This window comes from Erigeron canadensis, chromosome 2, assembly GCF_010389155.1.
Source record: "Erigeron canadensis isolate Cc75 chromosome 2, C_canadensis_v1, whole genome shotgun sequence".
Classification (NCBI taxonomy): domain Eukaryota; kingdom Viridiplantae; phylum Streptophyta; class Magnoliopsida; order Asterales; family Asteraceae; genus Erigeron; species Erigeron canadensis.
In genome coordinates, this window is record NC_057762.1 from 32,061,472 (window position 1) to 32,204,935 (window position 143,464).

General features: G+C 32.9%; 15 protein-coding genes across 23 annotated transcripts in view; 8 read left to right on the forward strand and 7 right to left on the reverse strand.

Annotated features, from left to right (window-relative positions):
• The window catches only part of LOC122587288 (inositol-phosphate phosphatase-like), a 7,175-nt gene extending 6,440 nt beyond the window's left edge, over positions 1–735 (forward strand). For all 4 annotated transcript variants that reach the window (XM_043759412.1, XM_043759411.1, XM_043759413.1 and 1 more), the window contains 2 exons: positions 241–297; positions 387–735. In XM_043759412.1, coding sequence (XP_043615347.1) covers positions 241–297; positions 387–483 — 154 coding nt within the window. In that variant the 3' untranslated portion in view covers positions 484–735. The remainder of the gene's footprint in view (positions 1–240; positions 298–386) is intronic.
• Positions 736–7,264: 6,529 nt separating this feature from the next.
• LOC122589088 (protein SMAX1-LIKE 3-like) lies at positions 7,265–10,160 on the forward strand. The gene is made up of 3 exons (XM_043761330.1): positions 7,265–8,487; positions 8,613–8,808; positions 8,937–10,160. The coding sequence occupies exons 1-3, from the start codon at positions 7,352–7,354 to the stop codon at positions 10,002–10,004; spliced, it is 2,400 nt and encodes a 799-aa protein (XP_043617265.1). The 5' UTR covers positions 7,265–7,351; the 3' UTR covers positions 10,005–10,160.
• Positions 10,161–15,882: 5,722 nt separating this feature from the next.
• On the reverse strand, positions 15,883–18,937 carry LOC122589003. Its single transcript, XM_043761231.1, has 7 exons — positions 18,746–18,937; positions 17,979–18,090; positions 17,457–17,540; positions 17,304–17,343; positions 17,137–17,205; positions 16,944–17,053; positions 15,883–16,353 (listed from the first exon to the last, which is right to left on the reverse strand). Exons 1-7 carry the CDS (start codon positions 18,906–18,908, stop codon positions 16,218–16,220), a joined length of 714 nt encoding a protein of 237 aa, XP_043617166.1. The 5' UTR covers positions 18,909–18,937; the 3' UTR covers positions 15,883–16,217.
• Positions 18,938–24,667: 5,730 nt separating this feature from the next.
• On the reverse strand, positions 24,668–31,709 carry LOC122588090 (exocyst complex component EXO70A1-like). Its single transcript, XM_043760232.1, has 12 exons — positions 31,298–31,709; positions 30,131–30,305; positions 29,688–29,906; positions 28,553–28,691; positions 28,057–28,269; positions 27,710–27,915; positions 27,059–27,259; positions 26,651–26,750; positions 26,440–26,531; positions 25,424–25,570; positions 25,214–25,302; positions 24,668–24,946 (listed from the first exon to the last, which is right to left on the reverse strand). The coding sequence occupies exons 1-12, from the start codon at positions 31,707–31,709 to the stop codon at positions 24,861–24,863; spliced, it is 2,079 nt and encodes a 692-aa protein (XP_043616167.1). The 3' UTR covers positions 24,668–24,860.
• Positions 31,710–32,666: 957 nt separating this feature from the next.
• On the reverse strand, positions 32,667–41,483 carry LOC122589471 (exocyst complex component EXO70A1-like). Its single transcript, XM_043761762.1, has 12 exons — positions 41,188–41,483; positions 39,922–40,017; positions 39,371–39,576; positions 38,341–38,580; positions 38,028–38,166; positions 37,544–37,756; positions 37,154–37,359; positions 34,229–34,429; positions 33,747–33,846; positions 33,505–33,596; positions 33,272–33,418; positions 32,667–32,974 (listed from the first exon to the last, which is right to left on the reverse strand). The coding sequence occupies exons 1-12, from the start codon at positions 41,362–41,364 to the stop codon at positions 32,875–32,877; spliced, it is 1,917 nt and encodes a 638-aa protein (XP_043617697.1). The 5' UTR covers positions 41,365–41,483; the 3' UTR covers positions 32,667–32,874.
• A 5,163-nt stretch (positions 41,484–46,646) lies between these two features.
• Positions 46,647–49,665, forward strand: LOC122586867 (nudix hydrolase 26, chloroplastic-like). The gene is made up of 6 exons (XM_043758879.1): positions 46,647–46,973; positions 47,100–47,150; positions 47,736–47,828; positions 48,608–48,702; positions 48,794–48,908; positions 49,227–49,665. Exons 1-6 carry the CDS (start codon positions 46,728–46,730, stop codon positions 49,290–49,292), a joined length of 666 nt encoding a protein of 221 aa, XP_043614814.1. The 5' UTR covers positions 46,647–46,727; the 3' UTR covers positions 49,293–49,665.
• Positions 49,666–51,494: 1,829 nt separating this feature from the next.
• On the forward strand, positions 51,495–55,826 carry LOC122586866 (ferroptosis suppressor protein 1-like). The gene is made up of 4 exons (XM_043758878.1): positions 51,495–51,767; positions 52,469–52,728; positions 53,358–53,803; positions 55,404–55,826. The coding sequence occupies exons 1-4, from the start codon at positions 51,640–51,642 to the stop codon at positions 55,659–55,661; spliced, it is 1,092 nt and encodes a 363-aa protein (XP_043614813.1). The 5' UTR covers positions 51,495–51,639; the 3' UTR covers positions 55,662–55,826.
• Positions 55,827–59,116: 3,290 nt separating this feature from the next.
• On the forward strand, positions 59,117–63,684 carry LOC122589173 (vacuolar protein sorting-associated protein 60.2-like). 2 transcript variants are annotated; one of them, XR_006322229.1, is made up of 8 exons: positions 59,117–59,359; positions 59,977–60,128; positions 60,246–60,339; positions 61,071–61,142; positions 61,230–61,341; positions 62,213–62,370; positions 62,872–62,986; positions 63,429–63,684. XR_006322229.1 is itself a non-coding variant. In XM_043761424.1 (7 exons), the coding sequence occupies exons 1-7, from the start codon at positions 59,288–59,290 to the stop codon at positions 62,923–62,925; spliced, it is 714 nt and encodes a 237-aa protein (XP_043617359.1). In that variant the 5' UTR covers positions 59,118–59,287; the 3' UTR covers positions 62,926–63,040. The 2 variants fall into 2 exon arrangements, 1 of the variants encoding a protein (XP_043617359.1); XM_043761424.1 differs by lacking the exon at positions 63,429–63,684 and having other exon boundaries at positions 59,118–59,359; positions 62,872–63,040.
• A 9,219-nt stretch (positions 63,685–72,903) lies between these two features.
• On the forward strand, positions 72,904–73,795 carry LOC122588091 (protein ALP1-like). Its single transcript, XM_043760233.1, has 2 exons — positions 72,904–73,042; positions 73,158–73,795. The coding sequence occupies exons 1-2, from the start codon at positions 72,904–72,906 to the stop codon at positions 73,793–73,795; spliced, it is 777 nt and encodes a 258-aa protein (XP_043616168.1).
• Positions 73,796–81,806: 8,011 nt separating this feature from the next.
• On the forward strand, positions 81,807–82,859 carry LOC122589893. Its single transcript, XM_043762222.1, has 2 exons — positions 81,807–82,388; positions 82,530–82,859. The coding sequence occupies exons 1-2, from the start codon at positions 82,223–82,225 to the stop codon at positions 82,730–82,732; spliced, it is 369 nt and encodes a 122-aa protein (XP_043618157.1). The 5' UTR covers positions 81,807–82,222; the 3' UTR covers positions 82,733–82,859.
• Positions 82,860–90,113: 7,254 nt separating this feature from the next.
• On the forward strand, positions 90,114–91,779 carry LOC122590062. 2 transcript variants are annotated; one of them, XM_043762396.1, is made up of 4 exons: positions 90,114–90,564; positions 91,022–91,124; positions 91,261–91,464; positions 91,656–91,779. In XM_043762396.1, the coding sequence occupies exons 1-3, from the start codon at positions 90,169–90,171 to the stop codon at positions 91,446–91,448; spliced, it is 687 nt and encodes a 228-aa protein (XP_043618331.1). In that variant the 5' UTR covers positions 90,114–90,168; the 3' UTR covers positions 91,449–91,464; positions 91,656–91,779. The 2 variants fall into 2 exon arrangements, with proteins under 2 accessions (XP_043618331.1, XP_043618330.1); XM_043762395.1 differs by lacking the exon at positions 91,656–91,779 and having other exon boundaries at positions 91,261–91,633.
• Positions 91,780–92,194: 415 nt separating this feature from the next.
• Positions 92,195–96,826, reverse strand: LOC122588486 (histidine biosynthesis bifunctional protein hisIE, chloroplastic). 2 transcript variants are annotated; one of them, XM_043760615.1, is made up of 6 exons: positions 96,703–96,826; positions 96,033–96,220; positions 95,217–95,462; positions 94,487–94,582; positions 94,255–94,406; positions 92,195–92,612 (listed from the first exon to the last, which is right to left on the reverse strand). In XM_043760615.1, exons 2-6 carry the CDS (start codon positions 96,198–96,200, stop codon positions 92,402–92,404), a joined length of 873 nt encoding a protein of 290 aa, XP_043616550.1. In that variant the 5' UTR covers positions 96,201–96,220; positions 96,703–96,826; the 3' UTR covers positions 92,195–92,401. The 2 variants fall into 2 exon arrangements, with proteins under 2 accessions (XP_043616550.1, XP_043616549.1); XM_043760614.1 differs by having other exon boundaries at positions 96,033–96,226.
• Positions 96,827–98,405: 1,579 nt separating this feature from the next.
• LOC122588447 lies at positions 98,406–102,583 on the reverse strand. Its single transcript, XM_043760564.1, has 4 exons — positions 102,114–102,583; positions 100,645–100,794; positions 99,633–100,190; positions 98,406–99,518 (listed from the first exon to the last, which is right to left on the reverse strand). The coding sequence occupies exons 1-4, from the start codon at positions 102,447–102,449 to the stop codon at positions 98,598–98,600; spliced, it is 1,965 nt and encodes a 654-aa protein (XP_043616499.1). The 5' UTR covers positions 102,450–102,583; the 3' UTR covers positions 98,406–98,597.
• A 5,992-nt stretch (positions 102,584–108,575) lies between these two features.
• LOC122587302 (calcium-dependent protein kinase 1) lies at positions 108,576–114,862 on the reverse strand. Of its 3 annotated transcripts, none has more exons than XM_043759429.1 (8): positions 114,720–114,862; positions 113,379–114,262; positions 112,257–112,400; positions 111,570–111,722; positions 110,722–110,837; positions 110,326–110,493; positions 109,855–110,076; positions 108,576–108,968 (listed from the first exon to the last, which is right to left on the reverse strand). In XM_043759429.1, exons 2-8 carry the CDS (start codon positions 114,160–114,162, stop codon positions 108,849–108,851), a joined length of 1,707 nt encoding a protein of 568 aa, XP_043615364.1. In that variant the 5' UTR covers positions 114,163–114,262; positions 114,720–114,862; the 3' UTR covers positions 108,576–108,848. The 3 variants fall into 3 exon arrangements, with proteins under 3 accessions (XP_043615364.1, XP_043615366.1, XP_043615363.1); XM_043759431.1 differs by having other exon boundaries at positions 113,379–114,271; XM_043759428.1 differs by having other exon boundaries at positions 113,379–114,434.
• A 19,715-nt stretch (positions 114,863–134,577) lies between these two features.
• LOC122587150 (fasciclin-like arabinogalactan protein 16) lies at positions 134,578–143,002 on the reverse strand. The gene is made up of 4 exons (XM_043759239.1): positions 142,022–143,002; positions 141,070–141,554; positions 135,579–135,699; positions 134,578–134,920 (listed from the first exon to the last, which is right to left on the reverse strand). Exons 1-3 carry the CDS (start codon positions 142,822–142,824, stop codon positions 135,626–135,628), a joined length of 1,362 nt encoding a protein of 453 aa, XP_043615174.1. The 5' UTR covers positions 142,825–143,002; the 3' UTR covers positions 134,578–134,920; positions 135,579–135,625.
• Positions 143,003–143,464: the final 462 nt, after the last annotated feature.

Genomic DNA, 143,464 nt, shown 5'->3' on the forward strand with positions numbered 1-143,464 from the left:
AACAATGATTATGGAAGTTTATATTTTCAAGACTAGGTTTTCTGAACAAATATTTCAGGAGATTTCTGCATTAAAAATACAGTTTAGGAGATTTTCGATTCGTTAATTCGTTGAGCCCTTAGAGATAAATATCCACCAATGTGTCCATAAATAGGTAAATGGGTCCAAATTGCCACCTCTAGACAAGTTTAACCGAGGTTTTTCGAGTTTACATTACTTCTATTTTGTTCTTCTTCGTAGGGATGTAGCAGCAGGGGTTGTAATTGTTAGAGAAGCTGGTGGAGTCATCTTTGATCCGTAAGCATATAATTCTGTATTGTGATTTAAATCGTCTGTTTACTTTACAAATTGTGCCGTTTATGTGATATAATTTACTTTTGTGACAGATCTGGTAATGATTTTGACATTACTGCTCAGCGCATTGCAGCTTCAAACACACTAGTGAAAGATGCATTTGTTGAGGCATTACAACAGTCGGCTTAAACGACAATCTCATGGGCCTCGAGAGCTTGACTTTTGCAGTTAGGTTCTCTTGTTTCTTCTTTACCATATCAAACTGAGATTTTGTTGACTCCCAACATACATTTTATTTAGAGTTATATGCATTATAAATATACATATATATTTCTGATGATTCTTGGCATCACAAAGTGCGACATCTCTTAGAAACTTGTATTACACACATATTTTTAAGTGCTTCGAATACATTATAAGCATTCATTTCTTTTTTTGAAATGAGTTGGTAGTTAGCATTCGAGACACCCCAGTGACATCCAATTGAGTGATATCCAGGGCTCGAATCACGTATGCCTGAGATGAAACTCAGGATTCTCGAAAAACCCTCTAATAATTCACTCTTACAAATGTAGGATGTGACCCCGATGGATTTTTCCAGGGTCTTTGACCTTATGAATGGGCCACCTATACCAAAGGTTGATGCTCATATCGATATTAGACTCTTAATTAGTTGTACATTTTCTCTAATATTACGGGTGAGAGAAGCTGTCTAACTCGTTATTTAGATATAATCAGTATTGTGCAAGTCATATACTATCAACAAACTATATGTTTGATATAATCTAAGTCTGCGTCTTTTTGGAGGGGTAAACCCATTCTTCACGACAGCATATATAACTTTCTTTTGTTCCTTTCTTAATTAAGCGCGCTATCTACCAAACGATCACAGCATTCAAAATCCGCCTTTTTCCCTTTTGGGTGCTTTTCGCGTTATTATCATCCAAAAGAACAAGCTCTAACGCTTTACAAAAAGTATAAATGTTATTCCTTTGTTCGATCTTCTTTGCTTTTGAACTTGAATTATTTTAAGATGTGTTTCTTTGCAAAAGATTTAACATAAGTACGTACAAAGATTCTTACATAAAATCATGAAATCAAGCTTACACATTACACTTAAACATTTTTCACATTGATGAAATTATTTTATTCCTAGCCGGCTGGCCCGACTACAAATTTCTTAAATTCCAATTTAATTTAAGTACCTATATCTCATATAAAACCTCAAGAATTCATTTTTCTTACAAATATATATATATATATATTTTGCAGATGTAGATATATTTTTTAGTGTAGAATTGATCTGTCGTCGAGTATAAATGTAAAATTTTGCAAAAACTAAATACAACCAATGATTGATAACTAAAATCAATGGCCTAAAGGTTCTCAATCATAGAGTTATTTTATATAGCCGTTTGAAAAAAAGATGATCTCGCAATATATTTAGTAATGATTACAACCATAAAAGCAAAGTAGATAATGGATTAAACTTTTAAGAATAACTTTTACACTTTATAAAATACAACAAGATTTAACTCAACACTTATAAAGAAAATAGTTTTGTTTTTGCTATTGATAATATAATTAACTCTTTTCTAAAATTTTTTTTTGTTATGTTTCTTCATGAAGTATATAAATATTTAATTAGTAATGGTTATTAAAAACTTAGACATTCACTTGTTTCAAAATCTTTCTTAAATTAAAATGTTATGTTGTTCTAAATTGAAATCTAAGTTTTTTTTGGTGATGATGGGTAGTTTTTATTTCAATAGCATAAGTGTTCAACAATGTATGCATAAACATAAAGGGAGAGCCAGTGGTTGTAAATTGCGAGTCCAAACCGATATTAAAATCTACATATGCAACTTTTCCTATGAAGTAAGAAACTGTCGTTTTTACCACATATATTAGTTGGTATTAGTCTAATTTCATATAAAATCGAGCACACATGAAAACTAAAATTTAAAGCAATTTCAGACAATTTTTAAAAAGAAGTGTGTAATGTACAGGGACAATTATGACATAAGGCAAAAAAGGTGACCATTTAAGGCCAGAATCTATAAATTATTTATGTTATATAGTATCAATGTTTTTAATAATCAAGTATTTGTATTTTGGTCGGATAATTAAGAGATTAGATACACACATATTTTGGTTTTTAATTTGCCGGGTAGAATTCGTTAGGCATAGTCTAGAAGCCTTTTTCTGGATCGCCTTGAGCCAATAAATACCCGAGACTATCCCTAGTAGGCTAGTAATGTATTTAATGGAGAGAAATGCTTAATTGACAAACAAATCTTTACTAACAAGATTTACAAATATATGTGGACCAATGAAAGAAGGAGAGAAAGTGAATAAAGAGAAAAGAAAAATAAATATCTGTAGATCTAAATAATAGACATATATATCATTATTTTTTCTTAAACCGACAAAAAAATCTTAAATTTGAGATACAGAAACACATCTTAGTTATCAAGTGGAGGGTAAATAGACATTGTTTTGTAGGGTATATAATCGACGTTAAAGACATTTCAGCTTTTGTTTCTGTCTCTTCAATTGGCATTGAGTCTATAACCAAGACAAGCTTCCACACCACAAACGCTTTTGCAAAAAGAGAAAGTGAAGGGTTTCATTTTGCAAAATAAAGATAGTTAAGGGGGGACAAAGTTTCCACAGCTTGTAACTTTTGCAGTCTTTAAAAAAAAAAAAAAAGTTTACATATTGCACCCTTTTAAATATGGTCACTGTCTGGATAAAGCTTGTCCATTTCTTTTTATTTATTGTTATTTTTTTATTTAGATGATCTTTTGCTTGAAAGTAAGGGAAGCTATAGCCTTGGATCTATAAACTTCAAATTATCAGTCTAAAAGCAGTCCAACTTCCATTATTTTCTATGTACTTTCACCTTTTTGGTTTAATGAGAGAGAGAAAGAATTTGTAAAAGTGAAAATAATATTCTTTTTTCAAAAAATTAGTAAGACTATCTCCAACGGAGATGTTTTTGGACGCCTTTGGGTGCCCTTGGATATCCTTTGCGGTTAAAGCTTGTCCATAATTAAAGATTTTTTCATGCATGCCCTTATCCAAGGGCATACCCTTAGGTGGCCTTACTTGTATATTTTTTTGTTTTTAGTGGAATTAAAGGATATGTAAAGATATATAAGCTTGTTTATATGATTGGAGATAAAATTATAGGATTTTAAGGATTTATAAGGATGTGTGAGAATTTATAAGGATATGATGTGGCAACTCAAAGACGCCTAAGGGCGTCCTTAGCATTGGAGATAGCCTAATGTTTATATAGTTTTACTGTTTAGCTATTATTCTCAAACTATTATCCACTGATGAATATTATAGCACCGTTTTTGGATAATCTGTTATAGAAGGTACTGAATTATAAAATGTATTCCTAGAGTTAGAAATAAGTATACAATGTTATATATATCCTCTTCAAAAATCAGTTTTATTGATTGTGATAATCATCTTAAATTTAACTTAATTTGTAAAGTTGATTATTATTAGAGCCGGCAATACTCCCCATTCATAAATTATTGGGTGATTTCTCATAGAGTCTGGATAAGTTTGGGTGGCTGCAATAATGTAACCGGGTCCAAATGGGCAAACAAGAAAAACAATATTTGAGAAATCAGGTCATATTAATTGGACTTACACTTTGATACGCACGGATCCAACTGGGTGAAAGATTTTAGACGCTCCCTGTTGGGTCTCCATTTACAATGAAGTTTGAATGTTGTCTTGTTTCTTAAATATCTTTTATGTTTGCTACTTTGCTGCTTAATGTTGATTGTATTTTCTATATTTAATTAGCTAAAATATATCAGTAAAATAATTATAAAGTTCCAGATCCATTATAACTCTATTAATAATAAAATTAGAAAATTCAAACGTAATTCTTTTGAAATGTTGATTACACTACTGTGATACCTAAGTTTTTTTATTTTTATTTTTTTATACCAAAGCTTTTTTGTGTTGTTAGAATCTAATGATCAATACTATGCTTTTTTAATTACATTTAAAGGTTTCATTTAAACTAAAATAAACGGGTTTTTGCTAAACGAAGCGCTAAGGACTTTCGTTAAGGTGCATTAAATAGTTGTACACTTACCATAAAATTCAAAGGTTGGTTTTTGATACAGAAAGATATAATCGTTTTATGCACGTTAAGTAAATCCCTAAAAGTTTTATTTAGCATTATCTAAAACTTTATTTTTCATGCAAGGTTTTCTATTGTTGAAGTTTTTTTATGTCTAATTTGACCATTTAAAACTAAACTATACGGAGTACAACTTTTAAAGATTTTATTGTCATAAAAATTTGCTTTGATCTAAATGGACGTACTATTTCACTTCAAAATCCTAGTATATAGATATAGAATTATAGAAATGTACAAACCAACATATAAATATTAGTTAATAATTATTCAATTACTCATATTCAGTTATTTCAAAAATTTAGAGTGTGCTTTCATTTATTTAAAAAATAAACAATGGGTTTAATAAATGAAATATTATTTTAAAAATTATATGATCAAAGTCATTTTTAAAATGACATGTTTTGATCCGATCCATTTTGACCCAGCCCAATTCGACCTGGTTTCAAAATTACCCCGTTTTGACCCGTCATCCAACCCGATCCGACCCCCTCATTTTACCATGTCTAATTATTATGATTAAGGGATAATTGCAAAAATAGAAAACACTTTTCGACCAATTCATAAAAATAGCAGTGTCCAAAGTTTTACTTTTTACAAATGAACTTTCATTTATTCACGAAAATAATAACATTTTACACGTGCATATGACGTGAACATTTTTTAATTACGTGACATTATTTAATGAGACCTGTTAACCAGCCTGTCCATTAACAAACCAAAGAATTAATTACCAACCAAAACAATCTATTGTAAATTGATAATGTAATGTGATTGGAAGAATTAATTAATGAAAAGATTTGGATTCATGTTGCTCTCAATTGAATATGTAAATCAAGTAACGCTCGATACAGTTTAAGGGGAGTTTTTTTTAACGATGTGACTATATTACCTTTTTTTTTATTATTAATTCATATTTAACATCTCTAATCTACCAATATACTAAAACAGGATTAAAGACTTCTTTCTATGACACGTGTCATAATCCTTGTTCGACATGTGTCATTTAGTTTATTAATTAAAATTTAGTTAGTTATTAAATATGTGATAATAATCCTTATCTAATAGGAATATAACTATAATATAATATTTAAAAATAATAATTCTATCTATATTAAGAATCCTATTCAAACTATGTTTCTAATTTATATCATAAAACTCATTATTACTAATAGATGTACACACAAAACCAGTCTCTAATATCACGTATATTTACCATTTTAATTTTAATTTGTTTTTATGTATGATTTAAATTATTAGGCATATATTAGCCTTCGAACAAAATACAATTAAAGGTTTTCAATTATATATTCAAAACTCACAAACCAAAATCATCATAAATAATAAGTGACGGATTTGTATAATTATAATCAATCCGTATATCGTATGGGCATTAAGACTAGTTGATTACTAAAATGCCACATTTAATTTAGTTCATTGATCAAATGAGTTGATGATTGTGATTAATATAAAAAGGTTCCTAAAAATTTTTGTTTTTTGAGGTTTTCAAAATATATTTTTAATATATATATAATGTTTTTTGAACATAGATGTAAAGCAAAAGTTAGTCATATAAAATATGACAAACTTTTGAGTAGACATCTATGATAAATTGAGTATCAATTAAACGGTTATGGATTCAACCCATTAAACTAACATGATAGTGTCGTATCAACAATAAACGTATTTACAATAATTGAAGTCGCGTAACGCGCTGCCCTGAACTTCCTAGTTATTATGATTAGGCTTGTGCTCATAATAGTGCAAATGGACCGTCTTGGACCAAGAGGACGCATGACACTTTTGGCAGCGAGAGTCCTTAAGGGTGCATTCGGGGAAAACTTCTTGGTGAAAAAGTTGGAGGACGCTGAGATGTGGGGTAGGCAATAACTTTTTATCTGTTTATTTTATTTCATTTTATTTGTGGTGTGTCTATATATATGTGTGTGTGCGTGCGGGTGCGCGTGCACACGTGTGTGTATTTGTGTGAGAGATAAATTATAAATTAATCGATGATGTGACGAAAAAGTTCTAAGAAATTTCTTTCATAGATAGGGAGTCTTGAAAGAGTCCTAGGTCCTGAACTAGCAGGCAAGAAGCTTCAAAGAAAGGTAAGGTTCCTTGTTGGCTAATAGATAGAGATTTGTTTTTATTATAATTGGTATATAGTTATTTCTCATACGAGTATATATACAACTCCCATTTATATTAGATAATTTTTTTAAATTCATGGCTAATTTGTACATTATTACAAAACCATCCTGAAAAAAATACTCGAGTTATTGATGGAAATATAAGAAGTATAAGATAAGAAGTGTGTCTTAATTGCATTTAGCTATATTAATCTTAGTTTAAGATACAAGTACTCATGCATGGTTCTATTGGAGAGATATAGTCATATAGATACGTTGTGCCAATATTCAAAATATTATTCGTTTAATTAATTTGGATGTTTCACTTTTTCAGTAGTACACTGATCAAGGTAAGACAAATTCTTAATATAAAAGTAAAATCAACAAAATTGATAAAAGATAAAATGGAAAATTTGTCGTTATAATCCGGTTTACTATACTGTTTAAAGGTTGAATTAGTCTTTTAATGAGAGATAAATTTGCTTTGCATCACATGCAATCCACTTTCTCATACAAAACTAACATTACAAGAAAAGCACAAAAGCCCCACTTCACACTACTACTACTACTTTAGTCGGCCTCCTTAATTCTTTTAAATCACATATATATATCACCACTAGTTTGCCAATGCAATATTCACACCAACTTCCAAGACCAAATAGCTAATTTCATGAAGAACAACAGAACCATATAACCATCTTTTGAACCCTAGTTTCATAAACCTTAAGAAAAATAAACTAGTGAACTACTAACCATGAGGGCTGGAGGCTATACCATCCAACACACCCTAACACCCGAAGCCGCAACCGTTGTGAAACAAGCTCTAGTTCTTGCTAGACGTCGTGGCCATGCTCAGGTTACACCTTTGCATGTTGCCAGTGCGATGTTGACATCGCCAACAAGCCTTCTGAGGAAGGCTTGTTTGCAACCAAACTCTCACCCTCTTCAATGCAATGCTCTTGAGCTTTGCTTCAACGTGGCCCTAAACCGACTTCCTACCATGCAATCAAGCCCTATCATGTTAAACCCTAATCACTCTCACCACCCTTCTCTCTCCAACGCCTTGGTGGCGGCTTTCAAACGTGCACAAGCCCATCAACGCCGTGGTTCAATTGAAAACCAACAACAACCCATTTTAGCTCTTAAGGTGGAGATAGAACAACTCATCATATCCATCTTGGATGATCCTAGTGTGAGTAGAGTCATGCGAGAAGCTGGTTTCTCTAGCACACAAGTCAAAAACAACATCGAACAAATGGAGATATCCGTCTCTTCACCAAACCCTCTTAGTTTCTCTCAATCAAAAGAAAACATAAAGCCCAAAGCTTTAGCCAAAGTCCAAAATGAAGATGTGATGAGTGTCATAGAAATGATGATGAATAGGAAAAGAAAGAATATTGTTGTTGTAAGGGAATGTTTAGCTAGTGCTGATGCAATAGTTAGAGGAGTCATAGACAAATTCGAAACCGAAAACAACATAAATCTAAGGTTCATGCAATTTGTAAGCCTTCCTTTGCACTCACTTCATCATCTTTCAAGGGAAGATGTTGAAGACAAAGTTAGAGAACTCAAGTGCCTAGTAAAAAGCTTTGTGGGTAGAGGAGTAATCTTATATCTAGGTGATCTTAAATGGGTTTCGGATTATTGGTTGAACCATAACCAAAGAAAGCTTAACAGAAGCTACTACTACTCTCCAATGGAGCATATGATCTTGGAGCTTAGTGGACTCATGTTTGGTGTTGATAGTGGAAAGTTGTGGTTGATGGGGATTGCTAATTCTCAAACATACACAAGGTGCAAAATTGGTCACCCTTCACTTGAAACTCTATGGGATCTTTGTCCTCTTACACTTCCTGTTGCTAGCTTGGACCTCACCCTTAATCTTGAAAGGTATAGTAGTTAATTAAAGCCTTCAACTTTTTTGTATTTTAAGCTACTTTTTACCTAATTAAAGATTATATATATCTTTTCATATTTAGAAATCTGATCTTTGTTGGTTTGATTTTTTTTTATAGTAGTAAGGATTCAGTAAATGATCAAATGAAACTGCTCACATGTTGTGGAGAGTGTTCGGTTAACTTTTCAAGAGAGGCTCGAACCATAATGAGCTTTGGACGTCCCAACGAGTCCGTTGCTACTACCGGATCGAATTTGCCTTCATGGCTCCAACAATACAAAGAAGAGAACTCAAGACAAACTACCAATGATCAGGTTATAAGTCTCATGCATGTACATTGTATAGTATATATATGTGTGTGTATATATATATATATATACATGCTTAAAATTAAAAAAAAAACTACTAGCATATACCTAAAACAATATGTGAATTGTTTCAGGAAAGTGAAAAAGTTGGAAATCTTTGCAAGAAATGGAACTCCATTTGTAGTTCACTTCACAAACAACAGCCAATGTCTTCTTCACCAAGTTTACACCAACTTACCTGGCCCGTAATATTCGAATCCAACACATCACCCAAAGAACATAAGTTTTTCATGAGTGGTGACAATGGTGAATGTTTTGACGAGGCGAATCCAAAAACAACCATGCCTGAGCTTCTATCGAATCCGAATTCTAGTCCAAACTCGGCTTCTTGTAGTGAAGCTAGTGATCAAGATGATGATCATGAATACTACATGCACAAATTCAAAGAAGTGAACTCTGAGAATGAAAAGATTTTGAGTAATGTTTTGGAGAGAGTTGCACCATGGCAAAGAGAGATCATTCCAGAAATAGTAAGCACAATCCTTCAATGCCGGTCTGGTTCATCAATCGAAAGAATAGGGAAAGAAGAAACATGGTTATCTTTCTTGGGTGCTGATAATCACGGAAAAGAAAAAATAGCAAGAGAGTTAGCCAAAGTTATATTTGGATCAAGAAACAATTTTGTCCATATCGGGTTAAGCAGGTTTTCAGAAGCACGGGCTGATTCTACAGATGACGATCAAGAATTTGTTAGTAACAAACGGGCGAGAGATGAACATGGGCAAAGCTATCTTGATAGGTTTGCTGAATCGGTTCAAGAAAATGCAAACCGAGTATTTTTCATGGAAGACGTTGAGCAAGTTGATTATCATTCCCAAATGGGAATCAAGAAAGCGATCAAGAATGGAAGGATCACACTAAATAATGGTGAAAGTGTTCTTTTAGATGATGCTATTGTGATTTTTAGCTGCGAAAGTTTTAGTTCTATTTCACGAGGTTGTTCTCCTAGCGTAAGGCGAATGTATAATGACAATGAAGCACAAGAAACCATTGAGGATTATGCAAAAGAGTCTATGATCAGTTTGGATTTGAATGTTGCGACCGAAGATCAAAATAGATCAAATGACAATGAATCGGTGTCTGATATCGGGGTTCTTGATTCAGTTGATAAGCAAGTGATTTTCAAACTCCAAATGTTGTAATATGTTTAATTAACTTCTGTTTGTAAATTAGGGGTGTAGTTTGGAATAGGGTCTTAGAAATGTGAGTTTGATATATTAGATGTATACCAACAACTGTATTTTGATCAAGTTTGTTTAATTTGTTTTAATTAATAGACTTGGTAATATTTGTGTTCATGTAGAACTTAATCATAAGCAGTATGCAGAAATCAACAAGAAGATTTTACTTAAGAAACACAAATCTAATATATATATATATATATATGTTCTGCATATAGAGTTAATTAATTAACCAAATAAGTGTTTGAAGATCATTTTTGTTTCAACATTTCTTTTGAAGCATAAAGAATATACACTAACATTTCCATTTGTAGATATAAGTCCTCCCTTCACAGTTTCTAATTTAGGACTTTCCTATGTAATCTAGTGGTACCATATAGGAAACTTGAACAAACCACCAATTAAGGTACAAAAAAATGTGGTCATATTCCAGCACTATTCCAAACAAAGTGAAGCCACGTCCCAACACCCAAAATTAAGATGACTTTTCCTAACAGAATTAATTAATATGTTTTTGATAATGTTACATGCATGATTCATTAGTATATATATTATAGGTTTTAGGTTAAATAAAACAAAAATTGAGGTAAAACAAATAAAACAATGAGTTTCTCTTCACTGAAAATCACCGTGTATCATAAAAATCACCGGACATCAATTGCTTCGTGAATTTTCGTGCATCAAATTAATCAAGATCCAAAGGTCAAAATCTTATCCTAATTATTATACTTTAATACTTATTTTACAATATCCAATTTCATATTATATAACCAATTAACCACCATTATTTGGATACCAAAGTCTTAAGTTTATAGTACATAGTACATATATTATATTTTTAAATCCTGCTACATATATATCTAGCTATCTTAGTAAAAATCCAAAAGTATATCTGAATTTACTACCTTGATGAAAAGATACATATAAGATTGGTTATAACATAGAAGATTAATTAACAAACAATAAAGAGAATGTTGGGATACATAATGCTTGACAAATACATGTTCCAAAACTTACAAATTATGCAACGAAAGCAACTTTGATAAAGAAAAAAAAAAGAGAAAAGAGTAAGTAAAACAAAATGCAAAAGAAGCACATTTTATTCTTTGAAATACGTGTTTATATTCATGGTGTTTTTGGAGGGAAATCTCACATAGTTCACATTTTAAATATTGGTCATTTGACTTATGATCATAGCCATATATCATGTTTTAAAAAACGTAACTATTTGGGGGGCTAGTGATATAGGTAATCTTGATCAATCATATATATACAATCGCACTTATACACATTAACTATTAGTTATATATAAACTGAAACCAAATAACACCACTAAACTCCCACTATAACATATTAATAATATCGATTAAGATGCCACTTAGAATTAAAACCAAGTTTATTAATCAGGATAATATTAATTAACTACTCCAATCACTTAGGAATTAGGAAGTCACTTTCTGCACAATGGACTATGTCTTCATATTCATGCCATCTCCAATCACAATTTTTGCATTTTAATTAGTGAGAGTCTAACCTGTTCTATAATTCTTAGTATCATGTTTTTGGCCAATCAAATTAACAGAATCTATATACTTGAAGTATTATCTCTATTCCACATAAGTAAAAAAGCAACCTCTATTACTATTCTAAGTGAGGTTGTAGCAAAGCCACTTACATATAAAAGATGTGACAAGATATATATAAGAAGGAAAAACTATATTATTTTTCACAAAACAAAGTTTCAATGGATAAATTTGCATGTTGTGAAATAGTGAAGTAAGGCCTTTTTTTTTTCTTTTGCAATTTACCAGTAAAAAAGTCATGAAAAAACTAGTGGTAGTCAATGTCATCAACCTTATCAAGACACACTAAAGAGAAAGTATGAACTATGGGGTGCAACATTTTTGACAAGATGGTATAGAGAAAAATTGTGTGATGGGATCGGAGGCAAATTTAATGATACGAGTCTCCTATAAATAAACAAGTTTCAATCTATAATGACCTTTTTCCTCCTTTATGCTTTCTTTTACAGTCACAAAATCATATGCTAAAAGACTTTTAACATATCTCTTTTTGGTTCATAAGATGTGTTCTCACAACTTTAGATCATTGGTTATTCTCCCTAATATTGGTTTACCATATGTGAAACCACAAATGACATGATAGCAAGCTACAATGGAAAGGTTGATGACCCGGTGATAGTACTAGAAATGTCACTTCATATGTTTTAGTAATTCTAATGTACGTGTCTAAGTGCAATTCATCCTATAATCTTTACAACGTCACGACAAAAGTATATAATTAGAGGTGTTAATTTTGACTAATTACATACAAATGAATAGGTTTGATTGACTTTTATGCCTAACTGGTCAAATGGGTTATGCTAACATATTCAAGTAAGAAGGATCGGGTCGGCCAACCCGACCAACTTCGACCCGCACTATATTTTACCTGTTTTGACCCGTATATGTTACCCAAACCGCCCATTTTGCAATCCTCAATACAAACATGCTACTATCATTTGGTATAACTATTAAATGATAAGTTTATACCTTGAATTTTGTATCTTATTACATTATAGAAATATGTGTTAGTTTGATTACTTACCAAGGGATAAGAAAATAAGGTTAGCCTTTTAATGCCTCAGGTACATGTTTGTTTATCATAGAAATATACTCTTGGGAAAAAGATAAATGTGATTAGAATTGTAATCTTTCTTAAAAGCAATGACTAATGAGATAACCTCAATGGCTAGAAGGTTCTGTTGTCCCATAACATGAATATATTCATATATACTAATACACAAGAGATAAACTCATAATATTATATATGTATAGCCATCATTACTGACAGAAAAAAAGATAATGAAAAACAAACAAAAGAGAGGGAAAGAAGAAAAGCAAAAACACAGCTCCTTTTAAGGGTGGTTTAATGCTTTAAAGTATTCCCTTTTAAATCCCATTTCAGCTTTCCTCTTTTATTGCAATATACCATCTAAAAATACAAGCTTCTAAATCACAAAATCTATAGTATTATATGGTTATTGAGAGAATATTCATGACCCCACATTCACATATCTTTAGCAGCTACTGCATTGTTTTTAAAATCAAACTAGCAATAGTTGTGTTATATATTGCAGCAAGTTATGCACACTGATGTTTGTTACAGAGACAGGGGCATTTGGGAGAGATTATCTGTTATTGCATTTGTAAAACGCAAAAAATTATAAGTTTAGTCAAAAAAAAAAATTACTATATATGTTTTCATACGAAAAACTAAACCTCCTTAAAAGCTTATGCCAAACCTGCCCATAGAAAACACAGTTTAGAAAAAGCAAATTGGCATTTGCTTTTCCAAAACAAAGTATCTATTTTAAAAAATGCAATCCCAAAATACCCCTGGCTGATGTTAGAGGGAGCTATTTTAACTCATTTATGTGAAAAACACTCAACCTGATTATAGTTTTTCATGTTAATGGGTCAAACAGAAAGATAAAAAAAAAACTTGGCTAAAAATGAACACGCCCAAGAAGATTTACAACCTCCTACGTTATTATTTGTCATTGTTTAACATATTAATTAGTTGAGTACCAGTTAAAAAAAATTTCCTAATGCAGACCTTTTTTTTACATGTGTTGAAGATCTACCCATTTTGACCCGATTCTAGATGTCTGCCAATATTGCCATCTATAACTCATACGATTACCATAAAACACCCTACATCAGTGTTCAATTTCATTACTTATCAGTGACACAACCACATTGAACCGAATCGCAAAAAGATAATCAACTTTAGTTATAACCCGTTTATTATGCATACAAACGTTACTAATATTAGTTACGGAATTTTAGTAAAAGAAATTACCCTTGAAATAAATATATATCAATTTTCTTTAATCTAAATACTAATAAAGCTTCTTTCTTTTTATGTATATGATTCTTTTTCATGAAAGTAAGGGGAAGCTAGTCTAGGATCTGTTACCCAGATAATTAGTACTAGTAGTAGCTAGTCTTTAGTGGAATCTTTCCTTTATAGCTAGCTCAAAAAAACATATATACAGACAACATGAATCTATCTTTAATTTCTGTGATCCATGATTTCCATCTGATGAGATATATTGAGGGATCCAAGGGTAGGCTTGATGATCTTAAAGTTATATAATGTGGGGCTGTATGTAGAATGCAAGAGGGGGTAACATACACATATACAAGACCAGTCAAAAAGAGAAGGAAAAAAAATAAAGTTAAAAATAAGGGAATGTCTGATCAGATCTTAGATATGTTATGATGCTGCTTTCAATGATTATTTGGTCATTGTTTGTCAGCAATAAGATAAAAAGTGATGCAAGAAAAAGAAACAAAGTTAAGAGAGAGATGGTAACTTTTTCTACATGTGCTTCCCATGCCCTTTACTTGGGTTTTGTACCCCTATATACCTTCAACTAGTCTACAAGTGATTTGTGTGAAATGTAAACCAAATGAAGAAAATAATCCCTAAAATTACATTCAATTGTGACAAAATACAGAATTTTGCATACTAAATCTTAACCACTAGCCTCAATACTTCAATAGTGTACACATGGAAAGTTTAGTTTCATTGAACACGACTCGATTGTTAATAGTTTTTTTTTTGAATATATAAAGAAATGTTGACAAAATGCAAAACTTGTTCTGCATTCGAGAGGCATATGTCTCCTAAAGACGCTTACTTTATCCTTGATTCATTAATCAACGCAACTCTACTAAACCATTCAACATACCTGTTATAACATGAGTATAATGTTATTACATGTTTTGATTATGGAGACTGCATTATTACCTCATCTATTGACAAACCCTAAACAACCCGAGCTAGCGCACGTTTCTTAACATCTGACTATGGAAAAAAACCTTGAACTTTTATGTGGTGGAGTAGTAAAACACATACCAAAAACCTTACGTAGTTATTACTATTTTCATTCACCTGGGCGTAAAATACAAAAAACATTTTAATATACCTAATGCTTAATTATCAGAGAAATTTGGATGTATCCTTCAACACAAATGTTGAAACAGGGGAGTATATGTAACAGAAAACAAATTGCATAATAATTTTCGATGAGGATAGTGAGCAAATAGGTCATTCTGTAATATAACTGTTCATGTTCCTCCTTTTCTCATTTATTGAGCTAATTTCCCTTTACCCCTGCACCAGTAATGGACCCACAGAATGAAATTATAAAAGGAAAAACTAGACAGACTGAAAGGAGCTTATATGCTTTATTATATGAACAAAGCAAGCATCAGAACTTTATGTACTGCTCTGTTTGATAGCAAGAAAGTATATCAATCATCATATGATATATAAAGATGCTGCTACTATTGGCAACACTATTTAACAATATGGTCTATATGGGTCATTTGGATTTACTCTACCAATATGGGCAACCTGGCATTTGGGCTTGGAACTTAGCCCGGGTTAGATATAATCAAAAATACCAATGGCATGGATCGCCCCAAAACTTTCAGATCCAATTTTAGACCCGAAAAATTATGTGCATGGCAGAAGACCAATCCCCTTTAGACTTATGGAGCCGGGCAATATCTGACGCTAATGAGTACTACAGCTAAGGGTGTCAACCCATTTACTCATGAATGGGTCAATTCAGATGTTTTTCTAATTGAGGGGTTGAATGGGATACTCTAGGAAAAAAAAGAAAAAGAAAAAGTAACAGCTTGAAAGAAAATGAGTCAAACAGGTTGAAACACACCAACATTGTATATTGATGCATAGAACCTCCTAAATCATTTTAATTTAAAAGGTTAGATAACTATCGAACTAATGTAACTACGTAATCATATTTGACATAGTAACTCTTAATTTATAACATGGACACAAAATATGTGGGCACAACACAACCCTACTGGTTTCAATCCGTATAAATACATATCACTTTAAATGGGACCTGTTAACCAGCGTGCCCATTTTGACACCTAAACTAAATACAACAGATAGTAACTCACTCTGACATTAACCTATGATATGCTACTCAATCATGTATATTACAGTAGACTAATCATTTCACATACTATAGCAGAATATACTAAATGTGTAGAAGTTGGCAAACCAGGTGAGGAAGTTAGCACCGCACCACATATATCATGCAAAATGCCAATTTTATCTTTCTAGAAAGAATTATGTAGTTGGGTCCTTCCCAAACCTCATCATAGCATGAGTTGCGAACATGGAAGCCCTTTTACTCATCTCAATGATTTGCCCAACGAGTGGCACCTTAGAAGTCTCTTTATTCCATAGCGGCTTCTTGTCCCAACTAGCACATTTGTTAAGATAAGTCAATTAGATGGCAGATATTATAGTCAAAACAAAAGAAAAAAAGAAAAAGATCATGGTTTTTCGAACATAATAACAGAAAAATATCCATATTAACTCAGAAATTAACATGTCGCAATTTCGACCCATTAACTTATGAATACATTGATTTGGGCCGTGTTTTATCTAAACGGGTGAAATGAATTATATCATATTTTAAGAAGTCAAAAGTTTCTGAAGTCTTTCTTTTCTTAATGCTTACAACCTCCATCTTTGTTATATTCAAATCCTATTCTATAGACTATTTATCTATTAAAACAATTTGAAGTGTTTGCAGCCAAAACGTACCAAAAAACACCCGGTTTCAACCCAACCCCTGTCTGACCCGTTTCATCTTGCTACCTCCAGGCTCCAGATATGTAAATATGTATCTGGTCTTCCAAAAATTTTGGAAAGACAAAGCCTATGAGGATATGGAAGGTTCACAAAGGAAAAGCGTTTTATATTTTAAGAGATAAGTAGAGGGAAATTCAGAAGTATAATTATTATATGACGGCGTAAACAAATTTTTAAAAAGAAATTATGTATTACCAATCTTCATGACGAATGACCTTCCCATTCTCTACATAGAGTTTGATAAGCGATATCATATCAATATTCTTTCCCATAAACTTGTAGTATTGCTTATTGTCAATGAGTATCTATTTGATTCAAAATAGACATACTCTTAAATACAAAGAGGATAACACAAGAAATTTGAAAGCCATTCAGAAAGATAATTAACCTCTCTTCTTCCATGAGGAAGCATATTTTCTTTAATGCTATACTCTACAATTCTAGACTCGGTAAAGACCTGTAATTTATGAATGAGAAACCTGATGTTATTCCATATCAAAAGAATTATACAAGTTAAAAGATATTAAAGAAATATGTACAACAAAGTAATACAACCTTGGAAAGAGAATAAAAGGCCGACTTGATCTGCTTTACCCTGAAGGCATAAACATGAGTTTACATGATACAACCATAGAGATGACTGGAAGAGAAATGATTTTTTTTTTTCATGGCCTCTTCAAAGCAATCAAATTATAGAATCGTGCTTACCCGCGTGCGCACATGAGTGGATCTTCAAAAGATGCATTTGGAGCATAGATTTCAAAGTCTTGAGGCAAGGCCCGTGATGCATACCTGAAACAAGTGACAACTAGTAAATGAGATTACTTGAAAAGTTGTTAAGTGAACGAGAAAGATGTTTCAAGAGATTATGAATGGAATAATGAAAATCACGTGAGGAAAAGAATGCATTCAAAATCACAGGAAAGATGTTTTTCTGCAACGTCCTTTTTTCCGTACACTGTTTAAAAGTTCGTTAACTGGGTGGAACACTCATACAAGAACATTGCATGAAACGCAACACGTCTTAGGGTGTACAAAAAAAGTACCTTACATAAAACGCTAACTCGAAACGACCTAGTGTTAAAAACAAGTGCAGATTAAACAACATATCATTCTGCAAGTAAATCTAAATCCTAGTGGATGCACAAAAGATTTGCAGATACTTATAACTAACCAACAAAATGTTTGCAAAAATTAGTATGAAATAAACTACTTGAAGTATAAACTCACAGATTGAGGATATGAGGTAGTATATCATCTGAAACCTTTTTTGAGTGATTTAAATCACAAGCTCCATTATCACATGTCTCGCTCTGTCGATCCCTTTTCGGCTCTTTAGTATCTTCACAAACACGTTAACCTTGAAACCATCAGTACCGTTCAAGTTAAGATATTCTTTCGAATCCAGTATCATATATATTATATAACAACTAGTTTTTCAAAAAGTGAAAATTACCAAGGCAAGGAAGGCCGGTAGCAAAAATAACAAGATTGACAATGTGCGGTATGTAAAATATTTGTCCCTTATGGAAAAGTAAGATTAATTAGTCCTATTTCTTACATTTAATTAAATCAGCATCAAACTGGTAGATGGCACATAATAGTCCAATTTTGACATTTTAGGTATGCAAGAAATTGGTGGATTTCTTGTAAGAGTAAAATGTTTATAAAAATTCATATTATATATCATACATGTATGTAATACTAATAAAGAGCAGCTAGGCTGGGAAATATGATATTATCGGTATTGAAAAACCATATAAAATATGACAGCATGAAACTTTAAACATTTACAAATAAACTGTCCCTAGAATATTTAGTACTAAAAAAACATGCAGAACAGTTGATGAATTAAAATATAAGGGGCTAAGGGCGGTTATTTTTATGTACAAAAATTATAGTTTCGACGAGTTAACTATTCACATAAAAATTGATCATTTGCGGAAAAGAGGATCAAAGGAGGGAACTAGGGAAGGAAATAAAGTTAGATCGATCACCTGTAGAGTTGGTTTCCATAGTTGCTGTTTTGAAGTTGTTGGCGGATGATGAACAATAACAATATATTGCAAACCAAGAAAGTGGTTGATGACCAAATGTTTTTGAAGAAGAAGGAGTTGAACGTAATTGTTGGATGAACAAGAATCTTGTTGAAGAGACCATGAAAGTGGTTTGGAAGATCTTCACGTGGCTGCACCATGTCCGCCTATTAATAGTACTGCCGCCATGAGGGCATCTCCATTTTTACAAATGCAAATTACTAAAACTTTTAACAAAATAACCTAAAAACCCTTTTAATGCACATGTGATATCCACTAATTCTTTTCCGGAAAATTTTTTAGGCTATTAATCATTTCCCTTTTCATAAAGCTTTTCACTATTCGAAGAGTAAAAAACTTTTTATAAATTTGAAGTCTTTGTAAGAACACGAGACTCTCTCTTTTTACTATTTATAATTAAAAGACTTTTTTTGAGTTTTAACTATTAGAGTCATCATTTGATGAAAAAATTTTTATAAAAAAACTATACTATTGGAGTTGCTCTTAGTGAATTTTTTTTTTTTGAAAAATAAATTTCGCTTGAAACTTCGTGTCGCGATTCGACAGCGAGAAGTCTAGCATACGTTGTCTTAACTGGGTCTACGCTGAAGAACTTTCTCGAAGTAGAAATGTCTATTTCAAATACCCAACGGGGGAAAACCCCCTACTAAAACGCCTGAAGGCACAACGATTAATAGGGGTAAACCCAAAGCTAAGTCTTCATAGAAAGACTACCTATATCTTAAAGTTGGTAGAATGAAGATTCGAACCTGAGACCTATAGGTTATCAGGACAACTCTAAACCATTACAACAACTCATCATTGATTGCTCTTAGTCAATTAATCAATATTTTCTATGTAATGGACAAAGAGTTCATCAATCCTATATTATTTTTCTAATTTATTTAATTACATTAGTATAACTTAGTTTTATAATCTAATTTTATGATCTTTTATATAAATAAAAGAAAATTGTGATGATGTCATCTTTATTAATGGAAAACCTACTTGTTTTTATTTAATTAATTTATGACATCATGCATATCTAGTTAAATTTTGATTTTTTATTCATTCATTAAATATTTTCACTTTTAAATATTTTAGTTTTCTACATGTGAATGGGTTACATGCTTTCTTTTAAGTTATATATATATATATATATATATATATTTTGTACAAACATTTTTGGTAAATAAAGTAAATTTTTTTATCTGTCCGCATAATACACGGGTTATTAAGCTAGTTATTAATATCATGAAAATTGAAAATCTGGTTCCTTCTAAGAATATATCAACGCCTAGCTCCAATTATCTTTGTCATGAACTCATGGTTGATAAGAATATATCAACGCCTAGCTCCAATTATCTTTGTCATGAACTCATGGTTGATACTTGATAGTTGATTATGTTTAAGACCTTAAAAGGGATATGTTTGGCATAATAAATAAAATCATTTTTAAACAACGATTGATTTTAAATACGTGCGGCGTTGACTAAAAACATAGGTTAAAAAAACAATAACTGATGGCTACATAATTATTCATAATATATGATAATATTAAAAATGTTAAATTATGACTGATCCAAACAATAAAACTATAATTTAATATATGATATACATCAAATATGTTAATACATAACCAATAAAATGTAAATATTTATAAATCAAAATAAATCCGATTTATTAAATAGAATATAATAAATACTTTTAAAAAAATAAAAAATAATATACCGTAATAAATAATCTCACTAAAAAAAACACAGATATTTCATTGAATTAATAAAAAAAAATAGTATAATGTATATAAACATTTTTGTATTCATATAAAATATAAAACATTAAATATTAATAATTAGGATTTTGATTTTGAGTGATGATTAGGATTAGAATTGATAATTAAGATCATATATGACAATATAAATATAACAATTTATATTGAAAAAATAACAACTCATTAAACATCCAATGTGACAAAAAAACTAAAAATATCACTTAAAAAACATATTTTTTTAGTTATATGGAGAGCTTTTATCCACTTTGTTTCAAAGATGCATCCTAGATACTAGTGTCTAGTGGTATTGGACAAGAAAAAGGGTGTTATAAGTTAGTTAGACTTATGTTGTGGTTATATTAACCGCAAGTACTTAGTTATTTTAAGACAGTTTTATTATGAAAAATACAATTTCTTCTTCATTTTTATTTTCAAAAAAATATGAAAAATAAAAAAAGTGTTTTCAAAAACAATGTTTTCCACTTATCAATTGAAAACTTGAAATCATTTTCTTATTTTCTTTTTTTTTTTTCCATTTTCATTTTCCATTTCCTCCCTTTCTGTCCTCTCACATCTCTAACAAGTTTTCTAGTTTTCTTATTAGAGCGCGTTCTCAAAAATTTAATTTGTTTTTTTAAAATAAAAACCTCTTTCATTTTCTAAAAATTAGAAATGAAAAACCAAAAAATATTTTTTCAACCAAACTGAGCCTTTATTTATTTTTTCCATCCACCTAACCATTCACATATTAATTAACTAGCCCGATACTCGCGCGTTGCGGCGGCTTTACAGTGATCACATACGAAACATGCATGAAAAACAAAAAAAAGAAACCAGTGGGGATTTGATTCCGGCGCCGACGACATCAGAAGAAAAATAAAGAAAGGACACCCGTGAGTTTTTTGTTTGTGTGGATATGTGTTTCTAGGATGTGTGGACTTTTTTTGTGTGAAAGGGTAAGTTTGAAACTTTAGAAATAAAGTGGGGGTATTTTGGAAACAAAAATTATGTTAAATTTCTTAAACTCAATCCTCTTTATAAGGGATTATAGATAGATAATTAAGCCAACAACCGGCTAATGGAATATCTATAAAATATTAATAAACAAACTATCATCCTCCTTTTCAACGCTCTACCTTTAAAGTACCTAAAATATCTTTAATTTTCAACACATTTCTAACTCTCACATTAAATCTACCCAATATATCCTTAATATATTTTACACTCATATTTCTCCAAACTATATAACTTCTTTGTTAATTAATTTAGATATTTCCACTCAATATCTCTATATTATGACAATGGAGTTGGTGACCCATTGGTAAGGTCTTTGACCTTGGGGGATCCACCTGGGTTTGAGTCTCACTTCCCACATTTGTGGGGTAGATTAAATGGGGGTTTTTCGAGAGTCCTAGTTTCCAGGCATATGTGTAATTTAATAGTAGGAGTAGAATAGAATGCCGTTTTAAAAAAAAAAAAATCTCTATAATATTCTTAATAAAGTTATTTACAAAAGATATCTTTTGGGTCGTATCTAGTAACTTGTGGGACCCTCCTGGGCTGGGTTGGGGTCATGATCAGTTGGGAGAAGTGTGGGAAAACCCTAAACTGATTTTGAGGAAGATGAAATAATTGCAATATCTATAATATATTATAAAGCAGATCTCCCTGTTTACATTTTAAGTTTCAACATTTACTTTCCTAAAATGTCCATATATCAATTCTATATTTACCTACCACCCTTTCTTTCTCCCCCAATCTCAACCAATCATTTTTTTTCTCTCTCCTCCATAAATCATTTATTCCTCCAATTTATTTAAAATCTTTTATCTCAAAAACCGTACATCGATAAATTAAAAAAATTATATGGGTGTTCTTAAAATTTCATGCTCTTTCATTAGAGATGTCATTCGATATACTTTTGATGACTTTTTAAATTCGAAGACGAAACCCGTACTGTTAAGGCATTTGGCTATCACACTCTATGACTTATCACCCCCACCATCTCACCGCTGCAACGCGCGGATACTCTCGTATAAAAATATAAGTATACGTATATATGTCACGGCTCCCCTTTCTTCTTTTTATTTTAGTTCCTTTTGGGCTATTTCTTTTGGGTTGGGCCTTCTTTCGTGAGGTTTCTCAGCCCTTGTTACAGTCCAAATCCGATTGTCCGTTGGGTCCAAGTTCAAGCAAACATAAACTACTAAATGTGTACATATCACACTATGACCTATCACCCTCAATGACCTATCACCCCCACCAGCTTTGGTCTATGAATATCCTTAAGGGCGCCCGCTTCGAATCGTAGTTTTTATTCAACTTACACATCTGTAAGTTGTACTTACACATGTATAAGTCTCGCCGGAGATGAATATGGCCGGAGATGATCAGTGGTGATTAGATCTGATGAAAATGGACGGTCTAGATCGAGTCCCTAACAATCCCAAAAATAAGGAGTCCCTAATCTAACCCACCCCTGTGTACATATATATGTAAACATAAATAAATACATATGCACATGAAATCAAATATACGTATTTTTATCATTACACAAGCCACATGACATAACGATGAGTCGTTTAAAATTATAAGTCAACTTAAACACGTCAAGTAGAGATTCGTAATATAAAACGTGTACATGTTGATAGATGGACACGTGTGATGATCATTGGACAATATAAATTGATTATAAACCTCTCTTTTGCCAACCAAGGTGAGTTTCGTAGCCCCTACGTTTATATTATTTGGGGTGGAAAGTGTACTCGTTATTAAACGGTTGTCGGTTGATTCACTTGTTATGATATGGAACGAGATGTTGAATGCTTGCTTGTTTTACTTGTTAACGTGGTTGTATGTGTGTTTGATCGCGCATTATTTATTATATAAGTAGTGTCAGAAACGTATTTCGCGCCTTGTTCATCATGTAAGTCGTGCCGGTTTATCGCGCATTATTAATTTTGTAAGTCGTGCCATAAACGTATTTCGCGCATTGTTCATCATGTAAGTCGTGCCGGTTTATCGTGCATTATTTATTATGTAAGTCGTGCCATAAACGTATTTCGCGCATTGTTCATCATGTAAGTCGTGTCGGTTATCGCGCATTATTTATTATGTAAGTCGTGCCGTTATAAATATTATTAAACGTAAACGTTGAATTGTGTTGATTTGTGTGAACGTGATTAGGTATCCTAATCCTCGTGTATCGCTAACAGTTGATATCCCGACACTTGATTTTCATTACTTAAACCTACGAACTCACCAACTTTATGTTGACACGTTTTAGTACACTTTTCAGATGAACAGGTTAATGCAAGACGTATTGGATGGTGATTGATTGTTTGCATGCTAGGATTAGACTTGGAATTTATTGTGAATCCGTGATTCATAGTCCCCGCTTATGGGTTATGCTTAGGATCATATGCTATATTTTGTACTCTCTTTTGTAAATGTTTGATGGTCGTGCTCCTTATGCATTTTCGTATGATCTCGGGATTGAATTGTATGGATTTCCAATCCTTTTAATGCATCTAGAATTGTCTCTATTTAATCTCCATGTCATGTTGTGCTTAGTATGTAACCCTCGTGATTCTGTCTTGTCGGGGTGTTACAATAAAACAACTACACTACCAATTACGTCAATTACTTTTAGATTAATAACCACATCGTTACCACCACCGCCACTAGCACCACCCATTGCCCGCACCGCCGCCGCATTGTGCAGGTACCCATCTCGTCCTTTATTAAACAAACAGGCTTCTGTATTTTAGAAAATTCAATATTTTTTTCAATATCCCCAAACTACCCTAAATAACCCTAACAACCATATATAAAATGGTTAATTTTTAAACCTTATTATTTTTATATAATACTCGACTTATATTTAGAATGATAACTATGGTTAGATGGCTTATCGCCGTATCTCATGAAAGTAACCTAAACTGCTTGTATTACCCTTAAAGCATCCCACACGTTATAAACCGTTGACGCTGCAATGTGTGGACACCATTCTAGTAATTAGAAAAAATAAAGAGGAAGCGTAATAAAAGCAATGAGGCAAGCTTGTTGTTATGGTTTCTAAACTAGTAAAAAAAAAAGATACTTTTGGTTGCTTACACTAAATTAATCCTTTACAAATTGGAAGATTACATACTTAAGAGTCTCAGATACCAAATTTGCCAACCATGAATTTTACTTTATGCCAATCCATCAAATCGCGTTTTTTAAAGAACGGAACTGTTATAACGTGCTCACAAGTCACAACGTTCTCCTTGAGCCTTTATACTTCACTATTCTTGGTCTTTGTTACTTTTCTTTTCTTTTGAGAGCTGAGAACAAACTACCAAAAATGCTCCTTTCTTTTGCTGCTTTCTGTTTTACTATTTCTCGTCCTGAAATGTGAACATAATTATAGACCTTGTTTAGTAACAAAATACATACATTTTGATGAACCCATCACTCAAATCTATACAAAACTTGGAAGGTATCTCTTACAACAAGATCAACAATAGTATATTATCTAACAAAAGACCAGCCCTACCAGCTTTACGAGCGGATACTTAATTGCAGTATAACCTCCGTAGTAACAGACACACAAAGTAGAGGCCTGGTAGATGAAAAACTACGTACACCCTTTTGTTGTCTTATTTATGGCTTACCTTCGAAAAATTCCCCAATCATCCGATCAAGGTCCTCTGATGAATACTTTATGTACTCGTGACGATTCTTCCCATTATCCACAAGTGACCTGTACCACAATCTGAGATGGTCAACCGTGTTTTGTGGACCACACCAAAACATATGTGAATCAAATCCACATGATTATATCCATGTCTAATTAAGCACTTTAACGTATCAAAAAACCATACCCATAACGTTCTATGAAAGTTACATATGCCGGCAACAAATCTTCACGAATTGCAAGTCTCAATGCTTTCCGAAGCTCTAGGTCAGGAACAGTCCATTTAGATTGTCTTTGATGAAGCTTCTCGAATTGAAGATTAAAAACCCTTAATCTAATAACATAACATGTGGATTCATATTAAATAAACGAGAATAAGTTCCACGCGTCGGGGCGGTGAGATGGTGGGGTGATAGGTCAGAAAGTGTGATAGCCAAATGCCTTAACCGTACGGGTTTCGCCCTCAGATTTAAAAATTCGTCGAAAATATATCGAATGACATCCTAATGAAAGAGCATGAAATTTTAAGAACACCCATATAATTTTTATAATTTATCGATGTACGGTTTTTGAGATAAAAGATTTTGAATGAAGTAGAGAATAAAATGATTTATGGAGGAGAGAGAAAGAAAATGATTGGTTGGGATTTAAGGAGAGAGAAATGAAATGATTGGTTGAGATTTAAGGTAGGAATATTAGGTTATGATATTCAAACTAATGATAAAAGAGATGGGTAAATTAAGTAGTTCAACTTTTTTTTTTGGAAAAAAAGGGGTAAATGTTTATATAGTAGTATAGATATAGATATAGATAGTATAGATATAGATATTTAAACTAAGGGTTAAGTATCTGGAAGTGTAAGTAACTTTTACATTTTTTCTATTGTGTGAATGTAATTTTCATTTGGTTCATTGTATGTAACTAACCCGTTAAATTTGAACGATTAATGTAAAATTCTTACGTTGACCAATCAAAACCTTCAACGTGGCAGCTCATATGGTGTGCCATGTATACACTTTTACATTAATCGTTCAATTTAGCAGGTTAGTTACATACAATTAACCAAATGAAAGTTACATTCACACACACACAATAGGAAAAGTGTAAAAGTTACCTACACCCCAAGATACTAAACCCTTTAAATTAATACAGTAGTTTAATACGACGTTTACATCAAAAGACGGTAAATTTTGAAAAACAGACCTCTCCTTTACGAGAGCTCGTGAAGCCCCACCACTATTTCCTCCATCGCCCCCTGATGAGGCCACCTCTTGACTCGAGAGAGATTCTAGTATCTATTGAGAATAACACCCAGTTTATTTAAATATGTTGAACACGATCACACACACAGCCCAATCTGCGGATTTTTCCACCTGTAGTTAAACATGATAAGAAGCAAATTAACTTCACCTACCTTGGCCCATGCTATCCGTTTATATTGCTTAGCGTGTTGCTGCAAAATCCTTCTGTGTCGTTGCACCCAATCATCCCCAAACAAATCCTTTGCTTCAGACCTAACAGCAAAATTAAATTTCATAATATCGCCAATATACAAGCTTATATTTTATCTCTAATGGTAATGGTTATACCTTATATACAGGAAAGGGCAAGGTCGCCAAAGTGTCTTTTTATTGCATAAAATCTTCTAAAATTTAATTCAAAACATTGCATTATGATTGTAGTAATATGATTTTTGTAATCATAAGTAACACGCAAGTTATTTATAAGAAAAGCTTAATTTAATTTGTGCACAGACAATAACTACCCGTTTTGACCCACCCAGTTTGTCACCTCTACAAGTTACATTCATTAGATATCAAACCTGTGCACGGATCGGACCATATAGTGAATATTGTTCACTAAAAATAAGTTAGTCAATGCTGGATCCTTGTACTGCTTTGACTTCTCTTCCAAATTGGTTTGAAGGGCCTGCATAATTCGCATCGTTACAGATGCCAGCTGAGCGTTGGAGTCGTCTCCCTTTTCGAACTCTTGAAATAGTTGCTTCAGTGTTGATTGATAGCTAAAAACACAATTTTTACAAATTTCAGTACAAAAACATAAAATTTGACATTTACTTTTGCAAGTTCTATCTTTCTGCAACTCCCTAGTCCATACGTTAACAATTTAAAGCTTCCTTTTGGTGGGAAAGTTCCAGGTAGAAACTAAATACTCACCATTATCACAGATATAACTTAAAAGTAAAGTAATGGAATTGCCAGGCTCTGCTAGATTCCTTTGTTTCTCTTTGTGAAGGTTTAACATAAATTATGGACCAAGTCAAACATTGTGATTTGCATGCGATAAGAGGAAGAATATACTTGTAAGATACAAAAGTGCTACACTTCCAAATGACTATTAGCTTTTCATGAAAATGGTCGACTACTAGTCAAATGCTTTAAACACCCTTTTCAAAGAAATCCTCAGTACGTGTGAGTATGTATATATGGTGTGTACCTATTTATCAACTTACTCGAATAAGAATTTCACATAGTTGATGACATAGCTTGTGAGTGGATGAACAGTTCCATCTGCAACAGCTGTTCTTGTTGCATATTTTTCAACTGCTTCTTCAAAATCTTCGAATGTGTCTTTTACTGTTTGGGCAAGTTGCCTTGTCAAACCTAGTGCAGCTTCTATAATAGCATTGCAAGCTTTACCACTAAAAAGCATTTCAATCTGCAAATAATCCATTGACATGTCTAAACTTTTTCATGACGACAACCAAGAAAAAGTTTCAAGGAGAGCTACCTACTATTCTGATCTTCCAATTCCCTAAGATTTTCTGTTATCAATTTGCATCTCATTAAGTATATGTACCTCTGAGTGCAGCTCACGCATAATCTCATATATGTCAAGAAGCACAAATAACTTCTCAGGTGATCTTTTGCTTTTGGCAACTGCATTTCCAAAACTAAGTAGCATGTCAACGCTGCCTTGTGTAACCTCAACAAAACACTGATCCTTGAGGGACTCAATGCCTTCAAACATCTGATCACACAGATTTCTTTCAGCAGCAAATAACAATTTTACCTGTATGACATAATTAATAACCTTCTTAAGTATGGTACATTAAAATCTATGTTTGAGTATTTGTCAAATACCTAAATACCCTTAAACAACTAAAGACAAATACCTAAATAGCCTTAAACGACTAAAGACAGATAAAGGAAAGTCACAGATGCGATTGGTCTTATTATCATAATAATAAGTAATCATTTCGACCTTACAACATTTCCGGAAGGGAGAAGGTTGCAACTATTATGACAATAAAGGGAGTACTTGTAAGATATTACATTACTATTCATTAACTTACTGCAATGCGCATAGAATGAATCCATGTCCCGATCTTGAGTTCCAAGACCTCCCATTCCATCTTTTCAATATCATGTTTACTAAGCTTCTCCACTCCCAATTGGTGAAGGCTTTTTTGCAGTGGTTGAGAACGGGCATCCCTTAACCACGAGAACAGTGGCAGATCCAAGGAATCGAATCAGATTATGCCGAAATACATACATATATATATAGGTGAAAGTTATTTTAGAACTACTCCTTATTTTAGGACCAATTAGGACATGTGTTTTTTGTAACTTACACACCACCATCATCATCTCCGACCACCACCATTATCATCTCCGACCACCGGAAAATCATTTTTAAGTTAACTTACACATGTGTAAGTTATAAAGAGTACAACTTACACATGTGTAAGTTAACTGAAACATGATTTTCCGGCGACGGCGGTGGTCGCCGAAGCCGGAGGACCATGTTTTTGGTCGGAGATGATCATAGTGGTGGTGGTGGTGGTCGGTGATGATGATTATGATGTAGTCCTAATTGGTCCTAAAATAACCCTATATATATATATAGTGAAAAGTTATTTTGAGAACCCTTTTTTTTGTGAGAACCTTTGAGAGCTTTTCAAATCAAGCCCAACCGATGGTTATTTTTTACATGAAAATTGTTTTTTGATTGTTTTCTGAATAACTTATGTGTAATTTTAAAGTTTATAACTGTATGGAGGCATGGATTATCATCTATTATACAATTTTATGGAGATTTGGATTCTTGATCATATGTGCACGAATATTGCTATGATTACATGTGATCATAGCAATATCCGTGCACATGTGATCAAGAATCCAAATCTCCACATAATTGTATAACGGATGATAATCCATGGCTCCACACAATTATAAACTTTAAAATTACACATAAGTTATTCAGAAAACAATCAAAAAACAATTTTCATGTAAAGAACAATCATCGGTTGGGCTTGATTTGAAAAGTTCTCAAAGGTTCTCCCAAAAAAAGTTTCTCAGAATAACTTTACCCTATATATATATATATATATATATAGGTGATGCATTAGAATAGCCATTGTCATCTCTTGTACACTTACATATCACAACCATTTAAAAAAATACTGGTACAAAGAGTAGTAGTTTCACCTGTAAATAATCAGATACTGCCGAGTATGACCAGCATTCACCATATCTTGAGCTAAATCATGAAGCACAGGCATTAACCGAGGTGGTACGAGGACTAGAGGATTAAAAGCAGCTGTATGACTATTAGACAGATCCTTGTTACTTGCATCAGGTGATCCAGATGATGGCCTTAGTGAACTAGGGAGGCATTCATAAATCCTATCAGGTTCCACAGGTTTGCTGAAAGATTTCATTGTAAGATAACTATGACATTTCAGTCAACGGATTTATGGAATAGCAAGATCAAAATTAACAATTCTTATATGTTTACGTAATCAAAATTAATAATTCTTATATGTTTATGAAAGTAAAATGAAAAACATATGATGGCCACAATAAGAACATATTTGAGAGAACGTAGAAGATTATATAAGAGAAAAATGTCTCCGAATAATGGAACAAACCTGTAAATTGACAAGAGTTGTTTAAATTCATGTTCAAGTTCTGGGATAACATGGGAAGGCAAGTTATTTGCCCGGCTAGGCACCCCATGGCTACTCTTAAAGCTTTTATTGTTACAGCCTTGAAGACTCTCGTGTGGACCGCTAAGGTATTTAGCCTCAGCCTTCATATTGAAACACTAATATGATTACACAAACAATATTAGTAAAGTATATCATGTATATTATTCCTTTTACATAAAACAATTTTAGGACTTATTAGTATTGGTGAATATATAATAATTGTCCTTAACCAACTCCACTTAGGTGGGTTGGCCGGAGGAATCTTCTAAATCCACTATGTGGGCACCAGAGGTGAATTTTCCCCATGGTCTCGGGTTTCTCATCTCAATGTATTTTCCATGAGGAGAGGGTTAGAGGTCCAGCGATTTGTTGGTTAAAATTGCCTCTAGCACGTCTGAATCGAAACTAACTTTACAAAAAAATATAATATTTGTCCTTCACTGATTACCTCAGTGGTTGGACACCTGGACGTTTGTCCGTGAGGTCTCGGGTTCGATACTCTCGGGCGTGAGATTTATACAGGCTTTAGGTTTCCTAGATCTTCGTGGAGCATTTACCGGGTGGGGCGAGCATGGGGGAGGGAAACGGGTCTTAGGTCCACGGTAACCGGTCCGGATACCCGTGGTCCGACCCTTGCTTTTCTAAAAATAATATATATATATATACAAAGTATGTCGTAATCTTCACTTATAACCTCAAGTTTTTTGAGCACCAAACCAATTGAGGGTCGTCGTTCCCGATCATTAAGCAGGCACTGATATGCAATCTCTGAAAACCTATTCAAGGAATCTGAGTCCACCTCAAACTTCAAATATGGATCAATAATCTCGTTTAACCTTCCCTTTTCATAATAGCGTTTGGCTAGTGGGGCTAGAAATCGTTGTTCATCATTCACATTTATGTAGCCCAACCTCCCACATAAGACTTCAAACAATACCACTCCAAATGAATAAACATCTGACTCTTTAGTGAGTATCCTGGTATTCATATAAGCTGGATCACAATAACCATGAGTGCCAGAAGCATTAGTGATAAGAAACGTGACATTTTCATTTGCACGGCCTATTAAGGAAAGACCAAAATCTGCAATCATGGCTTTCCAGTCATGACTTAAAAGAATATTTGCACTCTTTATGTCCCTGTGGATGACTCTATGGTCTTGTGCAACATGGTTATGCAAATAATCCAAACCCCGGGCCGCATCGATGCATATATTAAGCCTTTGCAACCAAGATAGTTGAACGGTTGATTTACCCCTGGTTAGGTATCTTTCGAGGCTTCCACGTTCTGCATAGTCATAAACTAGTATCTTTTCGCCGTGTTCTTCACAGAAACCAAGCAGGGAGACTAAGTTTGGATGTTTATAACGAGTTAGCAAGTGAATCTCAGTTGAAAACTCCTTCAACCCTTGACCGGAGATGTTAGTATCTAGTCGCTTCACGGCCACAAAAGTAAGTTTACCAGAAAGTAAGAGCTCCCCTTTAAAAACCAAGCCATATCCACCCTTCCCAATGAGCATTGTGAAATTTTTGGTGGCTTCTTTAATATCTTGAAAAGGTATACAAAGGTGCTCTGACACTTTAATTAGATCGGTTATCTTGGAATTAGCTGAGGAAGACATGGAGACTTGAAATTACTCGTAATATGAATAAGTGTGTGTGTTTTAAAGCCCGAATTGGACCAAGTACTTGATAGTACCCAGCTCGATCAGTGGTTTGTGGGTCCGTCAAAATCGGATAGGACCATTGAACCAGTATCCCAGTCACACCTTTAACCTTTTATATAAATAAGAGATTATTACAGTTATTAGCTTTCTTTTCCAAAACAATCTTCTCCAAGCCACCACGGGTCTAGATTTACCTGAAGAGGTATGGCAGGAGAAAGAGTCTTTGACTTAGATGTACGTTGACTAATTCAGGATTTAACGTGACAATTTTTCAATATCTTTCTTCTTCTTTTGTTTGAAAAGCAGATTGAAGTGTTTGTTAGTTAAGAAGGCCAAGAGAGATGATCAAAGAAAATCAAACGCAGAGAAATGAAAGGGAAAAAACAGTTTTTTTTTTCTTTCTGTTGAGCTAGAGATCTGTACAGACTTATTTTCAACATCATACATACAGTATAAATTACTACTAAAAAGTCAACTCACCACCTAAACAGCCTATATATATATATATACAGACACACATACAAGGCTGGCTTGCAATTTTTATGTATTTTCTACAACCACCTAAATAATGAAACCAACAAGGCAACAACTACCTAAATAAAAAAATTGCTTTTGGTTGCATACTTGAGGGTCTCAGATACCTCTAACCATGAACATCATGTCAATACAAGTATTGGTTTAACGACATCGAATCACATTTTGTAAGAATGATAAGAAAGCATAAGAAAGCAGCACAAATATATGTAGTTTGGCCTCTATGTAGACTTATCTATAGAAACTGTGGTAGCATTTAGTAACAAAAAACATATATGTCAACAAACTCAAAAGATGTCACTCAATTTCTTTTGAATCTTTACAAAAACTGGAAGGTATCTCTCGTTACATTAGCAATAACATTAGACTCAACTACCTTTACGAGTGGATACTGACAATATAACCTCTCATAACAGACATAGACAGGGTAGATGAAAACTACATATACTGATATACCCTCTTGTTGTCATGCGGACGCGTTATTTTAAGTCTTCCCCTCGAAAAATTCCCCAAGCATCCTATCAAGATCCTCTGCTGTATACCTTATGTACTTGTGAGGATTCTTCCCATTTTCCACAAGTAACCTGTACCAGTACCATGAACATACAACTTTTAAAACCAAAAGAAAAAAAAATGGATTTATAGGTAATGTGTGTGATGACCGGCAGGCACACTTAAGTTACACTAGAAAGACCAAAGAAAGCCAACTCAAGCTCATGTATATGCAATTGAGAGTAAGGGTGTGGATGTGTGTGTATGTGTGTCCCTCCCAAAATTTGAAATTGTTGACCAGGTCTGTGTGACTCATTCTAAAACCTGTCTGACTCGAACCATGTGATCAATAACATATCTAAGCCCTTTCAGTTATTTGAAAGCCGTACCCATAACGTTTTATGAAAGATCTGTATGCAGGTAACAAAACCTCAGCAACAGCAAGTCTCAATGATTCTCGAAGCTCTGAGTCTGGAACAGTCCACTGAGATTGTCTTTGATGAAGCTCCTCGAATTGAAGATTGAATATCCTTAACCTAATAGCATAACATGTTGGTTCTTATCAAATAAATATTTTAGTACACCATTTAAATAAAAAAACAGGTAGTTTTCAAAAACAGACCTCTCCTTTACGAGAGCTCGTGAGGCCCCACTACTGCTTCCTCCGTCACCACCTGATGAGCCCGCTCCTTGTATCGAAAGAGATTGTAGGATCTATCGAGAAAAACACCCAGTTTTGTTAAAACACATTGATTCCAACCCACGCCCACCCAGTTGACGCTAATTCATTTCAACAAGTTGCCCAAGCTGTAGATTTTGCTACCTTTAATACAAAATGATAAACAACAAATAAACTTGATATACCTTGGCCCATGCGATTCGTTTATATTGATTAGCGTGTTGCTGCACAATCCTTCTGTGTCGTTGCACCCAATCATCCCCTAGCAAATCTTTTGCTTCAGACCTAACAGCAAGAGGCAATTTCATAATGTCACCGAAAGATAAGTACTGGCATCACTTAATTCAATGGAGTAGTGGTGGCAATTTCGACCCGATTAGCTCTAAGATTAAGCTTATGATTTATCTATAATGGTAATACCTTACATACAGAAACGGTCAAGGTCGCCCAAAGTGTCTTTTTAATGCATAAAATCTACTAAATTATTATTCAATTATTGCATTATAATTGTAGTAATCATTTTTGTAATCATTTGTAACACACAAATTATTTACAGGAAAAGCTATAAAGATGAAAGACAATAAGTGAGTTCATGCACATACAAAACTATCCATTTTGACCCACCCAGTTTGTGACCTCTACTAGTTACATTCATTAGATATCAAACCTGCGTACGGATCGGACCATATAGTGAATATTGTTCATTAAAAACAAGTTAGTCAATGCTGGATCCTTGTACTGCTTTGACTTCCCTTCCAAATTGGTTTGAAGGGCCTGCATAATTCGCATCGTTACAGATGCCAGCTGAGCGTTGGAGTCGTCTCCCTTTTCGAACTCTTGAAATAGTTGCTTCAGTGTCGATTGATAGCTAAAAACACAATTTTTACAAATTTCAGTTCAAAAACATAGACTTTGATATTTAGTTTTACAAGTTTAATCTTTCTGCTACTCTCTAGTCCATCCATCAATATTTTAAAACTTAATCTTGGTGGAAAGGTTCCGGGTAAAAACTACATATTAACCATCGTATCCGGCTATTATCAGCTATTACTTAAAAGTAAATTAATGGTATTGACTGGGTCAACTGGATTCCTTTATTTGTCCTTGTAAAGGTTATTATAGATATCTGACAAATGGTCAATGATATGACCCATGTCATAGTCGACCCAACCCAGCAAGCCCAAGTCACCAGTGACCCAGGACCCGACCCAACTGACCCAGTCAACAAAACCATCTCTTCAAGTTAAAGGGCATGAACTCTTCAAAACCGTCATTTAGTTTTTCCTACGATGTCATATTTCATGCATGTAGTTAATTAGTTACTTAAGAAAAGTGGCATCATGCCACCATCTGCACACGTTTACTTCAGTTTCCTACTTTCCTTGCATTTATTTAGGAACATGTTTATTTGTTTTTCTATAAATTGTAATCGCTTGCATGATTAATAGTAAGAAGAAATTTGGCAAAGTCTTGTCTCTCTCGTTCTATATTTCTTGGAGCTTAACCCCCTCTAAGGGTAACTATCATTTGGTTCTTTCATTCACGTCTCACTCCTCCACCATGCCTCCCCGCAAAGACACCACTGTTCCTGATGAAACCACTCCTAACACCACTGATCAACTCTTGCAACAATTGATTTCTGTCACCACAAATGCCTCCAAAAACAATGAAGCCATGCTTGTTGAACTTGTTAAAAAAATTGATACCCTTTCCAATCATGTCATGGCAGAGTCCTCTGGTGTTAAATCACCACCTCGCCACCGCTCCCCGCTACGACAACGTTCCACAAACGATCACCACAACCCCCGTCAGCCTAAAATTACACTTCCATTTTTTGATGGTACTAATGTCTTGGATTGGATTTTCCAAGCCGATAACTTTTTCTCATATTACCAAACTCCAGTTGATGAACGTGTCAAACTCGCGGTCTTTTATCTCATCGGTGACGCCCTTTCTTGGTACAAGCATCTTGCCAACAACGAATTGCTTGGTACTTAGCCAGCATTTAAACGCGAAATTGAGTTACAATTTGGCCCGTCCACATATGAGAATAATGAAGCCATGCTTTTCAAGTTGCGTCAAACCGCCACTGTTGCAGTGTATCAAACAGAATTTGAAAAGGTTAGCAACAGAGTTGTTGGTCTTTCACCACAAGCATTACGAAATTGTTTCATATCTGGTCTTCGTGCTGATATTCAAAATGAGATTGCCATTCTAAAGCCTACCACCCTTCACCAGGCATATGCTTTAGCACGTCTAATTGAAGATAAACTTTCCATCCCTACTACAAACACCCAATCATCTCCACATGTTACGTCTACAAATGTATCCTCAATGCCGGCTACTCCCGCCCTTTTACCCGCACTACCTATTGCTACACCCACTTTGCCCACTGCTCGTTTAACACCAGAACAACTCCAACAGCGCCGCGCTGCGGTTCTATGCTTCCTCTGCCCCGATAAATACGTCCCTGGTCACAAGTGTTCTCCACCACAGTTTCTTCTAATTGTTGACAACAATGAGTCCTTATCCAATACCACTATACAATCTCCTGCCGACGATCCATCATTGCCTAGGTTCCTCTCTATCTCCCCGGCACTTTTTTTGGGGATGTCTACTACCACCTCTATGCGCCTCACTGGAACTATCCAAAACCACCCAATTAGCATCCTCGTTGATTCGGGTAGCACCCATAACCTCATTCAACCTCATGTTGCTTGCATGTTGAATTTGGCAACCCACCCCACAACACCTTTTCCGGTTTACGTTGGTAATGGGGAACCACTTGATTGCACCGGGTTTTGTCCCAACGTTCCAGTAACTTTAAATCACACCTCATTTCCAGTTTCTCTGTTCTTATTGGTATTTAAAGGTTGTGAGCTTGTCTTGGGGTTTGATTGGTTGCGCTCTTTGGGACCAATCACCGCAAACTTTGCGGTTCCATCCATTTCGTTTTACTACAATAAGAAGCTCGTTACTCTCACAGGTGCACCGCTGAAAACAATTTCGTCTAGCGTTAAGATTACCGACCTTGAGGACAAGGTCGCTTCTCATGGGGTGGGCAATGATATGACCCATGTCATAGTCGACCCAACCCAGCAAGCCCAAGTCACCAGTGACCCAGGACCCGACCCAACTGACCCAGTCAACAAAACCATCTCTTCAAGTTAAAGGGCATGAACTCTTCAAAACCGTCATTTAGTTTTTCCCACGATGTCATATTTCATGCATGTAGTTAATTAGTTACTTAAGAAAAGTGGCATCATGCCACCATCTGCACACGTTTACTTCAGTTTCCTACTTTCCTTGCATTTATTTAGGAACATGTTTATTTGTTTTTCTATAAATTGTAATCGCTTGCATGATTAATAGTAAGAAGAAATTTGGCAAAGTCTTGTCTCTCTCGTTCTTTATTTCTTGGAGCTTAACCCCCTCTAAGGGTTACTATCAGTCAAACATTACATAAACCATGGGCTAAGGATACAGAAGTGCCACTCTTCCATATGACTAATAGCTTTTCATGAAAATGTTCGGCTACTAGCCAAATGCATTAAACACCCTCTTGATTATGTGTATCTATTAATCAACTTACTCGAATAAGAATTTCACATAGTTGATGACATAGCTTGTGAGTGGATGAACAGTTCCATCTGCAACAGCTGTTCTTGTTGCGTCTTTTTCAACTGCTTCTTCAAAATCTCCAAAAGTGTCTTTTGCCGTTTGGGCAAGTCGCTTTGTCAAACCTAGTGCAGCTTCTCTAATTTCTTTGCAAGCTTTACCACTAAAAAGAGTTTCAATCTGCAAATAATCCGTTTACATGTCTAAATTCTTTCAAAAAATCAAACAAAAATTTCAAGAACTACCAGTTACATCTTCCAATTCATACTAATTTCACTGAAGTTTTATTTGGTTAACTACTTTTGTTCAATTTGAAACTCATTATGATATAATAAAAAAAATTAGAAAATTTTGGTATACATACCTCGGAATGAAGTTCACTCATAATCTCATACATGTCAAGAAGCACAAATAACTTCTCAGGTGATCTTTTGCTTTTGGCAATTGCATCTCCGAAACTAAGCAGCATGGCAACGCTGCCTTTTGTAACCTCAGCAAAACACTGATCCTTAAGGGACTCAATGCCTTCAAACATTTGATCGCAAACTTTTCTTTCAGCAGCAAATAACAATTTTACCTGTTTGACATGATTAACAACTTCCTTAGTTCCTTAAGTAACTTACAATAAACTGTATGTTTGAAACTTTGAATATTTGTCAAATACCTAAACTACCTTTTAGCAACAAACAGTAGACAAATAGGGTAAAGTTATATATACCATTGGTCGTATTTGTAATAATCATAATAGAAAGTAAACAATCTTAAGTTAGAATATTCACGGGAGAAAATTGAAAATTTTATGACAATTAAAAGTATTTTTATTTGTAACAATTATTTCATCTACTTACCGCAATACGCATAAAATGAATCCATGTCCCAATTTTGAGTTCCAAAACCTCCCATTGTATCTTTTGGACGTCATCTTTGCTAAGCTTCTCCACTCCCAACTGGTGAAGGCTTTCTTGCAGGACTTGAGAACGGGTATCCCTAAACCACAAAAACATTGGCAGATACAAGATATCTAATCAGGTTATGCTACAATCAAAACAAATTTTTTCCTCGAAATGCACTAGAATAAACATTATTATAACTTTTGTCACTACAAATCACTTGATGACCACTAGCCATTCAAAAGGATACCAATCTAGATAGTACTTTTACCTGTAAATAATTAGGCACTGCTGAGTATGACCAGCATTCACCATATGTTGAGCTAAATTATGAAGCAAGGGCAGTACCCGGGGTGGTATAAGGACTGGAGGAATATAAATAGCATTTTCTGCAGTGACGTGGTCTGTGTGACTATTAGAAGGATTCTTATTACTTGCATCAGGTGATCCAGATGAAGGCCTTAGCGAACTAGGAAGGCACTCATATAGCCTATCAGGTTCCATTGGTTTGCTGAAAGAATTCAATGTAACATAACAATGATATATATTATTATCTCATGTACATATTTCTAGCTTTCTATAAAAAATAACGATTAAAGATGGAAAATGGTTGGTCGAGAAAGTTCGGGTAACAAGTCAACACAAGTTCGAGGCCTGAGGATAACTTTTGATGTAGATCAGCTCAGTTTGGATTGGGGTGACCTGAACACTTTTTGTCCAAAACTTCAGAATTTAAAATTTATAGACATAAGTTTTGTGTCCATATATGAGTCATAATATATAATTTTTAAGTAAATCGTTTTAAGAATTTTATGCATTTAACTTTAAGTGACTAACTGACTATTAACCTATTTTACCTGTTTCCTTTTGAGATAATCTATTTCTCATATGACCCATATGAGATACAATGTTAACTAAAGCAACCTATCATAAATAGATGGGTCGAAATTGCCATCTGTAAATCTGTAATAAACATGACAATGCTCTACCAGTAACATGGTCCTTCATGCAAAAAACCAAAAAACAAAACTAATGTACACTCGTGGATTTTAAAAGTATGAGATCTAAACAGAAAGTAAAATGGTCCCTCGACTCAAGCTAAAAAAAAACTAATGATCACATTTTATATATTTAAAAGAACTGCTTATGTTTCCTCTTAACTTTTAAAGTCTTGCCCAGGTTTAATTAAATGGGCATTTTAAGACAGTAAAATAAAATACAGATGCCAACAACAATAAGAACATTTACTAGAACATGGAAGAAGACTAATATAAGGGAAAAATCAGAATAATGAAACAAACCTATATGATGATAAGAGTTGTTTAAACTCATTTTCAAGTTTAGAGATGGCCTTGGAAAGCAAATTATTTGCATGGTTGAGTACCCCGTCGCTACTCTTAAAGCTTTTATTGTTGGTAAAAAACCGAATGTTGCTTCTGAGCTGCTCAATAGCTTCAAGATAGCCTTTAAGATTGTCATGTGGACCTTTAAGTATTGTAGCCTCAGCCTACATATTGAAAACATAAATACGCAATCAAATGATTAATTACACTCCATCCGTCCATCCCATAGAAAATAGAGTTGGAGAAATGAGTGGGTGCTAGAACGGATTCTGGTCAAATTGGGGACTCAATGTGTGAATTAAAATGGATTGTGCAGACCCACCAATACTCTTTGTCCATTTTTTAAGTAGTTATTAGCGATACAATTGTACAATTTCTATGAAATAACGATGTAGGAGTGCAGGACATTGTTAGCCTCAGAATACATATTAAGCGGCTTTTGACCTGTTATCAACAAAATACAACCCAAAGTGACCAGTTCCACAAAAATGAGTAAACGAAAAACCAACCTCACGAGAAAGATCGAATCTGTTTAATATAACATTAGCAGCCTTCAAAGTCTTGTCAATGTTCTCATGAGCTCTACGTATAGCATGTGTCCTTATCTACAACAAATAATTATTACTCCGTATATACATCAACTAGTGTAAGACTGGAAATCCAGACGAAATGCATAATCACAATCAACCCAAAAAATCTGTGTTATTTATAATCAATCAAACCATAGTGAAACAAAAAATTAATAAGGGCGACTATTGCTAATGTATGGCATAAAAGGGTTTACAAAACTAACTCAAATCAGATCAAGATTCCACCTAATTTCCCCTAAATCACAAAAAAAATTAGAATTTCAATAATTCTTCAGAACCCAAACAAATACTTAAAATGGGATTTTTATAATCGAAAGGTGGGTTTTCTATTTTCTATGAAAATTTTTACCTAAAAGTTCAATTTGAATGCATTTTCTATTTTTCGTTTTCCTTACAAACTTTTCTAGACAGGCGCCCCAACTGCAACTAAACGCATCTGTAACATCCTTCTTTTACACATTTACACCAAACCATACTGCTAAACAATTTCTAAGGTATAGTGTATTTCGCAATTATGAACACTAATTCACATAAAAAGGGTTAATAGTTTAATACAACTAACATACATTAGATCAAGTTTCCACCTTTTTTTCCCCTATATCACAAACTTCTATATAATATCAATAATTCAACCCAAACAAATACTTAAAATGGGAATTTAGAATCAAAAAGTGGGTTTGCTATTTTCTATATAAAATTTCTTCCTTGAGAGTTCAATTGAACAGATTTTCCGTTTTCGTAGAAAATTCCTCTAGAAAAATTCCCCAAATTTTTAACAGCTAAACACAAACTTAACATCCTTCCCTTGCATTTACACCAAACCATATTGCAGCCTAATCAATGTAAATATCTCTACAACTAAACGAATGTGGTTTTCCTTGTTCAAATTACCAAGCGAAGGCGAGTTTTGACTCAAACATGCACAGCCTAACCGAGAACAATTCCAAACCTTTTAAGACGTTTACCTAATGAGGCCTAACGTTTTCGACGACTATGATCACCAATTCTCATAAAAAGGTTTAAAAAACGAACACAAATTAGATCAAGCTTCCACCTTTTTCAACCTAAATCAGAAAATTCTACCAAATTTTCAACTTTTTCACATAATTCAAACAAATATCTAAAATGGGTATTTAGTAAAGTTACAAAAAAATATAAAAATCAAAAGTTGCGAACTTTTTGTACCTGAGTAGGACGCATGGCGGTTTCAAGAGCAGATAAACGATTATCAAAAGAGCCCAAAACAGAAACCATATTATCAGTAATTAACTGACTTTTATTTATTGATTCTCTCATTATTTCAGCTTTTTTGCTTAAATTATCATCCCCTGTTACTGCTGCTGCTCGAATAGGAACCCCCATTTGTGTTTAATTTTGAAAAAATTGGGGAGAATACATAAAAAATATATATTAAAAAAAAGTACTTTTTGTAGAGTGAAAATGAAGTAATGAAATGTTGAAAATTGGGTTTGGAAATTTAAAGGGTTAATGATGATGATGGGTGTGTATGTAAAGAAGCATGTAGAGGTGGTATCATGGCTGGCTAGTTTGTTGGGTTTGGATCTTTCTTACGAAAAGTGTTTTTGATTTCATGGGTCCACCAATCCACCATATTTTATTCCAATATATTTATTCTATTTGTTATTGAGAAAAAAACTATACGCGAAGAGGATTCATTCAGGTAACTATATTAAGGTAATGTTGATATTTGATTGAAAATTAAAGGTAAGTTTTAAAGTTTAATATTTAAGCAAGTGTTAAGATTTTTCCAACTTAACTCAAGTTGAGAAAAAATAACTTGAGATCATCATCTCCAAACTACAAGTTATATGAGAAAGCATTGTTTGGAATAGTAGTAAACATCCATATCATTAAAGACCATTTAGTTAAAATTAGTTAGAGTAAAAGTTTGTCTACAATTTAACATTCAACATAACCGTCAAGATATTGGGGTTCAAAACCCGTAAAACACGACAGTGGACAACTCTTTATCCTATTTTTTAGAGGGAAAAAAATAATATCATAAGAACATGCATGTTTATATTTTTAATATTAAATGTGGGTTGGATAAATAACTCCATGAATATATAAGGTATATTAGTTAAATGAAAAATTATGGTTTAGGATCTCAATGTAACGAATTATACAAAAAAATTATAATTATGTTGTGTAGTGAAATGCTAAATGTTTATTATATTTAATGAACGTTTAAATCTCAGTTATTTGAGGTATCCGACCAATAAAAATTTACAAAAAACTAACAAGTAGATTGCAAAGGCAATAAGAAGTGATATAGATATAGATAGGTATATACAGGTGGATAGGTAGAGATATAGATATATATTGGATACGTATAGTTCTTGCTTTTTTAGTTGCAAAATTCTAAAATTATTTAAGAAAAAAATGGAAAAAATAAGGTTTTTATGATAAGTGTGTTTGATATGTGTATTTGACATGGATAGAAGAAATAAGTGTTATAAGGGGTTATTATAAACGAATGGAGCAAAATGCCCTCATGTGCAGTGCACATGAGAGTTTTGACAGAAACACATTAACAGACGTTAAGGTGAGGGGTGGATAATGAAACAAAAAATCACCTTAAAAGATGTAATGATAAAAATAAAATATAAGGATAAAACTTGATAATATGATAAACCTCAGGGGGTGTAATGAAATTAACTCTTTTTTTTTCATTCTTTTTTTTTTTTAATGTGATTGTGTGAATTATTTCGATGTTTTAATAGTTCTTTTAATTTTTTATGTTAGACTTGAAATTATATCCATCAGTGTGTTTTTTTTTAGTAACTTCAACTAATTAAGATAGTTTAGAATATTATTTTACATAAATAACGTGGTTCAAATTAGATCAACCTATAAGTTTACCTTTGATGATTTATTTTTTTTTTACAGGAATTTTATCTTGATGAATAAACATTAAGGTCTCTTATTCCAATCATAAATTGATTTAAATATAAGTATTCAAAATCTTCTTCAACACTTATAAAACCACTTGAAATTTAAATTTAGATTCCACTGGCACTATATAATACTTCATCTTTCGTACATTACATATATTTTTAAAGAGTCTTGTTGCAATATTGATATACACACTCCACTTAAAAGGCATGGTTAAAGGAAATCAAGATCTTGAACTATAATTATATCCGTGTTCTCAAGTTTCGCAATTATTTTATTGTATTGGTTGAAAGTTTGAAAGTGTATATGTTGTCTCTTCTCCTAATAGGCTAATACAAAACTTGTGTAGCTGATCAAAGAATATAAAACAAAACCAGGTGATAAAAGCAAAACACAATGGTACATAAACTATGTGTCTATGTCTTTTCTACTTTTCAAGTTTCACATCTTTTTTTATTGTATTGGTTGAAATTTGAAAGCGGTATATGTTGACGGTTCCAGACTTCTGGTAATATAAAAGTTTGGTAGTAGATTAAATAATATAAAACAAAACTATGTGATAAAAGCAAATCAAAAGGGTGCATAAACTATGGCTTTTTATTTTTATAATAAAAAACTTGACCCGTTCTAGACTTCTAGATATCATCTTTTTAACTGGTCGATAAGGAATGTGAATCGCCAATGTATAGATTCACGTTTGTGTTAGTAAACTAGCAAAAACGTAATTGGTCTATTAGCAAATGAACTTTCTTGCTTAACAATGCATGGAGTAAGTTCATATCTTTATATGATCTACATATCGTCGTCGTGAGTCGAAAACTTATACATATATAGAATTACTAGCGTTGTACCTGCTCGATGCAGCGGAGAATAAGAAAAAAAGTCGATGGTTTGATGGTGGTTTGTGGGGCGGGGGCGATGAAAAAGAAAAAAAAAAATAAGCCAGCGGCAGTGGATGGTGGTTTTTGGGGCGGTGGTAGATGGTGTTTATGGAGGACAGCGTACATAGAAGGTGGATTGCAGCGATGGATGGTGGTATTTGGGGCGGTGGTGGATGGTGTTTATGGGGGGAGAAAATCAGAGAAGGGGGGAGGGAGAGAAAATCGGAAATCGGATGAACGTATGTGTGTGTAATGAGCGTGGTGGAGAAAAAATAGGGTAGTGTAAATTAGGAGGGCATAAAAGACATTTTAAAGGTAGATGTGTTAAAAGAGGGGTGAGGTAGTTTGCTTATTAAAGGAGTTTTGATAGGTCATAGATTATGGATGACAACGATGTTATTGTAATTTTCACTTCTAACTAATTTTATTTTTAAATACACATTCTAAAATGCTATTTTAATTTTACATCCAATACTAATTTTAGTTTAGAATTCTTAGCTTTTATATTATTTTGCTCTCGACCCTTGGCTTTTTTCTTCATTTCTAAACGTCTAAACAAAAAAATAGGTCCATAATAAAGCACAGGGGAAAAATCCCCCTTGTCATATACGATTTTTATTATATAGAAGAAAATGGTTGATCGAATTAACCAGTGCCTCAACCTATCCATCAAGAGCATTAAGAGTAAGACCCTAAACCACCAATTACACTCATTTATTTATGTGTAACGAGAGAAAATATTTCGAATGACTTGTTTAATAAAAGAAAATGAAATTTTAAGAACACCCGTATAATTTTTATAATTTATCGATCTACGGTTTTTGAGATAAAATATTTTGAATGAATTAGAGGAAAATAATGATTTATGAAGGAGATGAAAAAAAATGAGTATTTGAGATTTGAGGAGATAGTGAAAAATGTGTGGTTGAGATTTAAGGGTATTAGGCCGGTGCCAACGCTCATCTTGGAGCTCGGCGTACTTTCTCTTCCTCTCTTCCTGGGTTGGCAGGGAATCATCTTGGAGCTCATCCTTCTTCGCTCTTCCTCCCATTGTCAGTGGCGGAGCCAGGAATTTCAACCTGGGGTTATCGAATAGTTTTCATGATAGTAACAAGTGTAAAATTAAACTACAAAATTAAATTATACCAGTATGGGGTTGCTAATTATCTTTAAACTAGAAAAATACATAGAAATAGTACTAGATAAATAGAGTTTTATACAAATTGTGGGGTTTCCATGATCAGCCTTAGCCACCACATAGCTCCGCCATTGCCCATCGCTGAGTGAGGAAGAGCTGTGCGGGCCTGGTTACAACGTAAACTAGGGGGGAAAAAAACCTTTTTGGTTTAAATAATTTTTTTTTTGGTGAGGAAGAGATGGGAAGAGATAAGAAAGAGGTAGGGTTAGTAGTGAGTGAGTAAAAGGTGATTTAGGAGAGAGAAAAGTTGATGTGGTAGTGAGGAAGAGGGAGGAAGAGCTTTAGCGTTGACAGGGGCCTTATAGATATATATGGTGGAGATGTTTAATTTAGTGAATAAAGAAGAGGGGTATTTTTGTCAGTTCAAAACATTTTTTTAAAAAAAAGGGTCATCTTTTATAAGATAACGAGAGATAATGTCCGCGTGTTGCGGCGGTGAGATGGTGGGGTTATAGGTCATAGGAGGTGATAGCCAAATGCTTTAGCCGTACGGACTCCGCCATCGGATTTTAAAATTCATCGAAAGTATATCGAATGACATCTCTAATGAAAGAGCGTGAAAATTTAAGAACACCGATACAACTTTTATAATTTATCGATATACGGTTTTTGAGATAAAAATTTTTGAATGAATTTATAGAAATAAAGTGATTTATGGAGCAGAGAAAAAAAAATAAACGGTTGAGATTTGAGGAGAAAGAAAAAAAATGAGTGGCTGAGATTGAAGGTTATGATAAGTATATTAGGTAGAGTTGTTTAAATTAATGAATAAGGAGTAAAAGTATTTTAGATAGTTCAAGTAATCTTTTCTTAAAAAAATGAGCAAAATGCTTTATAAGATAGTATTTGATATTTGATATAAATATTTACGCCAACATATGAAACTTGATAAGTTTATTTACATTTGACAAATTAGATACTAGATAGCATGTTAAGGTATATAACTCTACAAGTGTAATAATGCTAAAAAATCAAACTTCACACCCCTAACCCTAAAATAAGTAACACATGTTCACTTCACACCATTTATTTGTCTCCCTTTCTTTCATACGATCACTTTCGAGTATGACAGTGTCTATCATCACTAACACCCCGACCATCGCCTTTCGTATCCATCATCACCACACTTAACTATTGTTTCTTAAATGGTATCGCTGCAATGCGCAGATACCCATCTAGTTGTATTAAAAGAAACACGAATGACGAGTACTCTATAAAAACAACTAAATTTGAGATATAGTCTGACACTTGGTCTAAATTAACTAAAACAAATTAAAAACTTATAATTAGTTAAGTTTATCTCTAATTATTTTATAGGAATAAAGAAAGAAAGAAACTTTTTAGTGGCGTTTCGGCGGGTTTTGAGTATCAATGCCTCGACTTTGTATGAGAAGGTTAAGATGTAGACAGACCTTACCTTTACAAAGAGATTGCTTTCATTCTTTATCTAACTGATAGAAGATACCCTTTGACCTTTATATGACATGATGATGGAACTCATACCCTTTAAAGTTCCTTTAAAGTCGTGATGTTTACAACAAGAAGCTGCTTTAACCATTTTGTAAAAATCAAAGATTGAATTATTGAGTTGTGATTTTAAAGTTATTTTTCAACTGATTTTGGAATATGAAAAGAAGGGTATTGTAGTAAATTTGATAGTGAAATCAATAACGGATTAGGCAAAAATAACAAAAAAGCAAATACAAGAACCCACCTCGAAAGACACTTTAATGGCAACAGTATGCCGATATTCCTTCATCGTCTCTAGCAACCACCCCCAAATCCATTTCCCCCAAAAACTCCTCCCCACTTTCTTTATCTTCCCGAAATACCCTCATAAACCCATCAAATTTACCAGACTGCCACTCACCCATCACCACTCATTTGCAACAACATCATCATCGTCAAAAATGGAAACACCTCCTAATGGTTACAGAAGAAACGTTGGTATTTGTCTCATTAATTCTTCCAACAAGGTCTTTTCTTTTCCCTTTTTTTAATCTTTTTTTCTTTTTAATAAATAAATATTATAGTTTTAGACTTGATTTTTGTAATTAAAGTGTGTACTGATAATGGGTGTTGGTTAAATTTTTGGGTGTTAGATTTTTTCAGCATCAAGATTAGATATACCAGATGCTTGGCAGATGCCTCAGGTATAATTTAATGATTTTTTTTTTTGGTAGTTTTCGATACCTGTTATTGTATATATTTAAGTCGACACGCTTTGCTGGTATGTGTATGTGACTTCCAAAACATAGACCCGAAATTAATAAGCTTTACTTAGTTATCAGATGGTCGGCATGTTTAGGCGTATGAATTTTAGTCGTATGTATCCTCTTACCTAGTGATCATTGTATAAGTTGCCATCTTACCGGCTTATAATATATTGGTAGAGGTAATAGACATACATTATTCATATATAAAGTTTGATACTTGTGATGGTTCTTTTGGAAGTTTGATACGTACAATAGTTAACTTGACAAATTATATGCATTCTCGCAAAACTTAGCTCTTGGAAACAAGCAACCCCAAGCAATGAAGAATAATAATTAGAAAACTGGTAAGTTAAAGTTAGGGATTGATGAAGACGTGAAGCTGATCTGATAACTTTTGAAATGAAGAATAAGAATTAGGTAACATTTGAAAGGGATTATTTTGAGATAAAATTCAACCCAAATCAATTTATTCCTTAAAAGAGTCAAAGTTGCCTGCTTTTTCTCATATAGCTCATGGAACAGGGTGGCATTGATGAAGGTGAAGATCCAAGGGCTGCAGCCATCAGGGAATTACGAGAAGAAACTGGTGTTACTTCAGCAGAAATTCTTATGGAGGTTTTGTATCCTGGATATATTTTTTGTTGCCATTAAAGCGTTATAAACTTATAATGCATTAAAACTCAAGATATAACATGGTGTTATAACTATCGATTTGAAGTTAAACTATGGAGCTTATTTGTAGATTTACATTCTAACAACAAGCTTATAAAGTGTTGAAACTTAAAATTTCTTGTTATCTCTTAACGTGCAATGAGCTCGCAATTATGATCCCTTTACCTTTTTGATTAAGGTGGGCAAATGCCAAATAGGCTGGTTCAACATGTCGGTAATGGGTCAAAAGGGGTAGTGTTATGTAAGGTCGGGCTGGGTTGACATGAATGTTTCTATCTAAACAATTTACCTTATAAATTATTCACATGTCAATATAGTTACTAGTTAGAAAGACTGTATTATGTTATTAATAATGTAATATATTGAATACAATGATTTAAGAGGTTTTAACCACCACTAAGGTGGCCTAGTGTTCTGGCATCCTGGTGTGGTGTCTTATGTTTGAACCTTCTGATGTAAACATCTTGGGTGTGGTCAGGGAAAGGGTTGAAGTACGTGTAACTTGAACTCGGGAAATCTTCTTCGTATATTGATGTTAGTGGTCAAAAAAGAAATTGGTCAATTTTCGGCCCGTTTGCTTTGTAGCTATTTTTTTTTCCTTTTTTTTTTTCAATTTTTTACACATTTTTAGCCAAGTCTAAAATTCCACCTCTAGAAGTCTACAGTCTGGCGTTCATCTCACATCTTCCAACCTGCAATTCATAAGCTTTTTCCTTTTGCAGGCTCCACATTGGTTGACCTATGATTTTCCTCCACCCGTCAGAGAAAAGCTTAGAATCCGATGGGGCTCTGACTGGAAAGGTCAAGCACAAAAATGGTAAGTCGATTATGGTGGCACAATTACAGCTTTTGTATTATAAGTCTGTATTTAGTTTTTTATTATATAAAACCACCTCATCACACTGCAGGTTCTTATTCAAGTTCACTGGAAAAGATGAAGAAATTAACCTTTTGGGTGATGGCAGTGAGAAGCCGGAGTTTGGAGAGTGGTCATGGATGTCACCAGAACAAGTGGTTGATCGGGTGAGTTCACTTTTTTTTACCACTTAATACCACTCACCCTTTTACTTTCATTGTATAGAGGTGACAGAGTGGGCCAGTTGGGTAACGGGCCGGCTGGCAAAAACTTGTTTGTCCTCCACTTTTATATATTGTAAATATTTAAATTTAATGCTTAAATATTCTAGGATTTTTTAAAGAAAATTTGGGGGTTTATGCATTTTGAACACACTCCCGATGATTTTTAGCCAGTTTGACCCATTTAATCTATTTCTGTACATCCATAGTCTTAAATTTACCTCATTGGACAAAAGGTAACGTGATTATCATCTTATGTTGCAGGCTGTGGATTTCAAGAAACCTGTTTACAAAGAGGTGATCAGTGTTTTTTCTCATCATCTTCAGTGAAGAACTTCTTGATCTTTAATTTCTACCTGATAATGAACTAGTTTCTGGCTTTATCGTTGTAAGCCCATAAAAGAAACTCAACTTGTTCACTTTGGAATATCGTCCTTTTATAGGATTGATTTGGATCGTTTCCATCATCGTGTAACATTGGCCCTCTGTTTTCAACTCAAGTTTATGGGGGAGGACCCTTTTAAGTTTTAACAAGTGCAACCATATACTTCTGGAGTTGTGGTTAATGCACAATTATCTGTGGTGTTGAGTTTCTGCTCAAGACAACACAGGTTTTTTAGGATTTTCGTATGTGTTTGAACTCTGTATGAGGAACATATAAGGAGGCGTTTATATCTAAAATGTTTGTACTTTTAAATGAAAAGCAAACTACATGCCACAAATTAGTAGTATGACTAATAGAGACTTTTGTGCTGAAGATTCGAGTTCAATATTAGATTTGTAACGTGTTTAGAAAGGAGAAGTCATGTCTTTTTGAAAGGATAAGTTCATCCGGTATATGTGGACGGCTGGACACGATGCAATCCATGCCAAACCACCTTGGATCAAATCTATATCTATATCTATAAAACATATTGGATACCTATTTTAAGAAATTTAAGTATTTTTTTTAGTATCCCCATTTTACCCCTAACTATCTATACTATATAATAAAACAAATCACTTTTTCTCTTTTATTCACTAATTTAAACATCTCCATCTGATATATTTATAATATCTTTAATGAAATAATTTACAGTATAGATCCTCCAACACTTAAAATAATTACAATATCACCTTTAACATCAAATACTTTTACATTCACCCCATCGTCGCCCCTATCACCATCCCCATTGCCGCTCCTGCTACCGTCACCGCCACCACCATCACCCCACCGCCGCCGCATTGTGCGGGTATAAGTCTAGTTCAAACAAAATGTTAATGAAGATATAATTTCAAGTTGCATGAAATTATACAATTTTAAAGTATGTTGTAATCTTTCTAACATATCGAAAAACACATAGATTGCTTGAGATCATGACTCTTCGATCAAATTAGAATGGGAATCAAGTTTGGAGTAATTACTTTCCATAATTTGTCACAATTCTTTTTTGTTATTTTAGTAAGATTCTTTTCCTTCGATATACTTACATTCCAATGAATGATACTTTCCTTCCTTACGACTCAACCTTCTTCTTAGTTATTTGAGAACTATTTTTCTTCTATTTCCCCCCTCTTTTAAATTATAACCTCGAGCCTATAAGTAGACCTTTTATTATAAACTGAATGAGTACACATTTCAGAAATTGTGACAGTCTTATTTTTAGTTGTCGAAAAGCCTATAAGGTGAGTGTTCTAACTAACATTTTGTGTAACATTTATGTCTTCTATCCCAATGTTTTTTCCTTCTTATAAATGAGCTCGAGCATTATTATAGTTCCTACACTATCATGTAAAAAAAGGAGTTCGTAATATAGGAATGATACAAGTGAAACGTACTAGATAAAAGTTCCTAATAAATATACTTGATTTAATAGTCAAACTTTTCTTTAAAATAAGGTGCACTTTTTCAAATCAAAAAGAAGTTTGAGTATGATTAATGTTAAAAATTATCCTTAGAATTATTGTTAAAAGCAGAGGCGGTACCAGAAAAAAATTTCAAAGGGGGCAAACTTAGAAAACTTATGAAAAATAAATCTAAAATGGGCCAAATGTTAAAAACCTATAGAAATTTTTTAAAAATTTATAAAAAATTTAAAAATATATGACAAAATTTAAATTTGGAGGGGGGCATTGGACTCCCTTGCCCCCCTTTAGTACCGCCCCTGGTTAAAAGTTATCAATAGATGGATTGTTATATGGTGGAGCTTGGGACCAAGAGGTCAAATCCTAGTGTGAGTAAAATGCTCACAGGAATAGAGACAAATGTTTTCCGATCATGAGTTTCTCATGGAGTTAGAGTTGGCCATATGAAGAGGCATGCTGCTGAACCCAAATTTATTGTTCAAAAGAAAAAAAATTAACCAGGGTTGTTAGTAATAATTCTCCGTAGTTCGGTTGTTTTTAACAATTAATTGACAATTAAAGGGGTTATAAATAAACTTTATGAAACTGACCAGTCTGGAAAGTCAAAGAATGAAAGCGTTAGGCAGCGAATCTGCACTACTTTAGCAGTGTGTTTTAGAAAACTGGCATATGATATTTTGATCAAAATCCACCTGTGTCTATCTGTCTGTCTGTCTGTTTGTGTTCCATATAATATATATACGTATATATATATATGTGTAATAATACATTCTACTGATCAGTGTGTGTGTATATATAATACAGTTATAGATACAGAGATATAGATATAGAAATGGCGACAGAAACGACAGGAGTGAAGAAGAGGGTGGTGGTTGTTGGCGGAGGAGTAGGTGGTTCTCTTTTATGCAAAACCCTTCAAACAAAACATCATCATCATTTCGATTTCACGCTCATTGATTCGTAAGTCTTTTTATATCTCATTTCTCTTGTATATTTTCTTTGAATCATTAGTCTTCTCATTGATCCGCATAATTTGACATTGGTTTTTGAGTTGACTGCTTACAGTTTAAGATAGGTAATTGTAAAATACCATGATAGGTACAAAATGTCTCAAAATTTGCTCCACTATCGTTATAGGTAGTAAACTTTCTAAATATGTACCGTTATAGGCAATGAACTTTTAAGTTTTTCCGAATATATAATATGTGTATTTCAAGTGTATGCATATAATTGGAGCGCAATTTTACCCGGTAAAAGATGTAAAGTATATTCATATGGGCACATAACCATCAATTACATAATCGATCATCTTGGTATATATTGCCCACCTTGAGTTAAATTTGTAAGTAAGTTGCTATATGATGGGCTTAAGTGGTTGACCCTTTTGAAATTGTGAAGGATATGACTTTGGTTTAGCATCAAAAGTCTTAAGTTTAAACAGCATAATTGTTATTGAAAATATTGAATCAACAACTGTGCTTTCACCTTGTGTCAGCCATTGTTTCTTCAAGCTAATAATCCGCAACTTATCTTTCTTTTCTCTTGTTTATACTCTCAGTGTGGAATCAACACTTTTGGTTGAGTTTCCATCCAAATAATCCGTAGCTGTTTATTATATGTAATGAGTTTTCCATCCAAATAATGGACTTATTATATTTCAGGAAAGATTATTTTGAGATCACATGGGCAAGCTTGAGGTCAATGGTTGAACCATCGTTTGCAAAGAGATCAGTGATTAACCACCATGAATATCTTCCAGGGGCAAGTATTATCACATCTGATGCAGTTGGGATTGATGAAGAAAACCAAGTGTCAACTACAGAAGGTCGCCAGATCGCGTATGATTATCTTGTAATTGCCACAGGTCATATGCGTACCCATTGTGTGACTAAAGCTGACCGGCTCAGGCAGTTTGAAGCAGGTAATGTTTGGAAACTTTGGCAGCCTTGTTAAAGCCTAATTCAACAAAAAGTGTTTTAGTCGGTTAATCTTCCTCACCCTGTTTTGGTTGTACTAGATCGATCCATTTTAACCCGATCCCAACTAACCAGTTACCCAACAAACACATCTTGCCATTTCAAAAAATTAAAATAAAATTGCCAATAGATAGATCTATGATTTGTCATTAATGAGATGTATTATAGGCTTTTGGCTAATAGTCAAACATTTCCATTAATTTATGTGGCGGTTAAGCCTTTCTTTTGTTGAACTTAAAATTGTAACCAACTAACCATGCATTCGTCTCATTAGCAGAGATAAATATATTGTGAAAAATTTTCGCACTCTGTGCTATATACGATCTTGACCTTGCAAACTATTTCAAAATTTGGAATCAAGGCTACATATAAAGTGTTTCAAGTTAACCACTTTTAATTCTTTCATATATGTATATATGGCAGTCCGGGTAAACATGTAATATGTGCACTTAGTATTATATAAGTAGTTGATCCAGGTATATTATTTAAGAACTTTTCATTAATTTTACTGCATAAGGTTGTATTCTGATTTTCCATTAGGTCATTAACTAACAAACATGATATTCTTCTGCAGATCATGAAAAGATCAAAGCTTCTGATACAATATTGATAGTTGGAGGGGGCCCTACTGGTGTTGAACTTGCAGGAGAAATTATAGTTGATTTTCCCACCAAAAAGGTGAAGCTGGTCCACCGGGGTTCAAAATTACTGGAGTTCATTGGTGAGGCAGCTGGTAAAAAGGCTCTCGAATGGTTAACTGCCAGAAAGGTCGAGGTTATTTTAGGTCAATCTGTGGATTTGGACTCCAGCTCTGATGGTGCTTATCAAACATCCAGTGGAGAAACCATCGTGGCCGATTGTCATTTTAAATGCACAAGTGATCCGATTGGCACGTCGTGGCTTAAGGAGACTATTCTCAAGGATAGTTTGGATGATCGTGGGCTGTTAATGGTTGATGCAAACTTGAGGGTCAAGGGTTTTGGCAATATCTTTGCTATCGGGGATGTCACTGACATTGCAGTAAGTTATCTCCTTTATGCATTATCTGTTTATCTATTGCTTCTTTGGCACATAAGTCATGCATTTTGATAATATTATGGTACAGAGGTGTCATTTGTGACCCATCTACTCATGAACGCAATTCAGGGTATGTTTTGTCTCTACTGGGTCAACAAAAAATAGGTTTAATGGGAACGAGCAAATGGATTGAATGGGCCAAAAATCTACTAAAGTCTATTTTTATCGAATAAATCCTTTATAAATCATTTTATTTAGTATTGAAAAAAAATTGAATTTGGTGTCCCAAAACTGACCTGCTTTGATTTGTTACACAACCGTTTGACCCACCCAAAATTATCACCACTCAAAAAAATTGAAATCTTTGGCGTTTGACTTAATTGGTTATACAAACGAAATAGTTCAATATATGGGTATGGGTATGGGTATGGGGTGTGTTTATGTATGCAAGGAGAATGAAGATGGGATTGTGAGTGCTATTTTTAGAAGATATAGGGGTGTATTCATAAGATGTATGAAAATAGTTCAAACAATCTTATTGTTGGAGCTTTCTCTTATTCCTGAGTATATGTTATGCATAGACGACTACCTTTACATACATTCATAGGCACTGCAGAGCTTATTTTGGTTAATATTTTTAGGGCTACAACATGTCGAAACTTCTATAGAGTAATTTCGGATTGATAGAGTCGAACTTTTTTGAGTTCAAGTTTGAATACAACAACAAATTCCAAAGATGTAACAAGGCGTACTGGACTTTTTAAGTTCTTAACTTGCACTTCTACCACACTTTATGAACCCTATAATTGTCTTTGTATCGTTCAGTTTTGATCCTTGCTTAATTAAACATAGTTTTTATAGAAAACGCTTGGTTTCTAGTCATGTTGGTCATTTACAAGTTTTATGCAGTCGTATACAAGATTAGTGTCAAGGAACATTTACATATTGTTGTGAATACCATTTAGCTGGGCACATATATAAGATGGAAGCTCTTAAGTAGATCCTTGAAATTTGTTTGTTATTAGAGCTAAGAAAGGTAGCAGGTGTGGTCACGCCCTCCAAGTTGTACTTTTTGTAGAAGTGTTTAATGCTATATAAGTAAAGAAAAGTTAATACAGAGTTTCAACTCCACCATAAAATATATTCAATTCTAAATTTCTCGACCCTTGTAGATTTTCTAGCTTTTGATTGTTATATTTAGAGGTGGACATATGGATAATTTGGGATATGCCACATCTCAAGCGGGTCAAATTAAAAAAGAAATGCCTAAAAATTGGTTTATCAAAATTTACCCAAAGTGTACTCTTAATGCACAAAACCTCCGATGGTTTTATCAAAGTAGATTTTTACTGAAATAATGTAACATCTTTAATCATATCCAGCATGCTAATTATGCAGACAGAAATTAAAGATTTGGGCACAAATGTTCTGAGTCTGTACTCATTTTGATATGTTCCCCAACCCAACGTACATGTCCATTTGCTACCTTTCGGCCTATTATGTAGTAGATTTGCTTTTCTTATTCTTGGTCTTTTTTTGCAACAACCTTCATTTCTTTGCTTTCTTTATCTGCTTTTTGAAATGACACAATGTGATTCTCTAGGAACTAAAACAAGGATATATAGCACAAAAGCATGCTTTGGTGGTTGCCAACAACTTGAAGCTTCTAATCAATGGAGATGATGAGAGGAAATTGGTCAAATACACTCCCGCCTCACCATTGGCAATTGTGTCATTGGGGAGACGAGAGGGCCTAGCATATGTATGGTGTGTAACAATCATTGGACGGATCCCTGGTATGCTTAAATCCAAGGACCTGTTTGTTGGAAAAACAAGGAAGCAACTCGGGCTAAAAGGTTGATTTTTAATTTTTACGATTGATTGATTTGTGCACAACTTGGCGCTTTTGAGTCTTTATACCAACCTAGTTGGTTCAGGTCAAAAGGCCATTTATGTAATTGAGATTCTTTCAAATTCTGTTGAATGCTAAAGTGTGAATATGAAAAGCTTTGGTATTGTTTGATAACTAGGATTAAAAGCCCGCGCTTCGCTGCGGGGTAGATTGAATTAGTTGCTTACGTTAATTTTGATTTGATGAGAATTAAGAAAATCTTTTGTGCATTGTGATGAAAATTAAGACCTGTTATATACATTTTCTTCCCCTTAATGCATAATCATAATGTGTAAATTTAGATAAACAAAATTTGAAGAACAAATATGGTTGATTTTTTGAAAGGTGGATTTCGCTGAAAATTTCGTATCATAATTCGATAGTGAAATGTTTAGTATACGTTGTCTTAACCGTATAAGCGCTAGAGAACTCCTTCGAAGTAGAAATGCCTATTTCAAATACACGATGGAGTGAAAAACCCCTACTAATCCGCCCGAAGTCACGATGATTAATAGGGGTAAACCCTACTCATAAATTAGTTAGTATCAACTATCAACAATTGTTAAATACTCCGTGACTTACAACTTAATATGCTTATATTAATTAAATCAAACATTTAAATGAATGTTTATATATATAATAATAGAATAAACAATAAACAATTGTTATGAAATTTTCTATCATATGTCAAAGAATTTTGCTTTTCAAACACTGATAATAGCGTTTCTTTTTTTCATGTGCAGGATCTCTAGCTAGCTCTTCCTATCCCTCATTGATGTAAGACTATCTATTTGCATAGCATCAAGTTTATCCTGCAACCTTACGGTTTGTCATCATCAAGAACATCAGCTTTCCTTATGCATCACCCAGGCGTTGCTGACTTGCTGCCTTCGCAGATACACATACTAAGATACAATAATCTAAGTTGTTATAATATTAGTATTAATATATCTGGAAATTTGCCTATTAATATGAAATTTATTATACTTGAAATCAAATTGATGAAGAGGTTGTTGGTATTTACAGATCATCATGGACCTACTGAGGTTGGTTTGTGGAAAGATTCAATGAGTCCCTTCTAGTGGAACGAAAAGTACCTTAGTTAACTTTACGTTTAGTCGATGAACGCGGTTGGCGTAAATGGGTGGCGTTCACCGGAAGTGGGTGTATTCTTTTTGTAAGTATATGTATATACTCATTGTAAAATGTTTTTTTTTTTTTTTTTTTTTTTTTTTTTTTTTTTACTTTTTAAATTTAAATTGGGTTCAATCCATTACGTTATATGTTATTTGAATTTGATACGTGTAAGTTTGTAAGTGGGCAAGCAATTAAGAGACATGTTTGCTAGCATTGACGTGTTGTACTTCATGCTTGTGGCCTTGTAATTTTAGCTACTGATAGTACTCACATATATATCAGAAGTTGTACATGTTGCATGAAAATATGTAAGGGGCAAGATGTAAAGCAACTAAAAGTTTGCCGTGACAAATAAATAGTCCAAAATTCACTGTACTTTTCACACGTGTAACACTATAGAACCAACTAAGAGAAACTAAGCCAACCAGAAATCCAACTAAGCAAACTAAAGTTTACTGTAGTAGTTGTAATTGGAATTGTTATATATATAATGATTACTTGTATTATTACTCTCACCGATGTTTCTTAAATTTCGAAGTTACCAACTCTGCCATGGTCCACATAGTGCCGATTATTGGCACTTTGACAAAATTTTTGACCAATAAGATTATGCCATGTAGCTATGAAATTTTTTTTACCAAAACTTGCCATTGGTTGCCAAATTTGAAGGTATGGGAGATAAAAGTTAGCGATCGACAAGTTGTATACATTGACTTTTAATACATAACTTTGTTGACATGTGGCAATGGCTTTCCCCATGTTCCTCATGCTCCCAACGTCTATTTCCATCGGCCAAATGTAGCCGATTCAACTTGCCGATGGAATTTGCCAAAACTTGCCGATGCATATGGTATAGCTTGCCAAAAAGTCGATGCTAGCCGATTCACCTTAGCGATAAAACTTGCCGACTATACCTTTGCCCCTAATAGTTACATTGTTACCTTGTACTCATACACAACTTATCTAAATTTACTTATGGACAATCACTGTAACTCTGGAAGTTCTAAAAAAGAAGTTCTTTTAAGTTATACTTAAGGTCTATGAAAAAAACAGAAGTTTTGGCAGCAATCCATTCGAGGGTATTTATTTAGAAGAAGATGTAATCAACATTCAACAGTATGGCTTAGTATTGGACTTTGGAGGGTACGTAACGATTTAATGAACCGTGAAAAAGATAACGTTTTCGACTTGTGACATAAGTATGGATAGTACTCCTAACTTTGTGAGAATTTAAATTAGGCCAATTTATTATACTACATAGAGCATATAAAAAACCAAAAAAAAGAGAGAAAAGGATCCATTTGTTGTCTCATAAATAAACAATAACGATGCAAATAGTGATAGTTACCATAATAGATATTAGATAGTGAGATTTGCCAAAAGACAAAATACGTATAATAACAAGAATTCGAAATTACATCTACCTCGAATGACATGTTTTGAACCAGAATATATACCATAGATTATAAGGTGAACTTAAGATATGTAACCCAAAGTAATACGAGTAAATATAACAAGGTAACATAAAACTAGAAAAAGTTATAAAATTTTTCTTGGATAGTCGATTCATTTCTTTTTTCAAACTACACACATTTTTGAATTGTTTAAACTTAATCATGAATTAATTCTTTATAAAAAGGTAGTGATATTTGTATCATAACAAATGCTATCTACCACATATAAGCATTACTGACTTGTACAGTAAATAGTACATTGTAGTGAATCAATCAGAAGAAGTGGTACAATTACATTTTCCTTTAGAAAATGTTACGACTATGTCGAGAACCATAAAACGAAAGTGTACATTAGGAAACAAAAATGTATAGACTAATTCGAGGACCGGGATGATCAATTCGAGGATTGCAAGAGTAACTTGAGTCTATCTATAATTTCATATGGTCTTCACAAGTTTGCTTCAAATGAACTTAATATACATGTCAAGGATTTACGTTATTGCGTACGTGGTCTCTTGTGGACTTTTCACCCGTGTAGTATCCAAGTAAAACCAGAAAAGATTGTATTAATTCCTGTAACGTTTTAATGAGTCCAAATGCAACTTTTAAATATTTTTCCATTTCGAAAAAAAAAAAGAGAAGATTTTGCTAGTAAAGTAGTAAAAGACTGTCAAATTGCATATGTTAAAAAAAATGATACCTTCTATGTAAAAAAACTCATTTTAAATTCAATGACAAAAAAGTGATAGGGTAGTTGGTAGTAACTTTACTAAAATTTCTAACATTCCATTCATCCAAGAATTTTGAATTAGAAGACACTTTCTTTCATATAAAAACTAGAAACAAACATTTAAGGAAAAAAAAAACTAACAAGCAGATCCATCCGACATTGATTATACCTTTTTTTCCTTAAATTTTCTTTCTTAAAAGCTCCAAACATTTTAATAATTTGATTTTACCTTGGTACTTTTAAAAGTAAATTAAAAAGAAAAATAAAAATAAAAAATGAAGAGAGTATTTGGCATTAACAAGAAAGATAAAGAACCTCCTCCTTCCATCAATGAAGCTTCTGATCGGGTACTTTTTTTTAATTTTATTTTATCTTCTATCGATATCTGTTTTTTTATATATAAATATATATAGTTTTTCAATAATGTCACAAATTTGAAGTAGCAGCGCGCAAAATGTGAATGTGACTGAATAGTGAATACTTTTCAGTAGTGGTGATGTAAAAATGAAAAGAATTGATCCTACCCTAGCTAGGATACATATATAGATAGATTGTAGTGACCAGGGTATTGGCTGGACCCGGACATAATCTGGTTAGACCGCTACAATGAGCCAAAAATGGCTCGCCATCTCGGGGTAACCCTTAGCTAAGTAAAAATAAAAAAGATAGATGATTTGAACTTGAAAAACATTTGGTATGCGTTTAGGGTTTAGACAGGTTGTGTTACTAGTCCAGCCGTTTTGTGAAGTTACTATTGTAATCTTTATTAGCATTGCTAGATTATCTATGCTAAAGTTGTTTTTTTTTTTGCCGTTTCAGTCTTTTAATGATTATTAAGTTATCTGTAGCTCTGGAATTTTATTTTGTACATTCTTAAGTTTTTCGAGTATTAAATAGCGTGTCTAGTGTCTTTGTTCTAAATGTATATTAATAGACGTTTGGTTACTTTGTATTGCTTATTTAGATCAATAAAAGAGGAGAGTCGGTGGATGAGAAAATTAAGCGACTTGATGGGGAACTTGCCAGATATAAAGAACAGATCAAAAGAACCCGTCCTGGCCCTGCTCAAGAAGCTGTGAAAGCTCGGGCGATGAGAGTTCTCAAGCAGAAAAGAATGTAAGTCTTGGCACTAGATTTGAACACCTGGTTGCCAATGGACTACATTGTAGGCGTATATGGATTTGTGCAATCTCCAACTTTTAACTGATGGCTATAACCTTGACTTTTTTTTAGGTACGAAGGACAACGTGACATGCTATACAACCAAACTTTCAATCTAGATCAAGTGGCATTTGCTTCAGAGGGTATCAAAGATGCTCAACAAACAGTATGTTTTATAGTTTTGTTAAGTGAACTTGTTACTGTTAATCGTGAATTCTGTAGTTCTAAATGCTTGCTTTTATATATTTTGACCGAAGGTGGCAATTTTTTACCCATATATTTCTGAGTGGGACCTAATGAGTCAAACATGCTGCAACTTGCAAGTCCTCCTAAGTTATTTTAATGCTTACAACCTCCTAAATCACTAAATATCCAAAATCAGATTTAGTGTACTATCATAGTTTTGTAATCATATTTAACGTACTAATTATAAAAATATAAGTAAAAATGGGAAAAGAAGTTTGTTGGCAACTTGAGCCTACCTTTTTTGACCTTTTACCCAACCCACCCATTTGCCACGGATGAGCAACAGTATGTCTGAAATATCCCATGTCTTGAGTTCTATGTCTTGCTGTGGTGTTGGGAGTATCATATTTTCAATATACGTGGCCTTAGCTCGATATAGTTTGTTGTTTTGGGGTTCCATTGTTCACCTTGTTGTTAGCACCATGTAGTAAATAGTTCAAAGCATGCAGGGTGGAGCTTTTTCTGTCTTCTGATTGGAAATTGCTTTCTATCTCCATGTGGTAGTAAACCACCAATCTAATCTAGGGGAGGGAGTTTTCTTGAATATATGTGTCAATCATGCCTTTGCTTCCGTCAATTTTGAGACGGATCATCTTATTTATGTGAGCTGAACTTGAGGTCTTTGTTATTGATCGATTTTGTATGCCACAGATGTCAGCTCTTAAATCAGCAAACAAAGAGTTGAAAGGAATGATGAAGGCCGTCAAGATCCAAGAAATCGACGTTAGTGTAGACTTATGTTTTATAATTTCGTTTCCATACCCTCTGTATTTTTCTAAATTGTAATCCTTTTGGTCTATTCGTTTTAAGAATTTACAAGATGACATGGCGGACTTGATGGATGTTAGCAATGAAATACAAGAATCTCTTGGTAGAAACTACAATGTGCCTGATGACATTGATGAAGAAGATCTCATGGGTGGTAAGTGTAAATTTATTACTGCCCTTTTACTAAAGTATTATCACTTCTTCTCCTTTTAACTAGAGGGGGTAATATGGGTGGGTCATTTTGGTTAAATAAAGCATTTGGGTTTAAATGGTCATTTTTTAAGTAAGGGTCTAAATGGGTCAAGTTAGAGTGACCTACAAGTGCCTTTTGTTTCCAATTAAAAAGATTAATGTGTCACTTGTGATTACACAAAATCAGAACCGCTACATAAATATTCGAAAGTTCTGAAGAAAACAATGTTGGAGGTTACATACATTAAAAAGTTGACTTTGGGTGATTTCAAAGATTCACTTTCCGCTAACCTTTTTGATGTTGCTCATTTTACCCATTTGAGATTAAACGCAACTGAAATCGATCCATTCATATATAATAGGCCAAAATTACCACCTCAAGCTTTATATTTCTAATTACATTGGATAGAGCATGTACGCTTAGTAACAGTTACCAGTGAGCAAAAATGTAATTTTAGATAACTTGACAAAACACTGTCCCCAAAAATCCCATCACATCCTATTTTGGGTCATCAGAAAGGTTGATGTTTTTTTTTTTCTGGATAATTTACTTATATACCCATCTTCAGTCGGTTGCAAGATATCTGAGAGATTGATTGCGGGTGCCTGTTGTTCCAACATTATTCTGTTAAAGGTTTGGAGTAATTGTAGGTGTTGCATTATTATCAACGCATTAAGTTAGACTTTGCAATTTGATAACGAGGGGATAATAGGTTTATTTGTGGAAAGTAAGACCTGAAAAACCAAGAGTAAATGTAACTATGCTTCAATCCATCCAATTCATCTGGATGACTTGTTTCAAAATGTATCCTTCGGGTTCAATGGTTATGCAGAACTTGATGCTCTGGAGGCAGATATGGGACTTGAAACTGAAAGTGAAGGGGTACCTTCATATCTTCAACCTGATAATGTAACCGATTTCAATGATGAACTCAATTTGCCTTCAGCTCCCAGTGGGCATGCATTACCGGCTCGAAAGGTTAGCAATCAGGTGAGTTTACAAAACTTGTTATTCTTTTGAAGTAAAAGTGGAGCAATTCAGATCCATATGTGAATCAACGGTCAATTTGGGTTATACATTGCCATTAATCAGTCAAACGGGCAAACTCAAAAAGTTAGCCAAAATGCAAGCGGTTAAACAGCAGAAGTCACTCTAAAGTGTGTTTACAATACAAATCTTAAACTTCTCTAATAATTTTCTATTTTGAACATTTACCTCATTGTAAAATGTAGCTCTTTTATATATCTTATCAAAAACACCTCGCCAAGAATCGAGAATGTGTCATTTTTCCTGTTAAAGACAAGAAAAAAATGACAATGTTTGTGGGTCGACCCTTTCCTTTCATCAATCTGCTCAATCTAGTCATATGGTCCTGTCTAAGTTTTGAGAACAGTATTTTTGTCATTCTGTTGTGCTCTCCCGACCCTTGCGCACTACAAACATCTGATGATGTTAACTTGGTTTCTTTGCATCTTGTTCAATGGTTTACAGGCGGAAGATGAATTTGGTTTACCACCAGTCCCCCGTGCATCTCTACGTGGTTAGGACTATAGAGGATTGTTAACTTCTATTGTTGGCTCTGTTTGGTTGATGCTTTAAGACCATTGTAAGCACTATTATGCGGGCTTGTGACCATTATTACTTGCTGCAGTATTCTTTGATATGCACTTCACCTTTTAGAATTTTCGTTTTATGCACTTCACCTCTATCATATTTTCTTCGCATTCTTTGTTCGTATATTATTTGTTCGTAATACAGAGATCGAAAATCCAACTTTATCATTTGACCCAGATGATCAATTGTTAACAGCTGGGCCATTTTTGTCACAAATATATCCTCCAAGAAAGACTTAATATATTTATAATCAATTAATTACAAAAGTTGATATTGTTTTAAAAGCGTTTTCTTCATATACTATGATAATGGCTCTGCAGTCTGCACGCTTAGAAAATTTACTTATCGTCTACATAAGCTCCAATGAATATTTTTAGATTATCGTAATACAATTTTTGTGACAACAAAAATTAATAAAATATTTACATTTGTAGGGAACGTTATACTGAAAATAGATGGAACGGGGTTGCAAGAGGAATCACAAAGATCGGGTCGCGTGGAAATGTGACCAAATCAACAAAAATAAAAATAAAAACTCAATCTGGGAAAAGACTAATAAATATGAGCAGATGGCTTCGTTCATTTCTAATTAAGATTTAGCACAAGAAGATCAAATATAAGTCGTTCAGTAAAATTTATTTCATCGTTCTAAAGTAATGAGCCTTTTCCATCTTAATTATAAACGAAACCTTATACTCATCTACTTGCATTTTTAGGTTAATGTAAGGATTTTTCTATTCGGGTTACTCATGGAAGTTTGGTTCTTTTTATCTGAGATATATGTAGCTTAATCGGGGTATTTTGTGGCCGTTTCTAAAGCTCACAATCAACGTGAACCTTGTGCCTAATAAAATCCGAACTCATGATATCGATATCACAAGATATAGGACATGCATGCCAAAATTCAAAATTCTAAGTCCCTGTATATATACAGTCCTTTTTCTTAGTCCTTTTTTCTTTTTCTTGTGCTTGTTTTATTTTTTTAATAGAGTTTCATCTCTATGATAAATTATTAGATGGTGTTAGAAAAAAAAGCTTTCTTTTTCATAAAATAGAACCCAAACTAGGTATGTCATTTGGGGGTTACACAAGAAGACATTATGTTTATTGTATGGGGTTAATATTGACCTCTTTAAACTCCCTATATAAGATCTCGAGCATACTTGTATTTTTTATTTTCATTTTATTTTTATCTTTTGGAATTTGATCGAACATTCTAACTAAAGACCGTGAATTATATAGATTGGCAAAGTCAATAAATAATTTTTCACTCACTTTGAAATTCTTTAAATCAAAATAGCATATACATGTACTCTATTTGTTAAGAGATTACACAAGTACGGAGTTATTTTGATATTGTCTCAAAAGACGTTACGTTTATTACAAACAAATCAAAAGAAGAGTTATAATGCAATAATAACCACTAAATAGTCAATATAAAACGTTATCCCACTAAAACACAATAAGGAATTTTTTACTACCATCAAGAAATGGAAATTCTGATAAAATATAAACAGTTTAATTAAATAAGTTGCCCATATTCGGTAATTAAAACCAAAAATATCATCGTAAAAACAAAGACAATATAACCCAAATAGTTGACATTCATAAAGATAAACAAAACACACCCAATAAAGTAAAAGAAAATCAAGAAAATCTCATAGGAACAAATTAATCAATCCCGCATTGTTGGCAGAAAGAAAAAATATGTACGTAAATGAAAATAAACCTTGTGGTAAGAAGAAAATGAAAAATTAAGTAATGATAAAAGGTTTCCATGAAACCGAAATACAGATTCAAATGTGAATAAAATTATCCGTAAAAACATTACATATATATATCAATTGATTCAAATATGGAAAAAAGCTCTTTTTGTTGTAAAACTGTAAAATAAAGAACATAAACAAAAACAAAAGATAAAGGAGAATCAAAAGTTATCTTCTTAATCTCATGAATACATGTATATATATAGATTACAACAATAGAGTTTCTTCCAAGAAAGCAATCTCCTAATAGATGATAAGATCTTTATATATCTGGTAAATAGGGTATGGACATCCATTCTATATTTATCCAAAACACTCCCCCTTGGATGTCCATATATTTAAGATATTATGCCTCGTTAAAACTTTGCTAGATAAAACCCAATGAGACAAATTTCTAGTGAAGGAAAAAGAGTACATAATTCTTTTGATACGTTTGGGGATGTTGACTCGTTAAAAACCTTGACAGGAAAACCCAGTGGGACAAAGCCTTGCTCAAGGGAAAAAGAGTGCAGCGCGTATCTTCTCCCCCTCATGATCACATCACTTAAAATACTTAGTTAACACAAATCAATATCACTGACCAAAGACTCAGGTTATTGTAATAAGTGTCTTGATAAATCAATTTGATTTACTCATGAACCAACTTGCTATATGTTGATTTCACCACATATGGCTCATATATCCAATTTAAGATTTCAACATGCATAAAAACTTTCATTTAAGTACATATCAGTACTTCATAAGTTAAGTTTTATAAACAACTTCAATTTAAATAATGCAAAATGAGCAATCGATAACCATCAATACTTTAGCGACACTTTTGAACCAACATTGTAACCATCGCCTTTGAAATTCGAGGGGGTTCTTTCAACATCATGTGACCTCATAGCCATGAGCGTCACTTGTCCACAAAAAGTAGAGCTTCCTCTTTTAGTTATTATGATGCTCAATGATATTGTACTTAACATAGTCAACTCGTAAATCAAGACAGTCTTTGTCTTTTATCTCAAATTCATTTTCTAATAATTCAATTTGTATTGAAACTCATATCATATTTAAAACCAAACTTCTTTATGGACTATCATGAGCTAACATAGTAAATTTTATGGCACATTTCAATATATACGCACTAATGCGATTCTATCACATTCCAATTTCATATAGGTTTTTAAGCTTTTCAAATCACGAAACCTGTTTCATGCTTTTGATATCTCTCATTAAATCCTAAAACCAAATGAGCTCTGTTCGTATTCTTTAGACGCGAATCAAATATCTTATTTTGCCAGACTTTCAATAGATCAATAGTTGCTTCCACCATATGAAATTTCTTGTCCATAACTAATACAAAATCTATTCAACAATCTATGTGTCATATTTTCATTTTTTCTTATTCAATATTCGAACACAGATTATCATCATATAATTTACGCACTTTCAAGTGCTTGGACTTCATGTCCTAAAAAACTAGCGTCTTTTCATCTTTGACCAATCATCCATATCTTATCAGTTACGTTCATGCATGTTTTTTCAAGATCCTCACAATTATATATACTATTAGCTCTATCATATCCAAACAATTTTGACGTCGTTTTACTTATTTTCGATTCCACAATTCTCTAGACATGTCACAATTCATTGAGATCTCATTATTTCTAGGTACCCGGGGTTTATCCAAAACCTCCATGTCTAGTCTCTAATCATTAAACTCTTGGGGTCTTTCTACCTCAAAATATGACCATCTTAATTTTATGCTTTTCTTTCGAGGCTTTTTATTTGGAATTAACTTTTCTACTACTTTCAAATGTTCATAAACTTATTACCAATAGGAGCATAAGCAACTTTTTTGGTCAGTTTACATTGCTGGCAATTACTAACTCATGTAAATGAATTATCCCACAAACTTTAAGTTTATATTAATTGATGTGAGGATCTTTGATCATTCATTCTTACTCATTTCAACAGCTGCTTTTCATCTTTCCCTAATGTTGGGAACATCTCCCCCTAATGTTGAGAAAACAAATCATGTCAATGAAAAACTTAAGCCATAAGCAAATATTGCAATGATGGCTTTATTGAATACGTATCTCTTTCATGTTCCAACTCATACCCAAAACAGCCATACTAATGTCTAGTTTAATCAGACAGTTTCGAACTGAATCAAAGCATAAGCCTACACACTTCCAAGGCACGTCTATTTTCCCAACATTATTTCCAACATTCTTTAAAGTCTCATTTTTGTGCATTGTGGTGAAACAACTTAATCATATATTGCACATTCAAAACTCTTATGAGATATATGTGGTTTCTGACTATAAACCAATTTCAATGGGGAGGAACACTATTGGCATGATGCGAGTTCATGTTATTACATGTTAAATAATAACATGGCCTCAATCTATAGTCATTCATTTACTCTGAAATGATCATTGCTTAAAAATATTTAATAAGTATTTCAACAAAGCAAAAATCCAATGATCATTATAACATTAATCATTATTGCCAATAATAGCCAAATATGAAACCTGCTCGCAATCTTATAAGATGATCAATCAATCACGGAAACTTCATGTTGCGACTTTAATGACCCATTTAGACGATGCATCGATTTTAAAACACTAAATGGTCTTTTGGACGATGTATTATATACTTACATCTCCTTTGCATATGTTCCATCAAAATAAAAAGGATTCAATCCTTATCAAAATTGGCATATACTTTTCTTATTGAGCAAATAATCTCAAAATAAATAACCATTCAGAAGAACCTCTTTTTCCATTTTTCACATCATTATTGACCCGGGGTGGTCTAACCGGTCATGCCAATTAGTCAAGTAATCTTGGTTCATAAACACAGTTTATGACCGCAATGCTTCAATTGCACTTAACATTTTTAATTCATATTGGAAAACTCTGTACATATGTACTTTCAAACTATATTTTCTCCGTCAAATTATTTAAACTCATATTGAGCTTTCCCATAAATCAATATAATTCCTTATATCAATGAAAAATGTATTATAACGATGAAATGACAAAATTTCCTAAGCACATCTATGCCATTAATCATTCAACAAAGTCTCGTATAAGCATATATAACCACGAAACTTACTCATATACGCAAATGCCAAAACAATTATAGTCAAGATATATTTTTCTCGCCTTTCATATACCCGTCATAACATTTATTATACACATATATCATTTTCCTTATTTATGATCTTACATTTAAGTAATATGATTTTCATATTCATGATTATAATGTGTATCTATATAGTGACACCTTTATCTTTTGCATAGTACCAATACTCATTAATCTTTTCACAATTAGTGACATCTTGTCTTATCACCTTAACAATTTCACTAATAATAAGTATTCATCTTTATAACTGTTGCAACCACATGAATGACCACATAAACAAATATCACTTACATAGATGGTTAAGAATATATCACATACTTTGTGCATGTATCGGGTCACACAAATTTGATAGACTTTAAAGCAATGTACATAGAAGGAATTTTCATTAGTTCTAATATCCTATTCATATTTATACACAGCCCTGTAATAAGAGTATATATATATAATTCAAGTTTCCCATATTTAATGAGTGATAAAGTAATGTAATACTCCAGCATACGACACATAATTGACATATAGAGAAAATGTTTCATATAACATTATAAATAAAATCGTATAATGCATCTTGGTGAACTTATGGAGTATTAAGTCATAGAGAAAAATCATCATTCATCACCAATACTCATAATGAAGTTATACATATAGTGATTTAATTAATTTTGTCAAATAGACACATACTTTTTATGTGAAAACGTAAAACAATATGCATATGGAAATTTTTTTTATATATAGTATATCAATTTAGCGCGTCAACTCAAGCATATTATATTCCTCAAACATATCAAACGTATCGAGTGCCTTTAAAATTAGCTTAACGTATAAAATATTTGATCAAACAACTTTCCTTTATACAATTTTCCACTTTACAAAATCAATTTGAAAACTCAACCTAGCAATTAGGATATAATTGTACGTATTTAGTTAAATAAGTATAAACCTCATGTAAAGTAATAAATCAAGATTTTCCCATTATAATGGCTACTCTCTCTTTCATTCTTAGTCAATAAGAATACTCAGCCAATTCTAAAAAAAATATTTCCTTTTATATCTAGAAATCTTGTTCAATCACATGCATACATATAATATTTTTAGATAAGAAAATTACATTGAATATTTTAGAAGCCATTAGCATTTACAAAAACTAGCCAATAGCCTTCAATAATACTATAAGTAATCATAATATCAATATCGATGTCAACTAGGTATAAAGTGAGTTTTAAGATTTACAAGCATATGTAAATGGATGGAAATTAATTTCTTCTGGTGAGCTTACATAATCTTTGACCAAGTCATTAAGTCCGATGTTTAAATTTTCATGGGACGATGAATTATATAAGTAAACGTATTTGTGCTATCATCCTACTTTTATAAGTTCACTTCCACAGCTTTTTGATGATTAAATTCCAAAATCAATGTTCTATTCACATTCTTATTTAATTAGTAGATTATATCAAACTCGAATTTTTCGTTTAAAATTGATTGCTAAAATGAAGATCTATAAAAGATACGGACAACATATGCATGCTTACCAAACTTTAGTTTCCTTAATTAAAATATAGAATACATACAAACTTTGTAGCTAGAGAGCTTAACAAAATAAATCAAAGTTAATTTAGTCCAATATAAGATCAATCATGTATTTCACTACGAAGATTATGAAGTTATCGAATCAAATAAATCATAAGCTTTATCTAATAAACATGACCAGTTTAAAATATTTAGCCATGAAAAATAATTGATAATTATTACAATCATTTTCTTCCATTCTTTTAAATTCGTTTTGAAAACTTTCAAAGATTATTAATTAAAGTTCCAAAAACTTGACAACATGCTTATAAATAAGCTTATTGAGTTATTTTCGACCAAGTTTAACAAATTCAATGGTAAGAATAATATTTGGTTTTTTTTTTATATATATATTTACACCATGCCTTTGATCATCAACACATGATCCACATCTTTTCTTAAGAATCAAACCACCTAAAAAACAATCCTGATTAATTACCACTTTAATTCTAGCAAAAGTTCAATCAACAGATCGATCGAATGCATCTATTAATTATTTGTCTTCAATCTAATTTAATACATATTGAAAGTAATGATATACAATCCATTTAGCATTATATATGTTCGTCCTGTACGTTTTCTTCCCATTTTATTATGCCTTATCATGAAACCGTTAAAAAAATATCAATATACCTTTATTAATACATATTAGTCGCATAGCTAGTACCTTCACAACTAAAGCTGGACTCGGTATATAAAATTTATTCATGCGCGCAATGCATATGTGAGTTTAACATGCATCGTTTAACTATCGAAACGAACTAGACACTTAGCATAAACTATATAGGATTGATAATCAAATAGGTAGATAGAATATACCTCCGCAAACGAAATAATACAAGCTCCTTAGCAAAAACGAAACGAAGTAGAAACCATCACCTACGACCACCGCGAACCCGTTGTATGTATATACGTCTTAATCCATATCACGGTAAAAGTCCATATGCAAATCAAATAGCTGATCTCGACTCGATAAGTTATATCAAATTATTGGAGATGGAATGATTACTCAATCTTAATTGATGAAAGAAATATATTATGTATATTAAAATATTTTGATTATCCGATTGATGTTTCAGAAAGAGAAAAAAAATAAAATCCATTAGTTAACTTCAAAAGAAAAAAAAAACTGTAGGATGAAGTTACAAAGAAACAAAGTTAACTTGATCTTTTAATGTAAAATATTGATTGGAAATCAATTAAAAATAAGTTGACCAAAGACGATGTTTCGGGAAAAAAATTTTTATTGTCGGTCGAAAGTTTTGTTCATGGTTTAGAGCGTGCTGATAACGTGTTGTAAAACTGTAAAATAAAGAACATAAACAAGAACAAAAGATAGAGAAAAATCAAAAATTATCTTATTAATCTCATGAATACATGTATATATAGATTACAACAATAGAGTTTCTCCCAAGAAAACAATCTCTTAATAAATGATAAGATCTATATATATCTGGTAAATAGGATATGGACATCCATTCTAAATATTACATCAATAGAGTTTTTGCTTTATACTTGTTTAGCAACTATCTTTTCTAATTATAATCCTCCTCGATAATAGGATATCAAATTTTGACCCCTTCTAAATATTACATCAATTTAGCTAGGATAAATCTTTTTCTATGTGAAAAAATATATTTGATATATCATTCTTGTCAATGTTCTAGTTTTTTATTTACCTATTCATATATTTTAACCGGGGAAGTTCTAGTTTTTTTATTATACGTTAGATGAAAATTCTTAAAATCTTACATTTTTTTACAACTTTTCAAATTTAACATGTCATTTTGTTTGTTGGGCAAAATATCTTTACTTTTATATAAAATAAACTTTTTTTTTTTAAAAAAAATTTCTATCTTGAAGATACTCAAAATGTCCCTTTGCTTAAAAGCTTTCTTTTATAATTAAAATATATACCTAAAATACCCTTTATAATATATACGGAGTATCTCTCAAGTTCTAATATAAATACGCTACCCACTATTACATCAACCACCTTTACATTAACAACCACGTCGTCGCCACAGGGATCACCACTGTCCGTACCACCATCGTCGTTGCATCGCACAAACTTTCTTCTACTATCAAAATTTAAGATGTAAGAGGATAGTTCTTTAAATTTAGGTATATAATAGCATCATCTCACTTTTACTATTTTAAATATATTTATAAAATATATAAAGATAATATTTTAAATTAGTATAGAATAACAAGTCAAGAAAAAGTTTGAGATTATATTTTCAAATAGCATAGAGATACAAGTTTCTTGCAGCGAGAAAGTGTCACAAATTATAAAATATGGATTCTATCCAATGTTTTAATAACCGGTATTTTAGTTATACCGGTGTGAAAAATTTTTCCGGTATTACCGGTATTTTCAGTAATACCGGAAATACCGGTCGGTACGACTATTTTTAATTTATTATATTTTTTTGTGTAAAAATCTTACAAAACTTGTTACAATTTAACAAAAATAGTCAAAATGTAATTATAATTTACTCAAAAATAATACCAAATATGTATTTCATAACAAAATATAGGTTTTAAAGTTCACAAATAACAAAAAAATAACATTAAAGTATTATAAAAACAATTTTTTTAAAAAATCAAAATTTATTTTTTGAAAATACCGGAAATACCAGTATGGTAATATCGAAAAATACCAGGAATACCGGAAATACCGGCCGGTATTGAATAGTGAAAATACCGGCAAAATACCGGACTTAAAATACCGGCGTGGTCTCCGGTACCAATAATACCGGTAATACCGGCCGGTATTTAAAACATTGATTCTATCACAAAATTAGAATAGAGTAAAAAGTTGACTTTCTGATATCGTATGACATCTTGACCAGAAGGCACAGTCACCAATCAGAACTCAAAATCAGAATTCCCTTTGTCATCTTTTTCCCGACCGAAAAATAGGCACCTTTGAAAGGATATTTACGTTTTTGTCCTTATAAGGGTGGACGGAGTGGGTAGGGGAGGGGACCGTCGACCGGTACCGGTTGGCACACCGCGCCGACCCCCCGGTACCGGTAGGGTGGGGAGAGAGTTGGGGTGCGTGGTGCCGGATTTTTTAACCGTGTGAGTTTGAAACAAAAAAAAAAAGCAAGCAAGGGGGACCCACACCAAAGGTCACCACCCCTCTCTCTTTCTCTTCTTCTTCTTTCTCTATATCTTCTCTTTTCTTCTTCTTTTTCATTCACAGCAAGTTTCTTCTTCTTTTTTTTTTTGATTTCCTTTCAAACTAACACAAAACACACACATACATATATCATATATACACATATAATTTATCAAACAACAATCATGAACCCTTTCTTCAACAATCCTATATTTTCGGAACACAGCCCAACACCCCCAAATATGCCATCGGACTCGAGTTCATCCGACGAGACGGAACGGTATATTAATCTATTCACAATGACGCATTAAGATGTCCGTGATACCGCCTCCTCTTCAAGAAAGTATACAAACAGAGATAATCGTATTGAGTCTCACAACCGTCTTTTTCGAGATTACTTTGCCGAGGAACCGAAATTTGATGAGGCTTTTTCGAGATTATATTCTGTTATGTATATATATATGTATTACGTAGTTTAATAATTTCGGTTTAATAATGTATATATATATATATATATTACGTAGGGAGTCTTGATTGTACACACTGGGCTTGGGATAATTGTCCAGTGGCTTGGTGTGGCCAGTACACGCGGGGTGATCATAACGGGTCGACGATATCACTTGAAGCAGTGACGTCACAGGATTCTTGGATTTGGCACGCATACTTTGGTGTTTTCGGTTCAAACAACGACATTAATGTGTTTAACCAATCTCCTTTGTTCAATCCCTTTGAAGACGGCACAACCCCGCTGGTTCCTTTCACTGTAAATGGAACCGAATATAAGTACCCGTATTTTCTCGTGGATGGGATCTATCCAAGATATGCGATGTTTGTAAAAACGATTTCTCATCCAACTGGTGAGAAAAGGATTCGATATGCTAAGGCACAAGAGGCTGCAAGGAAGGATGTGGAGCGACTTTTTGGTATTATCAAAAAGAAATGGAAAATACTTAGAGAACCGGCACGACAGATGGAAGAAATCTCCATCCGTAAGATCATGTATGCATGTTGTATTCTTCATAACATGATTTTAAAAGACGAGGACCACACTATAAGTCTTGATTACATTCCAGATCCCCCGGTTGTGCCACAGCCATCGGATGATCGACTGGCAGAGATATATGACCCAAGCGTTCACGACGATCTTTGGATGGATCTCATTGACCATATTCATCGCATATTCACCCCGGGCATCGATCGCTAGTTTATTTATGTATTGTGTTGTCGTTTCGTTTAATATTGTAGTTTGGTGTTTTAATTTGTTGTTATATTTAATATTGCATTAGTTTTAAATTATTAAATAAAATGTTTTAGTTTTAAAAATAAATAAAAATGAAATTAAATAGAAAAGGGTGACGAGGTGCTCCTAGCAAAAAGGGTGGGGAGGGGAAGAGAAGAAAAATCGAGGAGGAGTGGGGAAGCATTCCCCCACCCTAACATACTCGTATATTCAAATCAACTATTGCTAATTCAACAGTTGTAATTTTTAATTTTGCTTCTTTTCTTTATTAAATGAGACTTGAATTTTGTTATATGAAAATCACACATCATTTCACCAAATAACAAATTGTAGTGTAATATTATTTGTTTATTTAGCCAGTCTTTAATCAAGATTAGAGCAAGACTCAATTTGTTAATTTTTTTTTTTGCATAATAGACTTTGTATCATGATTAACATAAAAATAATGAGTTAGTGTAGTAGTTTGGAATTAACCTAGTGACTTATAAGTCCAAGGTTCGAATGAATCCCTATTCAACCAACTTTAAAATATATGTAGTCCTTCTATAAGGGCTTGACTTGGTATTCTTAAGTTCAGGTCCGAGAGGACAGGGTTTACACCTATTACTCGTCATACTTTCGGATGGATTAGTATAAGGTTTATCCCCATTAGGTATTTGAAATAGACATTTTTACTTCGAGTCATGAGTTCTCTAGCGCGAATTCGGTTAAGAGAACGTATGTCAGACCTTTCGTTGTCGAATTGCGATACGAAATTTTAAACAAAATTCACCTTAAAATAAACGATTAAGAGATTAAGACCATTTATTATATTTAATATCATTATAAAAATATAAAAAATCATCCTATCAACTTAATGATAATTATGGTATACACGAAAGTCTATGTGAACCAAATTTGATGCAATAACAAACGCTAAACTTTTGACGTGCAACAAATTTATAAACATTCGATGTACACTAAATTTTTGAGTTTGATGCATCAAATTTATAAATTTCATTATAGCCATTTTACATCAAATTTAATGTTATTTTTGATGTACAACACTAAACTTTTTGAATATATTGTACAAAGAATGTATACATATTGAATTCTACATGAATGTATATACATGAATATAGCAAGTTATTAGTACATCTTAGATGTGGAGGAATAGCCGTTAATACATTCTGTACACAAATATTAAGGGAATATTAGTAACGAGTTATACAGCTAGTATATATGCATGTAAAGGTAGCGACTAACACGTAACTCAAACCGCCCGTACTTGTGTTAATATGGGATCAAAGCTAAAAAAATTTTTTTTTCCTGGAGTAGAAACCAATGATCAAACCTTAGCAATATGTAGATTAATTACTATTATTTGGTGTAATTTACTAGTTAGTGTATACGCTGTTCAAGAAAAGAAAAAATTAGAACTGTACTTGTTATTAGAAAGCCACGTGTGTATATATATCTATATATTCACTTTTTCCATCTACTGTATATATAAAATGGTTCTATGGAATGACATATATAATATGTCAATGATAGGGCATATACAAAATCATGGTAATTCTAAGTTCACACACTATGGACCACATGTTGAAAATGTTCTGCTTTGGTATGTTGGTGATACCATAACACAAAAAATAGGGGCGAACTATCTTTTTGTTCGTTGACCCATAACAAAAAAAAAAAACCCAAAATACTTGCAATCTAGATATGAGAAAAACATGTGTGACTGATAATGATAGGAACAAAACTCTATATAAATTTTGTTCTAAAAAAAACTCTATACATAAAATGTCATGTAATGAATCCATTATGTTTTCCGATTTATATTACTCATACACAGATAACTAAAATAAAGTAAAACACTTGTGTGTATTGAGAAAAACAACTTAATTGAATTTTATGTGTGTTGATAATATGACTTGTAATATGTTATTATTTGTATGTGAGAAAACAGAAAGGGATACATGATTAAAACAAAGTAAAACACTTGTGTGTATTGAAAAAAACGACATACTTGAAATTTATGTCTGTTGATGATACGAGCATATGATTTATAATATGTTGTGAATCTAGGGTTGTTTTTTTTTACAAGTGAATTTTACCCTCAGACGCGTATGATGTGTGCTAATCGTACAACGAAAGAGTCCTGCACTAAGCGGATCCTAAATAGTTTTTCTCATCATACCACCTCCTTAATTGGAAAATACCGTCGAGGAAAACCTACCATGGCTCGAACTCGAGACTTTGGACTAAACTCCTCCGAGGCCTCGCATAACAAATTTAGTGAAACACTTCTGACCACTGTTTAATGGATAAATATATATATTTACTTTCATGATGCTACTCTTATACGAGTATTAAATTAGTTATTTTTTATTTTTGTTATGAAAAAATGAATTTCACTAGGACAACAATCAAACTTACAAGTTAAAATAGATACATCGTTTTTGTCGATATCCTAATTTTAATATATTTATTTATATTATGAATTTATAAAATATATATATAGAAAGAAAAGCTTGAGATTAATTGTAATATAAAGTATTTGTAGAGTTATAAATTGACCATTGAGTAATATGAAAAGAAAAGAAAATAAAAAAAGAAAAAGAAAAGGAAAGGGGAGAGTTGGGTAAAATTTGCATTTTTGATGATATTTTTGGAGGTGACAACTGACAATGACTAGGTGACTGCAACAGCCTTCTTTCAGGTCTGTCATCTTTATCCTTCCCGCCAGAAATGCACGCATCACGTGCATTTTGAAATGAGACCTTTTAAGTTTTTAGATGAGAATTTCACCATCATATTACTATTCAAATTTTATTAGAAGAAAATTGCACCATCATATGCAACTATTTATTTTTTTAGATAAAAATTACACCATCATATTACCAAATAACAAATTGTAAAATAATACTGATATACGATCATGTAGATTTTCTCCAATTAAGATTAGAGCGACATTAATATCAACCCTTTATTTTGTGCACAATATCTATTATCTATCTATTATTACTTTAATAAAAGAGTAGTTATCCAAGCATTATAAGTCATTCCTTTTAACTTAAAACTTTCTTTAAAAATTGACACATAGGATTTATCCTATGTGTAATTTTGATATTTTTTTACAATTATGTAAAAACGTATACAAAATTAATAAGAGAAATCAAGTACTAAAAATAAAAAAAATAAATCCCTTTCATAAAAGTGTGACTACGTTATTTTCAAAGTTTATTTATTGTTATTTTCCTTTTTATTTTTTTGGTAACTTAATACATTGAAAGAATATCAAGGTTTATTTATTGTGATTTTCCTTTTTATTTTTTTTTATTTTGGTGATTCATTTTGTAGATTTTATATGGATTTACATAGATACAAATAGATTATTTTTGAGAAAGAATATAGTAAGGGTGTCAAGACATAATGTTCTCATTGCTTTCGGCCATTATCTAATTTTATGTTCTCTTTAGTTTAGAATTATCATGCAATACATAAGATGTTTAAGCCTTGACAATTGAGGATATGATCAACTTTGGAATGTATCAAAGCAAGGCATCATTTGTGTTTCTATGGAAGAAAAGTTTCACCTATCGGGTAATAAGAATTTCTAATGAATTAATTTTTCGTTGAACAATAATAATTAATAACCACATGTAAAAGACCTATATATATAAACATTAATCGGAAAGATGGACAGATATATTTGAAAAATAACATAGATAAAAAGGAATCTTAATAGGATTAGAAAATTAATAAGTATTACAAAATGTAATCAAATGAGAATAGTCGTCCAATATATTTATTTTTTCTTAAATCTCTGTATATCATTTAATGATTCACAAATAAACTAATTATATATCACTCACAAATAAATATGTCAATTGATAGATTATATATCTAAATCTAAATCTACATTTATATAATATCTATATTCATATTTATAATAACTAACCTATTAAATTTTTTCAAACCTCACTTTAAATCCAAAGCAACAATAATTATTTAATTTTTATCTATCAAAAATTTAAAATTTAAATATACTTTATTTAATCGGTCAAATATTACCTTAAATATATTTTAAATTTGCTAAATATTTCTCAACAAACATGATGGAGTACAATGTGAAATGATATATGCAAATAAGTTTCTACAATGGACACCAAGATTTAATGAAAATGAAAGCGAATTAAGAGGTTGATTAATAATAAGAGTTGTTATTAACAATACCTTATAAATAATTATGTAAACTTATAAAAACTCGCACATCGCGCGAGTCAAGTACCTAGTATATATATAAATAAATAAATAGGGGACCCTTATCTTGAGAACCCATTTTTTTGTAAGAAACATGAGAACTCTTAAAATTCATATTGAAACACATGATTTTTTTATTCATTCACATATGAAACGTTATAAAAACATATGTCGTTGAAGAATTTTTTTTTTCCGAAACCTTATATATAGCCGTTTGTCACATGTGAACAAAAAACATGAAAAAATTCATTCACAAGTTCATAAAAGGCTAATTTGAAAGTTTTTTGAAAAAGTTTCTTCTATAACATATATTTTTATATCATTTCACATGTGAATGAACAAAAAAAACATATGAACAAATATATAATATAAAAGTTCTTAAGGTTCTTACAAAAAAATGGCTTTCAAAATAAGGAAACTCCGACCACCTATATATATATATAGGTGAAAGATAAAATGAGTCCAACTAAAAAAAGTCCATGTAACTTATACATATGTAAGTTAACTCCGACCACCACCATGATCATCTCCGACCACCACCATGATTTTCTGGGCACCACCATGATTTTCCGGTAGGCCCGTCGCCGGGAAGTCTTGATGATTTTACAAAAAGGTCTTGTATATCGTAGTAGATGATGATAATGATGGTTAATTTGAAAGGCTCGGGGCTTTTTACATTATCAAAGGCATCCTTTTTATGTCCTTTTCATTATAAATCTTATCAGGGTTCCTTTTCTAGTTTAAATCTTGAAAGTGGGATTCCAAAAGTTCTTGACATCATATATATGCTTGATTTTGACCTTGAACTATTACAGGCTTCACGACTGCTCTCGATTTTGTACATGCTTTCTTCCAGTCAAGAAAAATATGGGCTCCCACCTACCAGTCCTTTATCTGCAAGTTACTGGGCAACTTATTTTCATCAGGCCTCTATTGGCACAAGCCTTAATCACTCGTTTCGTTCTTGTGTTGACAAGCGAAGCAATCTCGAGGTAAGTACTAAACATAAGTACTACTTTTCTTGCATATTTAGGCATAGTTATCTAAGATAAGGGAGAAGGATGCTGATGAGGCGTTTAAGTGTGTATAAAATTTTCATCTAGTAATAGCATGACAAAGACCATAAATACGAAGATAATGCATCTTGCTATCTGAACTTGACTATCATATAAGTACGGGGCACAGGGGAAGTGAACAATCCATATCACTTTAGGTGAATCGGAATCTGGTGTCAAATGACCTATGTGCAAATCGAGCAAAGCACATTACATAATTCTGTGGGTTTGATGCGGTTCTTTTTTGTATGTTTTTTCTATTGATGAATGTCTAGGACCTGAGTTGAAGAGTTAGAGGTTTCCACCCAAGTATAATTGGATTTTTGTTGGCAGTTGGAGAATTTAAAACAAACATTAAAACAATTGATATTATATATATATATGTGTGTGTGTGTGGTTACATACTTAAAAATTTATATAGGAAAATGATAAGTATATCTCAAAGCTATGATTTGTGAGTTTATTACGTACATCAGGTATATAAAAGAGTCATATAAAAATAAGAATAAACATGATAGTTAATTTTGAGTATTGTTTATGTTTGTTTGATTCATGTCAAATCTATTATGCTAAGATTACAAATTTGGTATAACAAATGACCATTCTTATTATTATACTCCGTATAACTTTATTATCCAAAAGGTAATTTAAAAAAAATATGCAACATATGACTATCATCCAAAAAAATACAAGTAATACAATAAAGCGCAAAAAACTGAGTAGAAGACTCCCATGTTATCTACTTAATTTTCTTAAAACATCTCATTTTTATTAAAAAAAATTTGTGTAATATGTATCACATAATTGAGCTGTACAAGTATTTATGCACATTTTTGCCTATCACCCCACCTCCTCTTACTAATTTTCTTATTCTCCTTCCCTACATTTCATCTTTCAATAACCCATCTTTTCCTTCTAAGATTCTTTTCTTTCTTTCTTTCTCTGTAACTTATTCTGAATACTCTTCTTCATATCTCAAACACAAATTCTCCATTTTAAACAATTTATCTAGGTCCACAAACTTATTCAACATATGTCCAAAATATCTTTTTTCCCACGTGGTTTGCATACGAAGGGTCAAAACTAGCAACGAAAAAAGACACAGAGCATGAAATGCTAATATTGACAACCAGAGGGACCATTTATGACAATATTTTTCCCATTCATCCGTGGAATATATTTACATATATATACGTCCCTAATAAGAAGTAAACCCTAATAATAAAAACTTTTCTCGAAATTGAATTAGGGGTAATCGAACATAACAAAAAAAAAAATGGCATATGAAGATGAAGAAGAAGCATTGGCTGGTGATGAAGAAGTTGCGATGGAAATACTGAGGAAAGAGTTTAAGTGGTACTCAGATGTGATAGAATACATGGAAAAAAACTTCCGATGGTCGGAGGTTCGCATTAAAGAAGACAGGATACTCTACCTGGACTTGCTGACGGAGATGGAGAGAACGTGTGGTGTTTTGTGTGATCTCATGGACTCCTCCGCCGAAATCCACCTCTCAAACCTCAAGTCGTTGATCAACGACGAAAGAGCCAAGTTCTACAATTACTCGTTTGATTTCAGTCATAAGATTTCCGATCTCGCCCTCAAGGGTCACTTGGCTTCCTTTCAACCTTCTTCTGCTAAAAACTCTCTTCTTCCTTTCCCTGATTCCGATTCCGATTCCAAGGTAATTTTTATTTATTCTACCTACTTGGTTGCTTTATTTATTACGTACCCGCGCGTTGCGGCGGTGAAAGATATAGGTCATAGGAGGTGATATGCTATAGAGTGTCATAGCCAAATGCCTTAGCCGTACGGACTCCGCCCTTGAATTTAAAAATTCTTCAAAAGTATATCGAATTAATGAGCATGAAATTTTAAGAACACCCATATAATTTTATTGATGTACGGTTTTTGAGATAAAAGATTTTAAAAGAATTAGAGGAATAAAATGATTTATCGAATAGAGAGAAAGTTGTATGCATTGGTGTATGGTACATCATGCATTGTTATGTGTATATTGTTGAAATTGAAAGTTGAAACCCTATTCGCTTTATAATATAGTATAGATATAGATATAGATAGATATAAGCTTTGTGATGATGATGATGATGGTATATACTTAAACTTTTACAAGAGTTTTTTAATTCTATGTTTATGCATTTTTTTTTTTTGTTTTTACTTGATAATAATTGAGGGTTTATTAGAGGACTAGGACTAGTTTAGGGGTTTTGGGAGCTTGGGAGAGGACTAGGTTTAATCTAGCTAGGCGGCTTTATTAGTGTGTTTCATAGGTTGCGCACCACTCGTTATTTTAGTTTTCCGTAGCGGCCTAAGGTACTCCGCTCCGTAGGTTGTTTAGAAAATAGTTTAATCCCCTTAGTTTTTAGTCATTTCTTATGTATAAGTAGACTTTGTTTATTATGCTCTTACTTTTTATGTTGTTATTTGCGTAATATGGTTGCTAGAGTTTATGTTATGTGCTAAAGTTTTGTTACCGTATGTTTGCTACCCTTCCCTACTCGTAAGGAGGCATACCCAGCGGACAGGTATTATCGTCTTATCATGTTCTCGACAGACAGGTATAAACACTTTACCCTTTTACGGCTTTTATATTTTCCTGGCCGGAGGTCCTTATGGAAGCAGTCTCTCCACCTTTGGGTAGAGGTAAGACTGTCTACAACTCACCTCCCCCATACCCCGCGCAGGGATTGGGTACAGTTGTTGTTGTATACACAGGTAGAGGAAAGGCGGTCTACATCTTAACCTCCCCTATACACACACCGTGAGACCCAAAACCCGGGATTACGTACTTACATGTTTGACGAACTTTCAAATCATGTTCATTCGGTTCAAACTTAAAACTAACCACCGTTAACGTTCGTCCACGATACAGAGTCCACAAACACAAGACAAAACCTTTTTGATATTCTGCTTTAAGATTGAGCTTATTAGCTTCACCACATCCTACAAATTTGCTTAAAAGAATTAGACTAGTCAATTTCATACGTCATTACATTTTATCTTTATTTCATATGCTGCTTTTGATGGCCATGCTTGTTGTTTATGTTTAAATAGAGTATATCCTTTGATGCATCAATATATACCTCGCCTCACGACGCTTTTCTTTTTCTTTTTCTTTCTTTTGCTGCAGGAGGATAAAAATGGGGAAACATTGAGCGAGAATTCATGCATCAGCTCCAACACTGATACACTTTCGCCACCGAGCAAGAATTCAAGCATCAGCTCCAACACTGGTACGTACACTTTGTTTCTCATTCTTTCTTTCTATTGGCGATCGAGTTTTACTAGTCTTGGTTCACTGGCTTTTGTTGTTAATTTGTTATCTGGAATCCTACTACATCTTTTCATACCTAATTAAACTACTACGTTTACAGAGCTACCTGAGATGATTACTAGAAAAAGAAAGAGGTCTCATGGGGAGGAGGAGGAGGAATCAAGTGGTACGTTCTACCTTGAACCACCAATTTTTCACGTGGATCTTCCTAGACCTTATGGGGTGTATCATGACCACAGCCACGACCGCTGTGGCCTGAACTATCGTTATGCTGAGGACGACGACGATTACTTTGATTTTTAGGCACAACTACTGTTTGGTACTTTTCATTCACCCCTTTGGTGCATCTTATCCTTATGGCATGTGTCTTTTATATACAGTATTTCTTTTTATCCAATTCACTGTTGAATGCATATCAAAGTTTGAGACATAATATAGTCACATGAGTAAAAGAGTACCGCCAACATGATATGAATGCAGATCCTATGATGCTGTAGTCGCGTATAATCAGGTTCCAAGGCTAAAGATATTGTCCCAAACGATCCTGGCTCTACTTGAGTTTCACCAGGCAGGCTGAAAACCACCTCTACCTCACTGTTGGTAGAACCCGATTAGGAGTTCGAATTCTTCTCTTTGTAACAACGTTAGCTTAACAAACTTTGTCTCTGCACCATCTACTGGAAATTTCAACAGCTTTTAATGTCTTGAAAATTGCAATATTCTCTTGTTTGAAACCAGTTTTCATCCTCTAGCCTGTTTAAATGCGTCGTTTAAAGTTTGTATGTTTCGTTGCCACCATGGTAGTGCTGCTTCGATCTTTTGTTTATATTCAGAACCAAAGGTCTTGTACAAAACCACATGTAACTAGTTTTTCAGCTTCTATACTTCGAGTATACATATTTGTTGATATATAATCAAATGATACCCTTACCTTGTGTTACTTCAGCCAAGGACCAAAGAAGCTTAAACTATCGGATCAGAGTTTGATGACATCACTGTTACAGACTTTATCATCTTCTCTAGTGCCTGAGGTTCCTCTTTTCTGTCAGGTTCTTAGTTTGTAAAATTGTAGCTGTTTCGTGAAGTCTGAATGTTGTTGTATGTTAATGTTGTGTCCACATCATACTGTGATGGTATGTTTATATATATCATGGATCTTTAGTACGTCTCTACGCTTGTGAAGTGTTTTTCGTGCATTATTATCTCCTGCTGACTGTTCGATCGAGTTGGGTTTGCATTGGCCATTTGGGTTAAGAGGTCGACCCGTATAAATATTTCAGATTTTATATAATTTTTTTAATAGGGATATCAGTCAACTCTTTTGACCATAAAAACCAACCCGACAACCAACTTGTTAAACCACCAACCCGTTTGACCAGTCCATCCATTTTGACATTTTCTTCTTGCTGGTTGGTTGGGTTGGGTTGGGTTGGTAATTTTCATTCACCCCGGCTTTTGGTACTCATGACTCATGACGTATACAGTATCTTTTTACTAGTATTTGTTGTTGATCGAATGCATATATACTATATATATCAAGTTTGAGACAGAGAATGTAGTTGTAGTCGCACGAGTAAAAGTGTATTGATAATCAGATTCTATATCGTAGATGCATATAATCAGGCTCAAAAGTTAATGATAAACGATCGTAGCTCTACTTGAAATTCACCAGGAAGGCATCTAGGGATCGAGGGCCAGGCTGAAAAACCGCCACCTCCATCTCACTTTTGGTAGCATTTGATTAGGAGTTCTTGTTCTTCACTTATTAATTAGCTTAGCAAACTTTATTGCTGCTCCATCTGCATTGATGGTATGTTTGATTTAGATCATGGATCTTGGGTAGGTCTCTGTTTGGGTTGTATCATATAATGACCAAATTAGACTCCTGTGTGAAATGTTTTCATGCATTATTATCTCCTGCTGAGTTTTCGTGTTCATGAAACTATGAAAGTTAGGAATTTCATTTGCTGCCTAAAACTGAATCTAGTATAATACTCTTATGAACCAAACATATGATCATGACATGAGAATTGGCGGATTATACTTGGCTTACTTTTAAAATGTCAAGATTCTAAAAGGATTATTAAGATGATTTTATTGGAAATTGCATGGAAGTCAACAATCATATAAAGATAGTCAACAAACTTCAAAAAGATTGATAAAAGTTTCGACAATCCCGAATTTGAAATATAATACTGTATTATATCGTCTGATGTTAATTTTATATTACGTTATGCACATGTAAATAATCAATGTAAAATTTTCGACAATCCCGAATTGAAAAATGATTTTCTAGATTTTGGAGTCGGGGTACCTTTCGGGTATCTTGGCGAGAGGCGATGTTGTTTTGAAGGTCATGAGATTGAATCTTGAGTATTCCCTATTGGCCTCGGGCATTTACCTCTTTAGCGTAAAATGGTCTCCCTTTGGGGGTACCAGCGATGCAATGTGCCTCAAACTCTGAGCATATTACCTGTTTGGATGTCACTGCTCAGCTCGATGGAATGACCATCCCACCCGCTGTTTAAAAAAAAAGTTTGCAATTTTCAGTTGGGCTGTTAATACCCAACTCCATTTGAAGCTCGTTAAATAAAAATCGGGATAGGATTATGCAATCGGGTTTACATTGGCCATTCGTGTTAACATGTTGACTCGTAAAATTTTAAATAATTCAGTGTTTGTATAAAACTTTTTAATAGGTCGATCTGTTAACCAATTTGACCCAAAAACCAACCCTACTATCCATCCCATTTGATTTGAAATCAACTTGATAACCCACCAACCTCGTTTTAACCCGTCCCTCCATTTTGACATTTTTTTAAGGCTGATAGTTTGGGTTCGAGTTAATGGGCTGAAAGTTTCGGGTTGGATTTTCCTACCCGATTTGGAGATCAATTTCTTGTTGGATATTTAAACCTCAAAAACTAATTGGATGTATGCTCGCGAGATGCTGTGACAATGACGGTAACGACGACAGTGTGGTTGTGGTGGCGGCGACGGGGCAACTATGGTGGGATAATTATTAATGTAAAAGTTTTTGATGTAAAAGGAGACAATGTTGTTATTTTATGAGTTGATATATTTATGTTGTAAATTTTTTAATTAAGGGTATTTTAGATAATTAGTTGCAGATGAAAAAATAGAAGTGATTGTTGAGGGGCTAGATGATAAATTCAGCAATATTTTGTTTGAAAAAGGGGCCTCCCCTTTATTAGGTAAAACAAATATGCACGCAATTCAGCGGAGATGATGGTTCATAGCGGGGACGACGATGTGTAGGTTCTTGATGTAAAAAAGTAGTGTTTATTATTTTAGAATTCAAGGTATAAATTAATTTTATTAAGGGTATATAAAGTATTAAATTGACTCATGGATAATGGTAGTTATATTAGTAAGAGCATTTTAGGTATTTTAATGATGAAAAGGTGAGTGGGAATTGGGAAAGGATGCGTTGAGGCGGAGCAGTTGACCAGACATCTAGGGGTAAAGCACTGTTTTGGTGCGGGCTACGAGAGCGGTACCAAATCGAGGCAAACTCTGAATACTAGATATGACCTCAAAATAACAGGGGTCAAGTTCGGCCAGTGAGACGATGAGAGATAAGCTTCATCGTCGAGAGGAAAAATCACTAGCTAATTTGATTTATAAAAAAGTAAACCCTAATAATAAGAAATTGAATTGTGGGTAACCGAATCAACATAACAAATTAAAATGGCATATGATCAAGAAGCGGACGATGAAAAAGTTGCGTTGGAAATACCGGAGAAAACATTGATCCAACCCAAATAAAAAAACGAGTAATTAGAAATTAAAAAAACTTAACCTATAAAAGTGGTAGGGTCTTTCGCCCCCACCGTTCCGTTATTCCAATATTGTTTAATTATTAACCTAATACGAGTAATAATAATAATAGTAATCAAATCGAATCGAATTGGGGGAATCGAACAAAATGGCAGATGATGAAAAGGGTGCGATGGAAATAGTGGCGAAGGAGTATGAATGGTACAAAGATGTGAGAGACGCCATGAAAAAAACTTTCAAATGGTCGGAGCTTGTACAAGTCGACCAGGAAGTGTTGCTGGACGCCTTGATGGTAATTTACTAATTTATACAATATTACTAAATTTATATATAACTCGATCACAAGGCTTTTTAATTGTTTTTGCTGCAGAAGGATAAAGATTTGTCACAGAACGAGAATTCAAACAACATCACCTTCAATAACACTGGTACGTACACTTTGTTTCTTTCTTTCTTTTATATTTCGTATATTATTATTAAAAATAATAGTAATACTATTCATGCTCTTTGCAGAGCCAGCTGAGATGATGATTACTAAAAAAAGAAAGAGGTTTCTTGAAGAGGAAGAGGATGAGGCAAAGGAGGAATCAAGTGATACAGACTACCCAGAACCACCACTAATAACTTGTTTCGACGACGACGGGTATCTTTCAACAGATAATGATGTTACGTGTCATGGCCACAGCAAGTGTTACCACCACTTTCGTTTTCTCGAGGACAACGATGACTTTGATTTTTAGGCACAACCGTTTGGTAAACCATCCGATTACAGACTCTATCATGTTCTCTAGTGCCCGAGCTTCCTCTTTTCTGCCAGGTTCTTAGTGATCTGTATCGTGAGTAAGTCTGATCGAATGTTGTTTTACGTTGATGTTGTGTCCACTTCAATATACTTTGATGGTTTATTTAAGTCAGATCATGGATCTTTGGTAGGTTTCTGTTTCGGTTGTTAGATGTTGAAGCTTATTTATGTCAAGGTGATAATTAAATTGCATGGAAGTCTACTATTGAATAAAGATAGTCAACAAACTTCAAGACGATTGATAAAAGTCAACTAATTTATTAAGCTGTTGCTGGGCTGCTGTTGTGTTGAGTTGCTGGGCAGCAAAATCGTGAGGAGCAAGTTTTTCAATTCTCAAGAAGATGGAGATTTCGAGAAGCTACGTTTGGACTTCTTGCGCTCCCTTTTTCTTTTAAGCGATTCCTTTTTTTTTTTTCTTTTTTGCGTCTATATAATTTTTAACATTTGCTGCTTCATTTTAGGGGTATATTAAAGCCCGTACAAAAGTTGGGGGCCTTTGGATTTTGGGGGCCCAAAGCCCATGCTTGACCCACCATTATAGTTGGGTCGGCCCTATTAACAGGTTAACCTGCAACTTAAAAATATTACTCCCTCCATTGTATTTTAATTATCTTATTTTGATTGGTAAAGTTTTTTTTTTCTTATTTTGATCGTAAATATCTTTGGTTGTGTTATATATTAGTTGATAAAAATTATATAAATGAAAAGTATATTTAAAACTCAATCAATTCATGTATTCAAGTGTCATATAATACAAATAAAAATATTTATGGTCAAAGTTAAAAGAAAAATACTCAAAAAGTTAAATTAAGACACCGATGATAAATTTATATAATATTTTAAAGTCGTATTGTCAAACCATTAGGCCCAAAACGAAACTAGGGCAGGTCAAACTAAGTTGTTCTTTTGTCTAATTGTCTTCACTTAATTGGGTTCGGCAAGCATTTGCATGTTTATGGATGATGAGCTCTGCACGTACAATTGCATTGGTGGTGGATACGCACCTATTCGTTACAATTGTTGTATTTACTAATTTATACTATATTTTTACCTAATAAACAAATTACCGCCAGCATCATTTGTTACTATTACCGCCATCATATTGCGTAGGTGATCTTTTGAAAATCTATATAATTTATTAAATTTAATCCATAAGTTACTTAAAATTGAATTTTACTTTCCTAAAATCTCTACGACTTGCAAATTAAGTTTAACTTAGTAAACTTTGGGCCCGTCCATACAATTCCATTATTGTTTAACCTAAAAATAAGTAAATCCTAACAATAAGAAATTGAATTGGAGGGTCGAATAAAATCGAACATAACCAAAAAAAAAGAAGAAAAATGGCATATGAAGAAGAAGAAGAAGCATTGGCTGGTGATGAAAAAGTTGCGATGGAAATACTGAGGAAAGAGTTTAAGTGGTACTCAGAGGTGATAGAATACATGGAAAAAAAATTCCGATGGTCGGAGGTTCACATTAAGAAGACAGGATACACTACCTGGACTCAGAGGCGGTACCAGGAAAAAACTTCGAAGGGGGCAAACTTAGAAAACTTATGAAAAATAAATCTAAAAGGGGGCAAAATGTTAAAAACCTATAGAAAATTTTTAAAATTTTATGAAAAATTTAAAAATACATGACAAAATTTAAATTTGGAGGGGGGCATTGGACCCCCTTGCCCCCCCTTTAGTACCCCTAGACTTGCTGACGGAGATGGAGAGAACGTGTGGTCTTTTGTGTGATCTCATGGACTCCTCCGCCGAAATCCACCTCTCAAACCTCAAGTCGTTGATCAACGACGAAAGAGCCAAGTTCTACAATTACTCGTTTGATTTCAGTCATAAGATTTCCAATCTCTCCCTCAAGGGTCACTTGGCTTCCTTTCAACCTTCTTCTGCTAAAAACTCTCTTCCTTTCCCTGATTCCGATTCCAAGGTAATTGTTTATTTATTTTTATTAATTCTACCTACTTGGTTGCTTTATTTATTATAAGCTTTGTGATGATGGTAAATACTTAACATGATTTTTTAATTCTATGTCTATGCGTTTATTTTTACTTAATAATTAAGAGGAACAAGTATCTTTTAGGTAGAATCTTCTCTCTACTTATATAGGTAAGGGTAATACTGTCTGCATCTTAATCTCACATCACCGTGGGACCCAAAACCTAACATTGGGTGTTATTTACTTACATGTGGAAAAAAGGGATTTCGACCTCTATTTATACGAATAGAAAAGGCTTAGGTTTTCTACTGTTTCGAAAGTTGATGGAAATAAGTTTTCAAAAATTCTTTCCGGCCCTTCCCCCTTGGGCAAATACTTCCAACGGGTAGCGGTCGAATTAAGTGGTAAGAAATGTATTGCAAGACATTAGAATGAGGTCAGTCACCACCAAGTTTATCACTTTGATATTGAATGAGAACTGAACATGTATAATTAGAGGTACGTTGTCATATTTACTAGTTGAATGGTCTAGCCACAGTCCACACTATCGAAAAGCTAATTAACTAAAAAAACTCTATTACATATAGTGCCTGTAGTTACTAAAAGGACAATTATATCTTTACGTAGTTTTTAAATAGCCAAAACTAACAGATATTAGTGTAAGTGTCTAAGAAAATGAAAAACCAAAGGACTGCTAGCAACGAAAAAAAACACAGAGCATGAAATCCTAATATTGACAACCACATGGAACGTTCGTGACATTTTCTCCCATCCATCCACGGAATCTATATATATATATACTAGACGTACGGGTACCCGCACAATGCAGCAACAGTGGTGGCAGGTGGCGACGGTGGAAGTGACGCGTGGCGGCGGTGGCGGTGGCGGTGTGGTTAATAATGTAAAAGTAATTGAACTAAATGGGGGTAGTGTAGTTAGTTTAAGGAGTGCGGAATGTATGTTTTAAATATTTTTATTAAAGGTATTTATTGATATATATGTAGAAATTTTTAAATTAATAAATACATAATAAATGGTAGTTTATGTATTTTAAAACCTCAAAGCTGAAAAAAGGGCCGGGCCGGGGGTGGTTTGTTAAGTAGAGATATATATATCCTACAACAAATAATAAAAACTTGTGTAGAAATTGCATTGGTGGTCTTCGAATACAATCGAACATAACAAAATAATGGAAGAAGAAGAAGCATTGACGGGTGACGAAAAAGTTGCGATGGAAATACTGGAGAAAGAATTTGATTGGTACACTGTTGTGAGAGAATACGTGAACAAAACTTTCGGATGGTCGGAGCCTCGCATTAAAGACGACGACAGGACACACTTCCTGAAATTCATGAAGGAGATGGGCAAAACACGTGAGGCTTTGTGTGATCTGATGGAATCCTCCGCCGAAATCCTCCTCTCGGACCTCAAGTCGTTGATCAATGACGAAAGAGCCAAGTTCTACAATTACTCGTTTGAGATCAGCCATAAGGTCTCCGATCTCGCCTTCAAGGGTTACTTGGCTTCCTTTCAACCTTCTTCTTCTTCTAAGAATTCTCTTCCTTTTTCCAATTCCGATTTCAAGGTAATTAATTTTGTTTCAGAAATTGATAATATGGCGGTTATTTTTATTAATTTTACCCTACCCTACTTGGTTGCTTTATTTATAAGCTAGCTTTGTGATGATGGTAAATACTTAACAAGATTTTTGCTATATATATATATATGTTTTTACTTATTTGCATGTTTGACAGGAAGATGAACTCCTTACCAATCATGTTGGAGATATGCGGTTAAAACTTAAACAAGCCCCTGCTCCTATTATACAATAAATATGGGAGTCCACAAGCAGACACAAGCTTTTAGTATTCATCGTTGTTTGTATTTTTAGATTAGTCGATTTCATGTGTCAGTTACATTGTATTTTTATTTTATATGCTGCTTTTGATGGCAATGCTTGTTGTTTATGTTTAAATAGAGTATATGACATGATGTATCAATCGCCTCACAAGCTAGGCTTTTTCTTTTTTTTTTTGCTGCAGGAGGATAAAGATGGGAAAACATCGAGTGAGAATTCAAGCATCAGCTCCAACACTAGTACACTTTCGTCACTGAGCGAGAATTCAAGCATCAGCTCTGACACTGGTACGTACACTTTGTTTCTCATTCTTTCTTTTTATTGGCAATCGACTTTTATTAGTCTTGGTTCACTGTCTTGTGTTGTTGTTATCTGGAATCTTGCTACAAATTTTCATACCTGATGAAACTACTATGTTTGCAGAGCCACCTGAGATGATTACTAGAAAAAGAGAGAGGAATCGTGGGGAGGAGACATTCTACCTAGCACCACCAACTGTTGAAGTGGATATTCCTAGACGTTATGGGGAGTATCATTGCCACCACCACGACCACCGCTGTGGCAAGAACTTTCGTTTTCTTGAGGAAGCGGATGATTACTTTGATTTTTAGGCACAACTACTGTTTGGTAATTTTCATTCACCCCTTTGATTTTTAGGAATCAAGTGATACATATCTTATCCTTATGGCATGCATGTATCTTTTTTATACAGCATTTCTTTTGATCCAATTCATTGTTGAATGCATATTGTATATCTAAGTTTGAGACATAATGTAGTCACATGAGTAAAAGAGTATCGCCAACTGATTTGAATGCAGATCCTATTATGTCGTAGTCACGTATAATCAGGTTCAAAGGCTAAAGATATTGTCCCAAACGATCCTGGTTCTTCCTGAGTAAAATTCATCAGGCAGGCTGAAAACTACTTCCATCTTTGCTCCATCTGCCGAAAATTTCAACTGTTTAATATAGTCTTGAAAAAATTGCAATATTATCTGGTTTGGAACAATTTTTCAACCTCTAAATTGTTTAAATGTAACTTTTATAAGATTTGTGTGCTTAGTCGCCACCATACTTCGATCCTTTGTTTAATGATTGGGGATATGTTTGATGGGGGCATATAAACAAGAAAAAGAGAAGAGGGAAACATCAAATGGCTAAATTGCCCTCTTGTAATACAAATGGACGAATCGTGCAAAGTCGTCACCAGGTTTGGATGTAAATAACTAGAATTCTCGAGCAGGGATTGAACGTGTAAAACAGGTATAACAACAGGATCATTCGTGCAATTAACTCTAGAATCTAACCCAAAACGATTATAATCACCCATTTTGCGAAACCAAACTCAATGTCTCACTTGGTGATAATGGCAGGGAATTCATCTTGGTTTTCATCAAATCAATCAACACTTTCTGGTGTCAAATTATGTCAGGACTACAAATCAATAATCTTATAACCAAATGACACTCACAAAAGGTCCCCTGAAATTTTGATAAGATACAACATTAATCGGATAGAATTAGCAATAACGCCATAAATTGATGGCGTTAAGGACTTCGGTGGATCATTTGATGCTTTTTGCTTTGCGACTATTCTTTTCATCAATGCCTGATTGAGTAAATCTGCATCTAAGAACCTCAAGAACATCTTCAAATTTTAAACCTCTGCGGATTAATAAAACCATTTCATGATATAATACGTCTGCCATCTCTGATAAAGTTCGTGATTCATCTTCATTCTCTTCCAGTGTTCTGCAGAATTCGTCCGCTTCTTCCCTGCAAAAAAGGCCATTTTTGTACCACTTGAAGTCTTGAACTAAAACTTTAATTAAATGAAACGAAGTATGTCACCCAGGCTTTGCCCCGGGAGATATTAGGGTGACATGTATAATTTGACATTGACCTTTTTTACTTCCCATATTAAGCTTCTTCAGTCAACTTAATATTGAACGAGTCAAAAAAATCCAACAAACTACAAACAAAAGTGAACAACCCAAGATGTGGCACCAAAATAAAAAGTAACCCGTGCTTTGATGTGATTTTGTTATGTTTACTATTTGGCAACAACAAAGTATAATATAATGTGTTATGAACATAACATGTAGCAAGAAAAAATTATATGACAATATAGGTTATTAAAATACAAATAACATGATTTTGATGAAAACATAAATAACATAAAGTAAAAAGTTTGTGATGGTTTCGTCTTAAACACTAAAAGAGGTTTGAAACAGATTAAAATGAACGGATCTGTCAATTTGGACCATGGTTGCTAAAAGTGTAAAAATTGAAGGACCATCGGTGCTAGTGAACATTAAAAAAGACTGAACTTGTGAAAGTATAAAAACAATAGGGACCATTATTGCATAAGTTTAAATATATAAGGACCATTGTTGTAAAAACAATTGTCGCACGAAAACCCATACACAGGTTTTACATATAGAGAAAATACTCCAACTTGAGCGAGTGCTCTACTGGTTCCATCAAGTGAAACTAGACAAAAAAAAAAAAAAAGGTTGACAGTCAACCCAACCCATTTTGGCCCATTACGAAACCCTGCCAATTGCCACCTCTACTCTTTCGGGCCAAAAACCAATCAAGTTTTACCTTTTGACCTGGTAGTAATCATCAGAAAATATGTGTTTAAACTCAGCCATAGCCATAAAAAAGATTTTCTGTCTTCTATCATTTGCTTGGTGGTAAGACAGATGGATACCTCAACATGGGTCATACTAATCTTTTGAACAAGGTCATACCATTTGAAAATGAGGGGAAACAGAGATAGAGCACACAAGAAAATTAAGAAAATCTCATTTGATATTGGGCTCATGCTCGTTTTTGCCTCATGCTAACTACCAGCTGATTTCCCTTGAGTGATATTGTGTTTGGTAGTGGTTAGATATTGGGATTTTGCCTTAGATTGTTCGATTTTCACATTCTCATGTTCCTGATAACTTTATAATTGTTTTAGCGTCTGGCTCGGTTGGTATTGGGTGTTTAGAGTTCATTTGGATCATTTTAGCGTCGTCGTAAATCTTGCTCGTGTTTATTTATCTATAATATATATATTTTTTTTTCATAAATAAAAAACCAAACTGGGTTGACCCAAAAAACTTTATGTCCAGCTTCCTTTTAACATTTATATACAAGTTATACGTTAATTATAACTTCAAAAATTATACTAACAGAATAATTATCTAACTTTTTTACATGTACTGACAACAATACACTTCAAAAGACTTTCGAGTTTCAACCCATTTTAATTAATTCCTATTTGGCTATCTTATTAACTTACACATATGACCCAGTAGAGACGAAAGGAAAAGTAGATAGATCAACTAATTCACAAGTATATGTGTCGAATTTGCCACCACTAACATAAATGAATAGAAGATAATATTGTAAAAATTTGGCATACCTGATCTTTGAGCACAATAACTTGTCATCAAGCAATAAACGCTTTGTCCATGATGGTTTGCCTTGTACAGGTGCTGACAGTTCTTCCTTTCTTCGGGCAAGTGTGGATTCCAGTGAGTACAATGTCGTCAATGCCAGATTATTTTGTTCAATCTTAACCAAGCAAAAAAGCATTAATAATGTTGAAAAGAAAAGGAATAAATGAATAGCAGTCGAGGGTGAGGAATAAGCACCTGTGGTTCATTCAGAGAGTCTAAAATGGATGTATAATAGCAAGTTTCAGATCCGGTATGACAAGTAGGGCCATCAGGCTTTCCAAGGTATATAATCTGGCAAAATGTTAAATACTTTATACTTCAGTCGTCTTTATCAGAAAATGAACAACTGATGGCTGCCAAAAAAATTAATCCCTTGCATGTCTGGCAAAGTGTTAAATACTTTATACTTCAGTCATCTTTCTCAGAAAATTTGCATATTTTACTAGGGTTTACTTGTAGAGTAACTATAATAAACTTTAACAAAAACAAATAAAAAGACTCTTGTGGACCAAAATCAATATCAACCCATTTACTTATTGATGGGCAATGCTGGTTATTTTTTTGTTCTAAATGAGTCAAAACAACTTATTGACCTGAAAGTGAAACTGTCAGTCGGGTCAAAAGGGAAGGATAAAAAGTCATCCAAAAGTCTCTTTAATTTGCATAACACAACCTAGATCACTTTATTCAAAAACGTACAGCATTACTCTAACGGTATAGTCCTTGTTATCATATTTAACGAGTTGTTTTTATTATTAAAAAAAAAAACTTGTAACGTAGAAAAAAGTGTTTCCGAGTTAACCCGACCCAGATTGTTTCGACCTGCACTAACTGAACCCATTTCAGCTTTAACCTGTTTTAACCCACTACCCACTAATCCAGACAATTAGGACGGAGGGATATAGTAAACATGAAATGCACTTACAGAATCACGATCACAGTCAAGGAAGATATCATGAACGTTGATGAAATTAAGTGAGGTCTCTCCTTTTGTCCACAATGTTGATCTTGATCTGCTATAGAACGTTGCTTTCTTGGAAGCAATTGTAGTGGCAAGTGCCTCCCTATTGGCAAATCCTTGCATTAAAATTGCTCCCGAGTCAACATTTTGAGCTATGGCCACAGCCAAACCCTTTTCATCCCATTTCACACTGTCCAATACTGAATTTAGCTGAAAGTTGTTTTCCGAATGGTTTTATATTAGCAAAATTTACATTCCTAACATATACTAAGAAGCAAATGCAACTGCCAAAATTTTATTGCCAACATATGTCACCCATCGTAAAAGCAAGGAAACATAAGTTAAAGGCATCAACAACTTCCACAATTACCCAAATCAAACCCCAAAAGACAAAATATAACTCGATGTGGCAAAATAGGTGTCAGTGGAGGGAGCAGTAATGGGTCAATACACATAAGCATTTTTAATAAATAATTTTGTGACGAATGTGATTACAAAACTTAAAATCTGAACTATAATAATAAAATGATTTAAAAAAATTTGTAAGACCGGTTTCCGCTTAATGACTATTAACATATTTGACCCTGTCAACTTGGTTCCTTTTTAGCTAAATGTGTAACTTTTCCTGTTTTAACGATAAGAAATAAAATATAATCCGAATTACCCAATCATAAGCAAATAGAATGAAATTCTAATGTTTACCTCAATAAACTCACAACAGATTTATCTTGTGTAACTACAGAAAAGATTAGTGAATCTCGTGGCTTAAAAAGAAACTACCTTAGATTCAAGATGAATATCTTGATCAGCTTTCTTAATACAAGCCTTGATAGCAAAACATCTACTGTTGAATGTCTCACATTGTGACTGTCTGCTAAATGGGTTAACAACACTTTCGCATGAAGAAACTTGCAGAGATCGAAGTCCGTTAAATTGTACAAACGCCATACTGACTTAAGCAAATCAAGCTACACCTAAATGAAAAGGTTACATAACTCGAAAAGATACTTCAAAATAAGTGGAAAGACTAACGATAAAGAGATTCCGATTTCCCAATTTCATCTGATTACTACAAAAATTACTATTATAATTAATATAAATCTATGGCAACAAATTGGTTGTTTTGCTTATGCAAAATACTTACTTATTTTTTTATTTTTTTAAACAGCGAGTTACTAGTTAATAGTTAGTAGTTAGCATCGAGACACCAAAGTGACAGAATATGAAAAATAAAACAGAATCTTAATTTTGAAAATCAAAAGTGGCCTACTTTTTGACATCGGAGAGATAACATGCCGATGTGGCAAAATGGGTGGGTTGGGTTAGATTAAATTAAAAAAATGATTCAAATGCATAAAATATGAAAATACCTACAATTCATGAAAGCCACAATCTGCAACCTTTTCACCAAAAATTAATATGAGAGATAACGGAAATGTAGGAATGATACCTTGTGATATGAATATGAGTTTGGCCGGAAAAAGAAGATGATGAAGATTGGCCACCGGTCACCGCCGCCGCCGAGCTGAGTTTCACTGACCCCCAAAAGATTCTTCTGGTGATATGGATTGGGCCTGTTTGAGACATTGTAAAGTAGTAAGGTGTCCAAATTAAAGCCCAAATATTATTAATTAAAAAGGTTTAAAAAACCACTAAATTACTATAATAAGATCAAATTTGCCAACTTTTTTTTAAAAAAAAAATTCTATATTTTAGAAAAATCAATTAGTTAAGAAATACTAAATGTATTAAAAGAAAAAAGAAAAAAAAATAGACTGTAAATAAAATCTAAGAACCGAGACTTATGAAAGTATTATATAAGTAATGAGGTCGACCAAGTATACTTGAGTTCCTGCATCATGTTTCAATAAATTATGATGTGTATCATGACCACGACCACTCTGATCTCTACTATCATTTTTGATGATGAGGTCGACTATTACTTTGATTAGGCTTTGGTAATTTTCATTTACCCCGCCCTTTGGTGCTCATGACATATTATTTTGATCCAATTATTGTTGAATGCATACTCTATATATCAAGTTTGAGACAGGGCATGTAGTAGTAGTCACACGAGTAGAAGTGTATTGACAACTGATTTGATATATATCCGATATCATGTTGTAGGCGTGTATGACAAGGTTCAATGGTTAAAGCCCAGAAAATATTAATTAAATAAGATCAAATTCATTTTTTAAAAGAAAAAAAAAATTTCTATTTTTTTGAAAAAATCAGTTACTAGTTAAGTAAATACTATAAATATAAAAAGGAAAAAAGCCTGTAAATAAGGTCTAGGAATTGAAAGTTATGAAAGTACATTGTATGTGACGTGTACCCGCTAAATGTAACCTATTAACGATAAACATTGTAATTATTCATTTATGTTCTAAATGATGCTTTAAGATATAAAATCAATAAAGTGAAATTTTGAATACTCTTTAAAAATATATACACACACATAAACACTAAATCAATACACCTTAGATTTATGTTTGATTAGTATAAACGGTATTTTACAAACTTTTCTTTCGTCCAAAATATTAGTACTAGTTAAGGTGACTTTATAATGTTTTGAGTTTTGGTATAATTTTGCTTATGAATCATAATTTAGCTTATTAAACAAGTTCATCGACCTCGGCCACGTAATTTTAGTGGCTACTATTGTGCACTCACCATTCACTAACTCATATTTGAGCTTAACTTGAAATCTCATGTTTTTAAGTTAAAACACAATTCCAAGTTTCCAACAAGCTACATATGTGCCCGAACAAATATGTTTCTCGGGCATGGATAGAAAATTTAAGATTATGATTATAAACAAGTCGGGTCGGGCTGAAGTTCAATCACATAAATGTTAATAACATTGAACTCAACTTGATGAGTCAAAACTCTTTATATGCATGCTTGCTAGCCTTAGCAAAGCTTCGAGATCAACATAGCTTGAAAGTGTTGATTAGAAACATAATCTATAGTATCCAGCCTGTTTAAGAAACTTGAATAGCTAGAGAACTTCTATTGAAGTCGTTTTTAGAAAATTAAGCTTAATTCGAGTCAGACCCACAAAATCTACTAAACTGGTAATTTGTTGTATAAGCAGAATTGATCACAGAAACGAAAAATAAACACTGCAAAGAGTTTTAAGTTATTCCTATATAACAATCAAATATTTTGAATAACTTTTTATTGGTCATTTTACATTATAATAGAAGTCGAGAGTGTAAACTCGTATATGTGCCATAGTCAAGATACTATGATAAAAAAAAAAACACACATATGGGCTTCTTACATATATAATATACGTACATACTCTTAAGGGGGTGCAAAAAGGGTAAAATACCAAAACATTTATAAACTCTTTGTGTAATGAAACTCGATTTGTAGCCGATGATGAACAAGAGGGCTTGATGCTGCCATCAATCCTTTCTTAACATCCGCCTGCAAGTCTCTTAACGGGATTGCAGCTAAAAAGCTCTTAATATACTCTTTACACGATTCTTTACCTTTTGACACCATGGACTCTTCTTTCTTGATTTCACTAAATGAACTCTTGTCCAGTTTGTCATTTGACTTTCGTTGAATTGTAGTATCTTGGTCAAACTTCAAGATGTATGCTTGATTACACCCCTCATATAGCCTCTCTCCAAGAGTGTCTATTATATAGTATGCATCTTTTTCGACTTTTAAAATAAAGAAATGGTCATTCCAGCTCACAATATAGACCAATGGGTCTATGTGGTTACTGTGGTTTGATCCAATTTCACTGATCTCGTCCCATATTGCGTCAAATGACATAGCACCATCAAGAAAATCAAAAATGCCCTCTTGAAGCCCGTTTGGTTGAAAGAATCCGATGAAGGACTTTTCAGGTACTACAACAAGATTACGGGTCTTGGCTTGAAGGACGGTTTCAAGGTCAAAATGTTTATCTGGGAAGCGTTTTCTGTAAAACTCGTTTTCACAAAGGTTTCTCCACTCAAATGAACCTTCACGAATAAGGGTATCGAGCTCGGATTTGATGGGCATTTGATGGCGGTTATTTTGGAACCAATCGGCTATGATGGTAACTAATGATGTGCATGCACTTTCACCAGATGCTCTTTCACTTCTTTGATCAATGGAAGCGAAAAAAACTTGGGTTTGGAGTTTCATGTGCCCATCCCTACTTATCACTTCTTTCGTATCCCATTTACCGACGACAAAGTTATCATCTCCGAATTCAGAGAATGAAGATCTACTTGTGGTTGAGCCATCCTCACTTCTATGCCACTGCCATGTAAATAGACACTTAACAGTCAGATATATAAAAGATGAAAACTTTCACAAAAGGACTAGGCTTAATGGTTGCTCAAAGGCAGCTCTGAAGAAAATGAGAAAACTTACCCCATGTGATGAGTCATCTGATGAGGTCAGCATTCGACGATCAAAGTCAATATCGTCACCCCCTTCTTCTCCAAGATCCCTCTTTAGAAGTGGCTCTCCTTTGGGTTTTGGAGATCTAAAGTTCAACTTCCTTTTCCTCCATGGAAAGAAGCTGCTTTTCAAAACTTGCTTTTCTGACTGGTCGATTGTAGTTACATTCAAATCATCTGCATCTTTTGTGATGTTATAACTTTTGTAGTAAATCCGATCCTCATCTTCACTTCCCCTCGAGTTAAAGTAGGAAGCAAGACTTCCATAACTCAAAGACTTTTTAATATTAGAATCAGCATAATCCACGTCTTCTGAATCATTTCCGTCTGTTCCTTCAAGTGAATCTGTGTCAAATGGATAGTCTGCATCCTCGCTTCTGACTGAGCTGTTCCCATAACTACCCTCTTCTTCCTGGAATCCTTTTTTGGCCCGGTTAGCTGATATTAATTTAAATATTTTGATCTTTCTAAAACCAGTTAGTTCTGTCATATCATCTGCAGTCTTTACTTCTTTAAGGCTGAGTGATACCTGCAATATTTAGTGAACATGCCATTTACATCAAAATTTGTCTATCTAGTGACTAGGTAAGCATTAATGGAAGCAATTTCGACCCGTTTACTTACGAATGGGTGAATTCAGGTTATGTTCTATCTCTATTGGGTCAAAGTGTGAAACGGGTAAATTAAAAATACCATTTAAAGGAAATAAGGAAATGGGCTGAACAACAAGATAAAGCCTAAAGTGTATTTTCAGTGTATAAAACTTCCTAAATAAGTTTTATTCATAGCTAAATATTATTATTTTGGGATGAAATTTAATACATTACCCATTCATAAAATTACAAAAGCAAGAAAAAATAAAAATAAAAAGTGTTCCAAGATCACCGAACCTGTTTGACCCATTACCCAACCCATCCATTTTCTGGGCTCTAGTTAGCAAGGTGTAATATTGGAAAAGAGTAGTATTTTTAAAGGGTACTTACAGAGAGTATAGGACTACAATGTGTGCTATTAGGCACCGAAAGGTGAATATCTATTTGGGCCTTTTCTTGCTCAAGAGAAGCGAATTCAGCAAGGTTCAATGATCCAGTTGCAACAACATGATCCCATCTTTTTGGTCCTTGGTTTAAGCCCTAAAAAAAAGCAGCACCATCCAAAAATCTTTTAGCAACTATACAATGAGCATGGTCAAACATATAAAATTAGTTCATTCATCCAAATAAAATCAACAATTTTATTCTTGGTTGTGCTTCACCATTTTGATCATCGATAACTAATACTTAAAATTGTTTACTTCAATACAACTCCACAAATTATCTTGCAAACATTTGATCACTAGTCAAACCTTATCATTAAACTATGTACCAAACTAATTGATTAAGATCACAAGCTTTCTTAAAAGTATCTTAATAGTTATAAGGGTTATCTTAGGTATTTGATCATCATTCAAACACTAATTAAATTAACACTAATTAAATTAAGAATCAATAAAGCAAACAACACAAATTAAAGGCTAAGGCATCTGTCATATCAGTATCTTATAAGTTGTGTGTATCTACTATTTTCCCCAACAACCGAAAGCAAATTAACCACTAAAAAGATAGAATATGCCATGAGTATCCACACTAAAAATGGACATCATTGTCTAATATGTCACCATAACATACACTACTTTTACCTAATAAACAATCTTACCAAATAACAGGTGTGCGGTAGAAGTATCGTTTCATGATCTTTCAAAGCATAAACCTCGGATAATTAAATATAATTAAGAGGGTCCATTGCCTACTATTAACTTAGTTACTGATCACTGTTAAGAAATTCCATTGGTGTCAAACTTCACCTGTATATGATCATATACAATCTCAAGTTGATCTTGCTTGATTAAATCATAAGAAGCTCAAACCAATTTTTAAAATTTATAACACCATGACATAGATTTTAAAATATTTGAGAATTAAACACAATACTATCAAAGTGTCATCTGACACAGAGTAGATTAACATATTTAGGATTTTCAGCCTGGCTATGGTTAAGCTTATCTAATTTTGAACAAGGTTATCTAACGAATACTCGCTTTCTATATTTATAGAGAAACTTAGCCTAAGTATTCTATAAATAATGATATGATCCATAATTACATATGTCAAGACTTCCTAAACTAACATTCAAGATAGTGTAGATTGAATCACTTTTCTCAGAAAAATATGGAAAACTTATGCTAGCTATGGTTAGGCAAAACTCATAAGCTTGATACAACAAACTATTAAATTAAAAAAATAAAATACGAAAAACCGAATTTTGCATATATAATTGATCATGACCCAATTCGATCATAGTATGTAAATACAAATATAATCACATCAAACAAATGTGCATATTAATCACAAATCGATCAATAGTATTCATGATAGATAAAACCAAGAGAAGATTGAGTATATAAAAAACTTACATTAGACACAATGAATCCAGCTTCCCAAAGATCTCTAAACTCAACAAACTCACAAACACCAACAAACTCTTCATTCCATTCCACAACTATTGATCCATCACCACCTTTCAACATTATTCCTTCATTAGTCACATCCCTCTTGATCACACTATCCCTACTCTTAATTAACGACTTAATCCGTTTACTATTCGATTTACGACAACCTCTCCACTCAACTTCAACACACAATCCTTCATTAACATTTTGCATGCCATGAAGACATTCAACCACAATATTAGCTTGATATTTTTTTGATGGAAGTGGTGGCCATGCCATCCATTTCATCATCTTAACCATTGTTTTTCGCCTTAATTTTCAAAAGATTTTTGTATGTTGGTCAAGTTGATGTATTGAATATGGGATCAAGGCTAGCTAGGATCCCTGGCTTTGATAAAAAGTGGTTTGGATTTTGGAATGAAGGTTAGATTGTTATGAGGATGTGATGTGGTTTATATATATAGGAAGATAGCTAGATATGATCATGTTTTCTTGGTAATACGTAAGACAGTGAGACAAAGGCCGGCATTACCTAAAAACATCGTCAACTTAACAAACATCTAAAGTAACGTCACTTTTTCTTTTCTTTTCTTTTCTTTCTTTTTTTTTCGTTTGACATTTTTCACTTGTTTGCTTCTAAGTAATCAAATAACGACATTTTGATAATGTCTCGCTAATCACATTATCACATGAATAAAAATTCGTAACTTGTAAATGAGATACTAACCCATGTATATTTTGTAACAATAAATTATAAATATTTATGTAATCCAATTACAAATAATAAATAATAAATGTAGAAAGAGATTTTTTTTTTACTCCTACTCTTAAATTACATGTATGCATGTAAACCAGGATTCTCGAAAAACCCCTATTAATCCACCCTCACAAATATGAGAAGCTGGACTCGAACCTAAGTGGATCCTCTCAAGGTTAAAGACCTTACCAATGAGTCACCAATCCCATTGGCTAGAAAGAGATTATTATATCTATAAATGGCAAAAAAGTTGTAGATTGAAATCTTGATCTATAAACTAGTATTGTACCCGCGCAATGCGGCGGCGGTGACGGCGTCAGTGGTTTACTGGTGTCGGTGACGGGTGGTGATCGATGACACCGACAATTGGTGTCGAGTGGTCTAACTGTGTAAGTTGATACAATGGTAATAGTGATATTTTAGAAGATAAAGGTTTAAAGTGTAAATTAATTTATTAAAGGTAATTTTGGTAATATCTAATAACCTTTTCCTTAAGGTTTGTTTATTAAGGGCAACCTACTAATTGTAACACCCCAAGAATTTAAAGATAAATAAATTAACCCATTTTTGTAGTTTTGACATTAAATTAAGTTCCTAGTATTTTATTTTTGAGTCAGGGGTTAATTTAGTTGGAACTTTAACGGATAACGGGTAAAATACCCACAAAAAGTGTTTTGAGGCATGACACTCAGGAGGAGTAGTAGATGTAGAAAGAGATTATATCTATGTTCAAGTCACTTAATTATATATACATGTATGTTGTTCTAAAAAAAAAAAATTTATATATACATGTATAATGCTTTTATTTTGTGTTCATAAGATTTATAATTTCGATTATTCACATTTTCTTTCAATTCTAAACTAAAATACTATATATAAGTACACATTTCATTTCGTTTTTATGTTATCTAATTAAATCATATAAGCTGTGATGTCATCTAAACATATATGTACAATCTAATATATTAATAAGGGTTTTTCTCTCTACTCTCTGCTCTCTCCTTCCCCAACGCCTCTTTTTTCTGGATCCTTAGATCGGAGACTAAGCGTTTTTGAGATCGAGATCAGGGTTTTTGAAATTTAGATTTTGAGATCGAGATTATTCCCTTCGGGTTGAAGGTCCCACTCCGGTGGATCTAACCATATTTTTTTTATCATTCTTGGGTCGGAGGTCCCTTCCACCTTGGTAGATCTGGAAGCAGCTTCTCTACCTTTGAGTAGAGGTAAGGTCTGTCCACATCATACCTTCCCTGTACCCCGGCTTTACCGGGATTGAGTACCGTTGCCTTTGCCGCGATGTCATCTATCAATCCATTTTGTTTGGTGACGTCGGTTATATACTTAAGAATATGTACGTTAAAAAAGAATTAAAGGTCGATGCACACCAAGATATAGATGTTTTGGAATTATGATCCATACAAATATACAATACATGAGTATTGTACGTCCAAGTAAAAAACTCGGTCCAAACTATTAAAAATAACAAGGACGTGGTCTTGGTTCAAATTCTAAGTATTTCATGAGGAATATCATATAATTGTAGCTTGATCGATTTGCAAGTAATTAAGTAAACATAAAGACCAAGGCCTGAAAGTACGTAGTAACATCATCATTACATGAACATCGTCTTATTTATCCATTTTACATATGGTATGCGCATATTAATTGTTTTTTACCTTTATTTTTTTAGTTTCATCGAATTAATCATTTGGAATTGTATATTTTATTTATTCTAATGTACTACACTTAGCACATTAATTAAGCTTACTTCGTTTGTGCTCCTAAATTAATAATAAATATATCTTTCATAAGTTTGTGGTATCCACTTGTATCAATATCGATCTCTTTTATAAAAGTATCTACTAAAAGAAAGGTTGATTGTGCTAGCAAATGCATAAAAAATATCTACTACAAGTGAGGTTAATAAGTGCTGACACACAAAAAAAAAACCTTTAAAAAAAAAAAGAGAGAGAGAGAGAGTTGGCATTTCAGGATCAAAATTGGTCTAAATTATGTAGAAAATGACTATTTACACACATATCAAGTCAATATCATGAAACTTAATTTGTATTATTATTATTTTTTTCACAAACTATCAAAAGGCCTAAATATTGAATGGCCCATATTTTGTCCGACCAGAAAAGGCCACTTCACTAGCGTGCGCCACGAACAAATGGTGTGGCTATGGTCAATGGACTGACTATAATTATGCAAAAGCCTCCTTTTCAATTTTGTGGTCAATATCATTTGCTTTAATTCTCCTTTTCAATAACTATGAGCATATGACCTCATTCATTCAAGAATGGTGCATGATCCGTGTACAACTTTTAATTACACACTACTAAATATATTTTAGAATGTTATTAGTATAAAATACTGTGAAGCACATGTAATGATGTACAATATTACTCAATTAGATAACAAAATATATATATATATATATATATATGACTTTCATTTACTCAAGACATGACATCAAACTAGAAACTAGTGTCGAATTTATATTATAGATTTGCTAGCTAATTTGTGTCTTGATGATATAACTTAATTTATAATCAACGAACTCAATATATTTTAATATAATGAAGATATATATTTAGTACAAATATGATGTATTCTTTTGATGCTATTATTTGTTCATCGTTTAAAAAATTGCCGGAGTTTTTACTATCAAGATTGAAATACACAACAATTTTTTATTAAAAAAAAAAACAATACAAGTTTGCAGGTAACGTCCATTAATTAAAACTGAATTGGTTGTGTGATACCATAATTACTTACACACATCAACTGTTTGAAGCAAACACTATCGAAACGTCCTGTTTTATGTAAAACGCTGCGTTTATTGCCTCATTTTATATAAAAACGTCGCGTTTGGCCGGTGTGTAGATAGTAAAAGCTATAAGGAGAATTACACGTGGTCTGACACACGTGTCAGTCATTTCTCCGTTTTAGATACCGTTTAACCTAATACTTAGTGTTTTGTGTAAAACGGTACCTAAAACGAGGGAATGACTGACATGTGTGTCAGACCACGTGTAATTCCACTCTACAACTTTACTATTTACACACCAGTCAAATGCGGCGTTTAATATAAAACGTGGTAACCAACGAAGCGTTTTACATAAAACGGCTCATTTTGGTAGTGTCTCTATGAACAGTGGACTAATGCCCAGTGGCTCATTTTGGTAGTGTATCTCTAGTATCACCCTATGAAATAGAAACAATTGTTTATAAAAAATTGTCATTTTAAGATATTGACATATATAAAACTAGAGGTGGTACCACATGGGGGGCAAAGGGGGCTAATGCCCCTTTCAAATTTTGATTTTGTCATGTATTTTTAAATTTTTCATAGATTTTTAAAAAATTTCAATAGGTTTTTAACGTTTTGTTCCCTTTAAATTTATTTTTCATGAATTTTTAAATTTTGCCCTTTTGGAAATTTTTTCTTGGTTATCTAAAACCATGACAAATCGACCTAATAATAGATCATAAGATGATATACGTACATTGGATCAATCAGACTAAAGTTATTCAACTTTTATTTTAAAGTTTTTTATATGTTAAGTTGGAGAATACGAAATTCGCACACATATAGTTATACCTAAAATGCATTATTATGCATAAGTTTTAAGAAAAGTCAAAAGCATGATGGATTTTTAGCTTAAAAAAATACATGAACGTCATTGTCTTTTATGTATGTTCTCTTATGAATACATTATTTGAATACAATTATACAAACTTACTATATACTTTTGCTTTGATAGATCACCTTTTTATATCCTAATTGAGGTAGCGAATATATTTCGTCAAAACCAACTCAAACATTTAAAATCATTAAAATGTTAACCTAATTATGCATGTTTCAATCACTAATATCCGCGCGCTATTTGTATGATTTTTTGGTCAAATTCATGTATTTTGGTCATTTATTATTACTTGCATAAAATTTATCCCATACTTCGATGTTAATTTAGCCAAGGTTTGTTCATTTCAATTCACTTTGCATTGTATATCATTCTTTCACATCTCTTCATTATCGAGTCCCATTAGTGGTTTAGGACACGCTCTATATGACTCATCAATACTCGTCTTTGAAAATATTCTTTATAATAGATATTAATTAATTTAATTTAATATAAGTTACACGCGAATAACCTAATTAATACATTATTTTAAAATTAAGTACCAATGATCGATCCATATTTAAGAAAACCTCAATGGCCAACTTAAAAGCACTTTGTGGACCATATTTGTGTGATCATAAAGTATCACATCACTTAAGATTGTGACCAAACTAAAAAAAATCTATGGCTGTAGGATAAAGGCATTATCTTGTGTTAGATGTGAGAACTAGAGTTATGTGGTCCATAATTAACAGTAATTTTTTTTGCCAAGTCCATTAAGTTTTTGAATACTTTTTAATATATCTATATCTATATCTATCTATCTATAATTTAGAGTTATACACGCACATATTCTTACACATAAAGATGTCAATAACCAATTCTTTCGCTTCATCATGTGTTACAATCACATTATTATAAGAATTTGTAATGACTAATGAATATGGAGTAGTATATCTTAATTGATTTTATAATGAATTAATGACATATTTACTAGGTTCTTTTTTATCGAAGTGAAATCTGAGATCAAAGAATAATATAACAAAAATAATAATAATAATAATAATAATAATAAATTGTTAAATCACTGGGATTTTTTTACCGATCAAATTAGTTGGTCCATTTTTTTTGTCAGAAAAAATAAAAAGTCAATATGATGATATTCCCACACCAAAAACCACTTTCAGTTGTCTCCGTTAATGCATTCCACATTTGATATGCAACGTAACGCAACGCAACGCAATATAGAGTTATAGATAATTAATGTTGCTTTACATGTTTTACTTTTCCAGGACCAAAATTCCACCCCTATAATTTAGTGTTACCTAATGTTACTATTTGTGTCTGTATCCCCACGTGTTAAACTTTTTATAAAATAAATATCACGATACAATGAAAAACTAATTAATTGATCACTTATGGATAGTAGATATTTTTTGGAATGGGGACTTAAATACCCATTATTCAAGGATGATGATAGGAGAAAAATTACTTGTTTTAATCGAGTTCGTTCCCTTTACATAATCTCACTAAACGCCCCTTGAAAGTTGAAACTGAAATTAATAGACTAAATTTACACAATTACATCCGTCAAGATTCAAATCTCCGTTTAATAATCAAAACTCAAATAACTCTACCATGTTTGTAACTTTGTATCATTGTCTTATCGATAATAAATATTAGAAAAAAAAAAAAAAAAAGATAACATCGTTACCTTTTATCCAATAAGGAGTGCATTTATTTTATAGATTAAACGTAAGTTAATATATAAATATAAAAGAAAACTTTCATTTTGATTTAATACAGTAGTGGCATTAGTCACAATGACATGAATGAAATGATCCCATTTGTGATTAACCTGCAGATGACCATAAAAATATTCTCGTAACTTCTGTCTTTGAAACTAGAAAACACACACTCAAAAGACTAGAGTAATCAGAGCATTTTTGAACAGCTAGACTAAAGGTAACCCAACTGATGAGACAAACAATACCATTTTTGAACAAATAACCAAAACATGAACGAGAACAAAAAACAGCATTAAAATTAACTCAGCATTATATAGTTTCTTTTTGTATCTTTGCAAGAATATCGTTTTTTTTTCTTTACGAAACAAAGGGTTACAAGAAGCCCATATACCACATTACCCTCATAAACATTTAAGTTAAAGCATAATAGAGCTTAATACAATTTGCAATATAAGTTCAAACTCAAAACTGAAAAGCAAATTCGATGAAAGTACAGTTCTACGGTTCCATCAAAAGAACCAAGAACCAAAAAAGGAAAGAAAGAAATAAAGAAAACATAATATATTCATAGTTTAAATGCTTCTCTGAACTTGATACTGAAACTATTGTCTAGGCTTTTCTTTGGTGCGGCACCTGTATGTCCTTGCATCATGGCCACAAACTCATTGTAGTCAATGCGTCCATCCTGCATTACAAACGAATCAAGAATATGAACATGTTACAGTTAGAGGTGACAATTCGATGAAAGTACAGTTCTATCGTTCCATCTAACAGATCAAAAGTTTCCCAAGGTGTATTTAAGTGATAATTATGCAAAATAGCAAAAAACTTTCACACTTCTGCCAATAATAGCAGCAGCATAAAATCCCCACAAATATACAACGTACTTTCCAAGTTACCAATAGTAGAGACGTAATTTACCAGAAAGTTGCTATGATCGATCAAATATTAAATTATCTTGCTATTTCTGATTATTCGCTATGTTGCTATGATAGGTAAAAGCGTGAAAGCATGTCGCTATGTTGGGCAACTATCGTTGCTTTTAATACAAAAAAAACTCCTAAATCATCGCCATATTTAAAAACTAAATTAACTGAAATACTATAAGTATGGCAATCGACTGAAAAACACCATTTAGTAAATAAAGGAATTGACAAAAGTGTTTCAGATTAACTTATTTCGACCCGTAAAACAAAATTACATATCAACGATACCCAATCCCGTAAGATGCAAGTATGGGGGAGGTAGATGTACACAACCATACCTCTACTCGAGAGCAAAAAGGCTATATCAAGAAAGACCGCCGGAAAAGGTGTGTGGACGTAAATATGTGAGTACTGTATGTGTGTTTGTGTGTGTATTGGTGTTTGTGCGTATATGGGCATAGATTACATGACAATAAAGTTGCATGTTTTGTCGCATTACATCAACCTACCCATTTTACCACCTCTAGTTACTATCAAAATCAAACATAACCTAGATCAGCCCACTCATTAGTCATTGTGTCGAACTTACCACCTTCATGTTCCTCTATGCAAAAACCATGACAAAAAGAATGTAAAAGAACTTACATTGTCTTGGTCGACATCTTGAAGCATTTCTTCAAGGCGAGCATCTATACCAAACTCGTCACATGCATGTTGAAGCTCATCAGCAGTAATATAACCACTTCCATCTTTATCAAAGTACGAAAAAGCCGCAAATAGATGATCTTCTCTCTCAATTTTATTCAGATGCAAAGTTGCAGCAACAAATTCCCCATAATCAATTGTTCCACTATTATCTACATCTGCCTGTGTTTATAGAAAAAGAGCCCGTATTTAGTTTTCACGTCGTCAAACATATTACTTTACAACTATAACATTTCTATCATATACTTACGTGTGTGTATATACATAAATAACCACATTAACCAATATAGAAGTTTTATAGCTTTAAGATCAATAAAATTGTTTATTAGACAGATTTGTAATAATGCACAGACTAAAGCAACTCATTTATACGTAAACGGGTTGAGATTAAGGGTTTGATTTAGGGCTTACTGCTTGCATGAGATCATAGATTTCCGACTCCTTAAGGTTGGCACCAACTCTTTTTAGTCCAGCTTTGAGTTCGTCAAAAGTAATTTGACCACTGTTGTCAGTATCAATCATCTGAAACATTTGTTTTAGCCCCGCTATTTCTTCTTCAGACATGCTCTCTGCTATAACCTGCAATGCAGGACAAAAGAAGTCAAGAAATTTTCCATTCTATAACTCATAATCAATTTGCTTTAGTTAACTATTAAGATTTCCAAAACTATAGTTGAGATGTCTTTTTGTTACAAACTAAACACCAACACTTTCATAAATGACTATAATTTGTTACAAGCTCGACGTAATCAAGTTTTTCTAACACCCTTGAAAAATGGTTAGTTTTAATGTTGTAACTTGACTTACCCTAAGAGCCATTTTCTTTAGCTTGTTCATGGCGGAAAATTGTTTCATTCGACTTAGAACTGCCGAGTCGAGAGGCTTATCAGGAGCCACACCATCAACTTGAACCCAAGGATGGCCTGTAAAAAAACGTCAGAAAGCATGTCACATTTACTGACGGTAAGACGTATCAGTGGTGAAAGAAAAAAAAAGGAATACTAAATGCAAAAGACTAATATGGTTAAGATAAATAAAGTAAATTTATAGTCCACCCTGTCTCGTAGAAGTCAGTATTTATTTTTGAGAGTCAAACTGTAAGATTGACCCCATAAAATTTTTCTCTGGTTGAAGCAAGTAGATCAACAATTTCCTCATTCAAACTTGCTAAAAGACTAAAATGGATTAAATGAAAAAAACTTAAGCTAAAAAGAAAACAGTTCAAATTGGTAGAACTGATTAAAACTTGGCAGTCACCAAAAGTGTATTTTAATGCATACAATTAATCTCCTAGATCATTTTCATTTAGGAAGCTCAGTTATTATTTTAACATCCTTTTAATAATACTCCAATTAATGAATAAGCTATCTATAGATGGGAAAAAGAAATGTCTACAAGTAACCCCAAACAACTATCAAACATAATAAAACAAACTTTATTCGGCCCATTTTACACGAGGGACTCTTAAAATTATGATCAGTGCCGCATGACATACTACCCATTATCCAATGATGCATATCGAATGATAATTACCTCAATTATAAAAATCATAGGAGAGTAGGAGACACATGCAAGAGCCATTTTCGTAGATTTATTTTACAACAGCGTATAAAAAATACGTGATCACTGTTTTAAGATAAAACTAGAAGACTCACATAAAACTTCATGTGCAGTTAATCGTCTTTTTGGGTCCCGAATAAGCATTTTCCTCACAAGATCTTTTGCTCCTTCAGAAATACTTGGCCATGGATCAGATGAGAAATCAAGATCACCTTGCAGTACTTGTTCAAATATCCCTTGCTCCGTTTCTATTTATTCATAACAAAATAATAAACCAACAGAGTCACATAAAATTCAGAATATGTAGAACAAATAGCAATAACTTCAATATCACAATTAGTTATAATAAATCCAACAATTTCCATATCCTAGAATCCTATCAAATATCACTTTTGACAACATTATAAAATTAAAGTTGACTGTTATACCTATATCATTATTATAGACTATTGATGGTGTGCTCTTTCATGGTTATTCTAGAAGGAACTCTAGACATTTAGTCAACATACGAAGACTATTAGTTCAATTCTAACTAGAGTCGGAAGTAGCAACTTTTCATGTGAATATCATACCAAATAATATGCAATGTGTTACTGGACATCAAATCTCAAACCGGGAAATTGTGCTACATAATTTATTAACCTGTCACATTTAGTATGATGACTAATAGGTAATAACACAACCTTGGATTGTAGCTTTACCCAGGAAAAAAATTGCTAAATTTATTTCAGGACTAAATGAATAAAAGGGTATATATGTATTTCACATAATAGAATACTGACCAGCCCAGAATGGAGGTACTCCACTTAAAAGGATGTAAACAATTACACCGGCACTCCATACATCTGCCTCAGGACCATAACGTTTTCTCAAGACTTCTGGTGCAACATAATATGGGCTGCCAACCACGTCATGAAATGTTTCACCTAAGAAAATGAAACTATTAAATTAAATTTACAATTTAAGTAAAAATAACTAAATTCGAGAAAATCCAACCCGTTTATGTGGAAATACGGACAAAATGTGAAAGACTAGCTGAAAGTGGAGCACGCTAATTAGTATAGAAATCACCCAAAGTGTACTTAAGTGTTAATAACCTACTAAATTACTTTACTCAAAGAGATTAAAGCATCAATTATTTAATGGTTTATGTAATCATATTTAATATCTTTAATACTTACAAACTAAAAATCTGATTAAGTGAAATATATCCTGACTTTGCAGACTTTATACTTTAACTATGAAACTTATTAAGAACTTACAATCAGGTCAAAACCATACAATAACCAGATTTCTAATATTGTCCCACTTTCTGCATGTACCTTTGGAATCTTATTTTGTAAGAAAGATAGGATATGGTGAACCACATACACATAATGGAGTCCTTGCTGACTATTGTATCTACCATTTTATTCTAGTTCTCATTTGGTCAAACCATATTTGTCTGATTAACTCTTTTGTTTAGGTTTCACCCATGTAATACGAGAACTAGTAAGACAAGAACGATTCAAGTTAATAAATTATTTATCAATTGCAACCCATCTTTAAGGAAATGCTAAGAGAGGGTATAGCAAGCCAAGAGTGCAGTAAGCCAATACAATATTGAGTTGAAAATTATCAATATAAAATAATAGAATGTGCATCAAAAGTGATTATCACGATTTCTAATTGCAGTATCAGTTGTAACTTGTATGTGTTTGACTAAACTAATCATGATGATCATGAGATTCAATTATTTATGGTTCAAAATAATTACCTCAATATTGACATAAATGCAAAGTAAACCATCCTAGCTCTTAGCAACTTTAGTATCTAAATATCCGACTCTCGCAATAATCACTCAAAAAAACACACCCAAACAGCACATGCATAGACTCCAACAAGGAAAACAACTCAATATATACCTGGCTTGAAGAAAACCGATAATCCAAAATCAATAGTTTTAAGAAGTGCATCCTCTTTCTTATCTACAAGCAAGAAATTTTCAGGCTTTAAATCTCTATGCATAACGCCCAAAGAGTGACAAGTCTCCACGACCCCAACAATGGTTCTTGTAAGCTCAGAGGCCTTTCTTTCAGTATAATGTCCACGTTGAATAATCCTATCAAAAAGCTCACCACCCGCGCATAATTCCATAACAACATGGACAGCTATTGCATCTTCATAAGCCCCTTTAATTGCTATAACATTAGGATGACCTGCCAAATGATGCATTATTTGAATCTCCCTTCTCACATCCTCCACATCCTCTTCAGTCAACAACTTCCTTTTTGCAATAGATTTACAAGCATATTGTTCACCCGTAGCTTTTTCTATACATAGAAAAGTTGTACCAAACTGCCCTTGTCCTAACTTCTTTCCCAAAGTGAAAAATTCCTTCAAACTTCCAGTTTTTCTTTGTAAAACAGAATCCGTACGAAGCCCGGCACTCGATACCCTCTTCATTTGGGGACCTTTTTTGGGTTTCACGGGCTGTTCTTCTTGCTTCTTTTCAGGTTTTGGAATAGTCATTTGTTCAGGTGGTTTGTTTTGAACAGGTAATGGGGATTCTGGTTGTTTGCTATGAGTCGAAGATTCTCCATTAGGAGTCCGGGGAGTTTCTTCAGGTGGGGTTCTCCACATTGCAGCCGAAACAGATTGGATAAATCCATTCTTGGATAAATTCGGTCCAACACAAGTATTCCCCATTATGCCTCACTCACTACTCAAGATTCAAGATACCCTTTTTTCCACTTTGTAACATAAAGGTCCAATCTTTTCCACCAAAGTTGCTCAACGAATCAAAAATCTAAAAAAACTAAAGAAATTAAAGTCAACCCCATGTCAAATTGTCAAAACAAGATCATAACTTTCCCACTTTTACTATAAAAAGATCCAATCTTTCACCAAGTTTGTAATGAAAAGATGAACAAAGATCCAAACTTTATCAGAAACTAAGTCAACCCCACTTCAAATACACCCTAGAATTATCAAAATAAGACCATAAAATCAGCTAACCAAAAACCAAGATTTTAAAGATACAATCATACAATACACTTTGATTCAACGTTAATAAAATAAACTAATCATGAATTACCAATTCAGCAAATCAAGAATTAACAAATACAAGCATTTCATATACACACAAATAATGTAACTTCCAACAAGCAAAAAAAGTTATAAAATAGTTATATATATTACATATATATATATATACATGAAGGGGCAAAAAGATCTTGATAAGAACAAGACAAGGGAATACTAACCAGATATAGTTAAACTATGAATTATGAAGATGATGAGAAAAAGAAGTGGGGCAGTGGTGGTGAGGCTGAATTAGTCTTGACCATTTTTTTATAAAATTGATTGTTTTTTTCTTCTTTTTTTTTTTTTTGTTTTTGATTAGTTCAAAGGAATGAATGAGGAAACATACACACATACATAGATAGATACATATAATGTAATAATTAATAGCACAAATTGGATTATTTTAATTAAGATATTTTATTACAGTAGTAGGTAAGAAAATTCTAAGATGAATGTGTATAACATAGACATAGATTGACTGTAGATTAACAAGTGCGTGTCTGTGTTTTTTATTTCATCGTTAAACCTTAAATGGACAGGGTAAACGCGGTTGCTTTTGCCCCCTTTCTCTTTCGGTTTCTCAATTCCCCCGAAATTGGCGTCCGATTTTCTTTTTCTTACCAAGATGTTTTTCCACGTTTGTTTCTTAAAAAAAATAAATAAATAATCTATAATATAACTAAAAAGAGGTTCGGGTTACACTTATACCCCTAATCCTTTTCCCTTATATTAATCCTCCATCCTTATTAATCTTTAAATTTTTTTAATATTAATCTAAATTAGTTTACAATTTTTGGTTTTTCATCACCAATTTACACTTTAACCCCAATCTAAAACAATTAGTTTACACTTTTTGGTTTCCCATCACCAATTTACACTTTAACCCAATTAAAAAATAATTAACTTACACTTTTTGATTTTTCGTCACCAATTTACACTTTAACCAAATTTAAAAATAACTAATTATACTTTTTGGTTTTTCATCACTAATTTACACTTAAAAATAATTAATTTATACTTTTTGGTTTCCATCACCAAATTACAATTTCAACCTATTTACAAATACTTAATTTTTTTATTTGTTTTTTAAAAATAATTAATTTACACTTTTCGATTTTATTGGTAATCTATAATATAACTCACGTACGACAACAAAAAAAGAAGCTACGATCAACTACAAAATGGTTTTTCTGTTTATATACTTTGCACATAACTAATCATTATTATTATTTTTTAACATTGAATTCTTATGTTATTGTTATTATTATTTCTTTAATTTAGTTTGAGGTTTGTTATGGCTTCTTTTTTTTCAATAACAAAAAATATGACCACATTAGTTCATCTTGAAGATCTTAAGCCAACACATGTTAACCATCATTTACGACTCCGTGTTGTGCATGTATGGATTGTTTCGGAGTGTAACAACCCGAATAAAATCAAAACGTTCGAGATAGTCTTTGTTGATGAATTGGTATGTATTTTTCAAATTATATAATTTACACTTTTAGAATATAAGAAACTGTAAATTTTTTATTTAACTAAAGTAAAAAAGAAAGGGTAAACTGGAATAAATATTTATATGGAGTTAATTTTCGTATGTTTCTTCTTTAACTTTCATATTGATTAAGTTGTGATATATGACTTAACTAATCTAAATATTATATATTAAATTTTGAGTTTGTAACATATATTAACTCTTAGGATTTACGATTATATCTTTCTATAACCTTTTAGATATAAAGTCTAAATTTGCTATGAGTAGGTTTTTGATTACTTTAATATATTGACTTTGATTATTTTGATGTAGCTCATTAATATATCGTTTTTAAAGTAGCTCATTAATGGTGTATACTTAAAATTTACGATTATATCTTTCTATAAGCTTTTAAATAAAAAGTCGAATTTTTGTTATGAGTAAGATTATGATTATTTTAATATATCGACTATGATTAATTTGAATCTGTTTTGAAACTAGCTCATTAATGGTGTAGTTTTTTAGCCGATGTTATTATATCAGGGGAAAATGTTGCATATTGAGATGGTGTTGAATGTTTTAGTATGATTATTTAGCATGGTGGAACAATTCATCATTTTAGTTTGTGTATGACAGATATACTTCGGATCTTATGAAAAGCATGATATCAATTTTAAATAATACCTTGTGATAAACCTTTTGATCCACGTTATGTTTAGGATTTAACACAACAGGAGATGGCTTTACAAGGTTTTTGGCTCGACTCTTTTTTTATCAACAATTTGTTTCCCTATCTTTCTTGCAATAGCCGATAAAATCATTTGATCGACGCTTGGAATGTTCTTGATTGGGTTCCTTTTTTATCCTGAATAGCTTTCCTGGATCTGTATGCAAAGATTTTTATCCGATTCTTATGGTTAATTTGTTTGGGATTTATTTTTTTAAATGGGATTAAATGCATAGAAACACACTAACAGAACTTACCAATTTTTTCCATGTTTTTTTGCTATTTGCATGGCACTATCATACATAGCTCGGTCAATGGTGAGTGAACGGAAAATTTTTGGAGTATTTTGACCGATGGAGTGGCTATTTAGCTAGCAAATTTCCAAGTTGATTTCGGTATATCCTATTAATATATTTGAATTCTAATTTTTTAGTTTTGATTAATATATCTTGAGACTACCTGTCCATTGAAAAGGCCTGAACACTAGTAAAGAAATAAAATAAATTTATTACTCTCTCCGTGTCATTTTAATTGTCCTATTTTGACCGATCAAGTTTTTTTTCTCCAATTTGGACCGTAAATATTTTTATTTGTGTTATATATTATTTGATAAAAGTTATATCAATGAAAAGTATATTTAAAGCTCAATCAATTCATATATGTTATATCAAGTGTTATATAATACAAACAAAAATATTTACGGTCAAAGTTGAAAGAAAAAACTCAAAAAGTCAAATTAAGACATTTAATATGTGACGAATAAAATACTATTTTATAACAGAATATTATCATATTCCCCCTTTAAATTACACAAACTGTGGAGTAAAAATCAGGATTATCTAAAACCATTTTTAAGGTTAAAAAGTAAAACTCAAACGAAGTGGATTCATTTAGGAAGCGGCTATCTACACACATCAACTGTTCCAGAAACACAACGCCCCGTTTTATGTAAAACGTCGTGGTTATTGCCCCTTTTTACATAAAACGCCGTGTTTGGCTGGTGGGTAGATAGTAAAAGATCTAAGGAGAATTACACGTGGTTTGACACACATGTCAGTCATTCCCCTGTTTTAGGTATCGTTCAACCTGATACATAAGGTTTTATGTAAAACGATACCTAAAACGGGGGAATGACTGACATGTGTGTTAGACCTCGTGTAATTCTCCTTATAGCTTATACTATCTACACACCGGCCAAACACGGCGTTTTATATAAAATGGGGCAATAAACGCGACGTTTTACATAAAACGGGTTTCAGATGTATTTTTATGAACAGATAACGGTGTATCTATAAAAGCACTTATCATTTAAGGTTAAAAACCTTACTCATAATACCCCATTGGTTTTTTGTCTTTCACTTGATTAGTATCTTGAATGCTTTTAATTTTTTTATTTTTGTCATTGGGATTTAACCCAACTGGACATTTAATGTCCCTTATGTCTTTCAGCCAAATGTTGGTCACGGATTCGAAACCTTTGTAATGCATATTAGGAAGTCTTTGCCAATGGGGTGGAGCATGGAGGTTTTCTCTAGCATTTAGCTGGTTTCCTCCAGAACGGTAGTGGGACTTCCACCGTCAGTCATGCCCTAGGATTGACTGTGCTGGTGACGTGATCTCCACCAGACAATGAAGAGGCTATGCCGTTGAATCCACTTACCACTTCTGTTAAAAAAATAAAGGGTTTAGTGCGCTGGAATGAAACAAACTATGCCAAAAAGTTATAGTATACACGAACTAACATTTTTGTTTTATTGTATGCATAAATTTAGTAAAAATGTTCAAATCATGCAATGTGTATACGTGGCAGCCCATATGAGCTGCCACGTGCAAAAAAAAAAATTTTTAACAAGCCATGTGTAAGGTTTTTATTGGTCAGTCACAAAAAGTTACATGATATAAACATTTTTACTAAGTTTATGCATACAATAAACAAAAACGTTAGTTCGTGCACACTATAACTTTTTAGGCATAGTTAGTTGTATTCTGTCGCACTAAACCCAAAAATAAATAAATACGAGCTTTAGATTGCATTTTGTTAAAGACAAGTTATAAATTCATTTGCTATTCATGTTATACATGGCATTTTAAAATTTTTATCAAGATAATAATAATAATAATACAAGTTAGAATAATATTTTGCATTGCAACAATGATGAGTTAAGAAATGACTTTTCTCTATAGGGATTGGGCATGAGCATATTCCTTAATCCATAAATAATAAATTACATAAATTCAAAATTTGTATTTGTTGATTGCTAGAAATACCCATGAAAAATGTTTTAGAGTTAATCAGATTTGTGTGATAGGTTTTTGATAGTTAATATCTAGTAAAACTAACGTACCAAATCGAAAAGTCTTAATAATAAACTGATTTTGAGGGTGTTCATAGTTAAAAATAATTAACAAAATAATGATGTTTGTTAAATATCCATAGAAAATAAACAGAAGTCCTTAATTTACAAGTCATGTATTTGGAATTTATCTTATACAATATCTATATCTATATTATCTTATGAGAGAAAATATCCACGCATTGTAACGGTGAGAGATGGTGGAGGTGACACGTCCTAAAGTGTGATAGGTCATAAAAGGTGATAAGTCATAGAGTGTGATAATCAAATGTCTTAGCTGTACTGGTTCCGCCCTCAGATTTAAAAATTAAACATCGAATTTATATCGAATGACCTCTCTAATGAAAAAACATGAAATTTTAAGAACACCCATATAGTTTTTTATAATTTATCGATGTACGGATTTGATATAAAAGATTTTGAATGAATTAAAGGAAAAAAATGATTTATGTAGAAGAGAAAAAAATTGAGTGGTTGAGATTGGAGGAGAGAGAAAGATGAGTAGTTGAGATTTAAGGATATTATAGGTATATATTAAGTGATGATATTCAAACTAATGGATAAATGAGAGAGGTAATTTAGACCTATCAAGTTCTTAATGTTAAGGAAAGGAGACAATTTGTTTTATAATGAAGTATAGATATAGATAAAAGAGGAAACTTTTTTTTTTTAAGAAATGATGATTTGAACTAACAAAAATATAATTTTTTTATTCACTAATTTAAATCTCAACCACTCATTTTTTTTTCTCTCTCCTCAAATCTCAGTCACACATTTTTTCCCCCTCCTTCATAAATCATTTTATTCTCTAATTCATTCAAAATCTTTTATCTCAAAAACCGTATATCGATAATAATAAAAATTATATGGGTGTTCTTAAAATTAATTTTATGTTCTTTCATTAGAGATGTTATTCAATATACTTTCGACGAATTTTTAAATCTGAGGGCGGAGCCTGTACGACTAAGACATTTGGCTATCATACTCTGTGACTTATCACCTCTTATGACATATCACCGCCTCAACACGCGGATAATTTCTCTCGTTTATTCTAATGACAACTGTTAATTATTATTATTAGGTAATTTTCCCAAATTTAGACTTGTATCTCCGAATTTAAACCGAGACCTCCATAAAGGCATAAAAAATTACCAATTTTATGAAATTGATAAACGGGATAGAAATGAAACACAGGTGTATCGGATTGGATATCAAACCATCATGAGGGTAAAGTTCAGTTCATGGAGGGCCTTATGCGTTTATTTAGAAAGTAAAAAGATAGAATTTATTGTTTTATCGCGTTTGACATGATTATTTTTTCCTGTTGGTTCGTTGTAACTCTTTAAGTATATCTCATCTTTAGATTCTTCTGTGCTTCATTTCATTATGGGCTTTGGTCAATCTTTTTCTAGTTTTAACAAATCACTCATTGTGATACACATTAATCGGGTAAACACATTGCTAGATTTTGAATAAGGCTACAACCCATGTGTGGAAAAACTGAAAAAGAGTTGATAAGAATGCACCGAACATTTTTATTGGTTAGTTGTTTTTCTTATTTTTCATTGCCCATTGGTTCAACATACTTTAGTTATTCATTGTCATACATGTAAGTTGTTTTGATATATTAGTCAAGAAAGAGATCTATACTCACCAAATCCCCATTGTTTTTAACTTTTTTGATACTTTGATAAATTAGCTCTTAATACCCGAAATCTTGATTCAACATGACATGTGGAAGATAAGATTCTTACTATTAGAGAACTTTCTTCGGTTTTCAAAGCCAACAGTCATTACAACCGGTTGCCACCATCCAACGATCGACTATCCTCGCCAATATTATAAAATGATCGATCCTTGGATATCGTATGAGCACGATAATAGTCTTTACTAATATATAACGTGTTTGGTTATTGTAACTTTGAATTAATTTAAAGAACACCAAATTATCAAGTTATCTTCAGCTAACAATCATTTAGTATATGCTAAGCTCATTAACATTCAACAAAGTGAACATTAACTTTTTAACAACTATTGACATTATTTCTATAGATAGTTAGATTTAAAACTAAAGACTTCTTTTATACCCACCATCCAAATATGGCAGTTAATAAAACCATGCAACATCTCTTAATCAAGTTTCTTTGTTTAAAATGTTACCTTTCCATAGAGATTTATAAAAGGAGAAAATATATTATTTTAATTCATTAGCCTAAAATCTACCTATTAATAGAATGATGACACTTGAAAAACTAAAGGATAAAATTAGTAAAGGAATTAGTGAAATTCACATGTCATATTTATAGTTATGAGAGGATTGTTACGCTTATGTTTAAGATGATTAATCGGTTTTCTTTAATAAATTATCCATTTACACATATTACATTAATGATACTAATTTTCTTTAGCCTTTTGTAAGACAAACCACCATTCATCATTTTCAACTTTTCAATCTTTAATATACCTAAATTACCCCTTAGCTTTTAAATCATTGTCAACCCACAAACTTTATCTACCCAACATACCTTCAAAATATTTTTCAACTCATATCCACATCACCTATTTTCATTATTGACTAATTTAATATTTCCATATAATATACATATATTACTTTTAATGAAGTTATTTATAACATGTGTCCCTAAACTTTTGAAATGACCACACTAACCCTTTTAAATTAATTATTTTTACTTAATAACCACACTACTTCCATTCGCTATCGTCGTCGCTGCATTGTGCGAGTACTTCTTGGTATAAGAAAATAAAGTCTAATTGCCAGTTTTCAAACACGAATAAATCAAAAATTGTAAGATCTGAAATCAATTCTTTTATTGCAATGGCAAGGTATTTTCATAGTGAAACTATCTTACTTGTATAATTATCAAAAATAACAAAAATCAAGAGTCTCATAGCTCTCATATCCAGTAAGTCTATAAATGCACCACATTAGGGTGCACTGTGAACCCCAGGAATTAAGCATGTACCGATCGGTCAGTGCGTTATACACCATTCCGTCTTATAGGTACCAGTTGGGTGGGAGAAAAGTGGAAAGAGTGCTCTCTGCCTTGCTCACCGTCTCTCTCTTTCTTTCTTTTTTTGTCTTTTCTTGTTCGTTTTGTCTTTATTTAAGTGGGGAAGAATGAGTAGAGATTGTAAGGGGGGAGGGAGCCGAAGTCCCCAGCCTTTTCATCTCTTTTCAACTATCCAATCAAATTACTCCACCTCATTTCAACCCTCCAACCTTTTTTCAACCTTTTTTTAGTGGCAACAAAAACTCCCAACCTTTTCTTCACATTTTAATAGTTTATCCTTAACATGATAAACTTTACACAAATAACCCTTTTTTAATTTATATCTTTTATTAATAACAAAATACATTACATAACACTTCAAACACATTACATTTTAAAAGTAAATAACAAACACGTACGGAATAAAAACGCACAATGCATAACTTAAAGAAAACATAACTACTTTTCATCGTCATCATCTTTGATTGACATTTTTCCTAATCCACGGTAAGCGCGTTCATTGAGCCACCACTTGTCGTGTTGCGGGCATTTGACTTCATCCTTTGTTTTGTATTCTCTGCAATTATCATGGTACGATTCGGCCTAAGTACATTGGTCACCCAACGTGTGACCGGCCTTAAAAACATCATCGACCACCCTCCTGATCCTTTTGGCCTCATCTTGCAAAAAATATGGATATGTCTCTTCGTGTTTTGAGACCTTGCGGCCTGGTCCTTCTATAATAGCAACATGTTGCTCGCATTGTCGTCTTTTCTCCCATAGGTAACCTAGGACCCTAGAGAGTTCAATTGAAGGAGGGTGTCCTCTTTGATATCGGCCATGATTCGTGTTTGTCTTCGGTCAGACGAGGTCGGTGAACATTCTTTTTTAATGAAAAGGACGCTATTTGGTTAGAAAGGGTGAGTGAGTGAGTTTGTAGAAGAAATAGAGTTGTGATGAATCTGAATTGTGCTCTAGGTTTCTATTTATAGAGTGACAATCCAGGTAGCCGTTCAGGGACTTTAAGTGTAAATGTTTTTGAATTTTTGGCCGTTTGAGGGACTTGAAGTGTAAATATTTTGAATTTTGAATGTTGGAGGGACTCATGGTGTAAATATTTTGAATTTTAAACGTTGGAGGAACGTCTTTGTAGTCTACCTATAATTGGTTGTTTGGTACAATGGAATGGAAAGGGTGGAAATGGAATGAGAAACACTTCTCATGTTTGGTTGTAATGGAGAATGGGAAAGAGAATCAAGAATAGGGAATCGATTTCATTCCCTCAATTCTCTATGAAACGTAGAGAATTGATGGGAATGAAAATTTTTTATTTTTTTTTGTTTTAGTGATGTTATATGTATTAAATTTGATTATTATTTAAAATTTAGTATTTTTTATATATTCATTCTCTGCTTGTACCAAACGACGGAATCGATTCTCTTTCCAAATACTCATTCTCTTTCCCACTATATTCATTCTCTATTACATTTTCATTCTCTTTGATTCACTCATACCAAACACCCCCTAAATATTGGGACCTTATAAAAGATTTCAGATCAAAACTCAAACTTCTATATATCTGAAATGGCTTCTTCATCAAGTGCCCATAACCGAAAACCACCAATGATTATCGATCAAACGAATGACAGTATCATGGTTGATATCCTCGACCACCGAATGTTCAAAGAGGAACTTGTTGCAGTTGGTCGAAAACTAAAGACGAAGAGGCAATGGTGTCTAAAAGAAATCGAGTATATACAAACGGAGCATTGTACTGATCTTGAGTGTCAATACTTTACTTATTTGCAGGGTAAGATCGACAAGATTAAAAGTGCTATGAAAGAACTTGTTGATGCGGTCGTCAACTTGAATCATTTGATCATAAATGCCGAAGCAGTTTACGATAAAAAAAATGAGTGTTTAATATGTTGTAAAGTTATGTACTTTTAAATTAGTTTTAATTATGTTGTAATGTACTCTTTTAATAAATAAAATGTCATTTTAGGAATTTATATGGAGTGTATGTTGTGTTTTTTAAAGTTTAAATGGGTAATATATATAAAAAAATAATAATAAAATTGTTTTTTAGCTACTTGACACCCTTGGTCCCTGGCTCTTTCTTTCTTCCACCGTTAGTCCCCCCAACGGTCACTTTAACTTTCCAATTGTGGCACCTTTAGTACTTGATGACACTGCCCTTCTTCAACCTCCTGCGAGCTCCAAGCTCGCGGCGAACTCGCTCAGGTGGCGCCCGGATCTCGCGAAGCCCTCGCCAACTCGCCTACATCTCGCTGCCATCCCCCTTTCGACTCCCTCCCCCCTAAGATATTCTCTAATGAAGAAAAAAAAGGTAAAAAAGGTGAGGTACTCTCTCCTCTCCGCCCCCGAGATAAAAACCTCTATACAACGTTGAGCACCTTCCCCTTACGTATATATCGAAAATTGTAGTACCTATCTTAAAGATTAACCAAAATTATCATAATCATTTGATCATGTGTCAAATATTAATATTGAAATAAAAATAGAATTTCAATCATCATTTTAACACTTATAATCTTCTCTTCTTGTAGTATTTAATTTCTACTATTCATTACTTTTGTCATTTCATGCATGATGACAATAAAACACAATATGCTTATACCAAGAAAAAGAATATTGGAAATAATTAATCTTCTAAGTAAATAGCCTAAAAATCTTCCTAACAATGAGACGATGACATATAGAAAAATCAAGGGGTAAGATTAGGAAAAATAATTAGTGGATACCACATGTCACCTTCTTATAATTTTAAAAGGATTTTTAGACTAATTTTTAAAAGGATTTATCATTTTTCAAATAATATATATAAAAGACATGTTAAAATTTTTCTTATTACCTCAAACTAGAGATTGAGCATTATCATTACAATCCAGAAGAATGAACTTTATTAGCCACTAACCTCCTCACATGAACATTCGATTTTCAGATACTATGTCACTCTATCACGAAATGAAAATCGGTAGTTTGACCTTCGGTGATGAGGGTTTTTTTTTATGTTTTGGGTTACCGTAATCAGCACAGTTTTTTTCAACATTTTTACAAACTTAGCAGCTAAAGTTTTTGGGATGAGTCTAGATATAACTTTTTGTTAGATTATCTAGATTTTGTAATTGTACTTTATAAATTTGATCACTAGCAATTTGCTAGGGGTCTGTTGTTAATATATATTTTTGTAGTCGTTAAAAAAAAAAACACTTTGTAGTCCTTTTATTTGTTTGCTTTTTTTTATTAATGGGCTGGTGACTTATTGATAAAGTTTTTGACATTGAAAGAATCAATATGGGTTTGAGTGTTAATTCCCATATTTATGAGGTTAATTAATAGGAGATTTTTCAAGAATTTTGGGTTCTGTAAGAGTATAAATAGATTAATATGCCGTTAAGAAAAAAAAAGTTCTAAACTATTATTTTTTTTATTTAATTTTAAAGAATTCTTTTTCATTTTGCATTTGATAGTAAAGAATTACATTAATTGCTTTGGCTTCATTTGTTACTTGCAAAAATTTTAAGCCTTATGTAATTGTTTAACTTTAATAATTGGGTCGTTTCGTGTTTTATTTCAGTTTTTAAAGCCGTGCATATTAATATATTTATTACTAAAAAATATTTATTTGTTACATGTACTTTTTTTTTATGTCACGGGACGACTAGCCATTACATTCATACGGGCAAACAGTCACTAATTATCGATCCACGAAGTCAGGGAACCACAGGGGAAACAAAATCCTTAATTAAAACGTTACGGAAGACATAACGTTTAATTAATGTTTAATTAAGGTAAACTTTGCCCCCTAAGCGAGATTCGAACTCTCGCCTCATGGGAGGACTTAGAGAATGAAAAACCACTGCGCTAGGCAGGAACCTTATTTATTACGAGTACATGTACTATTTATTACATGTCTCTCTTTTAAATTAACAGCCAGGAGATTATTAATAATACTTCGGTCTTCGGTAAGATGCTAAAGTAAACAAGAATTACATGAAGTCCGTTAGGACTAGAAGCCTCTTTTTGTTTTCTTGCTGAAATAGTTGTAGATCAAAGGTCTTGTTTGGTTTAGTATATTAAATGCTCCTTAACTAGTGCATTAGGGGCATTAGTTAGTAAATCCTTTTTAATAATGATGTCCTCATCAGAAAAGGATTTATAGAGTAGTGACGATTATTATATTTGGTAACAACAAGCTATATATATATATATAGAGAGAGAGAGAGGGGGGAGGTAGGGGTGGGTTAGATTAGAGACTCCTTATTTTAGGGACTCGATCTAGACCGTCCATTTTCATCAGATCTAATCACCACCGATCATCTCCGGTGACATCTCCGGCCATATTCATCTCCGGTGACATCTCCAACGAGACTTACACATACTTACACATGTGTAAGTTGAATAAAAATTATGATTCAGAGCGGGCTTCGCCTTTAAGGATATTCATAAACCAAAGCTGGTGGGGGTGATAAGTCATTGAGGGTGATAGGTCATAGTGTGATAGGTAATAGAGGGTGATAGGTCATAGGGGGTGACCGGTGATGGGTGATCTACCTAAAAAAAATTGTACTTAAAACATGTGTAAGTTACTTACACATGTGTAAGTCTCGCCGGAGATGGTCACCGTCGTCGGAGGATCATGGTGGTGGTCGGAGATGATCATGGTGGTGGTGGTCAGAGATGATGGTGGTGGTGGCCGGAGAAGGAGGTAGAAGGAGTCCCTAACAGTCCCTAAAATAAGAAGTCCCTAATTTATATTTTTCTTATAAGGGTATATATATATATATATATATATTTTCCTTCTAAAGTCTAAACACTCGGTCTTTCACTAACTCAAAAAGAGAGTAATACAAACAAGTGTACAGCCTACAAAATTTACATGACAACTAAACCAAACAATTAGGTTGAGCAATAGAGCATACCATATCATTACTCTGAAACCATAACTACACCAAGATGCCTACTGGGGATAGAAATATAAGGCTGTTAGGTATCTAAGCTTAGATGCCAGATACTCACATATTAATTTTTAAAACCATAAAAATCATGGGGCTCAAACATTTATTTATTAAACAATATATAATAAAATATCTGTATGTGAGGGGTTCCACACATAAACTTAGATATCAGACAGCCTTATACTACCTCAAAAAGGACTAGTCGACTAGATGGCTACTTGGCCACAACAATTAGGACATAAAATCAATCAATATATGATAAAACTATCATTGCCTCCATTAGATCATAGATAGACTTAAATCGCCACCATGTGACATGGACCACAAGATAAAAAGTGTAAAATTATAAAATAAAATGTTTTCAAAGGCATAAGTTCTATACAAAGTACGCTTTAGGTACCAACTGGTACATGGGACCACAGGGTTTACACTTTACGCCCATTTAGCCCATAGATAGAAGAAAATGAAATCATCTCTCACAATGCAACTCAATTCAACATATGTGGAACTAACTTGGAATGCAGACCAGTTCCAAAAACACAAAATCCTAAAAATTCAAGAATAACTCTTATTCAAGGTTGCAATTTCACTTATTAGTCTCCAAAATTTGGGTTCTTTTGTTTCTAGTATGCCATTAACCATAAACATCTACCAAAGTTTTTGATTATCCCAACATCATCAATTCCATCGTTACTTGACCCAAGTTCGGTCAAATATGTGATTTCCTAATTATGAATACAGTATTCTATTTTAACTGTCTACGCTTTGACATTTATATATGTACGAGTCTTAGCAACTGAGCTAGGTACACATAACCAATATTCCAAATCGGCCGACTCGGTCGAAAACACGGACTCGGAATCGGCTCCTCCATAAGTTGGGTCCGGGTGAATCAGACTAAAACTCGGCGAAGAGTCAAGACTCGGGTCAACTTTGGTCAAACTCGTCCGAATTGGTCGAAACTCGGCCGACTTAGGTCAAAACTTGGGTCGGTCACTTTTTTTTTTCTTTACAAAAAACTTTTAATAAAATGTTAATTGGTTTATGTTTATGTTTATGAACAATTTTTTTTTTTTGTAAAGTTAGTTTCGATTTAGACGTGCTGGAGGCAATTTTAACCAACGATTTGCTAAACCTCTAACCCCCTACTCATGAAAATTACCTTGAGATGAGAAACAAAGACTCGAATCCGAGACCTTGGGAAAAACCTCACCTCCGGGGTCCACATAGTAGATTTAGAAGATACCCCTAACCAACTCATCTAAATGGATTTGGTTGTTTATATACAATTAAGTTTGAACTTTAAAGTATTATATTATATTAGTATTTTTAAACAATTATATTTAAGTTTGAAGTTTATTACATATAATTTCAAATTTTATTATTATATTAATATTTTTAAACAATTATATTTAAGTTTGGAGTTTATTACATATAATTTCAAATTTTATTATGTTTATATATAAAAAAGTCAATTTGGGTTCTCCCTGATTCTAATCCAAGTTTTCAAAAACTCCTAACTCCTTTCCTTATTGATCTGATCGTGAGTCACAAGTTTTCTAACATTACACATAACAATACATGTATGTATGTATGAGCTAGGTCTTTGTACCTGCTTCATTTATGATTAAATGCTGTTGGTGTTTCTATTTATGTATTTCATCGATGGAATGGTAATGAGAGATCGACTTGTGATGTAAAACATATAATATTTTTCATTTAAATAGCATCTATGTTCAAGGACAGAATAGTTAATTTGTTCGTACCTCAAAATTTCAAACTTTTAAGACAAATGCACAAATATATTTTTCTATCCTTAATAAAGCAAGGTTCCTTGCATCTAAAATGTTTTAAAAAGTTGCCAAGTGGCAACCTCCCCCTTTCTTTAAAAAAAAAACTCCCCCTTAACTTAACAAAATTTACACGGAGGCTTTAAACAAAAGGATATTGGAAAATAATTCAATGTTTTTTTTTAGGGATATTTCTTCTTCATGAATTTACTATTTATTCGCCTTTCTCATATTTAGGGTTTCAATTTGAAGATGTTTTTTGCTCTTGGCCGGACGGAATTTGCACGGAATTTTTCCCGGAAAAACAGGTATTGAAAGTTTCAAATTAGGATTATGATTTGTTTTTTTTTTGGCTTATAGTTATTTTTTTATATATATAAAATGCAAATTTAGATCTATTCTTTATTCTTATCTTATTTCTAATTAAATTTTGTTGATTATCTGTTCCAAGCTCGCCTCCCGTCAAACGTATTTTTTCTATATAAAATGCAATTTTAGTACTATTCTCTGTGGTGGTTTTGTTAGATGAAATATTTGGGTTGCCTAGGATTAACGACATGGAGTTTTGTTGGATAAGTGTATTGTCAAAGGCTTTATTAATTGCAACCACGTCAAATTATTGTGTTTAACTTGTGTTTACCATCTGATTTGGCTACCCATATTTTTAATGTGAATGACACAAAAATCTTGCTAGGTGGACTGCAACAATATTAGATAACCTTGGATGGTTGTATAATGTATCCGATCATATGTAGTCTATGTAACAATTCAAAATTAATCTTACTTATCACATTATGGGTTAAAACAACTTATTTCCACTACTGAGGACATACTTTCTATTTGTGTATAAGCAACATACAAGTTGAACGGAAACCAACTTGTGGTTAGTGTTAGTCATTTCTCATTTCACTTATTTTGAATGTAAAGCAATTGAAACCTAAATCATTCGCATTCTTTCTTTGTAACTTTTGTCAGACTATTCCTACAAGCTTTGTCTGAAGATATCAACTGAATTCATGTCGTCCAACTTTTGTGTCGTAGGGTACAAAATTGCGAGCTAAACAATACAATGACACTAGACGCTAATACTATTAAAAATATATAGTCAAGCACAAAAAATTCCGCCTTCAGTAACACTTAACGCCAATTTTATGCATTTGAAGGTGTTGACACATCAAGTATAAGGTCCATAAGGAAACTTGCTACCCTCTTTGTCTTGTCTTATGAAGTGTTTATTATCATGTACGATGTATGCATCTAACTCAATAATGTTGATTTATTTGATTGAATATACTACACTTTTAGCTCTCAATAGATATGTCGTAAGCAACATTTGTTTGCTACTGAGATTGTATATGTAATAAGCTGATTTTACTATAACAGGATTGCCGATAACCAAGTTGTAAGGTTTCAGGAAACGCCTGATGAGATGAGAGTGTAAGCTCATACGATTAATTGGTCAATTCTGGTAAACTCGGTGACAGTGTCGAGGTAAACTTCAATATGAACTTGAAATGTGTTGGAATTTTATTTACTGTGCTTGGTAGCTTTCATTTTTGAACTGACTTTTATTTTTGTTGAAAAAATCACTGTTATATACCGGGCTATGAGTGCGAAGATTGGTCAAAGTTAGAGGATGTGAACTCTTCAACTTATTTAGGCTACTCTTTACAGGTGGATTCTGAACTTCATTTGCATCTACCGGCATACGTACCAAAGGAGTTCTCCCTGAACTCTCCACTAGGTAAGTACATGACTTTGATCATTATTCATTAGTGACAAAATGGACAAGTATATATCAATATGATTGTATCTTTTTCGTGTAACAGCTTCTTGAGCAAACATCTATCTTTTTTGGAGTAGTTGATCTTGGCGTTTTTCCAAATACGGCTGTTAAAAAGGAAGTCTCTCTTTGTGGGTGTTGATCATTATTAATTTGTGTCCTAAACATGTTACTTCTCAGCTAACTTTTAAAAATGAATGTACAAGAATTCTTGTTTTTCCTGGGATGCATGGTGTAACCAAAGCTTCCGATATAACCAAGGTATTCCATGACTTTCATGTATTCAAATTAGATGGGTTAGGGTGGTCATGTCAGGCTGACATGATACGGGAAAGTGATTCCCATGTTCGGATTCGATTCTCATATTGGGTTAAGAAAATATATCTAGAGGCTTTTCGGCTTCTTGAAGTTGCCCTGCAGTAGCACATCACGCTACTTGTAAACATTGATTTTATAAAACAAGATATATATTGCCTCCACCATTAATATTACATGTAATCTTTATTTTGCTGTGAAAAGAGAGCTCTTTCAAAATAAATCTCTTCTAACACAGTGGTTCTCTCAACAGAAACCATGAACATGGACCCCATTACGAATGGTGTGTTAGAAAGTGAAAGAATGAGAAAGGATGCAAGTGAAAGAATAAGAAAGGACTATTTGGTTGGTTGTATAAAAAAGATGCAGCTAGGAGGTTGATATATCATATATCTATAGTTTATTAAATGTTTTCTTTCGATTTTAGCAACATTGCGAACTTGACACCAAAAATGCAGATATTTTTACACTGTAATTGTTTTAGGATTCATGATAATAGATAAAACATTTTCATGGAATTGAAGTTTTGATATCTAATATTGGAACTTATTCACATGGCTACTTTCATATAAAATTAATTTTGATTCACTGCTTTCATATCAAATTCTCGTATAGCCACGACACATAATGTATTTATGCTTTTAATAAATGTATTTTGCGAAACTTTTATATAAACGTCCGGGTTGAACCCGGGTTAATTAGCTAGTTATAATATAAATAAGAGTGTTAAGGTTGCTTCCTTAAATATAAACAAACAAAAAATGTGATGTTCGCATCTTGGGTTCTGATATACAAACAACTCCTTGAAAAATCTCTTTTAACAAGCCCATACTTGTCAAGACTCAAGCCCATACTTGGGATGGGGTCGGTGGTGGACTGATGGGTGATATGAGGTTCGGTCTCATCTTCGTCACAACTCTTGTCGTTCGACTTGGAGGTGAGGTGGGCGGAGCGTCATCCTGAAGCCGCTTGGGATAAATCGGAAAGGTGGGTACATTTTATATTTTTTCTACATGTCACTCTAGGGATGTGCATGGGTCGAAACCCAGCAAGACCCGGCCCGATCCGCGACCCACGAGAGCATGAAAACGTGACCCGACCCGTGAAGGTTCGGGTCGGGTTCGGATGAGTCACGGACGGGTCGTGGGTTTCCTTCGCAAAGTTCCAGTTTTTGCCTTCACCCGACCCGTGACCCACGAATGCACTAAAAACGTGACCCGGCAGGCCCGTTCCGGGTCAGACGCGGGTCAACGGGTCTTTTGCTCATACCTATGTCACTCACAACACAATTATATAAAGGATCTCAGGGTCGTTTGGGATGCGGATTATAATACTAACTTACTAATGGTAAAAGTCTAAAAGTGGTGTTTATGATGATGTGATGATAAATAAATAAAACGATAATATGATATTTGTGGTCGTCCTGGATAGTCCTCTTCATGCCTATATATTACTAGTTCTAATACCTTTGTGCGATGCACGGGTTATTATTAATATACATTGAAGTGCATGCTAACATGTGTTAAAAAAACACTAATTAATAAAATTCACCATAAAATAATAAACTAAGTTGGAGAACAAATATACGAAAAGGGACTAATTGAAAGTAATGACAAAAAGACCAGACATTGCTAGATTGGTAAAAAATCACAATTGACCTGATGTTTTCGTTAGTGCAATCAACGTATCTTAACGTATCTTTGTAACTTGTAGCTTGTTTGAAGTTATCCCAATGAGTGTGCATCTTATATGTGATAAAAAAAAAATCATAATAATGATAATCATAAAAACAATTTCATTCATAAACAATGATCGGAAGTTAACTTTGAATAACATAGAATGTATATAACAATCTTAATCTTAATATATACTATAAGATAGTTGAATTAATGACTTATTAACCAATCAAATTGCTTAATTTTATCAAATTGAATTTCGCTTATGTCATCATTTAGATTAACTATAAATTAAAAATCCTAATAATAATTATCCATATATGTTATTATATTAGTATTTCTATTATTTTGTAAAAAAAGTCTCATAAATTTACACTTTTTTGTTTTCCATTCAAAAATTTATATTTTTAACCCTGAATATCTAATTTATATTTATTTTTAACATCAAATTTAGAGAATTTTTTTAGTATTTTTTTAAAATGTTACAAAATATATTTATATTTATTTTGTTATGTTACAATTCTCACTCAAATAAAGAGTCCTAATTGTTATCAGATAATATTAAAACAATCTTAATTGTTATCTAATTATCATAGGACATGTGATTGAAAAAAATCTATTCGTGTTATGGGTCTGCATCATGATTAAATACATATACTTAAATGTCAATTACATGACCACAAATATATATATATTTTAATAACATAATTATCTTTCATAATAATATTACATTATGAATACATCTGATTTCAAAAAAAAAATAAAATTCTATAATAGAGAATTTATTGTAGCACGTGCCTTGTGAAATGACTATGACAAACAATTCCATCAATATGTATCAGTTAATACTTAATAATGACAGTGACGAACCTGAGATTATTGTATTACAACTTGCAAAATATAACACCTAGAACTGTATATCTTCAAAATTATACGCATTTATCAATTAAATATATGATGATCTAATATTGATAATATCGTAAATCTCGTGTCCAGTGTCGAACACGGGTCTAAAATCTAGTATGAACTAAAAAAAGGGTTAAACATATATAAACAAAACATAAAAAATCTTATAAATTGCAATTAATTTTTAAAATTACTTGGGATTAACTTGTTTGAGATTAGAAGAATACGCAGAATAGTAAAAGAAAAAAAAATACCCGTAAATAATTATATTTATTACAAGGATGTACATGAGGTATAAGGTATAAAAAATATATAAAAAGGTCTAGATATCGATCAAACATATGATATTCATTCGACAAATAATTGGGTTTTAAAAAATCATTAAAAGATAATATTAAATAGAATAATTTAATAATTTTAAGGTAACTAAATATTAGGAATTAGATTTTTATGTAAACTATAAATAAATATGACACTTGTCGTTCAAATAAAACGCCATATGTCATTTTAAAAAATCATCAATCCTGTTTTAGTTTATTGATAGATCCTACAAGTTACAAATTAAAACTCTTGACAATTTTGAAAAATTTGGAACATTAATCAATAGAGTTATATAAAGAGATACTTAGAATTTTGTCATGATTCATCAGTATGAAAGCAAGATGAAGTATTACTTCGATATCCCAAACCAGATAACGTATATAAACATGCTCTGAAGTCTGAAGCAAACTAAATATCGTATTCCCGTACCAAAAACCAATTAAAAGAGCATTTTGTTTATTCAAGTATAGAGCTAGAGAAGATCGAGGGCAATGTTGCAGACACATCCACTTACCAATTAAGACTTAAGACTTTAGAAACGAATGATTGATTTCTAATGATCCAATTACTCGAAAATGACTACTGATTTAAATTGGGACCATCTTACACGATTTTATCTTTCCACATCAATTATGATTAAAGAACTTAAAAAATTGCACTTGCAACAAACAATAGAATAGACATCAAGACAACTCATCTTCACCACCATTCAAGCCATTATTTATTTGACTATACACAAAAATAATAATACAAAAAAATATTCTTGTTGCATACTTCAAATCAGACCCCCCTTTTGATTGCCATCTCCAACTACCCAAATGGAAAATGACTATCTTTAATCCTTTATCCTTTTTTTTTTCTTTTTTCTTTTTTTCTTCTTCTTTTCCCCATGTTTTAAGAACTTACATATTAAGCAAACACAAAAATACACTAAGTACACCCACTAATATCCCCCAAAAAGAAAGCATGGATTATGATGCATACCATAATACTTTTGGAGAAGTGTATCTTCACATGCCATTTCAAATCTTTATACATTCCCTATATTCATCATAACTTAATTAGATAAAATAAGGATAAACCATATATTATATATGTATAACTTTATAGATGCGATGCATAAAATATCTGCAAGATGTGATTGTTAGGCTAACTATGTTCTTGTTGGGCCTATAGAAGTGTTAACATGCAAGATGTAACATGAGTTTTATTGGTAAGGAAAATTACACATGTTTGTAGCGTAGTTGTTTGACATGACCTACTTTCCAACTTTTGTTTATTTCTATACACCAAACTATATATAAAGAGCAAACTTTCGTTTTTGGCTTCTTTTTCTTTTTAGGTAGCAATGGAATACTTAAATTAAAGGACAAGTAACAAAACAAAACAAAACAAAACAGATTCATGAACCTAGCTTATAGCTAAGCATTTTTCGTTTTTATTGCTTTTCTCCTAATTGCATTGTTTGACGGGTCACCTGTAGTTTTCCACCATAATCGATATTTTTACCATCGTTAATTTCCTTTTTGGAGGTAAACTTACTTTCACGACTATAAAAGGATATGTTAACCGATTTTAAGTCAGTTATATACAAGACCATTTTCCCTTTATGACGTTTAAAGTATTACTAACTTATAGGTAAGTCAGACATCATGGAGAAAAAATAAAATAATGTTAATTGTTAAGTAGAGATTTTAACCTTGTGATTGGCAGATGAAGAGTAAATAGTGGAAAGAAGGGAGAATTCTAGTGGCATGTGGTGAACCGGGAATCTTGCCCAAATGTTTCAAGCACTTGGCATGCTACCTCAAGCAATTTTCCTGCAAATAGTAATCAACATTATTAATAATCTATATTATTTTTAATCTAAATATAAGTATAAAACTAGTGATTAAAAATGAGACCACAAATTATTATATGGTTTAAGGTACTTCCAAAAATTAAAAGTGTTGCCAAAAGAAGCTTCATATCTTCAGATTGTTGATCCATAACGACCACTGACAGCAAAGTAATTGGGACTACTTAACATGGTTGTAGCGGGCCATATCCAATTATCCATTGTCATTTTCTTTAACACAACATATAAGGTGTTCGGGCAACCGGCCGATATGGGAAATGGGGCATGTATATGGTATATGTATGTAGCAAGCAAACAAACAAACAAACTTTGGGGTGTCCATTTGGTGATCACGACATGACCAATTTCAATTTCCTATAAATGTGTTGATTTAGTTGATAGCTTTAACGGGTTAGACACATTAGATAAAAATGAAAACGATACTTAGACGATTTGTGTGGATTGTTGAAAGTCGCCTAGAGCCACCGACCGATTTTTTTACAAATAAGGTTAAAGCCATCAAAAGACACGTACTTTACTTTAATTTGCTTTTGTAACAATAGCACATACTTTCAAAAAAAATTCAATGAGCAGTATATCCCGACCAATATGGGATTGACCTACTTGGTAGAGGCATAATATTTATGCCTCTTAGGAGTATTTTAGAATATTTCGCCTTTAATAGATTAGGACTTTGCTGTACAATATATATATAAAAAAATGCAATGTCCCAAAGAAGAGTAGTGATGCAACATACTTTCAAACTTTCTTCCAATATTAACAAAATTTTACACAAATACACCACTTTCACATATTTTGTTACTCTCCATGGCTGTCTATGCTAAAATTGTTAACGTTTTCAAATAATCAGATACGTACGTACACACATAACACTATCTCCTACATATATATATATAAATATTGCCAATTCTAGTTCTGACACAATGAAGGATTGTTAATATTTCCATTACAAAAATGGATCTACATTAGTGAGATTGAATGCATTCTCCTGACAGCAACGATTCTAAAGATGTCAACATGTATATTGGAGATCAGATCATATGATACTACATGTACATGTATATATATAATGTAATATAATATAGTTGTCAAGTATTTTTTATTGCACATCAAAATACCAGCATATAAGTTAAAATACTCATGTATTTTAACCCATAAAAAATAATGGATGCTTAGAATGTGGAACATGCAACATGCTTACAATAAGTTCAACAAAAGGTGGAACATAGATAGAGCAAAAACTATTGCAAGTGAATTAGCGTATAGTACAAGTGCGTCTAAGATCTAGTAGGGTCAAACAAGACATATTGACCAGAACTATACTAAGGGAAGTTGGATTTATATGGTTTTGATTTGAAGTTTCACTTGTGTTTTGTAGTGAAATGGAGTTCTTTATGCCGGTATTCCAAAAATACTATAACCATATATTATTTTTGCAATATGGAACAAAAACACTACAGCTCATGTATGTGTACACATATATTATACTCGTATGTATTATATATTATATATGTATATATGTAAATGTACGTATATCTGACTCCAGCTCACGTGCCTACTTGATATCATCATTCAATGCTGGACCTCACAACAAGTAATGTATATGGAATGATTTGCACAACACCAACATGTCAAAGTCTTTTAGTTGTGCTTAACTTATAACTAATGGTAGCTGAAATTAATAAAGATTATTTAATGATATGGAAACTTAGATGGCATTCCTTCTTGTTAGACTAAAGGATGTTTTGTCTGAATGGTGGATTTTTAGGCACAATCAAGTACGTTGTTGTCAATGATAATTTTAATTTTCTATCGAACTATGTGTTTAATAAAATATTTTCAAAGTCAATATCTCTGTATAAATTAAAAACACACATTTCTATAGCGGAATTGCATAATGCCATGTCAGACTTACGATACCCTATCAACCAACCAGTCAATTGGGTATCGTCGGACATGATACGCGTATAATAAAAGGCGTATTCGACTAAGTACAAATACTATCTAAAATGAAGAGAAAAATGGGCACCACTTGCTTAGAATTATTACTAGGGATAACATAGGTACTATAAAAACAAAAGTTAATAAATAAAGTTATAATTTCCGTCCATCAATTATTCTAAACACACGTATAACTTCTTATTTATATTTGATAGACCTAAATTAAGTACATTTTGTTTAAATAACAAATCTTATTCTACTTCTACTCTACTATATAAACTTTATATACACAATTATTAGAATTTGAACTCTGATTTTTCTTCATTAGATTAAAACCGTTATCACCCCACCTAGTAGATAGGTAAATTTAAACTTTAATGGTAACTGTTCTACTCTTTTGGGAAGAATGGGAGTAGAAAGTATGCAGAAAAAAAGTTGTTGAAGTTGGTGTAGGTAAAAAGTCTCATTATATGGGTCCTTTAAGGGAATTAAAAGGGAACAAAGTTATGGTCTTCCATGAAAGTGTGCCACTCCATTCTTTACAGACATGTACAATTTATAATAATGTTATACGTGATTAATTTGATAGGATCAAAAATATGTTTAAATCTAGCTAATGTTGATACATGTATTCTACTAATATTTTTGAAGCTTAACATTAGATCTGTCAGATTTTTTAGACATGTTTACAAGTTTACATCTTAATCACATTATTCATTTTTCATAAAGCTGTGATTCTACTACCAAATTTTCTATCCATTATATATAAACAAAAAATATTTCTCAAAAACTATATAATTATGCCCCAATTGTTCTAATATCTACATTACTTATGTCTAACTAATAACTATATATAATTAAACTAATTATCGTATATCGTTGATTCGGTACAAAGAGAATGAAGTCCACTTGTATAAAAACTTTTCATTATAACTCAGTAGTTGAGCACCAGTTTTACATGTGGGAGGTCTCGAGTTCGAGACATGAAAAAGACATTTAAAATGAATTTCAAAAAAGAAAAAGTCATCCAGTGAAGAGGTTTTAGTCCTGCAGGGGGGCAAGGTTTTATTCCAATTAAATGTCGTGTCTTCAGGCGGTTTAGTTAGGGGTTTCTCCTCCTACTAGGTATTGAGGGTGGTGAGCTCTATAGCGCGGACCCGGTTAAGAAAACGTAAGCTAGATCCCCTGTTGCGAGCAAATAGATCCACATATTTAAAAAAAAAAAAAGTCCACTTTTATAAAAGAATGTTGACAATATAAACTATTGTCGATTTAGTTAATAATCATGCAACTTATATGTACGCATATCATTTGTTGAAATGTCCGATTAAATATTTAAAAAATATGTCAATGCTCAATCATTTTGCAGGTTATATACTCGTGAGTTTTGGTTTATGTGGTATGTACATGACATATTACTATATAGGTTTGGGTTTAAGTCTCATAATAAACAGTTTATAGATATGCATAGAACTTTTGGGATTTATTTAGCTGTATTATTTTATAAAAAAAAATATAACACTTGCATGCTATATTAACTCTTTACTACAGTCTCAACATCACATATGTTATATGTACACAGAAGTTATAAGGGAGTGTTTGGTACGAGGAAATTATAGAGAATGGAAATGTAATAGAGAATGGAAATAGTGAGAAAGAGAATAGGTATTTGGAAAGAGAATGAATTTCGTTTTTTGGTACCCACAAAGAATAAATATATATAAAAAATAAAATTTTAAATAATAATACATTTATTACATATAACATCTTAAAAAAAAAAAAATTTTTTTTTTTCCATTCTCTACAATTTGTAGAGAATGAAATTGATTCCTCTTTCTCATTTCTCATTCCCTTTCTTCGTCGCAAACAAACAAGGGAAGTATTTCCCATTCTCTTTCCCCCATTTCTATTCCATCATACCAAACACCCCCAATTGTTACTTATAAAGTTATAATTATGTGGTTTTGTACGTGGGATTAGATATTCCTGTCATATGATTATATGGTTTCAACAACTTTTTTTTGCATTTATGAGTTATGATACACTTGGAATCTAGGATAATTTGATGCAATTATTGATCTTGCCCCAGAATATAAATCTATATTATAGGATCGATTTATTGATGTTTTTCGACTAATTAGTTGATAACCCAAAATACCCTTTTATTGTTCATTAATCTAAACATATTCATCTAGTATACCTATAATACTGTTAATCAAATTATTTACAAAATAAATCTTTCAACCCTTAAAATAACCACACTACTCATTTTACATCAATCACTTTTACATAATAACCAGACCGCTACTGTCATTACCACCTCCGGCGCCACTCCACCGACCTCACCACTACTGCGCCACCGTCGCCGCGATATGGCGTAAACATTTTTCTAGTACATATATCAATTTTAAACTAAAGTCAAAAGTTTGACACTATTATTAATACTTGTATACTCTTATTTTAGGTCTCAAGCAACCCAAATAGGCAATATTGTTGATTAATTTAGTGTTATTGATAATTCAAGAGTAACCAAAAGAATGGAAAACAAAACTAATATCACCTCTTTTTAGTCAACCATTATTCTTTCTAAATTTGGAAAAAAGAATTGATGTAGGAGTTTTCATTTATTAATATGTATAAAACAAAATTACTATAAAAGTATTTGATTTTATACAATATGATATGAAAATCCCAACCATGCAATGGCATTTCAGCCCTATGTCCAAATCAAAACAACCTCATTTATGATTTCTTTTTAAGATGTACTAATAATTAAAAGGGGTCATTCATCACGGGCCACAAGTACAGTTCACCAAAATATCACCTTTGCCCTCTTTTTTGACTCACCGACAGCCCAAATTCACCAGTATGACCCTTTTTACCCCCACATATTATTAAACCCCCTAAATTTTAAAGAATGAGGCTAAATTATTATGAAATACTACATGTTAGCCTAAGCTCCAAAGTGTTTTATTCGTAACGGGCTAAACGTGTAAAAAGAAGGTTATAAGTTATAATGAAAACGGGTCAGTTTAGGCCAGACAACAGAAACGGGTCAAAATTCTCCTAAAATGTACTGATTCGGGTCATTCTTAGAAATTTTATCTAACAAGCAAGAGTTATTGTAATAGCATAGTTGTATAAGTATATTAAGTACTTTAGTTATTTATAAAGGTTAACCTGGTGGCCCGATAAGTTATGACTTGTGCTTAAAAGTTACCCATTTTAACCTAAGCACATTTTAGTTTATTATCCAACCCGATCAAGTTGCTTCTTAAGTTATCTGACCCTAAAATCCTCAGACTACCAAACCAGCATTGTTGCAGCAACAAAATGATCAAACAGTTGTAAAAACTCAATTTAACGCAAGAAAGAATGTGAGCGTATGTACCTCTACGAGATGTGGGTGCAGTTTGAAGACGATCAACTGTCTTAGTACTTTCCGTCTTATTAGAATCCTTCTTATCTGATTTCGGAAATAAAACTCCATCAATCCCTTGAACCGATATTCTACCATCAGTATAAATATCAGGATCAAACAAATACGCCGACTCTTCATCATCATCTCCAAATTTAACTGACCCATCGGCTTCTTGAGCCAAAACCTTATGAGGTATATGAAGAGTATCATATCGAATTTTCCCAAACCTTCTTACAGAATTGTACATACTTTCTTCTGTTTGGTATTCGGGTACAATGTGGTAATACATAATCCTCTCAGGAGCACCTGGCTCTGCTAGTTGATCAGCAGTCAATTTCGCCATTGCTTCGTCGTTAGGTGCTAGTACGGTTAATACATATCCTTCTGATACTAGTTTCCCCATTTCGGTTGCTAAACTTGTTAAATTCACCAATATATCCGCCAACTCGTTGTATCTATATTGATCAAACGGAACAAGCTGATCAGATCATTTGTATCAAAAGTTGAACACAAACATTGCAAATAGCTTTCAGTTGCACTCAAATTTAGCCTCTTAAGTCTTAACCAATTAAGCCAGTTTTTTATTTTATACCATTCTATGCACTGTATAAACTAGTAAACTACTGTATAAATACTGTACAAAAAAAGGCCACAACTACTCTCAATTATTTACATTAACTGATTGATTGATGCCAAATTCAATATTCATTCAATATGATACTATACTATAAACTTACTTTTGCTAAAATAAAATATAGAATGAAACTTGGCTTTATATAACCATATATAATTGTATAAACAACTAATAAAAATCATTTGCCCATGATAATCTATATATGATTATATTTTTAACTGTACCCATGATTATATTATGAGTTATATAATTGAAAAAGTTAAATGAGTTGGTAGCTAAAATTATTACCCGCCGTATTGAAGTAGTGTATGAATGAAATCCTTGACCTGGCTCTCACCGTCAAAGTGGCCACGAGGTCCGCCAGGTCCGGGGGCTGGTGCTGGGGCCAGAGATGGCCCTGGCGCCATAGCGTAGTAAATCGGAAGGACCGGAGGGGATCCAGCGGGAACTGCGGGAGCTGGTTTTTTAAGCCGGTTCGTTCTTGGATCCACCTCTGGTGCACCTTCCGGTTTAACAGCAGAAATGGCACGCAAATTTCTTCGGTTGTTGAAATCCTGTTGTACCGATTTCGGGATCAACAACCGACTGATCCCGTGGATGATTCCGTCGGGACGAAAGACGTCGTCCACACGAACAACCTCGGCATTGCCAGCAAGCTTCATTGAGTCCAAGTTTGACAAGTGTAATGGCTCTGTTGAGAGTGTGGTATGTCGAGTCAACTCACTCGGCCATTCAGACTGACTCAGTCGACTCGGGACAATATGATGTAAAAGAAGCGTTTGGAGCGAGCGAAGATTCCGGGGTTCAAGTAAAAACCTCTTGAATTCCGGGTCAAGTTCTCGCTCCAACGCTTCATTTCTAGGAGCAAAAATAGTAATATTATGATTTGAGACCGCTTCTTCAAGCGTTTGTAATAACAATGCTTTTTCAACCAGCTCGGCCAGCTCAGTGTACCGGGAATCCAGCAACGCCACCAAAACCGAATTGGAGTTAATTTGTGTGGTGGCGTTGGATGGTTTCCCGGACAATGCAGCTGTAACGAGCTGACATAAAACAAAGAATAAAACAATATACATTCGGGATGCCATCATTTCCAGGTGGTGTCTCACCGGAATTATGGCTTCCAAAAGCCTTATTCTTCAAGTGATAAAGAACACAAAAAAAGGATTTTGATTTGCTTGTAAGGGAGGTCAATACGTGTAGAAGAAAGAGAACATTTATGTTCTTTTTTTTTTTCTTCTTCTTCTCTCTCTGTTTTGTTTTTTAATGTTAATGTTTTCTTGGTTGTAATTTGGCTTTATATTTTCATGGTGGTCGGAGAGAGAAAGACAGACAAATAGTGATGTGTACGGCAGATTAAAATATGGGTTTGGTATAAAGTGAAGGGGTGTTTTGGAATTAAGTGAAAGTTGAGGGGCGTGGTATGTAATATTTTTGGTGAAGTATCGTCGGTGGTGTGGTGGTGAGTTGCTGTCTGGGAGTTTATACGTAAGAGTCGGCCACAAGGGAAGTGAAAGGTTGATTACATGATGATGAAATGTCATAAAGTCTTCTATAAATATATTATGTACTAATTCTATGGTTTTATGCATGTATATGAAGAATAATTTTATATTAAGACTAAATTTACTATTGATTTAGTAAGCTATGTTTTTAGATAGTCGAGTTAATAGTTAACGATAACATCTAAACGAATAATATATAGACCTCGACTCATTATATAATATATAT

What these genes read in the sequence shown, in the direction of transcription:
- LOC122586867 (XM_043758879.1), top strand. Translation starts at nt 46,728, where the DNA reads ATGGCAACAGTATGCCGATATTCCTTCATCGTCTCTAGCAACCACCCC. An exon ending in TCATTAATTCTTCCAACAAG is followed by an intron (nt 46,974 to 47,099) that starts GTCTTTTCTTTT and finishes TTTGGGTGTTAG; the next exon opens with ATTTTTTCAGCATCAAGATT. An exon ending in ATGCTTGGCAGATGCCTCAG is followed by an intron (nt 47,151 to 47,735) that starts GTATAATTTAAT and finishes CTCATGGAACAG; the next exon opens with GGTGGCATTGATGAAGGTGA.
- LOC122588091 (XM_043760233.1), top strand. Translation starts at nt 72,904, where the DNA reads ATGTCCGTGATACCGCCTCCTCTTCAAGAAAGTATACAAACAGAGATA. An exon ending in TCGAGATTATATTCTGTTAT is followed by an intron (nt 73,043 to 73,157) that starts GTATATATATAT and finishes ATAATTGTCCAG; the next exon opens with TGGCTTGGTGTGGCCAGTAC.
- LOC122589893 (XM_043762222.1), top strand. Translation starts at nt 82,223, where the DNA reads ATGCATCAATATATACCTCGCCTCACGACGCTTTTCTTTTTCTTTTTC. An exon ending in AAGCATCAGCTCCAACACTG is followed by an intron (nt 82,389 to 82,529) that starts GTACGTACACTT and finishes CTACGTTTACAG; the next exon opens with AGCTACCTGAGATGATTACT.
- LOC122588486 (XM_043760615.1), bottom strand. Translation starts at nt 96,200, where the DNA reads ATGGCGTTTGTACAATTTAACGGACTTCGATCTCTGCAAGTTTCTTCA. An exon ending in ATATTCATCTTGAATCTAAG is followed by an intron (nt 95,463 to 96,032) that starts GTAGTTTCTTTT and finishes AACAACTTTCAG; the next exon opens with CTAAATTCAGTATTGGACAG. An exon ending in ACTCTCTGAATGAACCACAG is followed by an intron (nt 94,407 to 94,486) that starts GTGCTTATTCCT and finishes TGCTTGGTTAAG; the next exon opens with ATTGAACAAAATAATCTGGC.
- LOC122589003 (XM_043761231.1), bottom strand. Translation starts at nt 18,908, where the DNA reads ATGGTCTCTTCAACAAGATTCTTGTTCATCCAACAATTACGTTCAACT. An exon ending in TATGGAAACCAACTCTACAG is followed by an intron (nt 18,091 to 18,745) that starts GTGATCGATCTA and finishes GTGTTTGTGAAG; the next exon opens with ATACTAAAGAGCCGAAAAGG. An exon ending in CTACCTCATATCCTCAATCT is followed by an intron (nt 17,541 to 17,978) that starts GTGAGTTTATAC and finishes CACTTGTTTCAG; the next exon opens with GTATGCATCACGGGCCTTGC.
- LOC122590062 (XM_043762396.1), top strand. Translation starts at nt 90,169, where the DNA reads ATGGAAGAAGAAGAAGCATTGACGGGTGACGAAAAAGTTGCGATGGAA. An exon ending in TTTCCAATTCCGATTTCAAG is followed by an intron (nt 90,565 to 91,021) that starts GTAATTAATTTT and finishes TTTTTGCTGCAG; the next exon opens with GAGGATAAAGATGGGAAAAC. An exon ending in AAGCATCAGCTCTGACACTG is followed by an intron (nt 91,125 to 91,260) that starts GTACGTACACTT and finishes CTATGTTTGCAG; the next exon opens with AGCCACCTGAGATGATTACT.
- LOC122589173 (XM_043761424.1), top strand. Translation starts at nt 59,288, where the DNA reads ATGAAGAGAGTATTTGGCATTAACAAGAAAGATAAAGAACCTCCTCCT. An exon ending in TCAAGATCCAAGAAATCGAC is followed by an intron (nt 61,143 to 61,229) that starts GTTAGTGTAGAC and finishes ATTCGTTTTAAG; the next exon opens with AATTTACAAGATGACATGGC. An exon ending in CTCGAAAGGTTAGCAATCAG is followed by an intron (nt 62,371 to 62,871) that starts GTGAGTTTACAA and finishes AATGGTTTACAG; the next exon opens with GCGGAAGATGAATTTGGTTT.
- LOC122587150 (XM_043759239.1), bottom strand. Translation starts at nt 142,824, where the DNA reads ATGATGGCATCCCGAATGTATATTGTTTTATTCTTTGTTTTATGTCAG. An exon ending in ACACTACTTCAATACGGCGG is followed by an intron (nt 141,555 to 142,021) that starts GTAATAATTTTA and finishes TGATCAATATAG; the next exon opens with ATACAACGAGTTGGCGGATA. An exon ending in TGCACCCACATCTCGTAGAG is followed by an intron (nt 135,700 to 141,069) that starts GTACATACGCTC and finishes TACTATTTGCAG; the next exon opens with GAAAATTGCTTGAGGTAGCA.
- LOC122588447 (XM_043760564.1), bottom strand. Translation starts at nt 102,449, where the DNA reads ATGGTTAAGATGATGAAATGGATGGCATGGCCACCACTTCCATCAAAA. An exon ending in CTGGATTCATTGTGTCTAAT is followed by an intron (nt 100,795 to 102,113) that starts GTAAGTTTTTTA and finishes GCTTTTTTTTAG; the next exon opens with GGCTTAAACCAAGGACCAAA. An exon ending in CAGATGACTCATCACATGGG is followed by an intron (nt 99,519 to 99,632) that starts GTAAGTTTTCTC and finishes TTTACATGGCAG; the next exon opens with TGGCATAGAAGTGAGGATGG.
- LOC122587302 (XM_043759429.1), bottom strand. Translation starts at nt 114,162, where the DNA reads ATGGGGAATACTTGTGTTGGACCGAATTTATCCAAGAATGGATTTATC. An exon ending in TCTATGATCTCATGCAAGCA is followed by an intron (nt 110,077 to 110,325) that starts GTAAGCCCTAAA and finishes CTATAAACACAG; the next exon opens with GCAGATGTAGATAATAGTGG. An exon ending in AAGATGTCGACCAAGACAAT is followed by an intron (nt 108,969 to 109,854) that starts GTAAGTTCTTTT and finishes TTTGTAATGCAG; the next exon opens with GATGGACGCATTGACTACAA.
- LOC122586866 (XM_043758878.1), top strand. Translation starts at nt 51,640, where the DNA reads ATGGCGACAGAAACGACAGGAGTGAAGAAGAGGGTGGTGGTTGTTGGC. An exon ending in GATTTCACGCTCATTGATTC is followed by an intron (nt 51,768 to 52,468) that starts GTAAGTCTTTTT and finishes ATTATATTTCAG; the next exon opens with GAAAGATTATTTTGAGATCA. An exon ending in GCTCAGGCAGTTTGAAGCAG is followed by an intron (nt 52,729 to 53,357) that starts GTAATGTTTGGA and finishes ATTCTTCTGCAG; the next exon opens with ATCATGAAAAGATCAAAGCT.
- LOC122589088 (XM_043761330.1), top strand. Translation starts at nt 7,352, where the DNA reads ATGAGGGCTGGAGGCTATACCATCCAACACACCCTAACACCCGAAGCC. An exon ending in CTCACCCTTAATCTTGAAAG is followed by an intron (nt 8,488 to 8,612) that starts GTATAGTAGTTA and finishes TTTTTTTTATAG; the next exon opens with TAGTAAGGATTCAGTAAATG. An exon ending in GACAAACTACCAATGATCAG is followed by an intron (nt 8,809 to 8,936) that starts GTTATAAGTCTC and finishes GAATTGTTTCAG; the next exon opens with GAAAGTGAAAAAGTTGGAAA.
- LOC122588090 (XM_043760232.1), bottom strand. Translation starts at nt 31,709, where the DNA reads ATGCTCATTGGGAAGGGTGGATATGGCTTGGTTTTTAAAGGGGAGCTC. An exon ending in TGCAAATATTCTTTTAAGTC is followed by an intron (nt 30,306 to 31,297) that starts ATGACTGGAAAG and finishes AATCATATTAGT; the next exon opens with GTTTCAATATGAAGGCTGAG. An exon ending in CAACTCTTGTCAATTTACAG is followed by an intron (nt 29,907 to 30,130) that starts GTTTGTTCCATT and finishes GAAATCTTTCAG; the next exon opens with CAAACCTGTGGAACCTGATA.
- LOC122589471 (XM_043761762.1), bottom strand. Translation starts at nt 41,364, where the DNA reads ATGGGGGTTCCTATTCGAGCAGCAGCAGTAACAGGGGATGATAATTTA. An exon ending in TTCATTTTATGCGTATTGCG is followed by an intron (nt 37,757 to 38,027) that starts GTAAGTAGATGA and finishes CATGTCAAACAG; the next exon opens with GTAAAATTGTTATTTGCTGC. An exon ending in CGAGCTCTCGTAAAGGAGAG is followed by an intron (nt 33,419 to 33,504) that starts GTCTGTTTTTGA and finishes TTATGCTATTAG; the next exon opens with GTTAAGGATATTCAATCTTC.